The 119,323-nt window shown below is 34.3% G+C and overlaps 2 protein-coding genes across 10 annotated transcripts; one reads left to right on the forward strand and one right to left on the reverse strand.

Moving 5' to 3' along the window:
- Positions 1–14,341: 14,341 nt before the first annotated feature.
- LOC143234582 (protein tyrosine phosphatase domain-containing protein 1-like) lies at positions 14,342–67,799 on the reverse strand. 5 transcript variants are annotated; one of them, XM_076472040.1, is made up of 15 exons: positions 67,525–67,794; positions 54,228–54,494; positions 47,183–47,276; positions 45,455–45,601; positions 38,770–38,850; positions 38,089–38,204; positions 33,654–33,675; positions 30,477–30,555; positions 27,761–27,876; positions 26,653–26,742; positions 22,487–22,586; positions 21,440–22,180; positions 18,703–18,804; positions 16,600–16,683; positions 14,342–14,988 (listed from the first exon to the last, which is right to left on the reverse strand). In XM_076472040.1, the coding sequence occupies exons 3-15, from the start codon at positions 47,266–47,268 to the stop codon at positions 14,647–14,649; spliced, it is 2,106 nt and encodes a 701-aa protein (XP_076328155.1). In that variant the 5' UTR covers positions 47,269–47,276; positions 54,228–54,494; positions 67,525–67,794; the 3' UTR covers positions 14,342–14,646. The 5 variants fall into 5 exon arrangements, with proteins under 5 accessions (XP_076328155.1, XP_076328153.1, XP_076328154.1 ...); XM_076472038.1 differs by lacking the exon at positions 54,228–54,494 and having other exon boundaries at positions 67,525–67,799; XM_076472039.1 differs by lacking the exon at positions 54,228–54,494 and having other exon boundaries at positions 47,183–47,301.
- Positions 67,800–78,068: 10,269 nt separating this feature from the next.
- LOC143234587 (protein toll-like) lies at positions 78,069–115,737 on the forward strand. 5 transcript variants are annotated; one of them, XR_013018723.1, is made up of 7 exons: positions 78,069–78,901; positions 83,674–84,538; positions 84,860–85,428; positions 90,532–90,673; positions 93,031–93,361; positions 97,582–101,493; positions 102,317–105,121. XR_013018723.1 is itself a non-coding variant. In XM_076472045.1 (7 exons), exons 1-7 carry the CDS (start codon positions 78,203–78,205, stop codon positions 115,607–115,609), a joined length of 2,871 nt encoding a protein of 956 aa, XP_076328160.1. In that variant the 5' UTR covers positions 78,069–78,202; the 3' UTR covers positions 115,610–115,737. The 5 variants fall into 5 exon arrangements, 2 of the variants coding, with proteins under 2 accessions (XP_076328160.1, XP_076328159.1); XM_076472045.1 differs by lacking the exon at positions 102,317–105,121 and adding an exon at positions 115,605–115,737 and having other exon boundaries at positions 97,582–97,841; XR_013018724.1 differs by lacking the exon at positions 102,317–105,121 and having other exon boundaries at positions 93,031–93,419; positions 97,582–97,722.
- Positions 115,738–119,323: the final 3,586 nt, after the last annotated feature.

Raw genomic sequence — 119,323 nt, forward strand, 5'->3', positions numbered from 1 at the left:
CGTTTTATCAGGTAAGGAACGCTTACTTAATAAACGTTTGTTTGCTTGTTTGTTTGTTTGGGAATCTAACTAAGCCGTCCCTAATTTAGAGTGTAAGACTAGGCAGCTAGTCATCACCACCCACCGCCAACTCTTGGGCTACTCTTTTAGTGGGATTGACCGTCACATTATACACCCCCACGGCTGGGAGGGCGAGCATGTTCAGCGCGACGCGGACCCGCGACCCTCGGATTACGAGTCGCACGCCTTACGCGCTAGGCCATGCCGGGCCACTTAATAAACAGCTAATCAACAAGATCTAAGAGATTTTACAGAATCCAGTTTGTAAAACGATGAAGAGGTACCAATTGTATACGTTTACCTACATTTTTTAGTGGAACTATATTTAAAAAAACAAACGTGCCATCTATTGTCTAATTTTCTCCGACGTTTATTGCGTTTCTGTGAATTTTTTATTAATCGATAGTAAAAAAGGAATTTTCGAAAGCTACAAGTTTTAATTTCCTTTGCAAAATCATGTGGCATTTTATGTGCATAGTGGTTGTGGTTTACGATCATCAAGAGCAAAGCTTGTGCTTTATAAACTTTAAAATATATTAAAGAATTCAGGGCAGTCATGGTCGTGGATTGTATCTTAGAAAGTTCAAGTCCCCCAGTGGAGCAGCAATAAGTTAAAAACTTGTAACGGTATTGAAACTAACATCATAGTTTGTTTTAGAGCCATTGAAGGTCATTGTTTGTATGTTAAAAGTAATATCCTGGTTTATTCTAAAGTCACTGTAAGTCGTAGGTTGTGCGTCAAAACTAACATCGTGGTTTATTTTAGAGCCAATGAAAGTGATGAGTTGTATTTGCAAATTGTTTTGGTCATAGGTTGTGTGTTAATGCCTTCAAGGTCATAATCTTTGCTATATATATATAATTTTAGTTTAAAATAAAGTTATTTAAGAACTTAGCACCATCTCACGCGGATGTGCACCTTGAGCCGCATATGAAAGCAGACAGTCACAGTAAACTATCACTTTACTGATGTCGTGTTATCTGGCTTCATTTGGATGCAATTACTTAATTTCAATATATGTGCAATATTTTTCTCGCTCTCGTTCCTTTAGAGAAGTTTAAACTTGCAGGAGCTTCTTTTGTTTGATTTTAGGTTGTTGAAAATAATGAAAAATTCATCATTATTATTTTCAATACAGGTAAGATTTTTGACACTGCTGAAAATTCCACATATAAATTAAAAATTTTAAACTATAGGTAAATCTTCAGCAAGATAAAAAATACTTCCATTATTGCTAAAATTATGAAGAATTTGTTTCATGAAGTAAATCAGTAATTCTATGGTACAAATACTTCTGAAACGACTTGTCAACAATTGCACGAGAAAATTAATGTTCTTGCTCTTAAATTTCGGTCCCCTGGTGGCTCATCTCCAAGCCTGTGGGCTTAAATGACTAAAAATCAGGATTTCATACTCGCTGTGGGCAGAGCACGGATAAGCTATTTTGTAAGTTGCGCTTTATTTCAAACTTAGAATGCAACGATGTACCTTTCAATCAGGCAGGTGGCAGCATTGCCTATGAAGAAATAGTTCGGATTGTTCATTGAAATGGCATTTTAAATATCTCCTCGATAGCGCATCAGAACTTTACAATGCTATACAGTGTTTGTTTCCTTTTTATAACAATATCCATGTAATATGACTGAGTCACAATGTTTGTAAATATCGCAGCAAATGTTTGAATCCTTATTCTTCTGCTTAATTTTTATCACGTGATAACTCAAAAACCAAACCAATAGTGTCAACCAATTTCACTCAAGTGACATACACTGTAGTTTCAAACGGAGTATCAGCTTTTACACGAATTGTTATTAACTAGCAGTAAATTAAACAAAAAAGTAAATTATGTTATCATTATCCCTTGAAGTTAGCTTTTTTACTAACATTAGATGTTCCTTTAAAAACAATAGATAAACAATAAATACAACATTTGGAACAACATTGTATTTATAACTTGGTTACAAACACAGCTTTTATATGTCTATATAAAGACTGCATTGAAAGCAAGGAATGAAAAACTTTAAAAATTGAAAGTAAATGTAGGGATGGCATTTGTATCATCCATACACATTTTACCTCTTGCCTGTGCTATTGTGTATGGATGATACAAATCCCATCACTACTGTCTTGTTTCCATTGTTTCTAAAAGATTGATACCAGCCATCCCTACATTAAAGTTATCATTACAACCAGGAATATTAAACTCAAAAACAGACTTTCATTAGCTGGATGTTTTCAACCTAAATTACATTGTTCTTTAACGTCAGTTTTACATAGTGTGTAAACTAACGTTGAACACGTGTAAAACTATGGTCCAGTTTGTGCATGGTTTCACTGGACTCCCGTTGATAAAATATAGATATGTCTGATTCACTACTAAGTAAAATAGTTTGCTTACCAGAATATCAGTGAAAAAAACCACAAAAAAAAAACACGTTAAGGTCTGATCTGTTCTTTGATTAGTTTTTCTTGCTGTGACAGACTAGTTTCTACGAATTCACGGCTCGCCAGTGCTAGTTAGAGCGCTGAATAATAATAGATGATTAACTATGACGGTATCTCATGCGTTATTCAAAATTCATAAAGTATTTTAGGTTATTAGTGATAAGCAAAGGGCTTGACATTTGAACTTGTCAAACTTCAGTCAATATATGAACAAAGTACAACACCGAGAAAAAAATAAAGTCAAGCAAGAAACAAGAAAAATAAATTTTAAATATCTCACTGAATTGGATATACTAAACTGTACTAGTTCATACGTATAATGTCAAAACTTAAAACTAATTTCTCATTAGATAGTTTCACAATAAATAAGATTTATCAAAAACGGGACACAGACACAAAAGACATCCTAAGTCTCAAGAATAATAGTTTAAACACACTTACTCACTTATATAGCTACATCACCTCTTAATTAAACATAACTATAATCATCAGTTTTTTTTCCACCCAATCATATAGCCTCTCTTTCTCTCCCTCCGTCACATCAAACATGCTCGCCCTTTCCGCCGTGGGAGCATTATAAAGTGACGATCAATCCCACTATTCGTTGGTAAAAGAGTAGCCCAAGAGTCGGCGCTGGGTGGTGATGGTTAACTGCCTTCCATCTAGCTTTACACTACTAAATTAGGGACGACTAGCGCCCTCGTGTAGCTTTGCGCGAAATTCAAAAACAAACCTCTTTTTCTTTTTTTTTAAATGTTCTGCTCTGTTCTTAATAAATCTATTTTACTGTGCAACTATTAAACACTGTATTATTTTAAAATTTTATATACTTTTTCATGTCAAATATCCTATTAACTAAATACATTTATCACAAGTTAAACGTTTCTTACAATTTTCAAATATTATTTTGAGAATGTTCTATATCCAGTAATATTTCAGATATTTGTGTGGCTTCTGAACAAACATTTGATGTATTGCAGCAATGTCTGATATATTCATGAGACTCCTGACTCTGATTACACGATCTAAGCAATCCAATAATATTCAGTATATTCCTGAGACCTTCGAGTCTGGTTAAATGTTCGAAGTGACCTAGTAATATTTGGGATATTCGTGAGACATCCGAGTATGATTACATATTCCAAGTAATGCAGTAATACTTGGGGTATTCGTGAAACGTTTGAGTCCGATTCAGTATTCTAAATAATCTTGTAATATTTGTGGTATTTGTAAGACTTCTGTGTTCTAAATATTCCAGTAATACTTCGGGGTATTCGATTCGTCAGACTTCTGAGTCTGATTGCATATTCTAAGTAAACCAGTAAAATTTGTGGAATTCCTGAGACTTCTGAGTATGATTAAATAATTGGTAAAAAATGGTATACTTCCATGCTAGTTATTGTACTAAAGTTTGTGATCTCGTAAGATTGTTCTTCCTGTCTCTAACATTCAAACATCAGTCAAATGAATATCTTGCGTGAGACACTCGTGAATAAACAAAATATGTTTAACGTTGGCTGAAGACGCAAAGCTTCTCTAGCTTAAATGGTGCCTGCATTTATCTTTTGAAATTATAATGGAAACAGTTTCTGCACGAAGACTAGTATAACAAGCACGCATGTTTTTAATTACGTTATTTACATGTGCACAGCACACAATACCAGAAACATGCAGTGCGAACTCAGTCATTCACCTTTCTGACATGCGCCCTCCCATAGTAGGCCAGTGGTAGATCTGAAGTCTTAAAAAGCTGAAACTTCATTCCGATACCCGTAATAGGTACAGTATAGATAGTCCACCGTGTAGCTTAGGTCTTAATAACAAAGAGACAATTTTTTTCTAATCTGTGATAAGTTGAGTACGTCTCACAGATAGTCCTGGTGGCGGTGAATTTATATTTTGCTACCAGTTTCAGACTATGATATTTAAAGCTTGACGTCACAAGTACTTCTTACTAATAAATCTTGGTTCCTCAAATTAATTATTGTATATTTTTAGAAAAAAAATACTATAGCAGTACAGTATTACCACTTCATAACAGTCTTGTTCGTACGGTGTTACTCTCCACTTCAAAACAGTCTTGTTTGTACAATATTACTCACCACTTCATAAGTCTTGTTTGAACAGTATTACTTACCACTTCATAACAGTTTGTTTGCACGATATGACTCACCACCTCATAATAGTTTTGTTTGCACGATATGACTCACCACCTCATAATAGTTTTGTTTGCACGATATGACTCACCACCTCATAATAGTTTTGTTTGTACAGTATGACTTACCACCTCATAATAGTCCTGTTTGTACAGTATGACTTACCACCTAATAATAGTCTTGTTTGTACAATATGACTTACTACTTCACAATAATCTTTTTTTAAAAGTATGAATTATAGAGATCTTGTTTTTAGTAATTGTGATACAGTTGTGGTAATTGGACATAACTGTTGTCATAGTTAGTAGTCTATACAATCAACAACAAATTATATTGCAAAAACTCGTGTTGGTGCTGATTTCAAAAATGTAATCAAAAGTTTTACTTTAGATCTGGAGGATTTGTAATATTTCGATATTTTATTAGCACTATGTGAACTACCATTGAATCAACTCAGTACAATATATTTATGCTGTGAGATTAAGTTTCCTTGAACAATATACTGGGTAAAAGGCATACATTTTTGACATCTTCAAACACGGATTGTATTATAGTGATGTAAAGTTCCAAACGCATTATTCATATATTTTGTTTGTTCTTGATATAATTGTATGAAATTGCATCACTTTTTATTCATTTCCAAGCTAATCTGCTTCACCTGGAAATAACGTGTTCAAGTTTCTAAATTATTCGCTAAGTCCCTCTTACTAACTCAGTTGGTCACTTTGCTTTGCTCTGTACACAGTAAAAACAAAGTCCAGTCTTCTTTCTCCCATACTACTTGCGATGTAATCAAATTCTGAAAAGCTTTGTTTTTAAAATTTTTAAACTCTAGTTCTATAAACATAATTTTTAATATTTTTTTAGAAAATCGTTTTAAATGGTGGCTGCCTCTAATTCAAGTGAAGTCTGAAAATGCAAAAAAACAACAACATTCAAACAATTTCTGCTACATTTATAGAAAGTACATTTCGATTTCATGAAGGATAAATATCACACACAAGGTAAACGTAGCCTACTAGCATTATCTTTGGTCTATAATTGGTGACCAAGAAAAACATTGGGCCTGACACAATGGTTTAATAAGAAAATAGCATGTATGTCATTTACAGTTTCCATGATATGGCGTGAGCTCAAAGATTATTTAACTGACTGTTGTTTCTGCATGGCTAATGTTTCTGGACATTCAGACAAAATTAAATAATACATTAGATACCCAGATAGTGCATTTGCAATCAAACCGATACCTCATGAGAATAGTCTTCCAGCACACATCCACCAATAAATTGGTAAACAGAAGAGTTATCCCTCGAAGATAACAATGAATCATCATCTTCATCTAGTAATTCTATTACTGTGGTACCTCAACATAAACTACCTCATATGATCACACAAAAAGAACTAAATGAACTGATCAATGATTTGTCTCAATCAAAGTAGAATAGGGAACTTTTGGATATTGTTTATAGCAACGTAATTTATTAGCTCCATAAACAAAAAATTCAGCTTACAAATGTAGATGCACAAATGGAAACAATAGGTCCTCAACAATGGAGATTTTTTATTAACTTGTCTAAAGTCAATCTGAAAGCTGTCACTTTGTACAATGGGAACACTAAGACAGCGATTCCTGTTGTTTACGCTATAAACATGAAAAAACTTATCAAAACATGCAGATTATAATTATACTTGAGGCCATCATATATAACCACCATAGGTGGAACAAATGCGGTGATCTAAAAGTTACTGCTCTCCTGCTACGTTTGCATTGGATATATCAACAAATGTCGTTTTTTATGTCTCTGTGACAACCAAGACGATAAAGATAATTTTAAAAAGAATGAATGGTTAGTAAGAAAGTATTACGTACCAGGAAAACAGAATATCGAGCATCAACCTTTAGTGAATCTTCAAAATGTGTTTCTGTCACCACTTCCTATTAAACTGGGACTCACGAAGAATTTTGTAAAATAAATAAACAAATAACTATGAATAGTTGCATTACTTCTAGTAGCAGGGAAGCATCGTTTTGTTGCCCAGTGTTATTAATTGGTTACTAATGGTTTTTGTTTTCAATATTAAACATTAATTCCTACATTTGCTACTAAGGAAGTCTTATGTGGTGTTACTATTCTCATATATTCAAATGCTTGTTCGTTCAGTAATATATTTTGCATGTATCTAACATTAATACTTAATAATACATTGTGAATATACCACCCAAATGATATGGTCCTGTATGTCTAGCAGTAGGTGGCTGATAACTACACTTATAGTACATATTAATAGGAGAGAAGTACTTAGGTTCATTTACACCATAAATGATATAGCGATCTAGTGAACGTACCAGTTAATTTTTGTTTAAGCTTTCCTGGAAGTAGATGACCATTCTATTCAGAAGTCTGCAGTATAGTGGCTTTATGCTCACAAAACTGTATAGGTTTGGTTTGTTTGTTCTGAATTTCGTGCAAAGCTACACGAGGGCTAGCTGCTCTAGCCATCCCTAATTTTGCAGTGTAAGACTAGAGGGAAGGCAGCTAGTCATCACCACCCACCACCAATTCTTGGGCTACTCTTTTACTAACAAATAGTGGGATTGCGGCTGAAAGGGCGAGTATGTTTGGTGCGACAGGGATTCGAACCTTCGATCCTCAGATTACGAGTCGAACGTCTTAACCCACCTAGCCATGCCGAGCCTAAGCGGTAGTGAGTACTGGTTTGGTTTGTTTGGAATTTCGCGCAAAGCTACACGAGGACTCTCTGAGCTAGCCGTCCCTAATTTAGCAGTGTAAGACTAGAGGGAAGGCAGCTAGTCATGACCACCCACCGCCAACCGTTGGGCTACACTTTTACCAACGAATAGTGGGATTGACAGTAACATAATAACGCCCCCACTTTTATATAAGTGAATCATTTCCACTGAAATTGTCACATTTTGTTATGAGTAAAGTGTTGACAACCACTAACCACAGAATCTTTAGACCAATTGCGACGTGAGGGTCTTTTCGATCGTTCTAAAACCCAAACATAATAAGAAATGTTCTTTGTGATGAACAAAATAATAATTTTATCTAAGTAAGAGGTTTTCTTCCCAGTTTGTATATAAAAACAAAATTGCGTAATAGAAAAAAAAATATTTTCGAAATCTGTGTAGCTGAATCATGGAAAATCAGTTATTAAAACCAGACCAACTTTTGTGGACTTCTTAGGCCGATCTAATGTGTGGCGTACAATTAATTCAAGCTGGGCAAACATATTATATTACAGGTCATGTGTATTATGTGTAGATTTTCAATATGTTTCTTGATGACGTGACTGCTTTATTTCCAAATAGACTCCTGACGTAGTTCACTCACTCCCATATTTTGTTCTGCAGTCTCTTATGCCCCTGAGTTCCAGCTTTCTTTGATATTTTCTTTCGCCGTGTATTAAAGCTCACCCTCACGAGGAATGTCGTAAGCGGTGATTACATTATATCTTCATTGAGTCTCTCAGTACTTTGTTGTGTGCTAACTGTGATCGTATTGTACTGTGGCTTCTCGAAAATCCAATCTATAATAGTGAGTCGATATAATCTAAATATTACTAACTAGTTAATAATCAGACTTAGATCATTGTATAGGTTATTAATTATAGCAACGATCTTTGTTATTATTTAAAAGTATCAGCATTTCTTGTCTTTGCCATGTCCAGTTTCTTCACAACAAGGCAAAAATAATTCATTTTAAGACAATAGAACTGAAAGTTTTATAAAATGTGTAGCTTTAATCGAACACGGGAAGGTTCTTCATTTCTCACTTTAACTCCAGCAAGAGTCCTATTAATTCAAACCATTAAAGTTAGAAAACTTCTGTCAGCGGGAATCGTTCTCGGAGTAAAGGCAAACGTAAGGTTTATTTTACAAAACTTAAAAATACTGATATTGCACAAAATAGTTGTAATTTATAATAACGTGACTACAATAATGTAAAGCCAGTGTTCTATAACACTGTCATTCACCTCTCGAACCTATTATTATGTAAACCAGGCATCAGACAATCTAATCAGTCATGCAACATGGAATGCAAATAATTATTTCGTAAGTGAACACGTTCTAGAAATGATTTTGTTTTATTTTTTACAGTTTAGAAGATTTCACACCTGAAGAAATGTAATCAAAACAAACAGGAAGAGCAAATCGCCTTTTTTTACCTCTCTTCTGAAAAAATCTAACTTGAGGGAACCTTTAGTGTCTGGAGTCGTGTTCTGCTTTCAAAAGCAAAACATCTAATTTTGTTCCTGGATAGTATGTGTTACTTCTTAATTGCTTATGTTGTAAAGTTCAGGAACCTGGATAATGAAATTTAGAGTGTCTGAATAAAACAACATATGAATCAAGATTTCATGTATTTATACTAAAGTTAACAGACGTATCAGCCCCAAACAACTGCGTTTTTGAACTTTTGAAGAAATAACACTTTCTGCCCAGGAACAAGAAAAAGTAAATATTTTGTTACATAATATAATCAGTGAAATGAAATTCAAGTTAGAGTGCATTTTTTGTCCATACAATGACGCCATTACATCATGTTATCTGCGCGTGAATTCTAAGCAGCGAAAAAACTTGAAAATCCTTTACCACTCGTGCATTATCCGCTAACAGACAAGATTCATCCAAACTGACTCCAACAGAAAATAAACGTTCACAATCTTTGCACTAATTACGTTTCAGCAATGGAAATTTTGTGAGAGGTATCAGTATAAATAAAAGCAATATTTGTATAAGTTTAAAATTTGCCAATAAATATGTTTATAAGTATTATACTATTTATTAGTTCATGAAACTATTGAAATTTAATAAGGGACCCATACCTACTGACATTAATGAGTTAGGAGGGACCTAATTGAGGTGTTTAAGACTCTAAAGAGAGTTGTTAGTATTGGTGTATCACCTTTTTCCATTCTCACAAAGTGGTTAGTTTTTGAAATGAGTTGCCTTCGGATGTAGACAGAGTAAATTTAAACAAGTTTAAGAGAATACTTAATAAGTATATGAATGATGAGGCTGATTTTCAGTTTTTAATTAATTTATTATTTTAAATTTTTTTTTCTTTCTTTCTTTTGAAGTTCGCGCATAGCTACACGAGGGTTATCTGCGCTAGCTGTCCCTAATTTAGCAGTGAAATACTAAAGGGAAGGCAGCTAGTCAACAACAACCACCGTCAACTCTTTGGCTACCAACAATTAGTGGGATTGACCATTACTTTATAACGACTCACGACTAAAGTGCGAGCATGTTTGGTGGAACGGGAATTCGAACTCGCGACCTTCAGATTACAAGTCAAGCGCCCTAAACATCTGACCATGCCAAGTTAAATTTTGTTTAGAGGAAGGAACAGCCGAGATGGACTACTAGGTCCCAAGTTGCTCTCAAACCTTATAAGTACTGTCCCTGTAGTAACATTATACAATTATTTTTTGCCGATTATTCGATTAGGAATAGTCTCTACAACATCAGTTTTAAGATGGCCTGGAAGTCCGATTTTTTAGCGGAAGTTACAGGTTGTTCTGTTAGAGAAGGTAGTCAGTAAGCTTAGGTTTCTTTCCGTCTCCATTCTCCGCTATTTCTTTTTCTGTTTGGTGCAGGATGTTTTGCCTTGAAATGCGTTGCCACTGATCTAGGTCAAAGGCATCAGTCTCGCTCAGTCTTACAGGTATCGGTCAGTGGCCAGATCGTCCACCTCTTTATGTCGATATCTTTCTCTTTGCGATAGGTTACCTTGGAATCTCTGGCCATGGCTGAGTTTAGAAGTAGCAATTAGGTATCCCCACAAAATGTCCAAGCTAGTAGAGTTGGTATTTGATGCTCACTAACACCATGTCAGTAATATATATCTCATCGAGGACACTGGATGTAAAGGTTTCTATGTAGCCACTGCTGAAGGAACTTCTCAAAGAATTTAAAATGTCAGTGGTAGGTCATCCAAGTTTCATATCCATAAAGAAGTGTGTGGATGATGACTACATTGCAAACCTGAACCTTGGTATCTTTGCAGAGGTCCCAACCAGTGAAGACAAGCCGAAACAGTTTTCCAGAGAGGCACTTGCTGAATTTCCACGTTTATGTTCAAGGCTTTCAAGGTGATGAAAATATTCAATTACTGCCACAACATCTTCTTCGATGGTTATTTGTGACTTGATACAGGCGAATAGAATACTTTATTTTTGGATGTTGCTTAAGATAACCAAAAGTTTGGTAGGCTTTTTCTTAAGAGATTCAGAACATACAAGGATAGTACAGTCATCTGAGTACTGAAGGTCAAGAGTGAATGTCTTAGATACTTTGGTCTTTGAATGGATAGACTTGTGTTTGGAGAGCTATTCGTCCTTGGGATAATAAATATCAATTTCGTTAGAGTAGGCTATGGTCAGTCATCAGTTAACATCCCATTCAATAAATACTACCAACAACCGATATTGGCTAGCACAAGCTGTATGATCATATTAGTAACTAATGGAGATAAAAAAGTAGGAATTACAAAGAAATTCATCTTAGCAGTTACAGAAATACAATCCCTTTTTCTTTCATGTTTGACACCCATCTTGCTAAGAAGAAATTTTAACTATTCAAGTTTTATAGCATTTCGTATTTTGATGGATTAATCTACTGGTGGAAACAATAAGAAACTCATAAACATCACAACATTAACATTCTAAGAGCTCCTGAAGTTTAAACTTTCATCATCAGACAAGAACATCCACCTTTAAAAAATGTCAATAAGGAATAATATATGAATAAAAAAATAATACAATCACCTGTATAAGGTTCTCTAAGCTGACTTTCGTAGACAATTTTGATAGTTTTCAAGATAAAAAGTGTATTCACTCAACTTTATCGCTGCCATTGTCAAAAAACATTATATGGTTTGATGTCAAAAACTATGGATGCTAATGTTGCACTCTCCGGAAATCACGTGAACTGAAAATGTGCATTCCTTTCAAAGAATACATGTCAACCATTTTATCACATTAAGGTCAAAATCCATTATCCATTAAGCTAAAAGTACAGTCAGCTGCATTAGCATGTAGCAGACCAAAGTCATAGGATGTGGTCTCTATAATGTGTGTGATTAATGGTGTAATTTCATGGAATAGAAGTCAAAAAACCCATCACATATATATTAATGGTACCATTTCCTGGAGCGTAGAAGTCGGTAAGTCCACCACACTTTATGAGCCACTTCTCTATAAGAAAATTGAGTTGCACCTGATTCAATCTCCTGTTATCTAGAAGCAGGTTGAAACTCAAATCATCTGCAAAAATAAGGTTGTTCGGCAGGGCTTTGGTCCACCCACTAGAAGTGTTCTCTGCACCATTCCAGGTGATCTGTTTTTCGCCTTACTGTTGGAGATTACATTATTATTGAGCATCTGACACACAAGCTGACGTTGTAAGATATGATTTTAAGTCACTGATGTCCAGTTGTGGCTGCTAACATCTTATTCAGTCTCAATTACGTATCTGACGATACTGTCTCTACAAATAGTGATTAACTGCTTTAGTTATTACGAACTAGCTTTATCACTTGTTCATAAGCTTTTCTACATTCTTGTGGTATTGCTTTGCGAAACGTATACCAAATTTGAAACACACAGTTTTAATTGGCTGACTGCCATATGTATGATGGCTTTTCACGTGATGGAAACACCTAAATTACGTTTTTTAGATTACATCATGATTCAAGAAAAGTGTGTATAACTTTAAACTATAAGGTTCATCTCTAAGAGCGAAACTACAAGATAAAGCATAAGTTCAACGACCAATCATCTGCACATATCAGATCACAAGACTGATCGTCTGATGTTTGAATATCATAACAGAGAAATGAGTGGGAGGGAAGATTTACATTATTTTGAAACAATGTTGAATTTACTAATAGGTACAAGATACCTATTTTCGTTCAATTTTTTTATGCACTGTATAAAGCAATACCAACCACTTTAAGGTTTAATACCAGCTTTTCTATATATTTCCTATTTGAAGACAGAGTTAGCCGTAATGGTCAAAACAGGAAATATATGGAAAAGTTGGTATTAAACCTTAAAGTGGTTGGTATTGCTTCAACAAGTTCAACATGTGGTTAAGAGTGTGGTGCACACCATGTAAGCGATTTACTGTTATACATTTATTATTTATTTATCAGCTTACGCTAATTCTTAACTCTCTATGGAGGGAGGTGTAAAAGACTTACTGTTACACATTTATTTTAATATCTTCGTTTGTTTCAGTTTCATGCATGTGACATATATTGATGAACGTGTGTTGCGCAAATCCCGCCTGTTCTCTAAATTTGTAGAAGATTCTAGAGAATAAGAATCAACAACATGTCCTAAACAAACATTAGCCTATTTCCGAATATTGTTGAATTTTTGAGAATTTTGCCAAATGAAAGTCATAAAAAGAAAGTCATCGCAAGACGCCGAGAGACAGTAACAGAATATTGTTAGTTTGCTACAGTCAGTATAACACAGTCAGCTATAATTATGATAAACACTTATTAATCGGAAAACTATAGAAAATTTACCAGAAACGTTTTTATATTTCGAACATTACGAACCATTCAACTTAAGAGAATTAACTTCGGACTTCAGTATTTCTATCAAGTCATCACATAACTTCAGCAGAAAAACTTACGTATGTAGAATAGAGCTAACTAGCATTCACGTCAAGTGAAGTGTATCAACATAAAAGTAATTCGCTCATTTTATCACCGTTGATAAAATATCCAGTTCCAGACAATACAGAAGATTGAATATTGTTCGTGAGTTTGTAAAAATTTTTTACATAAATAATTGTTTGTAATAAACGTTATTACAAATTGTATGCTTTTTGTATATCAAAATATAATTGTGTTAAAATTAATTATAACGTGTAAAAATCAACATTAATACAAGACCTTAACGGTTCACAACCATCTAGACTTTAAAAATATGTTATTCTGTTAGATTAATAAAAGGAGTTTCCTATCAATACTAACTAGTAGCATAAGCTGACCTATATAATAAAGTGGTTTACCTAATCTATACCATGTAGAAAACTGATATTGTTTTACTTACACAATATAATAGTGTAACCCTGATCTAAACGATTCAGAGTTTAAACATGATAAACCCGAACTGCTCTATCTTGATACCTTTTCCATCTAACATTCACGACTTCTAGCAAGTATTGTTGTACATTCATAATCCGGATTTAGCTGTATAGGAAACACTGCAAATAGACTATACTGATAACAATGATGTATTGTACGAGTTTAGGCCAAGAGCAGGAAACTTGTAATGCCTATAGCTTATAAGTATATATTGAATATGTCTGCGTGTGCAAAACAGTTGACTGAAACAATTTTGTTTGACTTTCAAGTAAATTCATGGATCGAAACAATCTAATAGGTTTTACTTTTATAGGTCTTTAGGACTAGTTATTGGTTATCTAGTGAACACATAATATTTAAATAAATGACAGTAAGAGAATTATTTATGGATTGAAATAATCAAATGGGCTTAGCTTTTATAGAACTTTAGAACTAGTTACTGGTTAATCTAATGTACACACAACGTTTAAAGAGATAACAGTAAAATAATTATTTTACCTCTTTCTCCTGTCGTAACACTTACTTTTGCTTCAAAACATTCAACGTTATGCAGAAACATATCACTTTATTTATAGTTGGGATTTCCTTAATATACAGACCGTCCGCTTCATTAAAACGATAATGCTTTGGGAACTTAAAATTTTCATTAATATAACGTAGCGCCATCTGGTGTACTGTCTTACAAACTGCAAATTCGACGAACTCGTGTCTTAATTAACATTTATTAAAATCGCGGGAATTATAGGAATGTTCTCACTCACTGTGTCTTACTAATTAATGGAAGCTTTATGGTTCTCGCACCGCCAGATGTCCAAACATAGTTATACAATCTCATATTTCTATCCAACATAGACTACCTGAGCACAGACCCAGTTCGTCCAATAGCAGTCGCCATGATATTAATTCCCATATAGAGGGCGTTGTTTTCCTCTTCATTATTGTTACTGTCATCTGGTGGGAGAATACCAGATACAAGACAATACAATCTGGTTATGAACCTAAGCACTTTTTCTGTTGTTCCCTCTCCCATTTTGGGCCATTTTACTCCAGCCGGTCGTAAGACTCCTCCTATTCCTAGACATTGTTGACTTAGAGCTGCCACCAAGCGGCGAATGACCTCATCTCGTTCATCCTCTATTTGAAGTCCTAGTCTCGAGACAAAGTGAATAAGATATTCTACTGTGTAGCGTGTACCCTGGTGATAAAAGATAAAATTCGTATTATAATCGATACAACTCAACGAAGTGGTTGTACTTAAGAGATGCTAGTAAGAATTAGTTACCGATTTTTTAACATGAGAGCAATTTAAATAAATGAACATATTTAGAAAACTTCATTAATTTTCCCTTATCTAATATAGAATTGATCGAATGACGTTTAGTTTGTATTATTTTAAAACCTCCTAATAAAAAACCGTTTCAATGCAAAGTAACCTAAGAGGCAAAGAATCGAACAACAGATTGTAGTGTAATAAGTCTTTAAACGTACTGGTAGAAATGCTTTGGCGTTAAATGGAGTTTTTTCCACCCTCCAAATTACATATTTTTAAACACGAAAAAAATATTATATTTTGGACGCCAAGAAGACTGCTCGTAAAATTTTTAATATTGACAGATTAATATTTAACTATAAATTACGACAAGTCATGTTCAATAAATAGCTAAGAGAATGCTTAACATATCTTCTTTGCATCTTTAATCATATCGTGAAAACTTTGTGTTTTCGATGCGAGAATATTCAAAACACAAGATAAGTTTCTGTGATCGTTTTTATAACTATTCAGATCAAACCATTTATTAATCACTAGGCCTTAAATATCTAACACAAACGTATTCAGAGGTTCTTACAATATCGTTATCGCTCTCGAAAAAGCGTATTGAAGTTTCAAAATTAATTACCAAGTAAGCTAGTTCTGTCTTTCTTGTTTGTTTAAAGTTAAGCACATAGCTACACAATAAGCTATCTTTGCTCTGCCCACCACGAGTATCGAAATCAGATTTTTAGCATTGAAGGTGTCACTGGGGGATCGACCTTCTTCCTTTTGAAAAATACATAAAACAAACTGCACTTTACAGGACACAAAATTTCAAATTATGTTTTGTATAATTAGGGACTCGGTTCGACTTGGTAGTTAGCATGTTGTACCACGAATCTGAGGTTTCTTTGGTCCGTTTCTGCTCCCCAACAAACAAACGTGCTATGTATTTTGAGGTCGTGTGTGCGTTATAAGTGTGAAAGTTAAATCCTATTACACTGGTCTAACTAGAGTGGCTCAAGAGTTAAGGTAGGTGGTGTTGACTATTTGCCTTCCCTGTAGTCTATCACTTTACAATTAATAAGGCCTGCTGTGATCACCCTCGAGTAGTTTCGCGAGAAATTTAACAAAAATGTTTATTCCCACATTCATTTAACCGGTATGGCCAGGTGGATAAGGCACTCTACTCGTAATCTTAGGGTCACGGGTTCGAATCCCGTTCGCACCAAACATGCTCGCCCTTTCAGCCGTGGGTGCGTTATAATGTGACGGTCATTCCCACTATTCGTTGGTAAAAGAGTAGCGCAAGATTTGGCGGTGGGTGGTGATGACTAGCTGCCTTCCCTCTAGTCTTACACTGCTAAAATAGAGACGGCTAACGCAGTTCGCCTTCGTGTAGCTCTACGCGAAATTCAAAGCACACCGTTTTACACCAATTGATTAATACGCGTTTCAAAATTTCTCAAAATGTAAAAGTGTTGAAAATTCAATGTTTCTTAACTTGTATAAATTAATTGTTGTATGTGCAACTAATATTACTTTTTGACTTACCCTGTCAAGACTCGTAAGGACCTCTACCGGCTTTTCTCCTCCAATAACAATGAATGTCAGGTCTTGTTTACTCAGAACAGGAACCTGGATTTGAATAAAATGAGAACATTGAAGTGAATTTGAAATGAGATAACGTTGAATTTCTGTGAAAAGTTTGGAAAAGTAAAGCGGCAGTCAACAAAAATGTATAAACTGAGTTCAATTAAACGATACATTAAAGATGAAAAATATTTTGTTCAGAAATAATATTTGATAATACCTAAAAAAAATTCAAACATAGTACACTTACTTTCGTAATAACACTTACATTTATAGCAAAAAAGTGTAATATAATTGCTTAATATAATTAAATATAATTACACTTTTTCTGAAATATTTGGAACACAAATACATTCTAACGTAAACTTTCATTTCAGATTATAGCAACTATGTTAACAAAACAACTATTCTAAAAGAAGCCTAGATTTTAACTAGGGACGGCACTGTATGGCAAGAAAATAATGTTCTAAACATAACCTACACTTTCACTATGGATAATAGTGTTTGTGTTATATTAACGATTGTTCAAAAATATACAATTTATTTTTCAAACCATTTGAATCTCTGTACTATCAGTTACGGTTTGTGTTTTAGTGAAGGTTCACAAAGAAGGTGTAAAACGTAACGATGGGTGTCTAATTAACTAAAAACAAAATTTTGGTGTTGTAAGGTCGTTGATTTTTCTTGTATTAATAACTTCTATACACCAATACGCACTATAGAAGTTATATAATGAGTATCTGTATCAGCAAAATCACGTTATAACTCATACCTACTAAATTTGTTATCGACGGTGGTATCTGTATTAACGAAACCATGTTCTAAAATAAACCTTCACTTTAATTACGGACGATACGACCTGTGTCAACAAATTTACATTTTAACTCAGATGTACCGGTTTTGTTATAGCAGACAGTCTCCGGGTAAATGAAACTACGATATAGGTCGGGCGTAAAATTATATTAAGTACTGTATTTATAAACAAATACGGGTCCTACCTTAGGACTGATGGCTTTCATTACAGATTTAAGAATGTTTTGTCCAACTCGCTTGCAGTTTGAAATACAAAACAATAAATTCACTCTGCAAAACAACTTTGAAATCAAGTTTGGTGACTAAATATGCCCATTAACTAGTAATTGGTTTACTCAATACTTAGATGCAAATTCCAAGTGAATATTTTAGAACAAATTGGAGAATACAAATTTTACGCAAAGGATATCTTCTCTTCAACTTCAAAATTCTCGCTAGCAGCTGAAATGACAGAATACGTTAGGAATCCGATGCTCATTACAATACTAAAATTATTATTTATCCTCTGTTTATAACTTCTTTAAATACAACATAATTTCTTTTTCAAAGTGTCTCAAAAAAGCAAATTTCAAAGTAATCACATAGAATACATTAAAAACACTTACATTAAAGTTAAATATCTACATACAAATTAAAAATATAAATAATTAGTCTACTGTATTTTCTCGTTATTCTGATTATCATAAGTTTTTCACCTCATACCATTTCAAACTTAACTCTATATCAGACAGAACTTATAGCTCAGAATTACTGAATAATAGGGGAAAATGGTTTTGTTATATTTGTAGCATTACATTTTAACAACGCTCATTCATTTCCTAAGCGTATTTAGTTGGTGTTAGACTTTCATACTGTTAATGTTTTGTCGTTTAATTCAAAGCTACACAACAGGTTATCTGAGCTCCACCTTCAATGTGAAAAGTTAATCTGTGAATGTAGCAGATGCAGTGAAAGAAGTTAAAATAATAACAAATTCTTAAAAAACTCGACGATAAATGTTATATTCACCAGGGTAATAATTTAGAAGCATCTAAACTTAAGCAATGTAAAAAGGGCTTTTACGATTTTACATTTAACGTTAGTAATAAATTAAATTGATTCACCAATGAAAATTCCTAATCACAAGTAATCCATTACAGGGTTTTACAGCTTCTGAAGTTTAATAAAGAATGAATAAAAATAATGTTGATGAGGTAGAGAAATGTTTTTGTTTTTTGTTTAAACATAATAATAAACGAAAACTTTAATTACCTTAAGATGCTCCAACCAGCTCCAAAGTAGGCCCACCAATAACAACAAGTCTGTTTCTGTTTTCAGTCTTTCCCATGATGACCCTCTGCTGTTTAAATCTTTCTGCAGAAATTATAATATTTATGGCCTACTATTAACCTTAACAGAAACTGTCACATATAGACTACTGATTTTTTATTCGAATATTTTAAACATTATAGTACCAGTTTAATCGCAACAATTAAACTGAGTTTTTGTTTTTGCTATTAACATTTTAAAATATGTATACAAAAATCCAATGTAAAGTAGTTTTGTCTTTCTTAACACAGTATAAAATCAATAAAATGATATTTCAAAAAATAGCAACGATCTAACTGCATAGTTACTCTGGAAAAAAGCAAAGTAAAAACTTTTGAAATTATTTTCTCATCTACTCCCCATAATTAATCAGAGTTATTGAGTGAGATATAAAACGTATACGTTCATTGAAGGTCATCAAAACAATAAAGTTATACTTATAAAAGCAAAAAAGAAAAGAAAAAACTGTTTTGCAGCGAACTACTCCGTGGTTTTTGGACCAACCTCAACCAAACTTGGCAGGATGGTACATTTTATCAAGAGATATGTCATAGAATAGTTATTACTCGCCTCACTCATTAAGGATCACGAACACAACAAAAATACGTTGGTTTAGCTAATGACTCCATATTTTTGGGCCAATTTTTTTCTTAAGCATTTCTGTTTTGAGTTTTTGTGTTGTTTTGTTTCGGAATGTTTTGGGTTTCTTCATTAAAAATTTCAACCAAAGTACAAGGTCCGACTCGTAAAGTGTCAGGGTTACATCTGAAATCCATTGCTTTTCACATGGTAAATTCTGTGTTGGGTGTTCGAGAATAGGGTCATTGACAACTTTATCTTGACTAAGTAGGTAGAATTTCTAATCAACAGACACTGAGGCTGTAAAGAGGAGTTAGTAAAAGTAATAAAGTAATTTCTGTAATGTGGAATAAATAGGTGTGAAATAAGGTAGATGTTAAAATTATGCCTGCAAATTCAAATTATTGATTTATTTTATTAGTTTAAGCCCTACATCTAATCCTTATGTCCCAGGATATAAGAGGGTGCCTCAGCTCATTTCTATTAACATCTCCTTCCCGTTTAAATTGCACATATGCTAATTTATGTCTGAAACCTCTTAAAAACATGCCATATTGTGGCGAACGTTATGTTTATTGTTTAGTTATGTAGTTTTTAGGCCTAATACAAATTATATGACATTCTTGCTCTGCAAAACAGGGCAACCAACTCCTGCTGCTTTTAGTATTAGTGAAAAGAATTGTACACAATCCTGTTCCTAATAACGTAACAGCTCCAAAGTAAATAGAATAAATAAAGTTAAATATTTAGAAACCATTTCATGCAGTTGCTTAAATTGGAGACCCCATTATTAGATTAAATTTTTAAAAATGTAGAAGTTAGTATACTTATCTCTAACAGTTTGAAGATTTTGTCGTCAGATAAATTAAATATATGATACTATAAATTAGTTGACTCTATTGTGCAATATGGAATCATAGTATGGCCGTTGACTCAATAAAAATGCAGTTAGTCATATTGCAGAAGAATATAATAAGGATAGTGCTTCAAAAGAAATAACTGAAACCGCCTAGGCCTCTGTTTAAGAAACTGTCTGTATAAAATATTAAGGAGATGCTTTTAAAAGTGCATTGATTAGACTGAATAGTGAAAGACACCTGGTAAAGTAGCTAGATTATTCTGATTAAGGGTCTGTGTGACTTACCTGAGAGAAGAAAAACAGTAGGACTTAAAAATTGGCATTTTTTGTGTGTGAAACTTTTTAGTACACTTCAGGAACAAATACGTACAATGAATAAACCAAAAGAAATAAAAAAGAGTTTAAAAGTATTTTATTGATCTGAATTAAAATAAAAGGTGGATAAATAATTGGAGATAATTGCATAAATTATAATGTTAAATAATAATCAATAGAAGAACCTTTACTTTTATAAATAATTAGGTAATTACCAATCCACTTTAAACAGTATCTGTTGGTAAGTATTTATTTAAGAGGCAAGCCTAACTATATTAAAGTTTATTTTTTTATTTGTTGTTGTTTTTTATTCAGAAAATACATACGTTTGTATGTAGTTATACTGAGACATTCCGCAGCACAGGGAGCTAAGCTCTAAAGTGGGAAGTAATTTCCAAATAATTTTATTTCCACGTTAATAATGTAAAATAACCCAACATACGACTATGTAAAAAATGAATAAAACTGTTAAACAAGATTCCCAGAGCCAATGTCACGATAAAGTGACTTAAAACAATATGTCCTGTAAAAGTACGTTCAAAACTTTCTATTAAAATGAAGGTAAATAACCTGTAGGTTAAATGGTTTATTACAAATGGTTAGTTAAATTAAACACGACTGAAAAATTTATCACAAAAGATTAGCTAACTTACATTTGGACTGAAGAATCTGTAACAAATGGTTGAGATTCATATCAGAATGTTTCTCATTAACGATACTGTCGATAAAAACCGAGAGCTCACATAAACTGAAAATTTCTTTAAACTAATAAAATAAAATACTTTCATTATTTTAAATTTCAACAGTAATTATTTGCTCTCCATTACAGAAAGTATAACATAAAGCGCTACAGTACAGCATGAAACTCCTGTTTAAAAGATAGACTCAAAAAGTTTATAGAAAGAGAAAAACAAAACTACATTTTACCTGAAAACGTTTTAATGCAACTGTATGCTCTTTTCCAAGCATACTCTGTTCTTCCATGAGCGCCCTGACGATGTCTTTGGTAGTTACACGAGTGCAGAGGTTTGATGTTTTTTGAAGTGATTTGAATTCCGACGTAGACGACAGCTCCTGGTAACAACTGTTGGCTGACAAGTTTGCTTTACTATGGTATTCCACAGATTCGATACTTTCATCACTACTTTCTGGTTCGAAATCAGGGGTATACTCTCTGCCCCCAACAGTTCCCACTGTTGCACCTGAATTCTGACTAGAATTGAGAGAACGGTCGGAAGAAGTCACATTCACGGCAGTGTCTGCGGTACCTGGAGGTGTTGTGTCTGAGTGTTGATAGGAGGGTTCCTTTCTTATAAGTGGTGACTGAGTTTGAGGTTTTGTATATCTAGACTTTGTACACGATGGCCGAGGGTTATGTTTTCTGGTTGTAATCCCAGAACCCTCACTACTGAAAACATGGTTGGGTGGATCTTCTACCCACTCTTGCTGCTGCTCAGATGATACCGAGCTAGTAGCAGTAGTAATCTGAGAAAACGGGCGCCAATAATACTCATCCGGGACTGAGGCTGCCAGAAAACTTGTCCAAAAACCGTTCCGTTCACTAAGTTGATACCGAATCAGGTTGACTAAAGTAGGGACCGTTCTCTTCTCATTTCTGTTATTGCAACCACTCAATTCGAGAAGACGTTCGCAAACCATGTACACTATCTTAAAGAAAATTACGTTTTGTATTTTGTGACTTAATAGCTAGGTTTTTATATAGATTACAGAAATAAGTAAACACGCGAAACTCACATTTTAGACATTCAATGAGTGATGAATCTTTTTACTTGTTTATTTTTAAACATTTTAACTTTCAGTGAAATTACTAGCAGTTGAAGCACCAAAGAATTACTGAATCGCCGAAGAAAAACAGATTTCTCACATTTTAACAACTCAAAAACACCTTTCTCACATCTTAGCAACGTGAAACGTAATTTCAGCTAAATATTAGATGTAAAATGAATATCTTACTTTGGGAATATACTTGAGATGTCTAGCCTCGTAACCATGAAGCACTTTTCTTTGTTGGTTTAGATACTGGTTCAGAGAGAAGGGATGAGCATTAGGTATCCTGAGATGGAACAAAAATGGTGCCGTTGAAATCTTTTTTTCAGTATATATAAACGATAAATTCCAATCGCCTAGAAAGTTCTAAGATTATAAATACGACGTTCCATGAACCATTGTTAGGTTAGTTAAACAGTGAGTTGTTTTCAGACAGTGGCGGCGCCAGGATATTTTCATTGGGGTGCAGGCTGAGGTAAACTGTGGAGGGGCTTCCCAAAATGCCATCAATATGAAGTATAGATGGTAGATTATAATAATGTAATTACCAAGGTACATTTCAGAAAAGTGTACTATTTTGAACTGCATTTTCAATGCAGTTTTCATTGGAAACTCATACTCTGATTAATAATTCATTATTACAAATTAGAAATAATCTGTTTATGAAAATATACATATATGTAAAAGAGGAAGCTCACCTAAATTCCACCCAAGGTAATACATAATAATAAAGAAAATCAAGATTAGCTTAGATTGAACATTTAATATACCATTAAGAGTAAAGCTACAAATCAAAAGAAATATAACATAAAGACATAGTTTACATAGCAGAAACGAATTATCCCATGTGAAGTTAATACACTCTGAGGAAAAGTAAGGTCACTATCAGGCTAACTATCTTTCATCATGTTCTGTTTATAGTCAATATTACTTCAAAAGAATGCGCCTGTTCTGTTGTTACTTGAAATCAACGTGGTTGTTTAATCTTCGTCAAAGCTCAAGATAGAATGGCATTAGACAGGGAGCAGCAATACAGTGCATGAGTTTCAGTACATTCAGTACGTTGTTATGGGATGCATGACACATACTTCTGTCTTAATGAAGACGTCGAGTTCTACAGATCTATGTCTCTTTGATGTTAATTGTTAAGCAACAACGACGATTGTGTTTTCCATATTTTATGAATATATGTAGGTAACAATATTGGGGGCTGAGGGGTTTCCACTGGACAGTTGTATGTTTCCAAGGTACAGGCCTTATTCAGCTAGCATGTTAGCTGTTAGTCACTTGTTTGTACAAGTAAGTTGATTTTTGTGCGAGTAAAAGTTATTTGTATACGGAACACAAGCCCACAGCAAATTTACAGCAGTGTACAAGTATTCAAGTTTCTAAATATGTTAAAGGAAGACAAATTAATTTATTATCGTTAAGTAAGCTCAAAGTTGAGCTTGTTTGTTTGTTTTGAATTAAGTACAAAGCTATACAATGGGCTATCTGTGCTCTGCTCACCACGGGTATCGAAACCCGGTTTTTAGTGTGAAAGTCCGCAGACATACCACTGTGCCACTGGGGGGCGAAAGTTGAGCTACTTACATCAAAGTCCATCAGCCAAAGATCTCCGAATTCTAGACTTTAACATTCGTTTAATCCTTTAAAATGATAATGTTATTATAAAATGAAATTTACAATGACTCTTCAACCCAAATTCAAATTTCATAATGACTAGCACAAATTTTACAAAACTCTAAATTTAACTTTTAACTATTTTTATCATGTTGGGTATTGAAGTAACAAATTAAAACGTTTGAAACTATGTTTTTGGCTCAATAAAAATTGTCTCTCTAACACAATGAACAAAAAACAAATCAAAGGATTTATGTAAACTTCATATGCGACAGTGGCGGCGCCAAGGGGGGCTTGAGCCCACCTCAGCCCCCAATAGTGTTACCTACATATATTCATAAAATATGGAAAACACAATCGTCGTTGTTGCTTAACAATTAACATCAGAGAGACATAAATCTGTAGAACTCAACGTCTTCATTAAGACGGAAGTGTGTATCATGCATCCCACAGCAACGTACTGAATGCACTGAAATTCATGCGCTGTATTGCCGCTCCTTCTGTAATGCCATTCTATCTTGAGCTTTAACGAAAATTAGACAACCACGTTGATTTCAAGTTACAACAGAACAGGCGCATTGTTTTGAAGTAATATTGACCATAAACACAACATGATGAAAGATAGTTAGCCTGACAGTGACCTTACTTTTCCTCAGAGTGTATTAACTACACATGGGACAATTTGTTTCTGCTATGTAAACTGTCTTTATGTTATACTTCTTTTGATTTGTAGCTTTACTCTTAATGGTATATTAAATGTTCAATCTAAGCTAATCTTGATTTTCTTTATTATTATGTATTACCTTGGTAAGCTTCCTCTTTTACATATACGCATATTTTCATAAACAGATTATTTCTAATTTGTAATAATGAATTATTAATCAGAGTATAAGTTCTCAATGAAAACTGCATTGAAAACGCAGTTCAAAATAGCACACCTTTCTGAAATGTACCTTGGTATTTATATTATTATAATTTACCATCTGTACTTCATATTGATGACATTTTGGGAAGCCCCTCCACAGTTTACCTCAGCCTCCCTCCCCAACGAAAATATCCTGGCGCCGCCACTGATATGCGACTAAAATGACAAAATACTATGTTGTATTATCATTTTGTAAAAATGTTATTTTGCAGTTTATGTTTAACTTAAAAAACAACAACTTATGTTTGAAACATTGTTTCTTTAGAAAAAGTTAAAAGAAACAACGATATTTTAAATTATTTATTTAAATCTTTGAAGAATAAATCAACGAAGAAAGAGGTCGCTAAACATTAAAATATCGCACTACTACCTACACTATATGGCCAAAAGTATTTGAACACCCCTTCTAAGTAGTAGGTTCGGCTACTTCAGCCACACCCATTGCTAACAGGTGCATTAAATCAAGCATACAGCCATGCAATCTCCATAGGCAAACATTGGCAGTAGAATTGGTCGTACTGAAGAGTTCAGTGACTTTCAACTCGTCAAATTTCTGTCCCGGTGAACTGTAAGTGCTGTTATTGTGAGGTGGAAACGTCTAGCAGCAACAACACTTCAGCTATGAAGCGATAAGCCACACAAGTTCACAGAATGGGACCGCTAAATGCTGAAGCGCGTACTGCGAAAAAATCGTCTGTCCACAGTTGCAACACTCACTACTGAGTTTTGAACTGCCTCTGGAATCAACGGAAGATTCATGAAATGGGTTTCCATGGCCGAGCAGCCGCACATAAGCCTAAGATCACCATGCGCAATGCCAGCTGTCTGCTGGAGTGGTGTAAAGCGCATTGCCCTTGGACTCTGGAACAGTGGAAATGCAATATCTGGAGTGATGAAACACGCTTCAGTATCTGGCAGTCTGACTGACAAATCTGGGTTTGGCGGACGCCAGGAGAACGTTACCTGCCTGAATGCATAGTGCCGAATGTAACGTTTTGTGGAGGAGGAATAATGGTATGTTTTTCATTTCATGGCTTAGGCTCTTTAGTCCCAGTGAAGGGAAATCTTAATGCTACAGCATACAATGACAGTCTAGAGAATTGGGTACTTCCAACTTTGTGGTAACAATTTGGAGAAGGCCCTTTTTCATTTCAGCATAATAATGCCACTGTGCACAAAGCGAGATCCATAAAGACATGGTTTGCCGAGGTGGGTGTGAAAGAACTTGACTGGCCTGCATGGAGCCCTAACCTCAACCCCATCGAATACCTTTGGGATGAATTGGAACGCCGACTGCGAGCCAGGCTTTCTCGCCCGACATCAGTGCTCGAGCTAACTAATGCTCTTGTGGCTGAATAAGAGCGAATCCCAACAGCCATGTTCCAAATTCTAGTGAAAAGCCTTCCCAGAAGAGTGGAGGCTATTATAGCAGCAAATGGGGAACTAACTCCATATTAATGCCCATGGTTTTGAAATGAGATGTTCAACAAGCATATATGGGTGTGATGGTCGGGTGTCCACATACTTCTGTCGGGTGTTCAAATATACTACAAATGCCATGTAGTATATTTCAGAAATAATTTACACAATAGAACTACTTTTGTTCTTGTTTTTACATTAAGTACAAAGCTACACAATGTGTTCTACCCACCACGGGTATCGAAACCAGGATTTTAGCGTTGTAAGTTTGCAGACATGCCACTGTGCCACTAGGGGACTAGGACTACTGAACCTTATATTCTATTTCCATATAAAAAGAAATCGTTCCCATGGTTTTAGTGTAACATACAAAGCTAATACTTACACGTGTGGATACACAGTCAGAAGTGGTATGACAAACTGCGCAAATTGCTGAACACAAATAATTTGTCGTCTTGTCTGTATAGCATTAGGCCTAATATAAAAAAAATAATTTATTAATCATATAATATGTAGAGAATTGCTTGTTAATAGCTTAAATAACATATGAAACATAATTATATATTTTCAATTCGCACTTAAAGCATTTTCATTTTCTTCTGGTGTTTTCTCCTAATCAAAAAATTCTAAATAAGATTAGTTTAACAGATGCGTATTATGCTTCAAGTTCACATATGAAAACATTAACAACATGTTAGACGAAATGCGTAATTTGTGAAAAGATGATTAAACAAGTATTTAATGTTATTAAAAACAGATTAAGCAAGAAATGGAACACATTAGGTATATAACCATGTATCGATACATAATTTACACTTTAGCTTTGTAAGTTTGCCATTATTATATCTGATATGTTGGACTTTCATGATCGAGCGAGAAATTTTTCATAAACCAAAAAAGATAACAAAAGTTGGATTTTAAGTGTTTAGCTTCCATTTTTTGTAGTGTGTTTCTTGAATAGTTTAAGCATAATGTTTTCTTCTCATTCTAAATTATTAACCAATAGATGACGCCACACGATCGTACTTTTACCACTAGAAAATTAGAAGACAAAAATGTTAGGCATATATTTATATAAATATGCGCTATTACTAAGAGCATCCGAGTTATACGAATAGAACTCATTATACAATAACTGCCTATTAGTATGTTAACTTTGTTGTTAAGTGTAAAAGTTCTCGAGCACATCGCTATTAATTGTCCTTTGTACGCCCGTAAAATTAAGCTTCAGTTCACAAAACAAATTTTATTATTTTTGTATTTTAAAATGGGATCAATATATTATTTTGATGAAGGTATCTGTATATAATGCCTTTATTAAGTAATAGTTACTGACCATTGAATGCAGACACTTAGAATAATGTAGACGTGTTTAGAATAAGATAATGTTTGCCTTATAATGTGTTGCTAAAAGTTAAACAAAAACAAACTTAAGAATAGGGTATTTTAACGGAAATGTAAGACATAAATTTCTATTAGATCTAACATCTCACCTTTTGATCCGAAGATATCGAATGGCGTCGTTAGACTTACATCGCAGGACAAAAACGAGATAACTCGCTATTAGAACACCTGTACGACCAAGACCAGCGTGGCAATGGATGGCTACCTATACAAAAAGAATTATAAAACCAGTTAAGAACGGTTATAACATACGAGAAAATAACAGTAGCTCTTGTCAGTAATGTCTTTATTGATTTTGTCTTTCTTTACACTACAAGAAGAGAAAATACATTAATAATTTATTGAGTAACAAACTACAAAATATAATAAAACATATATACTTGAAGGTTTTTCATACAATATTTTACTGTTCAAAAGTGACAGGTTAAGTTTTTGTTAGCAGCCTTCTTTGCCACATTCTTTCGTACAGCTGTTTCTTATATTACTTATAAATTATATCGGACGAGTCTCCCATTTATTAGGTTATGTACAAGGTTTCAAATATCATAAATTTGATACATATTAACATTTAATTAACTTCTACATTCAAATTCAAATATACGGCTATTAATACACACAATTTTCTTTTTTAACACAAATATATTTTAATATACAAACAAAAAACAATACAATTTGTGATAACGGTTATTACAAATGATGGTCTATATACGAGAGTTTTACAAACTTACAACAAATACTGAGTCTTATACCTGGTCTGGAACTGAATATTTTATAGACGTTCACGGTGAGCAAATTAATTCTTTGGTGGTAAACTTGTACACTTCTTTTGAATTCAACACTATTCTTGTTTGGTCTCACACCTTAACAAGCTGACTTTTTTGGCGAAGATATTTAATGTTCTCGTAGAAATAATAAAGTCCGAAGTAATTCACTGTAGTTCAACGGTTTGTAATGTTCGAAATTTGTAAATGTTTGTGGTCAAATTCTGTAGTTTACCGATTAAGAGGCGTCAAGACAGTTATAGTTCCCGAGGCCTATAGCACACCGTCTGTAGCTAATCAGTAATATTATTACTGTCTCTTGGCACGTTGATTTATATAGTTTAAGGCGAATTTCTAGAATGTTCAACGATTTTCGAACACGCTAGCATTTTCGTAAAATAAATATTGTTGATTCTTACGTTCAAGAGTTTTCTACAAATATAGAGAACAGGCGGGACTTGCGCAATACACATCCAACAATATATGTCATATGCATCAAACTGAAACAAATAGGTACGAAAATAAACATACAACAGTATAGTATTGAATATATTAAGTAAACGATATAAAAATTGTAAATTCTAACTGTAGATCAAATCAGATGTTAACTTGGCAAACATGGGTTTTCTTTTCGAAATAATCTCACATTATCCATAAAGGATATCATCATCAGACTGTACACTATACTCATAATGGATATCTGCTCAGCTCGACTCGTAATCCGAGGGTCACGAATTCGAATCCCAGTCACACCAAATATTCTCGCCCTTTCAGCCGTGGGGGCATTATAAAGTTGCAGTCAATCCCACTATTTGTTGCTACAGAAGTGGTCCAAGAGTTGGCGGTGGGTGGTGATGACTAGCTGCCTCTCCTCTAGTCTTACACTGCTAAATTAGGAGCTTACGCAGATAACCCTCGTGTAGCTTTGCGCGAAATTCAAAAATAAACAAAGAAACATGATGGGTATCAACAGATTCCACGCTATACTCATGAGGGGTATCACCACATTGTACACTATATCTATAATGGGTACAATTACTGGTAGGAGCTGTAGTACGCATGTCGTGTGTTTGTTCAATGAGGCTTCTCACTGTTTGTGTGCTGACCACTAGGGGAAGTAAACGGTTTTAATGATAACATGTAATAAGTTGTTTGCATTGTTCCGAAGACGGCCTGTTACCAATTACGCTACTCCACTAAGTATGAATATACGTAAATATCAATACGAGGGCAACACATACTACATTTTGTACAACTTAGTTTTAAAACCAAAACAATTATATACCACTAGCCGTTCTCATTATACAGTAAAAATATCTTATTTCAATATTTCAAAAAATACACGCCAAAGTTCAGTGTCTTACACACTGTCAATAGCCAACTTTAGAAATAGAAAATAAATATTATAATTTATTCACAAAAAAAGCTCAGAAAGGAAAACAACAAATGTACATCTGGTAATTATGTCTACGGTTCATTCAGTAAATAAACTCACTTTGTTACATCCTAACTTGAGTGCCTATTAACATACTGTTTACATATATATACATACGACTTTTTAGCAACTGTGTCACTTGAGAAGTGATGCCTGAATACAGTATTAGTTGGTAAGTGTTAACCAGTCTGTATTTAATCGGTTGGTGAACGGATGTAGCCGAATGTTAGTTACGTTTAGTTTTCATCTGATTCGTACTTTGTTTATTCGTTGGTGTTACATTTACACGCTACTGAGTGAGCTCAAAATATAATGTAATTTAAAGGTATTACTCTCGGAAGTGAGGAAGAAATAGAAACGTTGGCGTATCTTAGTCTTCAGCCATTAGAATGCATGAAATATTTGGCTACGTACCTTTACTTACGTGAAACGAAAGTCAACAGGTGAAACAAGTAATCTACGTGCTTGAGATGAGATAGTATGTTCTCAAACGTTTATTAACTTTAGTCTGAAATAATACAATATTTACGTTACACTCGCTCATATGATAACTGTGTAATACAAAGTTTCGTGTTCCATTAAAAAATAAAATATTATACATAAACTTACCTTTCCTTCTGTCAACGCAAAGGCCATCACCTTCACAACGTCAAGCAGAGAAGCCAGTGTCACGACACCATAATCCCTCCTGTCACGCGAAACAACCAATCATAAATCAAAGGAATAATTATTTTAAAAGCGTTTATACTGAGTCTTACGCTAACGAAGTTTAACTCAGGCCAAAAATGGAAAGCTTCCCCATCTCACTTGGTACTTTTTATTTTTTGTACAGGGGTGAGGAAAAAGTGGACTGCAACTGAAGTAATAGGACCAGGCCAAAGTCTACCGTTTCTATCCCTCTTCGTTTCGGTATCTAAGTAGTTTGGAGTTGCAATTGAGTGTACAGAAGATTACCCTAGTTACTTCTTTCTGTTAAATCGTTCGCTACAGAATTTTAATCATCAAATTTATTTTACTGCTGGAGTAAACCATTACCATTAGTTAATTTCTTACACTTACTAGAATTGCCCTGTCACAAATTTTATTCCTGGATAGTAAGTGTTATTTCTAAATTGTTTATGCTGTAAAAGCACAGAAAATGGTCATTATTCCTTTCAAACTTTGATTTTGTGGCCTGGATAATGAAATTTAGAAATTGACCTATTTTCTATGTAAAAATGGGCAAATTTGCACATTTTCATTTACATAAGGTCTGAATAAAACAACATATAAATCAAGATTTACGTGTATTTATACTAAAGTTATACAAAAATGTTTAGAAGTGAATAGTTTTTCGAGATTTGCGACTGTAATGTAAATCTGTTTCATGTATCAGCCTCCAAATATAGTCTCCCATCATGTTTTCGTTATACGCTCCTTGGTGGTGGCGTTCAAAGTCCTGTATATCTTGGCGGAAGCGCTCGCTTTCCCCTCTGAGTATACTCCCATGTTCACCTTGAATTTACCAAGATGAGCGTCAAGGATATGGACTTTCAGCGACATCCTGCAGCCCATTTTGCCATAGTTCTTCAGAGCCTCAACCAGTTTCACATAATTTTCGGCCTTGTGATTGCCCAAGAAGCCCAAAACCATTGCGACAAAGCTGTCCTAAGCTTTTGCTTTCTACTGAGCTTCTTGGGAATTCTGTGCACTCCAGGATCCTCTTTATTTGTGGTCCAACGAAAACACCAGCTTTGACCTTTGCCTCAGACAGCTTAGGGAAGCAGTCTCGAAGGTCTGCAGACTCCTTATCAAGAGTTGTGACAAATTGTTTCATAAGACCCAATTTTATGTGCAATGGTGGGAACAACATCTTCTAGAAGTCCACTAGTGGCTCACACTTGACATTGTGCCTCCCCACAGAGATCTCGGATCGTTGTGGCCATTGCTTCCTGTTGTAGTGCGCTGTGGTTTCCTACTGTCCCAAAGTAAAGATAGCAAGAAAACTTGGTAAAGCCTCTTTGGATATATCTATGTGTTCTCTCAGGCGGCTAGAACTAAACTGAAGTGGTGAGTATATATATTACTATGGAAAGTTCTAAAAAATTCTAAAAAGGTTCTTGAAAATTCTCATAAGTTCTGCAACATTCTAGAGAATTCTTGTAAGTCCTACGACATTTTAGAAAGTTCTTGTAAGTTCGAAAAATTATCTCTCAGCTACTGAGCATTGAATCTAACTGGAATGTTCTGGAAAATAAATAAATTTGAAAATTTCATTACCCAAGTCACAGAAGCAAAGTTTGAAGACAAAAAAAAGGCCTTTCCATTTACTTTAGGCATAAGCAATTGGGAAATAACACTTTCTGCCCAGAAACAAGAAAAAGTAAAATTTTGTTACATATTGTAATGTTTCAGCTACATACACACACACACGTACAACTTAACACAAGGCAAATGAACTTAAAAGGAATTTATGTTCACGACATTATATTAATATCTACTTATCTAAGAGATTCATCAATGTAACGCATCCGAACTATCTAACATTTTCTGATAAGATTTGTGAGCAATACACCAGGATTATTGATATAGATATGACATATTTCCGGTCTCTTGACTTTTCTATATAGATATGATACACTCCTGGTCCTCGATTCGTCCAAACAGAAGTGATGCACTTCCTAAAACATGTACAGTCAATATACATATTATATGCTTACGTTTACTTGAATTGTCAATACAAATGTAATACATTTTCAGTCACATGACCATTTTAGTAGCCACTTATGTTGCATATATAGGCCTTATCCACTTTCATTCAAGTAACCACTTATGTTGTATATATAGATCTTATTCTTATCAACTTTCTTTTTAGTAGCCACTTATGTTGTATATACAGGCCGTATCTTATCCACTTCTCTTTCTTTTAGTAGCCACTGATGTTGTATATACAGGCCCTATCTTACACACTTTCCTTTTAGTAACCACTTATGTTGTATATAGAGACCTTATCCTTAACCACTGCTCTTTTAGTAGCCACTTATGTTGTGTGTGTATATATATAGGCCTTATCTTTAGCAACTACTATTTAACAATCATTTGTGTCTATCATTACGAGCCTTTGTTTCATAGACATTAACTTTAATAAGTCTTCACCTCTCTGAGTAACCGTTTTTGTTGCAAATACCTTATCTGTATAACCTTTCTCTCATTACAATCATTTATACTACATTGTTACAAGCTCCCCCTCTTACAAACGAATTTTGTTGCATACTACTTTTAAAAATTATTTAAACACCGTCTGAAATAAAAAATTTACTACAACGTTCAGCACAGTACGAAACCTGACGAATAAAGTAATTTATTAGAACGTTTCGCTCAGTGCGACGATACCTGATAAATAATTTTAATTTATTACGTTTATCATTGTAGAAAACTTGAGGAAGAGAGTTGTAACGAACGGTGTAATTAACTGTTATTTTATTGTACATTTTTCATCCTTATTTTGTGTTTTAATCAAAGTCTGTTTTTTTAATATTCTTCACATTGTTATATATAAACGAAAAAATTATAATGTATTAATGAGGTAACTCGCTATACATATCCACAACCAATAATTAAGTTATTTATTTAGGAAATAAAACATTGAAAAGAAAACCTTAACTGTTAATATATTTTGGATACCAGTTACACGTTTTCATAATACTGAAAACCAGCTTTTCAAGAATTAAATTTCAATTTGTGATTTTTTTTTTCTATGACGAAATAAAATAGAAGTGATGGTTGTGTTAGAGCTGCGAAACTTACCAAGGAAAGTTGTAGTAGAACACTGCGAAGAAAAAAAATACCACTATTAACTTTTATTCAATAAAAACAAACCAAAACAATGAAAAAGAAACTTTAGCTGAGGAAAAGTAGAATAATAATAATAATATGCAAATGATACAAAAACAAAAAATAGAAAATACACCCATTCAATCAACGAAAATTGCAGTCTACATGTATTATGTTCACATTATTACACTTTAAAAATCCAACGAAAAATAAGGTACTACCATCTGGGAGTAAATTAAAAACTTACCTCTTGGAGTTAGCATTCCAGCCCGATATATTTTACTTATATATTTCATATAAGGAATATATATAGTGAAAGTAAATAATTTATATCTAAATGAAGTTCAATAAACAAAATCATGAGGATGGACTGCGTTGAAAACAGCAAATCCCAACCTCTGATTAATTATATTATAACCATAAATTATTCAAGCCATAAACCAAAATACATTAACACGAAATTAAAAAAAAAATACGCTGCACAATAAAAAAGGAATCCTAGAGTACAAGCTACAAAGTGGGATTATAAAATGTATCCTAGGTTTAGGAGGTAACTGAGGAAGAAGGACCCACATTGTAGTGGAGATACACCGTCTATCTAGACTGGTGGATCCCACTCTGCAGTATCCAAAACCTAGGATACATTTTGTAATCCCACGTTGAGCTTGTACCCTAAAATCCCTTTTTCTTTTTAGATGTGCAGCGTATTTAATTATTTTTTAAATTTCATGTTAATGTGTTTGGTTTTATGGTATGAATATTTTATTGTTATAAAGGAATATATATATATAAATATATATTTATATATTCCCAATATATTCCATCCAATTATATCCCAGTAAACTAGTATAGCTTCCAGCCACCACCTATTTATTAAATTTACTGTGACCATCATGCTCTAAACAAGCTTGTAAATACAGCAAGGTATACATCCGCATAAAGTAGTGCCAAGTTGTTAAATGGCCTTATTCATAACTAAAAATAGTTATTAAACATTTTAGTGAAATTTCTCTAAATGTTATTTCTTTATATTTATTTAATACATTCTTATATTTGTTACAGAATAGTTTAATAATTTTATTTAAAGTATTGCATAATTTTTCGAAAATCAATTTTTTTATTACATTAATTCTTTTATTTTCGGAAGATTAAGTTGATAAATCTTTTTCAAAAATAATTTATGTACACTAATACTATTATAAAAACTGTTATCCAAATAACTACAAAATTCTGAAAAATAAACCCATTTTAATTTATTATTTTCTTTACCTCTAGTCTTCCTATAAAGAAAAAAATGATCACCACAGTAATTCTCAAATTACTCAAATTCAAAGCAGAAGAATTATTAAAAATCTTGGTTTAACCCTTAACTAAGAACACTATATCCTTATGAACATAAGTTATATATTTAAGTTTCTCTATTTACAATAATTATATATTTTTCAATAACCGGGTTTTGAAACAAGTAACAGGAGTTCAATGTGAGCTAATTATTCTACTTGTATAGCAAATTCATATCTTTACTATTATGATAATATATTCATTGAAAACTACACAAATCCAGGTATTTTTACCTTAGCTTACAGATATATAGATGTTTTAATTAGTATAAATAATCCTGAAATAAATAATGTTATTAATACAATTATCCAGCATAATTATAAATTCAAAATACTTAAATCTCTAATACAGAAGTACACGATTTAGATTTAGAAATTAGAATAATTGATAAGGATATCAATATAAATACTGATACAGAAATTAATAGTTAATGGATTTAATAAAGAACCTTTAAATAAAATTATTAAACCATTCTGTAACAAATATAAGAATGTATTAAATAAATATAAAGAAATAAATATTAGAGGATAAATAAATATTAAAAGTTCTAATAACTATTTTTAGTTATGAATAAGGTCATTTATCAACTTGGCACTACTTTATGCGGATGTACACCTTACCGCATATAAAGGCTTGTTCAGAGCATGATAGTCGCAGTAAACCTAATAAATGGTGGTGGTTTAGAGCTATACTAGTTTATTTAGATAACTGGATGGGATTATTCATACCAGTATAATTCGTTTACTGAATTACTAACTATTGCATTTGTACCATAATGGGGACTGGAATGCTTACTTCAAGAGATACGTTTATTTAACTTGCCACCAAATAGTAGTACCTTATTTTTGTTATTCTTATTTTTCATTCAAGTTTTCTTCTTTACTTTGGAGAGCAGTCACTTCCACACAACTATCTGCAGGCAGTGAAGGTTAATATAGATGTAGGGCGTTGTGGGCTTGAGCACCCCCATCTTGTTCTCCTAATTTATGTTTCTATATCTATTGCTACTCTTTTATTTTATTTTTTATGTGAGACTAACGAATGGAAATTCAGAGTGATAGACGATGTATCCCCATCGCAATGTGAGTCCTGCTTCATCAGTCAACTCCAAAACTAAGGGTACATTTTATATCCCACACTATAGCTTGTACCCTGGGGAATTTTCAGTTAGTGCAGCGTTTATTGTTTATTATTTTAGGTGACTTTGTTTTGGCTTGTTTTTAGATTACAACAAACTAATATATATAATTTTGTATGTATTTTGTTGCACCATTTCTTATGTAAAACCATGTGAAGAAAACTTAATACCTTCCTACAAACAAAGAAGCTAGTTTTACACCTACGTATCTTGATTTATTTAAATATTTCTTTGGTTTTCTTGTCTCTCTTAAATCCATAAGATTTAGTTTCATTTATATCTCTAAGGCCTAGTGGATTGAGTACAGCACTCGCAACCTTCAGATGGTGAGAAACCCATTAACACCGTTGGAGCGTTATAATGTTACAAATAATCCCACTGTTCGACTATAACAGATAATCCCAAGACTTGACTGTTTGAACTAACTGCCGTTCTTATAATCTTTCATTTTTATTAAGGACGACCAGTGTTGATAACCCATGTGTAGCTTTGGCCAAATATGTATAAAGACAAAACAGACTTTTCTACTTTGTTTTTTCATAATGTTTTGTTTTACCTAAAAATAACTTCATGTCAGTGTCGATTGACTGACTAATAGACAATACACTGCAGTATAGTTGTGCGAGTGCGTAAACCAGGTAACACTTCCAGGTGGTCTTCGGCCCCTTTCTAAAATATAACTTATCTAAGACCTTAATCTAACCTGTTAATCACTCGAAATAATAAAAAGACAACAATAGCGACTACCTTTAAAATTGCCAAGTTAAGACAGAAAAGAAAAATGTTTATTCATCATATATTGAGACGATAAAATGCACAAGATAAGCGTACCTACTACCGTAGCCTTAGTGATTAGGTTTATATATGAAAATCGTAGGAGCCCTTACGGCGCGTTGTACAATTAAAATTAATAACCTACATTTTATTTTCTTGAAGATAACATAGCATGGGACTCGAGCCATTTATCGACATCATAACATGTCCATAATATAAACGAGTCTGTCACGTCTTTACCAAACTAAAAATATAAGTAAACATTGTGATTAAAACAACGGAACCATTAGACCTAACCTTTATACACTCGGATACTGTTTTCTTTTTCATTACAAATTGAAAATTGACAGCTATTTTGAAATATGTTGCGAAACGGTGGACTAAAAGTTTGATTTTTTTCCGTGGGACAAGAAATGCAGTGTAAAACCACTTTCACCGAAAATTTCGAACTAGAGCTACTTGTTTGTCATTATGGTCTTTCTCATCTGTAGCACGTGTAGTTGTTAGGAACTACATGGTTTAACACTAAAATTATACACGATCCCCATTTAAACAATTTTTATCTGTATTTATGTGTTCACAAATTTGTTAGTTACAGAATAAAGTATGAGATATACACGTCTGTGGAAACTCGCGCAGAAATCCTCGAGGGCCATTTGCACTGTTCGTCCTTAATTTTGAAGTTTTAGACTAAAAGGAAGACATGTAATTAACATCATCCAATGCCAAATCTAGGGTCACTCTTTTATTAACTAATAGTGGGTTTGACCATACATTATTACGGCCTCACGGCTGAAAGGATAAACATGTTGGTGACTGGATTCGAACCCACAATCTATAGATTGTGAGGCAAATGCTCTAAAAACCACAAAACTGTAACCAGGAATGCAATGATTACTGTAATTAAACCAACTATTGATTGTTTTCGAATAGTTTGGTAACTACGAACAACCTGTGCTCGATTATTACTTGACCTCAGTTAGTGCTCTCCAGAAAAGCGATTAATGTCATTATTATTAATTATCTAAAAAGCAAGTTACAACACCGTATTTCTTCAGAATTTGCGTACTCTGTAACGCGGTAACATATTATAATTGTCAGCTGTCTTCATAGTCTTCAAACATTGTATTAACAATTTAAATGATACACTTTTACCATTGTTATCCATGAATACTTGAGGGTCGTAGGAAAAGCCACAATCTTCAAGAGGATTTCCGCAGTGGGCGTGTTCTCCTTGTTGTTGAAGGTTGATGATTGACTTGATGTTGTGCCTGCAATAAACCAAGATATGCTTTAACTGCATTTCCTAATAAAAATGCAATTTTGTGTCTGTTCTATAGCTTGATATTACAATTAATTAACCTAGATTTTACTCGTCAGCACAAAATAACATCAACACAACATTTTCATATTTCTTGCAGTATGGTCGTGTAACATAACATTTAGTGCTGTAATATGTAAATAAGTATTACTCTTTGCTTTTTCCCTAGAAAGAAAACATTACCAATATTCAACTGTTCATTACATCAATAACCACTCTCTCCGGCAATGGCTGTGTATAGATATTTTATAGTTTTTAGCAATAATTGCTGATGAAATCTTTTAACCAAATAAAATCTTACTTATACAGGAACGAAACAGCTAAATGTTTTATTGTTCTAAAAACGATACTTACAAAATTGTTATATCCAGTGGTGGCCTGTCACTGTAAGACCAGCATATAGATATCTTATTGTTGAAAAATGAAACTTATTTATGAAATTGTTGTATCTAGTAATAACCTGTCGCTATAAGAACAGGACATATACATGTTATTGTTGCAAAAATGATACTTACTCACGAAATTGTTGTATCAAGTGATATTTCTCTATCTTCTCAGTACATGGTCTCGCCATTGCTAAAATGTCTTCTGTAATCCTGTATGGATAAAGGTTTAAATAAGCTTACCCGACTTCTCAATAAAATGAGTATATTTTAAAGCTAGGTTAATTAAACCTCAACATTTTTATATAGGCATATAGGAAAGTGACATCAATGCATTTCTTTTGTAAGAGAGAAAGTTCACTTTACTAACTCCAAATTAACGGCGTGTGTGTGTGTGTGTGTTCCCGTATAGCAAAGCTACATTGGACTATTTGCTGTGTTCACCGAAGGAAATCGAACCCCTGATTTTAGCATTATAAATCTGTATAAATCTACAGATTTATATTGTACCAGCAGGGGGCCAAACTAACGGCAATATGCTGAACAAATTTCAGTATCGCGTTAGTTACTGCACTGTATTGGAAAGGTCCACCTTTCGAAAACATTTGAGTCGTAGGGTTTTTATTCATTTCCATCAAGACTTCTTGAACCTTCGTATTTTCCTAACATAATGTATGATAAATGTACGTCATAGATTAATTTCTTTTTGCATTCTATACTTTAAATTGAAACACTCTAGTCACGAAATTTTACCCACATATTTTAACACGTTTGATAAATATACTTCATTAATTCGTTATTTTTTAAATATTATAATTTAAACTGTACAACCTAGGAAGGTCGAAATTGTTCTCTGCTTATCAATAAAACTGTTAGTACCCATACCAGCCATTCTGAGGTACAAACTATACAACAGTTTAATCAAGAACTCTTACGAAAAGACTCGCTAAATTCGTCTCTTTTTACATTTTAAAATTTCATTTTACATTTCAATAACAAAAAAGTGTCTTAACATATATGATAAACCTACGCCATAAATTCGTTTTTTTATATTATACTTTAAACTATACAATAATGTTCAGCTATGAAATCGTATCTAAAAGTCTTTGATAAATCTAAGCGTAAATCCGTTTTTATATTATATTTTAAACTATACAACAGTGTTTAGCATAAGGTCGTACCTAAAAGTATTTGATAAATTTAAGCCTAAATTTGTTTGCTTTTGTTTTATAATTCAACCTATTCAAAAGTCCCGTCGTGGTTACATCACAAACTGCACTACCTGTTTATAACCTGGTTTTAACAGTTCTTAATCCTGGTGTTTATAAGATTCCATAGTAACGCTAAATGTGTAAAATATATTTGAGCCTCAGACGTGAAACCTTTATTATAGAAAGGCTGACTAAACTCAGCAGATAAATACATTATTAACCAGGTACCAGCTACAGTGACGCATATATATTGATCTATAGAACATTTTCTGAGAGGTTGAATCTATTAGTGAATAAATATTTCTTCCATGGAAGAATAAACACGATCGTTTGATCCAATTTTCAGAATGTTTACATACCAAAGCGGGAATATAGATATTTCTAAATTATTTTAATGATTACGTGGTTAAATAGAGGCTTGTGTTTTACAGTTCGATAGAATACATATCCATACTTTTCTTCTCTAATAACTGAAATGTATGTTAGTATAAACAGCATATAGACTGTATTAAACAGTTCACTTAATGTATCTGCTATTTCTCGCTAATGATCTACGTTACTACAGAATACAGACTATGTTAGACAAATTAACATATACCAGAACTAGTTTTAAAAAAAAACAGAATATGTTAATGTGTAAACAAAGTTTACAACCATTTTTTCATAATATCATACAACAATAGCATGGTTTTTCATTACACCATCTGTGGCGTAATCAAAATTGTACATTGTACAGTAATAAAAACTCAGTCTTTCATATCCACTTATTCTTTTAAATACACGTACTAGCTTGTATTGTCGTAAATAATAATGGCTTAATGTTTAGTATCTCATATGTTTCAATTACTCTAATATTCAGATTAGATATTCAATACACTGCATTGTTATAATGCAATATATACCCTTATAAGTATCGTTTAACCTTTGGTATAGATACAGATTAATGGACAAATCATGCCTTGTTGTTTTTCATCTGTAATAGAACTGACAGAAGGATAGAACAAAATACTTTAGACATTACACACGAACGTTGCACCATTTTACAATCTGAAAGGCAATAACATTGTATCTAATTTCCTCACATGTAATGTATTTATATTATTCACGGCTAAAATGCGTTAATCTGTGACGTCAAAAGTGTCTGCTGTCTAGATTATCAATCAAGTGAGATAAACACTAAACCAACCGCTTATGGATACAGCACTTAATGGTTCAGTGACAGTGTAGAAATGGCACACTCGTTTTCGTGTTTAATCTATAGAAATGCATGCATATTCTTTAAATAATAAAAAATAATTCACTTGGAAAGGATTTAGACAATGTGACTCATGCTAAATCGGAATAGAGCGTATCCTTTTGAACAGTAGTATACAGGTATCACACGAACTATTGTGCTTGCAGTATGTTAGCATTGCTCTGCTTTTTACAGTGTTAAATAAGCAATACAGCTCATGCTTCCAGTAGTTATAGAACTGAATAAATAAACCACGGACAGAACCTCTTGTTGTTTTACTATCTCTACTCGTTGGCCCGGCATGGCCAAGCGCGTAAGGCGTGCGACTCGTAATCCGAGGGTCGCGGGTTCGCGCCTGCGTCGCGCTAAACATGCTCGCCCTCCCAGCCGTGGGGGCGTATAATGTGACGGTCAATCCCACTATTCGTTGGTAAAAGAGTAGCCCAAGAGTTGGCGGTGGGTGGTGATGACTAGCTGCCTTCCCTCTAGTCTTACACTGCTAAATTAGGGACGGCTAGCACAGATAGCCCTCGAGTAGCTTTGTGCGAAATTCCAAAACAAACAATCTCTACTCGTACGTTACGAAGTAATCTGACAAAGACCCAGTTACTTGTTACTTAGCAACAAAAGTTTATCATAAATGTGAATCATAATTCTAGAAAACACCAACTAGCTCTAGTTGTTTGTTAGTTAGAGAAATAGCCCAAAATCAGAATAGTACATTTTTCAGTGTATACTTAATTCCATGTATAAAATATAAATAAAAAATATAGCGAAGCCTACACAGCACTTTAAATCAGTACGTTTCTGTCATTATGTAACTATTCGCCAGCCTCTTGTTCGAGGTACTCTGTTTGTTCACCAGTCTCTTCTTGTCTGAAGTAAACTGTTTGTCCATCAGTTTCCTCTCGTTTGAGGTGCACTGTTTGTTCACCAGTTTCTTCATAAGCACACTGTTCAGCAGTTTTATTTTATCCGAGGCACCGTCTTCACTAGGTTTATTCTACCTAAGATACAGTGTAAACAGGTTTCTCCTGTCTAAGTGACTCTGTTCACATAATTTATCTAATCCAAGGTACGCTGTTCACCAGGTTTATCCTATCTAAGATGCACTGATAACCAGGTTTATCCTATCCAGGGTATCTCTTAATCACCTTTATCATATCTAAGGTACAATGTTCATCACTTTTATTCTAGGAAAGATACACTAGTCATCAGGTTTACCCTATTTAAGATTAAAGCTGATATAGACAAAGGCAGTACAGTGGAGTGCCATTAAGCCGCGGACCAGTAAACCACGAAATCGCTTAAGCCGCTGTAGCAAGTCTCGTGAGCGAGGATTATCGCGGCTCACAGCTAATTTAAGAACGTGTAAAAACGCGGCTTACGAATTTAATCCTGGCTTTATAACTTCAAGGAGATATTTAAAAATTGTTTGCTTTAATTTGGGAAATAAATAAAATATATTACAATAGAAATCGACCGTTAATCTACCTTATCCACTCTCTATGTCAGCTTTATGGAGGCTGCCATTGTTACCGAATCACACCTCTCCATACATTAAAGTTAATCCGCGGTAAATCCGTGAAAAAAGTGATCAATAATTAAAGTATTATTTTTAATTCTAATCCGATATAATGATCAAGCAATGGTCCGGATGAGGCTCCTCGGCGGAGCTGTTGGCGACTTCGGCTTTTCAGTTACAAAGGTTTAAGCCGCGGTTAAGCAGGTTGACCCCCTAAATACCGCGGTTTATCGGCGCTCCACTGTATTATGTTATCTAATAAGAAAAATCAAGTCGACTGAGTAATTTTCAGAATCATAGCGTTATATCCCTGAAGCTGAGATTAATATATAACCTTCTTTGGTGGCAACAGTTCTGGGTCATTTCCAGAAAACAAAAGAAAAGATTCTACGGTTTTGGGATATGTATATGTCTATCTCTATTAACCATATCCAAACAGGAAGTTGGTGACCATGGTCTTCTACAGATCTCTTTTCTTGGAGTCACAAAGAATTTCCATTGTGGATACATTTAGATAAACATGACTCTTAACATGTTTATCACGGTTTAGATAGACTCTTAACATGTTTATCACGGTTTAGATAGACTCTTAACATGTTTATCACGGTTTAGATAGACTCTTAACATGTTTATCACGGTTTAGATAGATTTTTAACATGTTTATCACGGTTTAGATCGACTCTTAACATGTTTATCACGGTTTAGATAGACTCTTAACATGTTTATCACGGTTTAGATCGACTCTTAACATGTTTATCACGGTTTAGATCGACTCTTAACATGTTTATCACGGTTTAGATCGACTGTTTATCACGGTTTAGATAGACTCTTAACATGTTTATCACGGTTTAGATCGACTGTTTATCACGGTTTAAATAGACTCTTAACATGTTTATCACGGTTTAGATAGACTCTTAACACGGTCTCCTCTTTCTTCTACTTATTCAGTTTGACCAGACTTCTAATTTCTTCTTTTCTTACAACGTGTTTTAAAAACTTCCACTGCCTCTTTCTGATGTCAATCAGCAACTTCCTCCTACAATCTGCTCTTAACAAAATATCTTCATTTAAGTTGTGACGTCTCCAACATACCTACTAGATACACCTTAAAAACTACAACTCAATTTCTTCAATTGTCTTTTCCATACTGAGTAATATTATTCAACATTTTGATACACACGTTATAACTAATGTGACAGATCAATCTTAAACTCCTAACTTCGTCCCTATATAAACTGTTCTAGTTGTCAGTATCTTTTTCATTTTTAGAAATACGTTTCTTCCAATCCCCTTTCTCCGTTTCCTTTCATGATCAAATTTACAATCAGAGATTATCCAGCTTTCGAGGTGCTTGAGTTTATTGAACTGCCTTATCTGTTCCTTATCTAGTTTAACACTGTATACAGGAATGATTTTCTATGCAAGTACGATAAGTTATTTCTTCTACAGTTAATACTTAAACCATTCTTCTCTCTTCCACTGAAGACGTAACGTTTGCAGCTTCTCTTTTGAATCTGCTATTAAAACTAGGAAGTGTACAAAATGTAAGTAAATCATATGATAATTGTTTTCACCGCCAATAAGAGCAGAATATCTTTAAAATGCATACAACAAAGAAAATTCGTGATGTATAGTTACATTTCTTCAAGAACGCTTGGGTGAAAGAAAACATTCAACTATAAGACATCAACTAGAAGACAGACAAATAAGAGGAAGACATCAACTACATGCCAGTCAATTAGGGGAAAGACATCATTTAGAAAAAAGCCAACCAGAAAAAGAACTTCAACTAGAAAACAGTCAAGTTGGAGAAGAAGATCAACTACAAAGTAGTAAATTAGGAGAAGATCAACCAGAAGACAACCAACTATGAGACACGAAATAGAATACAGCCAAATAAAAGAAGATCAGCTAGAAGATGGTAAAACGGGAAATAACCTCAAGAAGAAGACAGTCAAATAGGAGAACTTCAACTAGAAGATAGTTAAATAAGAGAAGATCAAATAAAATATGGTCAACTAGTAGAGCATCAAATAAAGTACATTCAGTTACAAAAAAGACATCATTTAGAAGACGACAAGTAGGTAAAGAACATCAGCTAGATGTATATCAACTAAGATAGATATGAAACATATTTATGGACAATATTCGTTAAAGCAGTTCGATATTAATCTGTATGTTCACTTAGGGGTTTCTTGTTACCTCATTATTCGTTAGATCCTTTATTTTATTCAATCATCCTAGTGTCTTGAAGAGATTCACGAAAACATGAGAAAGCAATTATAAAAGTGTCTTTCTGGCGGTGATGAAAACGAAGAGAAGTAAGTGACTGAAAACATGTATTGAAGGAGACAATGAAGGCGAGCGGGAGCAATGAAAAACTTGTATCCTGTACTTAAAACTATCTTTCACGAAAATCATAAAAGTAAAATAATTTTTCTTATGCCTAATGCATTTGAACATACATCGGAAGGTATAAGTCAAAAGAAAGAAACAACTAAATTAAAACAAGATGTTTCGTCCTGTTTGTCAGGCGTAAAAAAATCTTTCTTTTATCACCAACTTCAGTGATTTCCACGTACACTGTTCTTCTGATTCAATTTGTTTTTACTTAACACAGTGTTTCGTGTGAGTTTGTAAATAATAATAATAATATAAACAGATTTAAAATAGATTTTGCTTCTTAATTTCAACTCCCCCCCAAGAAACATAACTCGCATAAGTATGGGTGTTATATCTATTTTTAAGAAAGGTCATTATTTTAAAACACAAAGATTTAAAAAGCACATACCTTTAAATACAAACTTATTGACTGGTAAAAATGCAAAAAGACATATATTTATATACCAATGAGAAAATATTCCATTAAGGGCCATATCTTCTGTCTTCCAGTAGGTAGCGCTGTCATACTTGCACTTTTGGCCACCACAGAACATCGAACACTGCACATCTAGCGGCGTAGTCTGGCGGAGTTTCTCCGAAATTTTATTGTACCTGTAATTATAATAGTTTTTCTCTTTTTCCTTTTCACTGATGTAGATATGCCATTATTTGTAATGTACATTTCTTTTCAACTTTCCAATTTTCTCTATAACATTTTGCGGCACGAGCCTTGAAAAATCACGTCACTTCTTGCTAAATTCAAGTTATCATTAATCACTTTTATAGGATAATTAATTTTGATAAAGAACGTGAATTTATTTGTAATACACTAGGCTTCAGAGTAACTTAATTTTCTTTTAGATAGTACCTTCACGATAATTGAGTTATTGTTTTAAAACAGGTATTTTCCCTTGTCAACCAAAATAAATAAATAACTTTAATATTTTATAAATCAGTCAACCAAACAAGACAGGGGGTACCTTTCAAGTAACTGTAAACACTACTGTCGATCAAAGTACTAACTATAAAAGGTTTATTCCCTTGTCCCTCTGTCGACAACGCTTTTACGCTCCTTTATTTCCCCCTTTTGTAATTTTCAACAATATACATCGTCGCTTGGCAACAAAACAATTATCTGATTGTTTTTAAGCCAGTTATGATGTTTATGTTGAATGCTCAGTATTCATGTTCATTTGTTAGAAAGGTTTGTTTTCATTTTTTATAACTTCAGTGATATAACAGCAAAATAGTTTAATTCAAAAGTTTTATGACACTAACTTGTAGCCAAAAAGAAAAGAAAATTTACAAACTAGTGTTTCAGATAAGTAATTAGGCCTAATGATTAAGTTATATATCAAGTAGGCCCATTATTAACGTTACAGAATCAGTGTTTATAATGTTTCCAGTGGTGAACAAATGTTAATTAGTAAATATTATTTTGGTATTTAAACACATATATTATCTACTTGGCCCTAAAACATAAAGAAAAAATTAATGTTTATTTTTATCAAATATCTTTTACTCCTTGTACAGTGGAAATAATTGAAAAGTGGTGTCAGAATGTCCGCACTATGTTTTCTGCTGCCTGACCTAGGACACGGTGAAAAAAACCCTAAAAAGTGCTATCTAAGTCTCTTGCAGAGTGCTCATATTGTTTTTTTAATGATAAAATTTCATTTTTCTTAACGTGATCAAAGAATAACTTTGAGAATGATGAAATAAGCGAATATTAGGTACATTTTGGAGGTACAGATAAATTCAGTTTAGTTAAATTCTTTAATTTTCGTCAAACACTTAACAGTGGTTTCGTAATTTTTATCGGGCTTTTATACTAGTTGATCTATAGTCCACTCTGTTAAATGAAATAATGTTGTTCAGCTAAAGCACGGAACCACAGCTACCTTACTGGGTAACCCGAACCTTTAAGTCTAAGGTCTGTTCTATTAAATTAAACAAAATAAACTTGTTCGACTGAAATTGCAGTTCCATTATTAAACGGATTAAGTTGTTTCTGTCAAAGCAAGATTCACATACTTTTAATAAATTCCGATACTGATAATAAAAATAAAAAAAACCTTGTATTTCGACATATAATAATCACTACATGAACTATTAAGTAGATTGGCCGGCCAGGTTCCTGGAAAGTTGAGTCATCGTTCAGGTAACAAGATAGAAACACAAAAAGTAACTTACCGCGCAGATGGCGGCTGACCGCACGTGATGGAATGGCGTCCAACAGCTGTGACAGGTGGTAATACACTCTCCAAGTCGTCGTACATAGTTCATTCTGTGATGGAAATTCAGAACGTTATCTGAAAACGTAATTTCATTACGTGTGTGTTTATGGAAAGCATTTATCGTTTTAACAATATTATGGAACTAACATCTAAACACACGTGACATATCATCAAACGAAAGTTTTTTCATTGTTAAATTAGCACGTGCAGTACTGCAATCCCGTACAGCATTAATCGAAGTGTCACAATTCTACAGCTAAAGAGCTTGTACGAGTGAGGGATTGTAGTTTCGTCGTCGTACACGTACTGTACGAACCGGATATGAATGTTAACTAAGTACGCACTACCCTATTGTTATCCAAATAGTAAAACTCTGAAACATTTTATAAATATGCTGTTTTAAGTTGGAAAGGTTTGTTGCAACGTAAAAAAATCAACGAGGTTTCCTATTCCACGCCTTGTTTATCAATGAATTCTGTAAACAGTTGCTAGTTTAACGCGTTAGACGTATTAGTGTAATATTAGTATACACACAACTTTAAACATATTTAGGTTAACTACGTGAAACGTATAACATCTGTCTCAGGTGATGCCTTGAAGTGGTAGCTGCCTTTATGTTTGTTTTGTCTGTTTGTTTTTGAATTTCGCGCAAAGCTACTCGAGGGCTATTTGCGCTAGCCGTCCTTAATTTTGCATAAGACAAGAGGGAAGGCAGCTAGTCATCACCACCCACCGCCAACTCTTGGGCTATTCTTTTACCAACAAATAGTGGGATTGACCGCACATAATAACGCCCCCACGGCTGAAAGGGCGAGCATGTTTAGTGCGACAGGGATTCGAACCCGCGACCTTCAGATTACGAGTCGAATGCCTTAACCCACCTGGCCATGCCATGCGATAGAAGTATCATCTATCGTGTGGCAATTACAGCGACTTTAGGGTTACTATCTGGAATCAGGGGCTAGATCCTGGGGGGGGGGGTATACATCCCCCCTTCATTTTAGGTGGGGGGTATGGTGCATACAATAATCCCCTACAGTTTGGTCTGTTGAACTGTTTTATTGCATCACAGGCCTACAAATTGTGTGTTTGTTCTTGTGATTCTCGTGTTCTTGCTAATCGAATTACATAATTAGGCCTAGATGTAGGCTTTTTCAGTAGCCGAAATGTACATCTTTAATATGAGCGTGCTTTTAAGCTTTTCGATCTAAGCGATAGTTCGTAAATATCAGTCAGTAGGCCTAAGTACGCATGAAAGTATCGTGGCAACAAGGTTACTCTGTGACTGCATGTTTACAGCTTTCAGGTTCACTTAATCAGAGATTACCAATTTGCAAATTGAACAGTCCACATAAGTGGTTGCAAAAATCACCGCCCCCATCGTGTGTAAAAAATCTACGCCCCTGTCTGGAATTATTACCTGCCTCAAGATAATTACAACTACCTTGAAGTTCCTGTTAGGAAGAACTGGCTACCTTTAGGAGGTATTACCTATGTATCTCAGGGTAATTAAAAATATCTTAGGATATCTTTGTTCCATTTGCAATTTAACGTAATTTTAAATCACTTAACGCCTTCAACGTTTGTACAAAACGTTTTAAAGGCTTTGTATATTTTTGGTTTGTATAATGATACTAAACTTTTAAAACAATTATTTTAAGTCTTGTTAGGGACCTTTAGATTTTAAACAATACTTTAAAACCTCCAAAACGGCATTGAGATTTTAAACAATATTTCAAAAACCTTGAAAATAACATATAGGTTTTAAACAATACATTAAATCGTCCATAAAGATATTTTTGCTTTCAAACAACACTTACAAATCTGCATAAGGACATTTAGATTTTGAACAATATTTTAAAACCGTCGTAACGACATTGAACTTTTAAACAACATATGAGTTTTAAATAATACATTAAATAGTGCATGAAGATATTTTTGCTTTCAAACAACACTTACAAACGTTCATTTGGGCATTTAGATTTTGAAAAATATTTTAAAGCCTTCGTAACGACATTTAGATTTTAAACATTTTAAAACCTTCACAGCGATATTTAGATTTTAAACATTACTTTAAAAACTTCATAGCGACATTTAGTTTTTAAACACTAATTTAAAACCTTCGTAACGACATTTAGATCTTAAACACTACTTTAAAATCTTCAATGCGATATTTAGATCTTAAACACTACTTTAAATCCTTCAGAGCGACATATAGATCTTAAACACTATAAAACCTTCGTAACGACATTTAGATCTTAAACACTACTTTAAATTTTTCAAAACGACATTTCAAACAATATTTCAAAACCTTCAAAACAACATACGAGTTTTAAACAATACATTAAATCGTCCATAAAGATATTTTTGCTTTTAAACAACATTTTAAAACCTTCATAGCGACATTTAGATTTTAAACAATAATTTAAAACCTTCGTTACGACATATAGATTTTAAACGTTGCTTTAAAACCTTCAGAGCGACATTTAAATTTTAAACATTACTTTAAAACCTTCGTAACGACATGTAGATCTTAAACACTACTTTAAAACCTTCGTAACGACATTTAGAACTTAAACTCTGCTTTAAAACCTTCGTAACGACATTTAGATTTTAAACACTACTTTAAAACCTTTAATGCGATATTTAGATTTTAAACATTACTTTAAAACCTTCTTAACGACATTTAGATTTTAAACATTACATTAAAACCTTCAATGCGACATTTAGATTTTAAACGCTACTTTAGAACAGAGCGACATTTAGATTTTAAACACTACTTTAAAATCTTCGTAACGACATGTAGATCTGAAACACCACTTTACAACCTTCGTAAAGACATCTAGATTTTAAACACTACTTTAAATCCTTCGTAACGACATTTAAATTTTATATACAACTTTAAAACCTTCGTAACGAATTTAGATTTTAAACATTACTTTGAAACCTTCAATGCGATATTTAGATTTTGAACAATATTTTAAAACCGTCGTTACGACATTTAGATCTTAAACACAACTTTAAAACCTTTAACGACCTTTAGATTTCAAACACTACTTTAAACCCTTCAGAACGACATTTAGATCTTAAACACTACTTTAAAACCTTCGTAACGACATTTAGATTTTAACACTACTTTAAAACCTTCGTAACGACATTTAGATCTTAAACACTACTTTAAAACCTTCGTTACGACATTTAGATCTTAAACACAACTTTAAAACCTTTAACGACCTTTAGATTTCAAACACTACTTTAAACCCTTCAGAACGACATTTAGATCTTAAACACTACTTTAAAACCTTCGTAACGACATTTAGATTTTAAACACTACTTTAAAACCTTCGTAACGACATTTAGATTTTAACACTACTTTAAAACCTTCGTAACGACATTTAGATCTTAAACACTACTTTAAAACCTTCGTAACGACATTTAGATCTTAAACACTACTTTAAAACCTCCAAAACGACATTGAAATTTTAAACAACATATGGGTTTTAAACAATACATTAAATCGTCCATGAAAATATTTTTACTTTTAAACAACACTTACAAACCAACATAAGGACGTTTAGATTTTAAACATTTTAAAACCTTCAGAGCGACATTTAGATTTTTATACACTACTTTAAAACTTTCATAACGACATTTAGATTTTAAACAATATTTCAAAACCTAAATAATGACATACGGGTTTTGAATAACATTTGAAACCTTTTAACGACATTTAGATTGTAAGTAATATTTCAAAACCTAAGTAACGTCATACGGGTTGTGAAACGACTGTTTAAATAAATTCTTTACAATTAAATTATGTTTATATTAAAAGTTTTATAGTATAGAGACTTTTGTATGTTAGGACGACACTTAAAGACATTTACGTTTTAAAACAGTCGTTTATGTCGTTTTCATGGAATTAACAAAGATTTAGTTTCTAGGTTCCGTTTTCAAAGACGCTTTTACCTTTACATCTATTCTTCATCAACTAAATCATAAAACCTTAATGGTCAGTTTTGATGTAATCTCCATCTTCACCGAAGTCCCAACCACTAAAGCCTGTGAAATAGCTTTAGAACTTTTTATCCAAGACTCTAACCCATTAATACACACACCCAGCAAACAGTTAGTAACCCTTATAGGATTCACTTCAGTGACCAAAACTACCCATAAATAAATGGCCTAAGTATGGGCAATTCTGTGTTACCAGTTCTAGCCAACATTTTTATTCCACAGATTGAATCTCGAACGATCAATTCAGCCTTATACCTGTAGTTTCACCGTAGTTCTGAATGGAACAACATAATTTCTTTCCTTAAGATGCATTGCCGTTTATCAACTCCTTTAAATCTAATATTTCTTACTTAATGTGAAACACTGTATTTATCCATGTTGACTATCGTTATCCACGTGTTGGGACTTTTCACTCAACATAAGGGAGGCCACAGCCTCGAGATAACATCTGTTAAAACAGTTAAAGAACACTGCTGTTGTCTACATTCTTGCACAACGTGCAGCATTGCAGCAATTCTCCTGCACGGACAGGACAAGTATAATCTACACATAATTAATATTATATTCAAATGAATGGGTACCCCTACTGTTAACGATAAAGGAACAAAAGCTAAAATGAAATGAACTTAATGATGGTTTTCTAGACAGCGTGTTATTTAAAAATTTCGTAGTTTTAGATAAAACAATTTTCTTCAAGCTTCTGATTTATAATATGAATATATAAAACGCTTGACTTACCTGCACTCGTTAGTTTGCTCCAATTCATGAGAAAATAAGTAATTCAGTTTACTAGGTAACTAGGGTGAAAGGAACCTAATGTTTTTCCTTGACCAACGTTTTGCGTTAAAATGACAAACACATGAATCACAAAGATTTTAAAGCCTATATATTAAGTAAGGATGTACAAAACACATGATCTGGCTGCATATTACATATAAAATAAGTTTCCCTATATTACCTATATTTAAAATGAATAATCTCCTGAAGTTCTGCTCATTACTTTCTTGTTGCACAAACATGTAAGTGTGTTTAAGTTATTTCATGAAATTCGTACAAAAATAGCCATCTGTCATATTAGACTGACAGACTAAAGAAAAGGATGTCTTAAACCAATTATTGGGCTATTCTTATAACTGTTCCAACTCTCTATGTGCGGAGAGTATTCTTAGGGCAACAGAATGCGAACCCTGGACCTTCAGATTCACAGTAATCACTAACCCAAGTGCGCCCCTATGTAATTAATCTAATATTTAAGTACTATTGTACAGTGTGATTAAGACTGTTTACGATTTATAGTTAATGAACATCTACGTCGTATTTGCAGGACAAACTGCGAGTATTACAGGTAATTGAAAATAGTTACTGTCGTTATGAAGCATTTATGTGTTTTTTACAGCAAACGTCAAAAATGAGAACAATATTCCCCTCATAAAGGCTGCACCTTTGTATAAAATGATCTATTATATTTAAGTAACAATACTTTATGATGACTAGTCATAATAGTAGCGCTAGAGAAAACACGACGTGACATTAATAGATCACGAAGTACATGCAAGGATACACAACAGAACTGACACTTAGCTAGACAATTTAATGCCTGTATACACAGACAAAGCACTGAACGAAACGTTGTGTACACTGTAGACGAAATTAAATGTTCTCAGTTAATATCCTCAAGCCATTTAAAAGTACAGAATATAATTAAAAAACGTTTCTAGTGTAATGTGAAGGATAAACTATACTTTGTTTTTGTTCTCTGTCTTCACTGTTAAACTCTTACCATATATTTTATAACTTTAAATCCTACTTTTATTAATTGTAGACAATTAACTATCGCTTGTGACGATAATGAAAGCATACATCAAATCAACGTGTCTAAATAATTTACATGAAAATATTATTAAATTGTTATACACAATTCTAATTTTCTTCCTGCAAAGTCTGAAAACAGGTAACTTACAAACAACGTTTATGAAATGATGTTACAGAATTTTAAACCCCAACTCTTTTCTACCTTTTACTTCAAATAAAATTGTTTGTTTTGAATTTCGCGCAAAGTTACACAAGGTCTTTTTACACAGGCCGTTGCTAATTTAGCAGGGTAAGACGATAGGGAATGCAGTTAGTCATTCTTAACCATTCACGACCAACACTTGGACTACTCTTTTATCAATGAATAATGACACTGGCCGTCACATAAAACACCCCCACGGCTGGAAGGGCGAGCATGTTTGGTTGGACGATAATTCGAACCCACAATTCTCAAATTGCGAGTCAAGCGCCCTAACCACGTGGCCATGTTGGGTTGGACGGAATTAACATTACGGGTCCATTGAAGAAGTGTTATTACTATATTGTTACAGAAAATAACATTATACGACCACTCAAGAAAAGTTAGGACTAGATTGTTATAAAGATAACATGACACGTCAATTCAAGCAATGTTTAGACTACGTGAAGGAAAACTAATCCATGATTTTGTAAAGGTAAAACTATCCAAGAATGTTAATCAACGTACAAACATCATTCATAATTTACAGAAAAAACTGCTAAAATCTAAAGTTTTAACACCCATACCAGCTGTCTTGACAATACATTTTTATTTCAAGTGTTTCTCATCATCAGGAATGTTAGGATTAGATTATTAGAGACAATAATATTACACGTTCATTGAAGTGTTAGGACAAGATTGTTATACAAAAGAAAGTTTTGATTCAGCTGGAGGGGTGTTCGCATTAAACGATTAAACAAAAAAATACAGAAATGAGGAAGACAATACATAATTTATTCACGATCATGGTTTCGCCAGTAAAGGCATCATTATGGCGAAACCACAGTCATTAATAAATAATGTATTTTTGAAACGTATAATTGTCTTCTTTTTTACTCATTTACGTAATTATCTAGTTTCATCAAGTACTGACGGTTTCAAGTACCAGTTATACAAAACAAACACTTTTTAAAAATAGATTTAATAAATTAGTTACATGCTTGGGTGTATTTCTTTTCTTTTTGTATTTATTTCCATTTCTGGTAGCAGAATAGTAGACAGTTTGCTCTTGAAATCTGTTTTTATTTATGGCAGCTGAATAGCGGATAGCTTGTTTCTTAATATTTGTTTCCGTTTCCGGTTGCAGAATAGCAGATAGTTTGTTGCTTGATCTTTGTTTCCGTTTCCGATTGCAGAATGGCAGATAGCTTGTTCCTTGATCTTTGTTTCCGTTTCCGTTTCCGGTTGCAGAATAGCAGATAAACTATAATTAGAGTTTTTACAGTCATGACTGATATCTGTCGAGACAGTACCAACCTTTTATTAGTTTTCTGTATTTTAGTCATATCCAAATATACTCTTCAAAAAAAGAAACGCAAAAGGCAAAATTTGAGACACATTGTTAACAAGTGTATTCCGGGTAGTTCTGTATGACATGTGTGAAACTTTGCACATTCACTGCTGAACATCCAAATTCCGCAAAGGCGAAGTCCACGCTCACTAGTTGAAGTTTAACGTCACTCAACTTCAATAACGAGTATGCCCCCTGTGAGCATCAATAACTGCTTGGCATCTCCTGCCCATGGAAGCGATGAGTTGACGAATCACATCCTGTGGAATGGCTGTCCACTCAGCCTGCAAAGCTGCTGCAAGCTGAGGTAGAGTCTGCGGTTGAGGTTGTCGCCGTTGCAGACGTCGGTCCAACTCGTCCCAAAGATGTTCGATGGCGTTTGAATCTGGTGACTTGGAGGGCCAGGGAAGAACGTTGATGTTGTGGTGTCTTAAGAAGACAGTGGTGAGTCGAGCTGTGTGAGGACGGGCGTTGTCATGTTGAAAAACGTCGTTGACGTTCACCATGATGGGTTGCACATGGGGCCTAAGAATCTCATCGACGGTTGCGTACAGTCTGATCGGAAATCCTACGCAGTCCTGGTATGGTTGAGGCAGTGGTGGTCCTATCCCGAAGGTGACGTAACCGGATGTAGCGATCTTGTGTGGGCGTGGTCACACGAGGTCTGCCAGATCGTGGACGGTCACGAGGTGATCCATGTTGTTGGTAACGATTCCATAGCCTTGTGATGGTGCTTGGGTGGACATTCACAGCTCTGGCAACATCTGATCGAGATTCGCCTGCTTCCAAGCGACCAATGGCGTTGTTGCGTTGTGCTTCAGTCAGTCTTGGCGTAACTGTATTGCGTGTCGGTGGCTTAACACTGAGCTATGGAAACCGAGAACCCGTCACTTTTATAGGGATTTTGCACATGTTGCACTTGCAGAACATGCAGATCTCTCAAACAGATTTATTGGACACGAATGAGTTTTGGCGAAAAATCCGATGTTTTCCTCCGTTTTCAAAGTGCACAACTTTTATTGTAATTTTGGTCTGACAATCAGTGCCTTAACACGTGTAACATCACTTACTCTAAGCTTGTAACATTATTACATATATTTCTCTTTAAAATAACAAAAATATCCCTTTTGCGTTTCTTTTTTGAAGAGTATATATGGAGTGCGAAAAACTTGTATAAAAGTTTTGTTATTTCAACATATTTAATTTAGTTCCTTAACTTTATTACTGTCAGTTTTTGTGGGCTAGAGTTCTTTACATTAGATGTTTGTGACTTATTAGCGATAAATTCGAAGAATAAATGGACAGCACACAATCCACTTGTTTTAGAATAATTATTTAAAACAAGTCAAACGTATTTACAAAAAAAATTATGCTATAGGATATCACAATTGTATCTAAATCTTTAAATGATTATATGTTCTTGTCAAAATTCCTCATAGGCTGATTAAATTACTTCAGAACACAATTGATAAGACGAACTTTTTTCCTTTTCTCAGTATCTTATTAAACAATCTACGATAGGTTCATCAACGTTACCCTGTGTATCCAGAACGTTAAATAATTGTCTTCTTTTGTTGTCGTCCATACAGGCAGATTCAGTTACCTCATGTTACGTATTATAATTTCAAATAGTCTCAAACGATGTTAAAAGTAATTTATATTTAGAAGTTATATGTCGATATGTATTAAATTTTTGACACTTGCCAACAAGGTTGATACACTGTTTCTTTTGTAATACAAATGCATTTTAACATAAAAATGATAATACAATTTGCAATAACGGTTATTACAAATAACGATCTGTGTACAAAAACAAACTTACAAATGATATGGGGTTTTCTTTCTAATCTGGAACTTCCTTGATGTCTTATCTAGGGTTCACGATGTGCAAGTTAATTTCGAATTAGGCCGGGCATGGCCAAGCGTGTTAAGGCGTGCGACTCGTAATCTGAGGGTCGCGGGTTCGCATCCCCGTCGCACTAAACATGCTCGCCCTTTCAGTCGTAGGGGCGTTATAATGTGACGGTCAATCCACTATTCGTTGGTAAAAGAGTAGCTCAAGAGTTGGCGGTGGGTGGTGATGACTAGCTGCCTTCCCTCTAGTCTTACACTACTAAATTAGGGACGGCTAGCGCAGATAGCCCTGGAGTAGCTTTGTGCGAAATTCAAAAACAAACAAACAATAATTTCGAATTGATGTAGGTACAATTCATTTAACAGGGAGCTAGCTAATTCTGCGTTTTTTCCTGATTGCACCACTGTAGCTATATAATGTCTTCGTGAAAATACTAATGTTCGATGTGAATCCGCTGAAGTTAAACGGTTTGTAATGTTGGAAATTTGTAAACGTTCCTAGTCAAATATCTTTAGTTTCTCGATTAATAAGCGTTAATCACAGTTATAGTTTCCGGGGTTTATAGTATACCAACTGTAGCAAACCAATAATATATACGTTTCTTGGCGCATCACGGCTGCATTTATAGGGGTTAGAAGAGTTTCTAGAAATTTCAGGCTACAAAACAATAGTTATAATACACTAGAAATAACCTTGACAAGGTCATGAAAGAAAAGGATCTTCGTGTAATGGTTGATCAGTCTCTGAAGCCATCTAAGAAGTGTGCTTTTGCTATTGGTACGACGAATAGGATTTTATGTTATACCTACAGAAATATTGAATACAAATCTAAAAAAGGTTCATTGTATAGGCTACTGATTAGACCGTGATTAGAATGCCATCTTTACTCTTGGGTTCTTTACCTCAGGTAAAACATTAAATTGTTGGAAAGGGTTCACAGGAGGATTACTAGAATGGAAGGAAAGGGTATCGAGTCAGGAGAGATTAAGATCCTTAAAATTATTTTCTCTTGAAAAAAAAAAAAAGAGTTAGAGAGGATCTAAGTGTTTAAGATTTTAAAAGAAATTGATAAAGTTGATGCATCAACATTTTTCATACTTAATAACAAGAATTATAGAACTAAGGAACATAAGTATAGATTTAGGCAAGATAGAAACCGTCTTTAGTTAAGAAAATTTTATTTATCGAGCAGGGTAGTTGGCCTATGGGATGAATTGCCTTCAGATGTTTTGGAGGTCGTAAATTTGAGTGAGTTTAAAATAAAGCTTGATAGATACATGAATGGTAAGGAATGGCTTTAATTGTTTTTAATAGTTTTAGTTTGTCCTAGAAGATGAGACAACCGAACTGGAAAAAAGGTCGCCTGTTGTCCTTGAACATTGTTATATATGGTTGTTTTTCACTTTCTAGAATCTTCTGTAACTCCAGTGAAAAGGCGTGAATTTCGCAATGCAGATTTATCAGTATAAGTTACGTACATTTCTAAATATAAATTTAACTTAAACAAATATCTATATTAAAATAGATATATAATAGTAAATCCGTTACACTTAGAAAACCCTCTGACAAGACGGATTATTTCCCTTTATCTCTATTATTACAATACCACTGTGAAACTCACTTTAAATACTGCCCGTTATGGTTAAACTAACAATTACACAGTTTAACTTCACTTTCACTAACTTAATGTTTTCCGACTTAACTCGCGATCGCTAGGTCGCCTATATATATATATATATATATATAAGCCGAAACAAAAATAAATTAAACAAAAAATGCTGCACTAATTGAAAAGATCCTAGGGTACAAATTATATTGTACCCTACGTTTTGGAGGTGGCTGAGGATTTAGGACCCACATTGCGGTGGGAATGCACCGTCTATCATTCTTAACCTTCATTCACCAGTTCTCACATAAAGAACAAAATAAAGGAGTAGCAATAGATATAGAACTAGAAATTAGGAGAGGAGATGTGGCTGCTCCCCACAATGTCCCACATTTTATAATCCCACATTACAGTTTGTACCCTGGGATTTTTTTTAATTAGTGCAGCATTTTTTGTTTAATTTATTTCTATTTTGGCTTGTTTTTATAAGTTATAACAAACTTATATACTTAGTCAGAGGTTTGGACTTGTTGCTTTTAACACAGTCCTTCCTTGTTATTTTGTTTATTTAACTTTATCAAAATATGTTAATTTTCGCTAACATATATATATGTGTGTAAGATTAATATTCACGAGTCAATTAACATAAAACAAAATCAAAAGGAAGGACTATTTTGAAAACAGCAAATAAAAACCTCTAATTAATGATGTTTTCTAATAAACGAAAATCCAAAATGCTGCGTAAACCAAAAGGATCCCAATGCGAGATATAAAATTTACCCTGGGTTTTGGAAGTGACTGGGAAGTAGAAACCTCACTGCGGTGGGGATACACCGTCTGTCTATCTTAATCTTCGTTTGCAAGTCTTACATGAAGAAATTTATAAGTACTAATAAATCAAATAACAGTAAAAAGGAATTGAAATTAGAAGAGCGAGATATGGGTGCTGAAGCCCACAACGTGCCACATCTATATCAACCTTCACTGCCTTTAAACAGTTGTGGGAAGGTGGCTGTTCTCCAAAGTAAAGAAGAAGAGGTTTGGATTTGCTGCTTAATGTACTTAAAAAATAAAATATAAATTATCCCATATAAAATTAAAGAATGCTTGAGATGTATCGTTTCATCAGTTACAAAATATCATTCAAGTATTGCAAGAAAAAATTGTCATAGTTCCAATTTATAAAGCTAACTGTAACATTGGTATCATTTGTAAAACGTTTTATGCATTAATTGTGATAAAAAATCAATAGTACACAAACGTTTAAACTTATGTGACCAATATAAAGATCCAGTAACTAATAATTTCATGGAATCATACAAAAACTTTATCCTGAACCAAATTGTTTTTTAGATTTATCTTTTCTATACACTTTTTCTTAACTACAGAAAATCCCAATTAAAATTAGTTTTATTTCTACTTCAATAAGAACAATTATTAAACAAATGGCCATTTTATTATATTAATTACTTAATAATTTAGTTAATAACACAAAAATACAAGTGTTTATGATAAAAAACACACGTTTTGCATAATAAAGGGTAACCAACCCATTTTAAAATATCTGTTTGTGTTTTCTTACCGCAAAGTCAAATTAGGCTATCTACTGTGTCTACCGATGGGAATCGAACCCGTGATTTTAACATCGTAAATCCGAAGACTTATCACTGTCACAAAGGGGGACGTTTAGAATATTTAAGAAACTGTGAGTAAGTAAAAAAAAAATTTAAACATTTGAGTTCATCACACTGTACACCACAATTTGTAAAAGATTTAATTTTATTATGAATTTATTAGTAGGACAGTTCTGTTATCTTTAACAACACTGGAAGAAAGAAAATTTAGCTCCAAAATCATAAAACATGTATCACATTTCTGTAGTTATAATAATTATATTTTTTTCAATAACCAGTTATTTGAAGAAGTACTAGGACTTCCAATGGGAGCTGACTATTCTTCTCAAATTGCAAATTTATATCTTTACTATTATGAAAATAGGTTTATTGAGAATTAGATAAACCCGGACGTTTTTACATTTTTGCCTCAACGTACAGATATATAAATGATTTAGATAGTATAATAACAATATTTATCTCAAGATTACTTAAAACTATTTATCCAGTAGGATTAGAAATAGAAAATATTTTAGTTTCTAATGTAGAAGCAAATTACTTTGATCTAGAAATTAAAATAATTAGCAATGATATCAATCTAAATATTTTTGATAACAGAAGATTTTTTTCTAAAGTATGGTTTACCCTCTTTTAATATTAATGTACCGTACTCTGTTGTTATAAGCATTACAACTTCACCATTATTCAGATTTTGAAAGATTTGTAATAAATATAATGTTTTATTATTATTCTTGAGATACTGATGCAAAAATTAATATTTAATGGTTTAGTAACTAAACTCTAATTACAATTATTAAATTATTCTGTGATAAATATAAGAATATATTAAATAAGTATAAGGAAGTAAAAACTAAGGAAATTTTACTGAACGTTTCTGATAAGTATTTTTAGTTGTTAATAAGGTAATTTAAATAACTTGGCACTACTTTTATGCGGATGAACGCCTTATGGCATATACAGGTGGTTATGGGGAGTTATACAAGTTAGTTTATATAATTGGTTGGGATCTTCTAAACTAGTTTAATTTGTCTACTGGGTTACTATTTAGTGCCTTACTACCATAAATGAAGCTGGAATGCAAACTTCAGGAAAAGCTTTATATTAACTTCCTTTTCTTTGCTTTTCCTTCAACTGCAGGCAGTAACAGGAGCTATAGCACCTACATTTCGCTCTCCTAATTTTTGTCTCTTTAGATTATTTTATTATTTTATTTTAATTACTATTATTATTTATGCTGACTGACGGTGTATTCCCACTGCAATGTGAGTCCTACTTCTTCACTCACCTCCAAAACTATGGGTACATTTTATATTCCACATTCTAGCCTGTACCCTGGGAATCTTTTGATTTGTATAGCGTTTTTTTATTTTTGTTTATAAGATATATGTATATATTGCCTAAGTGAGACCATGAACTAAGAGACGTTATGATGCAACAATACCCACTTAAAGCAACGATAAAAAACAGAAGATTCTAGTAACGTGACGTCAATTCACAACAACTGAACAACACATACAACGTACGACTCTTATCGAGTTATGTAACGAAATTTGTCATATGGGATCTGCAGTTTTACAAAAATACAAAGTTCGTCCTTCATCTCTGACTGAATACTTTCTCGTGAGAGAATGAAGAGCTTGTTGTACGTGGATCACATTTCTCTAAGAAAATGGAGAACAGTCTGCTGTTTAAAGCTCTTCAAATATTGTAATTGGCTTCAGCTGCAATATGCTTAAATGCAATGTGCAAATGTTACACCTGGAGAAAGAGTACTTTATCATTGAATCCTTTCCTGTTTTTCGCAGATGCAGCTGCCCCTTCATTGATTATCCAAACACAATTAACCAAAGAAAGATTGTTTGTGGAGAAAACCTCATCAACATGTGAGAAGGTGTATTCTGTTGTAGCTTTCCTTTCTAGTGTTTGGCAAAACAGGAACTCTTCATAATATTTGTAGTAGTATGGCACAAATATCAGAAGCTGAACTATATGATACAAATATCAGAAGCTGAACTATATGATACAAATATCAGAAGCTGAGCTGCATGGTACAAATATCAGAAGCTGAACTATATGATACAAATATCAGAAGCTGAGCTGCATGGTACAAATATCAGCCGAACTATATGATACAAATACAGAAGCTGAACTGTATGATACAAATATCAGAAACTGAGCTACATTTTATAAATATCAGAAGCTGAACTATATGGTAAAAATACCAGAAGCTGAACTATATGGTAAAAATACCAGAAGCTGATCTGTATGTGACAAATATCAGTTGAGCTTTATGGTAAAAATACCAGACACTGAGCTGTATATTACAAATATCAGCTGAACTATACGGTACAAATATCAAAGGCTGAACTATATGGTAGAAATGTCAGAATATGAGCTAAATTAGGAACATCAGTGTCTCGATCAAGTTTCATGATGAATGTCTGACAATTTTGAATGTGTAGTATCAACTGCATTTCCACATAAGTTTTAAGTGTGGAATTAACCCCACTTCTTCCTTTTGCAGCCTCCACACTAACACGATTCTCCACTGTAACCTATTTGTGTATGCGCTGTATACGTCACTTTTGAATATTAATTGTCATTACTATACTATATTACTCCCCCTTCCTAGTTGCTCAGCGTTATGTCTACAGGCTTCCAACACTAAAAGTCCAGATTCAATAATCTTGGTGGATAGTAGTTTTGCGCTTAACAACAACCAAACCAACCAGCCTTGTAAGCATACTAGTTAGTAGTAGTAATATTGGAGCTTTTAAATATTCTTTTCTTATTTTCAAATTTGTACTTTCAGGTATAATTTACACTCACAGTTGCGCCTCCTCCTCCTCCTTACTGACTGTCCATAGTCTACAATTTGTGGCAACGCGTTTCGACGAACGGCTTCATGTTGTTATAAACATAATTTTCTGACCTACAAACAGTCAATATCATAAAGCGACCTAATTAGTTCTTAGTGAACAAATTGCTGGTTGTGGGTTCTGGCAGAAAAACTTTACAACCAGGTTATAAGTACCTGAGCGTGTTTTTAAATAACTCGCTCTTCGTGAGAAGTGGAAAATTTTCGATCCAACAGCAGATGTATCGATTCTGCCTTTCACGTGAGTTTAGTGCAACACTTCACGAGCTGTTATTAAACTCAAAAGCCACCAAATGTTTGTTGAATGTTTTCATTAATAACGAGAAGGTAAGGCCGAATTTTATTACATTTACAGTTAAAAGAATTAAATGAAACTGTTACAGTAACAAATTAAAAACTGTTTTTATTATAATTCGGGCTACCACTTTTGTTTTAGGCCTATCATCACGTTGTTGAAAGTTTGTATAAGAGTAAGCAATTACAACTTGTAAATCACATAGAGTATTAATATGTTTTAAACAATGATACATACAAGTCGATGAATTCAGTACAATAGCAGTAAGCATAGATACGACCGATCTATTCACATGAGTTAAGCTTTTAATACAGTCTTGTCATAGGAATTATTACTTGTGATATAGCAATAATTATAAACGTATAATTATTAATGTAACATACAAATGTGTTTGATTTAGCTGTACCAGGACTATCCTTCTCTCCTAGTCATCACTTACTTAGAAGTGATAGACTATAGCTTCATTTTAGGGATGGCAACTAGTCAATACCACCCACCTCAAAGTCTTGGCTAAACGCAGTTATCCTTCGTGTAGCTTTATGCGAAATTTAAAACAAACCAACGCTTTTTTAGCTGCTGAAGTAGCGTCCAGTGGTTGTGTTTGTTTTCTTAAGTAACTTATACATACACATTTAAAAATAGATTAATACAAAATCTTTCCACCAGGGTTGAAATCGGATATACTGACATTTTAGCCTTCAAAACAACCTTTTATCACATTATAATACTTTCAAAAACCAAGTTTTTTAACTTAACTATTATATAAGAGTATTTAAAACAACAAACAACCACTGTTAGCCTCTTAACAGCTAATTATCTTTTCTACCTTTTGGTTAATTTGGCCATGACACTGAACGAATGTTTCTTGTCCAATAGCTTTAATAAAGGTCTAAAGGTCATATTACTGCAGTTTTTATTTGTTTTCATTGGGCAGATTTTATTCGAAATTACTTATAGTAAACTACACCCAAGAAAACAAATTATAATATATACGAATTTAAAATGTATGCGAGGACAGTTGGAATAAGGCAACATATGTAATATTTAAAAAAAATCATTTTCGCAACTTTATAAGACTTGATTCGCTAATCTTAAAACAACCATCACTTCTGGAACTGAGACAACCAACGTCTCTAGATTTATCCCCCAGTGGAACAACGGCAGGCTGACGTACTTCCAACGCTAAATTTTGAGTTTGATTACTGGTGGTGGGCACAGCGGATAACTCAATGTGGGTTTGTTCTAAAACAAACAAATAAACCTAAGTTTCTAGGTTTAGGACAACCAACTGGAATTTACTGTTATGTAAGAGTTCGGAAAACTTATATAAACTAATTCAACAGACAAATTTAAACCCTGTGTCTGATGAATTAAAAGTGTTTTTCTTTTTTTTACTGTTATGTTTAAAATATGTTAATGTAGTTAATAGTTTATAAACGACCAGATTCAGTTTGGGTGGAAAAATCAATACGAGTTTTAATTTTATGTTTAATAGAATCTACAAATTTACAAAACTAGATTCTACAAAAGTCCTTCACACCATTGCAGTTAAAAGTGTAAGACAAACAGTCGAATTCTTCTAAATCTAAACTTTACGAAACATAAAAACAAGGTAGGCCTGATAAAGTAAAACGTTTTGCAGAAACTGTGATATTGTTTTAGTTAATATTATGTTCTTAAGTCATAATTCTTAAACCCGGTCCTGGGTTTACCATTTGGTGAAACTGTAACTAAGACGAATCGGGTAAATACATATATACTCTAGTAAATATTAGTTTTGGATTGAATTTTGTGCAAAGCTACACGAGGGGTATCTGCGCTAGCAGTGTAAGACTAGAGGGAAGGTAGCTAGTCATCACCACCCGCCGCCAACTCTTCGGATACTCTTTTATTAACGAATAGTGGGATTGACCGTAACATTATAACGCTCCCATGGCTGAAAGGGCGAACATGTTTGGTAAGACGGGGATTCGTACCCGCGATCCTCAGATTACGAGTCGAGCGCCTTAACCACCTGACCATGCCAGGCCTGGTAGTAAATAATAGTGATTTTTAGATCTGTCACCTTTGTAAACATGAAATAGTTGGAATGTCTCGATTTAATGATCTGAGAACCTAGTTTTGGTACTTTTCAAGATTCACATGCTTTGTATTTTCCCTAGTGGCCAACTAACAGAAGACAAAATTTCACTGAGGTAAAATACAATACTGTTTTCCACAATCTACGTAACCAAATGGCAAGTAATGTGGTGTAGCTTTGAAACCATCTGATAAACTTTTCTATAAGCAATCAAGCAGTTTCATCATATTAAAAAAAAATCAAATTCAAGGGGAAAAATTAGTCAAATTCTTTTTCAAATTGAATGCACAAAACCTGCTAATCTGTGTTATTTGCATTCATTTACGAAACACTGAAGTGAAACTGAAGTTTTATCAGCATTACCTCCACGTTTAAAATACCGCGTGTAATGTGAGTCGAGTCGAATTTTTGATATAGATCACGCTGTTCATATACGTGGTCGTTAACATACAATAACTTGATTTGAAACCAAGGGGAACAACCTAGGAGGACCAAGTGAGTGCAATACGTTTTACTTCCATACATATGATATGCGTGCCTGTGCTGATATATCACTAAACACAGTAGTGTTTTGTGCGGCTAAAACAACCTAGAGGACACACTTACGTTATTAACATGAGTGACAGTTTAGCGATATTACATTCTGTATCTCGAGATACAGAATGTAATATCGCTAAACTATCACTATTTCACATACCAAATTTCAAGACAATCGACTGAGTACCTGAGATATAACATACTGAGTGCCTGAGATATAACATACTGAGTGCCTGAGATATAACATACTGAGTACCTGAGATATAACATACTGAGTACCTGAGATATAACATACTGAGTGCCTGAGATATAACATACTGAGTGCCTGAGATATAACATACTGAGTGCCTGAGATATAACATACTGAGTGCCTGAGATATAACATACTGAGTACCTGAGATACCACATCTATAATTTTGATTGAATTTCTTTCCTTTTTTTTCTTCCTCTTCTCACCAAAAGCACGGATAATTTATGTGATAAACAATCCATAAAAGTTAAGTATGTTATTCTTCAAATTTTATACACTAATAGATATTTACAACGTACAATAAGTAGTCTCATTAGGTGCAAATATGAGTCACCTGTGCAAAATTATTCAACAGAAGCCCCTCAGTTGTGACTAAGATTTTGAGCACGACTATGCTGAAAGTACCGTGAGCTATTGGGCTAACATTTTCACTACAACTTTACCTAAGAGTGAAAGCGTACTGCTGATTTAAAGTAGCAAAATAATATGATTAAAGATGTGCAGATATCTAAGCATTGGTTAGGACAAGCAAACTAGATTAGCAGTTTTAAGCTCAAATTTTCAAGTGATTTATACGGATGGATGGTTACTATTCATTGCCAACTTTTCAGCATAACTTGCGAAATTTTATGAAATTTTACTAATTTAAATTTAAAGAGCATTTAGCTTCACATGATATGAGCTTAAGTAATTAGCGTAGATAATGATGCTCGAAAACACTGTATCGAGTTCATGGGGGTGATGACAACAAACAGTTAATCAAAATTCCATGGCGTTACCACGAAAGAGAGGATAAGTGCCGCTATATATTTTAAAGAATCTGGTTGGTTCTTGAAAGTATAGGTATGTACCAAATAATAGTGTTGAGATTCTAAATTGGTGGTGAAACTGGTAGCTATACTTACAGCATTAATAATAATTTTACAGCAGATATTCATTCATTAGTTAGCTAGACCTCATATTTTGTTTTACCACCAACTTAATAGAAACTGTAGAGACTAACCAATGGACAGATAGTTACCATAAATAACCTATGAAATGCTAGTCAGACAATTCAATTAGCGGATAGTTACCCGAATAGAATATACTAACGGTCAATATTTCTATACTAGTCAATAATTTAATATTGGTATACTATTCAATATCTCAGATTATATCCGTACTATAATAGGATATCTAACGTAACTTATCCCTCTTTGGCGATCAGCCTGTGCAACGCTAGAAACACATTTTCATGGTATGTTATTAAAACCTTACGTAGACAACAACAAAAGCAACTATTTGATACTGTGATGAACCACTATTCTGATCTTTAATTAGTACTATAACAGTATAAGTTCTTCTATCTACCCTTGACTACTAGGCATGTGAAGAATAACATTTTAATTAAAGTGATAATTCTGAACACGATTCTCCGATATTCAAGACCCTGTTCGAATTTACTAACCGGTGACGCGCGATCTATGTAAAACTTTATAAAGGTCTCTGAGTTACTTACGCTAATCAAATTCTAAAGGTCAGAACGTGATAAGAGAGTAATGAAAACTGTAATGTCCGACTTAGTTAGTAGTAAGTGAAATACAAAAAAGAATCGAAACACGACCTAACAGTACATAAAGTAAGGTTTAAAATAACCTTTTACAGTCGCATGTTTCCAGTACTTTAAAACCAACTTATAATTTACACTTCTATCTTGGTTAGAATAACACATTAACGATGTTTGCAACGCGGTTTGAAAAAACCTACCAATCTAAGAAACTGATGTTACAACATGAAAAAATCACTTTTTGTATTGAATAACTTCTTACCTTAGTTATAAGCTGTCATACAGTGGAACTTATATAGGCGAAGAGTGGTGTCACTGGTGCGTTTCACATAATAAAAAGGTAAATATTTGTTTTGGACTCCCAAAGTGTTATGTTTCTCACCTGATCAACTGTACGTATTTATTGGAAAACAAACAGTCCGTATCGTATCTTTGGATTTTCATAAAAATACGTCGTATATGAATTAACTTTTACAGTTTGTTAACTCGCAGCGCGAAAGGAGAGGGCGTTAAGTGATTACGTTGGATAACACTTCAGTGTTGACGGTTGTCCTGTAGGGGGCGTCACCAACAAAGATAACGTGCACAGATCGGTGTTTCTGTGCGTGTGTGTGTTTATGGTAGATTCACGCAAACACAAATTAAGCAAGCACGCTGGTTGCTACGACAACAATATATGTATATCAAGAAGACAGACCTAATATACACGAATTTATATGACTTGAAATTCCCCTTAACAGAAAAACTCAGGCGTGTGTATTATAATAGCACGTAAGAACGAAAACCGTTTTGAGTTTCAGCTTCATAAACAGAAATAGTTCTGAGCTTCTGAAAAACATTTTTATAAAAATAACAACGTAGAGCTTTGTTTAAGATGGCGTAACACTGAAAATTCCGTGAGAAAACAACATATGTGAAAACGTGTCGCTATAAGCAAAAATATTATTCATTAAAGATGATGACAAACCAAACAAATAAAATTCATAATGACTGAATTATTAGTGAAGAAAAACTAGGTGTAAAAACAGACAAACGATCGAACAAATTATTACTTCTGAATATGCATGTATACAGACTGTCAAACAACCTCATGGACGAATAATTACTTAATAAAAACTGTATAGACTAACCAATGGATAGACGGTTACCATATAACCTATCAAAACTAGTCAAAGAATTCAGTTAGTTACCCTAATAGAATATACTAACAGTCAATATTTCTACAGTAATCAATAATTTAATATTGGTATACTATTCAATATCTCAGATTTTCTGTACTTGTCAATAGGTCAAAATGTTTGTAGTAATCCCAAATGTCAAACTTCTACACTGACCAATAACTCTAAACTTCTATAACAGTCAATAACTAACAATTTCCGTACTAATCAATAAATAAAAGTTTGTGCTAGGAAACTAGTCAAAAGTCAAAATTTATATTTTATTTAGTACGCCAGAACTTCTATACTCTTACACAAGGCAATTTCTCTCTACTACTACTCAAAGACGAAATGTCAATATCAGTAAGTCAACATTTCTATTCTATACAAAAATTAATATTTCTATATTAGTGACAAATTCAAAATTTTGGTAATAGTCAATAGGTCAAATTACTTATGCTAGTCGATAAATCAATTTATGTGTATTAGTTATTAAGTCATATTCTTTATACTAGTCACAAACTCAAATTATATATACTAGTCTAAATTTTCTAATTTACCTTTAAGGCTGTAGATTTTGTATCAACGGAGAAGTTTGTTAGAATTATATCCCTTTATGATATTTGTATTGATAGCAATGCTACGAAGCTGTCTTTCATTCGGACTATACCGTACGTATTAAAGGCAAAACAACGACTGATATTTCCTATTAAGACGGTAACGTGTTTTAAAGGCAGAGCAACTAGTGATGTCTGCTATTAAGTCTTTAAAAGTACAATTACTAAAATTCTCTCCCCCTACGGCAACGTTATCTGCACTAAAAGCAAAGTTACGAAAGATATGCAGTTATGGAAGTTTTATTTAGTTAAAAATGATCAGAAAATTTCTAAAACGAGGAAATAAAAAGAAATGGATTGACGATGAAAATATCTGCCCAGCAAACTCAGTCAGTTATTGGCCAATCATTTTTATACATCTGTGAGAAAATGGTACACTTTTATAAACGATTTAGGGTCAATAAACATGACGAACAAACAAACACTGTTTTGTTTGTTTTTGAATTTCGCACAAAGCTACTCGAGGGCTATCTGTGCTAGCCGTCCCTAATTTAGCAGTGTAAGACTGGAGGGAAGGCAGCTAGTCATCACCACCCACCGCCAACTCTTGGGATACTCTTTTACCAACGAATAGTGGGATTGACCGTCACATTATAAAGCCCCCACGGCTGAAAGGGCGAGCATGTTTGGCGCGACGGGGATGCGAACCCGCGACCCTCAGATTACGAGTCGCACGCTTTAACGCGCTTGGCCATGTCGGGCCCCGAACAAACAAAGGTGAATTCATCAGTAACTACCCATTTCACTTTTGTTTGTTCATCATTAATTTCACAGCCTGCTAATTAGACTCAACGTTTGCAATTACAGTAATGTCATAAGGAGTCCCCTACTTCCAGTGAAGATAAAGTCGAGTTGCTTTACAATGACGAACGTGCTGGGACGAAACTCCATAACTTTTGGAAGTGGATCTTGTGCTTCGGCCGTTATTAAAGCCTTCTAGGGCATAAATTAAATGAAATCACAGGTTTTTGGTAAATGACAGAGATATTTATGATAACATAAATAATAAGCTTACAAATCACTCGCACTGTAGAGGTGACTTACACCTGACACTCAGGGCAAAGATACACTAGTAAAACTATCTTAACTGACAGGTAGGTGATAGTTGACAGTGAGGCACGAAGCAAGCCAGTGATACAAGATGAAGCCAGATTGGACAGTACACTCTCTGCATTTAACATACGAATTTTCTGGTGGTCATGACCGTGTATTAATTCAGAAATCCACCAGACTAGTTAAATTAGCAGTTAGAAGTTCAAGTCAGAATCTATCCTGCGATGGAAAATGTTTGCTTCAAGGGTTATTTTGTAACGGATGAATTAAACAAGTACTTCCAAGTGTAATATTTACAACTGAATATTGGAGAGGAAAACTAACTGTATGTAATACGTGAGTTGATTCAGAGAGTGTGCAGTTAATGCAGAAAATTCTTCGAGGGAACAGTGCTTAGCAGTAACTACTAAAATAATTAGATAAGACACAAGCGAAACTACAAAAAATACATCCAGTTCTTGTAGGTTTTCTTCTCAATTGAAATCCAATGATTTTTGCAAAGATGTTCAACTTGCACCGTTAAGTTAAACGATTATGAAAGCTTGTTTAGTCAAACGTTATTTTGTTGATTGTTTGTTCAAAATCCATTAATTTAACCACTCGTGAGACATTGTATACCCTTAAAGTCTAAATAAATATTCTTTTAAATATCAACGCTATGTCTCGAAATGAAAAATAATATTTTAAATTGTATTCCTACGTAATTAAACAAGAAAACAGAATTTAAATTTTCTTAAATACATGCATACATACCCACAACATATATAATGTATACATACACACAGCACATACATATAGCATGTATTGTAACGGAATTACTATTGTACAGTTATTTTAGTGCCTTCGCTTGTTTGTGTATAGTTATTTTTGCATGTGATGTATATTCTAGACTGTGTATTGCGCAAGTCCTGCCTGTTGTCGAAATTTGTAAAGAATACTTCAAAGTTAGAATCAATAATATTTGTTTACGAAAACGCCCTATATCATTGTTGAAAATTTTAGAAACTCGCGTGATTACTATATGAAAATCGACGTGGCGTGAGACAATTAGTATTATTATTGGACAGCTACAGTCAATGTGCTATAAGCCTTGGAAGCTATAATTGTGATTAACGTCTATTAATCGGAAAACTACAGAATTGGACCAGGGACGTTTATAAATTTCGAACATTAAAAAATGGTCAACTTCATGAATTACTTCGGATGTTATTATTTCTATGAGGACATTAAATATCACCCTCGGTAAGAAGTGAACTTGTAACCGGTGTGAAACATACATACAACAAAAAACACCAGAAGTTTTTGTATATAATTTAAATTTGATTTAAAAAAATCATTTCAAAACATGTCACCAGGGTCATTAGTGACCTCGCAACAGCTTCTAATTTGGCCATAACTGAAAATTATTACCAAATTAATCGATGAATGTTAAGAAACAAAAGTAACAGTATCTTGCTTAATATTTCCGTCAATAGAACGTTACTTATGAGCCAAAAAAAAAATTAAAATTAGCATTTCAAATGCGCTGTACTTTTCTCCAGAGAATGGGCCCCCCACTCCCAGTGGCTCAGCGGTATGTCAGCGGACTTACAACTCTAAAAACTGGGTTTCGATACCCGTGTTGGGCAGAGCACAGATAGCCCATTTGGTATCTTTGTGCTTAATGCAAAACAACAACAATTCAGAGAATAGCTTTACTTTACTTTTGTTTTCTTGGAATTTCGCACCAAACTACGCGAGGGCTATCTGCGCTAGCCATCCATACTTTTGAAGAGAAAGACTACAGAGGGAAGGTGGTTATTAATACTATCCACCTCCAACTCTTTAGATACTCTGGTTATATAGTGAGATTTGATTGTCACTGTTATAATGCACTCTCGGTTCCAATGTTCAACACTCGACTTGTTTTGGTGCAGGAACAGAACAGGGAAAGTGAGGACTTCGTCTTTCCAACACTTTTCTAAAATCTTCATAATCTCGTATTTATAGTTTATTGTTTTTGAATGTAAGACGCTGTTTCTGATTCCAGATCTCGTGTAAGGAGATACGCACAAGATGAGGACAATGCTTTCTAACAAGAAGTATGACCATTCTTACACGAGTGACATTTCTCCTGCCAAAACTTGAGTCTTCTTAGTTCATGAGGCATAATAAATAAATAAATAAGTATATATACAAAACCATAAGGTTAATTATCGGTTCAAACGTTACGATAAGGCCCTATTTTAAAAATATTTAGTATTTTCGTTAATATTATCACAACTACTCGAGCACAAAAGTGGCTTAAGTTAAACTATTAAATAATCGGTGAATAATTATACTGAATAAAAATGTTTTTAGTAAATCAAACGCAAAATTAATACTGGAAAAGTGAAACGTAATCATTTTAGGAGCATGTATTTTAGTGTTAAGTATTGTGAAGTTCTTATCTCTCGCTAGATGGCACTAGTATACATAAGAGGAAGTTTAACAGTGTTTAATGTTTGGTGAACTTTTTTTCTCTCTCTCTCTCTCTGCCGCACACATATCAATTTAAAGAAAAACAACACCTAAATTCATAAAACCAAATAACTCTAACCTCCACAACAATCATATGTTTAAACTCACGAGCGGAGCGAAAGAGGATGGAAACATTCTCGAATGCTTCAGTTTTGATAGGACATCTGTGGCGTTATCGCCTTTAAATTCAATATTTGCCGCGGTTTTCTTGTGTCTTGTGGCCGTGGATAATCGTAATGATAGCTCAGAACCGTGATGACGAGAAAACCCACTTGTAGAGAAAATTATATATTTAAAAACGGTTGGTATGGATAGAGAAAGCACTAATAGAGAAGCGAACAACGTTTCGACCTTCTTCGTTCATCGTCTACCCACACCAGCCATTTTTAAACATATGATAGCTCAGAACGTTCTGTTACAAGCTGTGAAAGCTACCTGTACAGAAGAGTGGGTGCAACACTATAGATTAGGAGCTCGATTCTCAACACGTGGTTAAAGCACAGTAGATCACAATTAAAGCTTAATTGTATTATTTGTTCTGAATGTGCCTTAATATTTCGATACATTTTATCACAACTTAATAGAAACACCAAAGTATGAAAGTGTGTCTTGAATATCTGTGAAAAGTTTATTTTCAAAATATATCTTTCGTTCTTGGGTTTGTCTTTTGGTTTAAAATAATTAAAACTAAATTGGCAAAGATTATACTTCGAAGAGTATATTTCATTCAAAATTTATTTTTTACATGGTGATATCTGTTGAAATATAATATTAGTGGAACGTCCAGGTCTTCGAGTAATAAAAAACACAACAACAAAATATTTACTATAGTCACAAAGCTATTACTTTGACTTTTCCACGTTTCTAGTCCTGATTTCTCCAAGCCGGTTCCCTTGGCTGTGGTTTTGCTAGATAGTAGATAGGGACAGTGGGAATCTCGTTAATCCATTCATGCGCGTCACTAATTAGATGACGAGGCATTTGGCTACCTTAAGAGAGTTATAGTGCTTGACAAATGCAGAGTGATTGCGTTTCTAATGTGTGGCCCTAATTTATCAATTAATTTTACCATTTTGTGAATCACCACAAAAAAAAAGGCGTAATTGTTTGTTTGTTTTTGAATTTCGCGCAAAGCTACTCGAGGGCTATCTGCGCTAGCCTTCCCTAATTTAGTAGTGTAAGACAAGAGGGAAGACAGCTAGTCATCACCACCCACCGCCAACTCTTGGGCTATTTTTTTTACAAACGAATAGAGGGATTGACCATCACTTTATAACGCCTCCACGGCTGAAAAGGCGAGCATGTTTGATGCGACGGGGATGCGAAAAAAGACGTAATAAACACAACTATTAACTATCACCGTAAACAATGTAAACTATAAAATATCCTTAAATGAATTCGTGGTTTCCAAATCTTTTAACCATTTGAGACCTTATGAATTTCGTCACGATACCAACACTATATTAGGATATATAAGTACAGCATAGCCTGTTTCTTCGGGCCCGGCATAGCCATGTGGTTAAGACACTGGATTCCACAACCCACCAAACATGTTCGCCCCTTCAGCTGTTGGGGCGTTATAACATAATGGTCAATTCCATTATTCGTTGGAAAAAGAGTAGCTCAAGAGTTGGTGGTGGGTGGTGATAACTAGCTGCCTTACCAAACACTGCTAAATTAGGGACGACTCATGTAGTCTTGCGCGAAACTTAAGCCAAACTTTTTTTTCGTAACTGTAATTCTTAGAAAAGAGAGCGGAAATTTACGACATAATACAACAATAACACGTTGAACTCTTTATACCTAAAATAATGGAAATTATTAGCTTCTAAATTCTTTATATGTGATTACATTATAACTTAAATGCGTTTTACGAAGTGTGTTTAAAAGCGTTTATCCATAAAACCTACACTAAAAGTGATGTCACAGAGAGAGAAAAAGAGAACAAATACTAAGTTAATACTTGTTCTATGGGCTACTTTAAAACAACTTTTATCTCATAATGGTTTGTTTGTTTTGAAGTTGAAGGCAGCTAGTCATTGCTACCTACCACCAATTCTTGGACTACTGTTTTACGAACGAATAGTGTGAGAGATTGTAATATTATAATTTTCCTACGACTGAGAGGGCGAACATGTTTGATGTGACTGTAAATCGAACGCGCGATCTTCAGATTGTTAGTCGAGTGTCCTAACCACCTGGCCATGCTGAGACCCCTTATAATAGGATGAAGCATCTATTAGCAGAATAATAGCACGAATTCTGGTTGGCATTAACACTACTAGAGTCCAGAAGGTGTCTTGTTTTATTGTAATCCATTTGTGAAGGACCGTGATCTGTATTGAATTCACAGATGTCATCGTGATCTGTATTTAATCCACAGATGTCAGCTGAGGATTACATTAATGAATGATATTATCTACTTCATCCGAAAGATTTTCTGTCAGTTTATAATTCAGTGACTTTGCTGACCAGAACTAATGATCAAAAACACTTCTATGTTCTTCAAATGAATTTCGGGTGATATAAGTAATATAGATTATTGGGCTATCATCTTCGAAGAGTTTTAATTCATCGCTGATGGAAACCTCATTTTAAGCTGGACAGTAAACATTCATTGCATCTTATTTATCTTCCTACAGTTTTTAACTGTCCAACACTTTGTCTACGATGAGTTTTTGGTTTCTTTTCTTGCCTCAAGGAATGAAATCCCGGAGTTCAACATTATAATTTCGTATACTGTAGACCCACTGAAGGGCACTTGAGACAGTCAGATCCTAGTTAGATAATTAAGAAGTCAGTCATATAAACTATACTGTTATGTCTCGTTTTCTCCAAGTGTTTCCATAATCTTGTTATTCACTAATGGCTGGAGGCCACAGTTTTTTCTTAACAAAGATATATTATATTTTAATTGCCACTGGAGACAGGCTTTAATGCCAGACATTTTTCTTTTTATGGCTGTAAGACAAATAATCCTTTATAAAATGGTCCTGACACTTTTAAAATAATCCTTTATAAAATGGTCCTGACACTTTTAAAGTCACAGATATTCTTTTCGTTACCCGTCATCTAACGGATTCACCATTATATTATTATTTAGGTCTTTAGCACCCACATAACTCAGCACGTGATCATTTTATATGACCTATTGTATGGTCAGTATATATGGAACATCATATGATCAGTCTATTTTGTAGGGGGAATGTATTACAATTACATGCGTGTAGGAAAGGGTTTACTGTGTTGTAAACTAAACACTAAGTCAATAAAGAGCTTTTCTTCTTCAGTAATACAAATAACACATAAATAATGTACAATATATCTTTCTGACAAAATACAACTATATACCGCAGTCTTTTTGTTTTAGTTGGTTTGATCCCATAACATTCATATCACTTAATTTATCTTGATCACCTCCTCATTTCTCCTCTAAAAAAATCAGAGAAAGAAAGAAAATTACAAACAAAATTAAACTTTAATAGAAATCTTTTAAAAAGCCATTGTTATGAAGATGAAGAGAAATGCACTATTCGGATCACATGGTATCACATCTTTGTGTTAAATTCGTACTTTTCTAATGTCATGGACCGATTTAAGTGAAATAAAAGAAGTTTCAAACCAGAACCATTAAGTAACTTAAGAAATGTATTAATACAATTAACTAAAACTGCGCCAACAAGTGAAAAACAAACACAACTCAACTATCTTGGAATAAATGAGTGTCAAAAACTTACACTGTGGACATTTATCGTTTTAATTCCATTCTGATCTTATAACAATAAGAGTAACAGTACAATAACCAGTTTTTCTGTGAAATCAATGTACAGAATGTTTACTGACTTTAGTAACGCTGTCTTACGTTTTAACTTTGCAATGAAATGGAGAGTTGGTATCTTCATAATAGAAAGAGATTTTTGGTCTAACAAAGATTTAGGAGCTAGTTCTAAGTCATATCCAGGTGTAGATTAAAGTAAAGAACCAGTTTTGTACCAATAAAGTTTATACAGATTATATTTTCCAGTAAAAATACGTAAAGAGTCGTTTGTCTAACTGTAACGGCGAAACAATAATATACTAAAGTATGAAAGACCCGGATCTCTGAACGGTGGTGATGGTCATACTCAGCTGTCTAATATAAGTATTAATCACTCATAACATGTGTTGCTTTCTGGAAAGGTCTTAGTGGTTTATAGTTGTAATTTGGAGTACATTAAATTCGTTTGGATTAAAAGATGTAATTTTTAGTAGCTTAACAAGTGCAGGAATTATAACTGATGTATCAGAGGTTATTTGCCATCTGTGACATTTGTTACTGTCATGTGGTAAAAAGTAAATTCTTGTTGCAATTTCCTGCATGTTAATCTCTAGAGATAATATGTTTTGCGTCCTTAAATTTTGGTGCGGCTTACAATAGCTTAAATATAGGTTTGGTTTGGTTTTGGAATTTCGCACAAAACTACTCGAGGGCTATCTGTGCTAGCCGTCCCTAATTTAGCAGTGTAAGACTAGAGGGAAGGCAGCTAGTCATCACCACCCACCGCCAACTCTTGGGCTACTCTTTTACCAACGAATAGTGGGATTGACCGTACATTATAACGCCCCCACGGCTGGGAGGGCGAGCATGTTTGACGTGACTCGGGCGCGAACCCGCGACCCTCAGATTACGAAGCGCACGCCTTAACGCGCTAGGCCATGCCAGGCCCACTTAAATATAACCTTTGAGAAAAGTCAAAATTAAATAAATAATATATATCGTCATAGTTGGACAAAAATTAAATATAACATGTTAAATTTTATGCACTACCGTAAGAATGTATCTGTGGACGGCTAGTACTATATCCAAGTAACGAACTGACCTATAAGTCTTTGTAGTATAACTCCGTTAACATGATTCATAATTTGTTACAAACGATGGGTTGGGTCGTCTTGTCTTACCGATTATTTATATCATCACGAAGAAAAATCGTTTTTATCAAACCCACAGTAAATCCTTCATCTTGTATCTTTTTAATCAGACTACAGATCAAACTACCTCATTTCAAAGACAAGTAGCCCGGCATGGCCAGGTGGGTTAAGGCGTTCGACTCGTAATCTGAGGGTCACGGATTCGAATCCCGGTCGCATCAAACATGCTCGCCCTTCCAGCCGTGGGAGCGTTATAATGTGACGGTCAATCCCCACCATTCGTTGGTAAAAGAGTAGCTCAAGAGTTGGCGGTCAGTGGTGATGACTAGTTGCCTTTTCTCTAGTCTTACACTGCTAAATTAGGGACGGCTAGCGCAGATAGCCATCGAGTAGCTTTGCGCGAAATTCAAAAAGAAACAATCAAAAACAAATTAACTACATGTACTTTTTCAACATCGTATGTGTAGTAGTAACATTAATAACAGGATGTGTAAGACTATGACAAACTGATTTTTATCTTTCTGTTTTTACTTTTTTCTTCCTCGTTTGTTAAGCACGTGCATCATAAAAGAGGAAGTTTTGTAATATCAACAACGTGGCCCTGACAAACGTTACCTTATTTTATACAACGTTTGTTACATTTATTGACAAAAAGTTTTAAAGAAACAGTAGTCTGTTCCTCAGAAGATCACATTATTGTCTGACTATGTTTCTTGCCTGGTTTGTAGTTGTTCCGTTTGTTTGTTTTGCAAGTGTCAAGGTGAAAGTTTCTGAAAATCAGTGTCCTCAACTAAAGAACTGTACTTGTCAGTACCAAGGTCAGCTTTTAAATGTTAACTGTATTAACATAACTGACACGTCACAGTTGACAACTATACTGCACGAGGGTTTGAAGAACCAAACCTTTAACCATGTTTATATCAGTAAGTCTAATATTTCACATATTCCATCATCTCTTTTTGCCAACTTGACAATCCAGAAGATTATCTTGCGACATGTAGACGTGGAGACCGTTGATCCAGATGCTTTTGAAACTATTCAAGGACTTTATGAACTTAAGTTAAACTATGGTAAAATCAAATCTATACCGATAGCTATTTCTAACGTAGGAATGAGACTTCGGAGTCTGTGGATGGAACACGGAAAAATCAAGGAGATCAGATTTGAGTTTCAAAACTTCACGATCTTGGAGCTTTTAGATTTAAAAGCAAACAAAATCGTATCTATTCACAAAGATGCGTTTATTTCCTTTAAGAATCTCCGTAAACTCGATCTTTCCCAAAATGCGATCAAAGTTCTAGAACCAGGAACTTTTCGTGAAATGCATCAACTACAACAGTTGTTTCTTGGAAACAGTTCTTTGGTGTGTGGTGACGGACTGTTGGATAACATGGTGGACATTGAAGTAAGATGACGGTAATTATTATTTAGAATAATTGTATATGAATTCAGAAACTTGCAGTATATCTTCAAACCTGTGTTTGAGAATTAAGTATTTAGTAATATTTAAATCGGGGGACTTAATGCTTTATGGAGTTCTTATTAGTGTTAAACCTTTTAATCTAACACTAGCATATATAATTTATTTTCAGAGCCACACACAAATATTTAACGTAACGTTTAACACTAATACCTATCTTTAACAGATAGGAACACAGTTTGAATTTAATGGTTCAAGCTAATATACTCGCATTACTGTTACCTATACTGACCAGAATTTAACCCAAAATCTCGTACTAGTACAAACATTTTACTGTTACGTATATACAACAACGTTTGACCTAAAGTTTCGCACTAGTACACAATATTTTTTTTAGATATATACATCAACGTTTAGCCTAAAGTCTGAAACTATTACACAACCTTCACTGTTTGGTATAAAAAGAAGTTTAGCCTAAAACATCACATTAATACACAATTTTCACCGTTTAGTATAAACAACAAAGTTTAAAGTAAGTCTCTCACTGATACACGATCTTTAATGTTTGATATATAGACCCTAGTTAAACCTAAAGTCTCAAATTATTTACTGTTTGGTATACACAACCCTGTTTAACCTAAAGTTTCACACTAATGCACAATCCATACATAGACCAAAGTTAAACCTAAAGTCTCACAATAGTATACTTTATCTACTCTTTCGTATACACAACAAAGTTTAAAGTTTCACACTAGTACATAATCTTTACTGATTGATATATAGACTAAAGCTTATTCTAAAGATTTACACTATTACTTCCAAGTTATCTTCACTTTCTAACATACCGTCTTTCATTTTGCTAATAACCTTTTTTTTTACATATTTCTGCCCTTTCAACTTCAATTCTACTCAAGGCATCGATATTAGAATGCTTTCTGCCTTGTCTGTGTGTTAATTTAAAATCCTTATCCTATAACAATAATGACTGTCATGCTAATTTACATGATGGATCTTTTAATGTCATTAACCATCGTAATGTTGGAAATTTCCCACCACACAGATAACATCAGAAAGGTTTAGTTCCATATATTACTGCTAAGCATTCTTGCTCTGTAACTGTATAATCAATTTCAGCTGTTTCTAACTGACAACTGTGACAAGCTTGAGGATCTTCTAACTGTCTTAAGACTACATCTGTAGTTAAACCTGTAGCATCTGCGTTGTAAGTACACTCCTCACTGAAATCTGTGTAGTTTAAAACTGGTGCTTTTGATAATGTGTCTCTTAGGTTCTATAATGCCTTTTGTCTTTCACCTGTCTACTGAAAAGTTATTAACTCAGTTACTGTCCTAGCTACTAATAATAAATGTGGAATATATCTTATGTAAAATCTTATGAATCCCAGAAATACACGAATTTCTTTCACTGTTTCTGCTACCAGATAATGTTTTACAAACTTCTAGTTTATTTGGAGGAGATTATTTTACATCATTTCAAGTTACCATGTGATCTAAGTATTTTATTTGTGGTTTTAAGAATTAACATTGGCTTCACTTAAGATTTAGTTTTGTTCTCTGCAGATTATCAAGTACATGGTTCAACCTTTCTTAGTGTCCTTCAAAACTTCTCGTAAACACTATGACATCTTCTAAATAACAGAAGCATTTAAAATCTGGTAAATCTGATAGTACGACATAAAAAAACCAACTCAAATGTCGAAGAAGCATTGCATATCCCAAACGACATTTTGTTAAACTGGTACTTGTTTGAAGGTAACACAAAGACAGTTTTAGCTACATCTTCTATTTCTATCTGTCAATTTTATAAATCCAAAGACGAAAAATATATACTTTTACCTAAACTATCTGGGTTCCCTAGATATTCTTCAACTTTCCGAAATTCACAAAGAACCTTAAAAGAACGTCCTTTTTAGTAACTAAAACAGTTGGAGATGAATACGGACTACTGTTGTCATTTATTACTCCTTCAAATATCTGTGTTACACATTCTGTTTATTCAAACTGAGCATCCTTGGCTGTCTTAAACGGTTTTTATGATAGATGTCTGTGTGTTGTTGATGGTAAATATCAACAACAAACGTACAGACACAAGCCACTTGTTTTAAAATAATATATTCAAAACAAGTCAATTTTACGTATAAAAATTCGTTACGCTATCAATTATCACAGTTATATCTTATCTATTTCTGCCAAGTTCCAAAAAGGAGGATTCAAAGTCTTTAGAACACCGTTTGACAAGAAAAATTATTCTTTCCTATTCCGTGATTAATTTCATTCTAGAAATTGCCAGTAAACTCTCAATTACTCAGTCTGTATCTGCCTAACCACCTCTCTCATTAACTTGCTTGCGTGCACTAACTTAGTTTACTATATCCTGACTGAGGCCTGTAACTTTCTACGAACTAAAAGATATTATAAAGTTACAACAGTCATTGAAACAACATACAGAGTTTTTGTAATATGATACCACAATTTAACAATCATTGACTAGTGAACTACACAATATAGGATTTATATACAATTATTTAAAGAAACCTACGATAATTTATCACTTCTAAAAATATAAAATTTAACACTTGCACCTTATAACCACCTAACTGATAACTTGTATTAAATTTAAATGAAACAGTCGTGTGTATTTCACAGAATCCCAAAAATATCTTGCTTTCTGATGCCTGTTTTATTAATTTACACATTATGCTGTTCCACTACAACTAATTTCACTCTACTGCTTGCCTTATTGTCTAAGCATATAGTAGTGGACATCACTTTTCCTCATTTGATACTCGTACAGAATTTTCACCAGTAACATGTTAGAGTGTTAGAAAAATTGTGGCAAGTGGTTCAGATATCCAATCTTTGACTTCCCTTAAAATTATCAGAGCAATGTTATCATTTTTTACACTTCCAATTTTATTTTATGTAGTTGTCTTGTTCAACTTTGTTTTCATCTATCAATTGTTCAAGATGTAGAATACTGCTTAAGCCTTCATTATTAAAAACTGAAGAAAGAGCAGAATTTAATAACCCAGACATTTCATAATCATCAGATACAAATCTTACTTCGTCATTTCTCAAGTGTCCTATCCCCATCCAATATCTTGTTTACCCCTAATGTACTTTAAGAAATCGTTTCTGTTAATTTTTAGGTTTTCAGACAAACGTTTCTCGTACATCCTTTTGGATGTCCTAATTAACTGTTTGACCATATTTCCTGATCTTCTATAATCTCAAGTCTTTTATATTCAATTAAAATTTTTAAATTTAAGATGCTTCTATTCACTTTTATCTCTTGCACCCTTTGTGAACCAACTTGATTTTTACTTGCAGCTTTCCTTTCTTTCTGTAAGGATTGTTTTTGTCTTGAATATTGAATTTTTTTTAACTTTTTCTACATTTGCTCATCATCTCCAAGTAACTCCTCTATTCATTTCACAACAGATAATTCTTGTTGCATCCCTTCAACATTTGTATTTTTGAAATTTGGAATAATTTTTCCTGGTTCTCATGCGCAGCAGAACACCAAATATAATACAGTAATAATCATTTGTACCGAGGTGTTACTTAATTTTCATTATCTCAACCATTTATATTTTGCAAGTTAACAATAAATTTAAAATAGCATTATTTCTAGTAGGTCCCTTAACTACTTAGTGAAGAAAACTATCATGAGAAGTTTTCAAAAACGTTTCTCCCTCACGGTTTGACTTCCCAATCTGTATGTCTGAAATTGAAATCATCCATAATTATAACTTAATTAACAGTTGACATCCACTGTAAAGTTTCTCACTAATTTCATCAGTTTCATGTGGTGGTTTATAACAAATTTCTACTTAGAACTTTTAACCTTGATACCCACTAATCAAAACCCAAATGGATTGCCTTCTTGCTGTTATCTTTGATATCCTCAACTCTGTCCCAATTAAATAACACCTAACCATGTATCTCAAAGATGTTTATATCATCAAAATAATCTACATTTAACCATATTTCAGTTATCCCATTACGTCAAAATATTTTATTCCTACCAGTGCCTTAAAGTCAACTATTTTGTTATATATACTTCTAACATCACAATAGTAACAATTAAGCCTATCCTTATAACTACTTTTATAACCTATACTAAACTTTTCTCTACATTTCAGTTTTGTTTTATTTAGATAATATTTACTGTGATCAGTTTGGATGACTGATTGCAATTCTCGAAACTATAACCAAAAGCAGATATCAATCCCTTATAATTGAAGACAGTAAATCAGTAGCTTGTTTGCACGTATATATACCTATATTCTTTCCAATTGAAGTTCCACCAGTACGTTTTATAGAATTAACTTCCTGTACGATCGACAATGTAAAATTTCTATAGCTTTCTCCACGCGATAATCAAAACGGTGGTTTATATACAGCTACGAATGTGTTACAGTATTCATCTAACATTTCTTTCTTTGATCAATCATTTCAGTATGGTTTTCATTAGACATATATACAGATGTGAACATTTTCTCTTCACTTGTGTTTCATACGTGGATATTCAGAAAAATTATATATTATTTCATTGAATCATTTGTAATTATCTCGAGAATGTCACAAATACCATATTATATACATCTTTCACAAAAACTTAAATATGTTATTCCTATATCTTACAGAACATGATCCTAATGATTCTGTATTCTAATAACAGGTCTTATACGTTTTTTGACAGAATAATAAACATGTTATCTATCTGTTTTACAGAAGGTAATCCTGGTGAACAACAACCTTACTAATATCGACAAATTAACTTCGACGAAGTTATTTCATGTGAAAGAACTTTTTCTATCAAATAACCCTTTACAGTCGTTAAGAAAAGATACATTTGAGGATAAATATGTGTCCTTGACGTGGTTGCGACTAGATCACACGGAATTAAGATCAGTTCATAAAAACACATTTCAGAAAATGCTCTTTCTCCACAATTTAGATATAAGTCACAATCATATTGAAGAATTTGATAAAACAACGTTTGACAATTTACCTCTGGTTAATATTAACCTCTACAGAAATCAGCTAACGACCATCAACGGGCTCTCTAACATGCCACTGGAAACTCTGAACGCGGGCGACAACAAAATAAGAAATATAAGAGGAGCATTTGATAAACTACCCAAATTACAATATGTGTTACTCACTCATAATTTCATACCTTGTATTGAAGGACAAACGTTTCGAAACAACGAAATGCTACAGCATCTAATAATTTCAAGGAATAAGATTACATGGTTGGCATCAAACGCATTTGAAGGTCTCAAAAAGTTGAAAATCCTGATTCTGAACCACAACTTTATCCAAAGTTTGAATGGGTCTTTACAGTATCTTCCTTGGCTTCAAGTTCTAGACTTGTTCAACAACAGTCTTACACATCTGAATGCTTTCGACTTTAATGTAACTCAGGGGTTGTATAAATTAAAAATTTCATCAAACAAACTTGTCTCAGTCGAAGGAGCATTTGTAAACATGAAACTTCTGGGTGCTCTGTTTATAGGAGCAAATTATTTGGAGACGTTGTCAAGAGAAAGTTTTCCAGAACATCTGAAAAACCTGTGGTATATCAAACTATGGGGTGAGTACCCATACAAATCTGTTGTATACTTGATTGGAACAAGCAAGTCGATTAGGTTATATTGTATTTAAAAAAAATTGTGAGAAACATGTTAAATTATTGATATGTACAAATAATACGTCATAGTTGGATACTATTCTGAATATAGTGTCATTTTCTCTAGATTCCAACAAGTACCCTCTGAATTCTAATTTAGAAAATGAAAACTAATCTAATATAACTGCACATCTTCCCTTTCAGATAATTCAGTAATGGCCAGAACAAAAATGTTATTAGTAAATATTTTCTGACATGTTTTATTCCTTCTTTCTAACTTTAAAGGTAACCCACTGGCTTGTGACTGTCGTCTCACGTGGCTTCTACGTTGGATTAGAGATACAAAGAAAGTGATGGATCGACCTAGATGTTTTCAACCTCAGTGGTTAAAAAATCGTCACTTCAGACACTTGAAGGAAAGTGATCTTCTTAACTGGCCAGACCATTGTCCTGAACCGTGTAATTGTTTTTGTGTCAGTAATAATTCGGATTACTTCATTAACGTTGACTGTTCTGGCCGCCAGATGTCAGCCATTCCGACAATCCTTCCAGGAAAAGTTGGTTATCTGAATGTGAATAATAACTCAGTCCAAAACCTTGAAGATTTAGACTTCTGTGGAAGACCACAGCTTCAAACACTGTTACTTGAAAATAATAGAATCACCGTTGTGAATAACGTGAGTTTTCCCAAAAACTTAAAAAGGCTTAGTCTGGCTAGAAACGACATTGAGAGTTTCCCGTTGTCCACCATAGAAGATCTCGTCCTGGACAATATCACGTTATCTGACAATCCTTGGCTTTGTTTGTGCAAAACTCTTCCTTTCAGAAACTGGCTCTTCAGTCACAGAGATGTGGTAAGTTAATCAATTTATTTACAGTTATAAGTAAGATCAAATGGTTAAGTTAAAAACTACAATTATATTATAATCTAATAAAAACAACTTAGATCTAAAAAAAGATGGTCAAAAAAGAATTGAGTCTGCTACAGAAAGGAACAAATTCAAAACACGTGGTCAAGCTGACAGCTACACTTATAACATTGATAATAAGTTTACAGCAAATAATCATTCATTAGTCATTCATTAGTTAGCTAAGACAGCGTATTTGGTTTATACACCGTCTCGCTCGAAGCTGAACAAAAACTCCTCCTGGTTGACTAATAAATGAATACTTGCTGTAAAGTTCCTATCAATGCTATAAGTATAGCTACCAGTTTGACCACCACTTTTTAATTCACTATTTTAAGTAAAATACAATCATTTTTGCCACACTTTTTTCACACCTAAGGTGCTTTTGATTCGATATAATGACTTTTTGTCAACACACATCAAAATTTAAAACAAGTAAGAAGGTGATACTCGATAGTAACCAACATTAACTTTTGAATTGCAGCCCTATTATTCGGAACAGACCTTTACTTTACAGAACCAACCAGATTCATTAAAATATATGGTGCTAGTTTTTCCTCTCTAAAACATAATTAATAACTACTTTTATAGTAACGCCATGGAGTCTAGATTATCGGTTACTTGTCATCACTTGAATGCAATCGGTACAACTGTATGAAGCTCGATTATTTACGCTAACTGCTAAAGCTAATATCACATGGCGCTAAACGCTCTTTAATTAAGATACTTTCATGAAATTTATTGTTAAATATATGTTAAAAAGTTTGCAATGAATAATAACCGTCCACCTGTATGATTATTTTGAAAACTTGAAATTTAAACTGCTAATTTGGTTTGCTTGGCCTAACTAATTCTTATGTACGCTGCTGGTCAAAATCTTAAGGCCAATGAACATGAAGAAAAATATTCTTTTTGCGTTGTTAGACTCAATCACTTATTTGAGTAGAGCTTCGAAAGATAAAAATAAGAAAAATAAAAATAAAAAAAAACCTTTTTATATTTAACAGGGAAAATGCAAACACTATGAAATTAGCTTAAATACTAGCTGGTCAAAAGTTTAAGACCATACCAAAAAGAAGTTCTAAACAGGGTAGGAAATGCCCAACAAGAGGTCTCAGTAGTGAGTTGCACGGCCGTCATGCGAATAACTTCAATCATTCGCTTTGGCATGGTCGATATAAGCGTTTGCAGAAGGCTGGCTGGAATGTTATTCCAAGTGGCGAAGATGGCTTCACGAAGATCATGCACTATTTGGAATTGACGTCCATTTCTATAGACTTCCCTTGCCATCCACCCGCAAACATTTTCAATGGGGTTAAGTTTGGGCAAACACACTGGATGGTCCAAAAAAATCATGTTATTCACCATGAAAAAGTCCTTTGTCCTGCGGGCATTGTGGATTGCAGCATTGTCCTTCTGAAAGATCCAGTCATTACCACATACGCGTGGGTCTTCAGTCAGTAAGGATATTCTCTCTAACATGCCAATGCAGCCAGCTGCTGTTTTATGCCCCTGTATAACCTGAAGCTTCATTGTTCCATGGAAGAAGAAAGCACCCCAGATCATGATGGAACCTCCTCTACTGTGTCGTATAGAAAATGTCTTCGGTTGGATATCCTTATCGTGCCAGTAACGTTGGAAGCGATCTGGACCATCCAGGTTAAATTTTTTTCTCATCAGAGAAAATAATCTTTTTCCACTTTTCTACGTCCTATGTTTTGTGCTTCTCAGCAAAGTTTAACCGAGCTATTTCGTGGTGTGGAAGGAGGCGTGGTCTTTGAAAACGTTTACTGTTTTTAGTCTTTCTCTCGTCGACGCCGTCTTATTGTTCTTGAGCTGTATTCTGTGTTCATATTTTCCCTATTAAATGCTAAAAAAGTTTTTTTTTTTATTTTCCCTTTTCTTATTTTCATCTTTCGAAACTACTCAAATGAGTGGTTAAGTCTAATAACGCAAAATGCATATTTTTTCTTTATGTTCATTGGCCTTAAGATTTTGGCCAGCAGTGTATCTGCATATCCTTTCGCCTTATAATTTTGCTGCTTCAAATCAACTGTCTATAATCTGTATGACAAAAACTAAAAACAGTCCACTTTTGCTCTCAGGTGAAGCTGTAGTAAAAATGTCAGGCCAATAGCTTCGGGGACTTTTAACGTAGGCATGAGCAAACGTTTAGGCCACAACTAACCAGTTTCTTTTCAATAACTTTGCACATTCGATCATATTTACACCTAATGAGACTCCTTATTTTAGATTGTAAAGATATATCAGTGTACAAAATTTGAAAACAATCCATAAATATTAAGTATGTCTTTTTACCACATAAAGTGTTTGTTTTTTCACGTTTGCTGAAAAGACGAATAAAATGAGAAAGAAATTAAATGAAAATTGGAGACGTGTGCAAGGTGTTTCTAACGGTATTGCTTTGAAATTTGTACGTGAAGTAAGAATATAGTGGAGCACATTCACTGGAGATAGTACGAGTTGCAGAAGGTGGAAAATCGCTCAGCTGTCACAGTGTGTCCTCCATGCTGTTTTAGTTGCACGAAACACTACTGTGTTTATTGATAACACTAACTTGTACTTTGTATACAGATTTTAAGTCAGAACAAAGAACACAATTGAATGTAATTTCACTTCGAAAGGAACGTTAGAATTATAAGGATCCATTATAAAAGGGTAATATTTAACTGACATACAGTTACTGAATATAAATAACAAAACACCTTCATAAATATGACACCTTTTAGACATGGAATAAAACTAAGGATTTGTATCTTGAGGAAATAATGTTGACACTGTCTCAAACCGTACGTTTGTTTTACTTTTTTATAATAACATGTTCATCTTAAGCCTTTCTTGTTTCTGTAATTTTTGAAAATTCTATTCCTTCTTTTAAAATTAACAACTTTTAATATTCTTATTTCTCTAGTTCTACTATCCATAAATCTATATAATAGCACTACTTTCCTACTTGAAACAGTTTAATGAAATACGTAGCTGGTGTATGACGCTCTTCTGGGAAGATCTGTGTTTTTGTTTCTAATTGAACACAAAGCGATTCGTGTTTTGCCCACTTCGGATATCGAAACGGGGCTTCCAGCATTGTAAGTCTGTGACCGTACAACTGTTTCATGTGAGTGAGAAAGTGCTGTCCGGGAAACAATGGCAACCTCTTGATTGGTTTCATATTGAATGGTATTGAATGATGCATGGCGATCAACATACCCATATGTTGTGTATACGCTGGTAAATGTATCTAAAGCGACTATATTTATACCCTTTAGATATAAGGGGAGTCTCTAAACACTGGTTTGAAGGAATTATTGAACCACCGACTGGATTTGATAACAGCGTGAGTTTTATACATGCGTTCACGTGGAATGGATGTTGGCTAGTTTGTTTGTTTTGAATTTCGCGCAAAGCTACTCTAGGGCTATCTGCGCTAGCCGTCCCTAATTTAGCAGTGTAAGACTAGAGGGAAGGCAGCTAGTCATCACCGCCAACTCTTGAGCTACTTTTTTACCAACGAATAGTGGAATTAATCGTCACATTATAACGCCCCCATGGCTGAAAGGGCGAGCATGTTTGGTGCGGCTGAGATTCGAACTCGCGATTTTCGGATTACGAGTCGAACGCCTTAACCCAACCGGCCATGCCAAGCCCTGTTGGCTAGTATTTATGTCCTTAAATATAAATGTAGGCTATATAGTTTGTTCTTTTTCATTTGTAAGGCCGCATACATAGAGAGACATATGAAATGTTTGTGTAGATGTGTATATATATATTCAATACAAATATGTGTGTATGTGTGTTGTGATAATAAAATATCTATATAAATAAACATTTATTATAATTGTTATATTTCCCGTTCCACCCTTCTGCTGGGTAGATTTCCTGTTAGAGTAAGATTCTGCAAACCCTACAAGGTGTAAAACTTCTTTACAAACGATCATGAATTGAGTATATACCTCCTTCTCTTCCATTTCTGATTGAGTTTGAGTTGTGACATTTCTATAACCATCTTTATCTGTAACGACCCTAAACTCAGGTTAGCCGTCACTGATGCATGCCTTATCTAAAACTGATTATTTTCTAAATAAAATATGTAGCTACATTTACCTCAATCTCGCCTGAAATCGCTGTCATTCTTATCTCCTGCTTGCACGATTCTTTCCACTTCTTATAGTCAGCTATAAGGATAGTTACTCTAGCTGCAGTATCTATAAAATTATCAGTCACGCAGTGTTGGCTATAACCATACGGTTATCGTCGGCTATCGCTGTGATTCTCGATTCGATGTTCTAAACTGAGCTTGGTGCTATCTTTTAAAATATGGCTTAAAGATTTCTTTTGTGGAGACAGCCCAGGTGTCTGTGTTACATTTTAGACGTTTGTGTAACATGGTCAAACTCGATCATGCAGTGCTGTAAAACCAGTCATTCTGCCAGCAGAATCGTGTCCAAAACTCCATATAAACCACAGACTACATTAAAATTATTGGGTTTCTATAGTTATACAATTCATATTATTTGTTAGGTAGACAAATAAACTTAAAATCTAACCTAAACAAGCTAAGCTGCAATGATGTGTTTAGTACTATTGCCTAGAATTTATTACAATAGTCACAACCACTTTTGCTTAAGGCTGGCGGAATAATATTAAATAATAATAAGGAAGAACAAATAGGCGATCTTATTATGAATCACTAGCGTTGATTTTGATACATCCAGTATTTCACTTTCGGTTCAAATGTAAAATCGTGATACTTCCCATCACTGTAGTTGCAACTTTGATATGGCATGAAATCAATAATTTGTTTTTCTATGTAAAATGTCGAAACTTAGATCTTCACACATTTTAATTTAGAATTCAACATCATTACACATTGCTTATTTCAATAATTTTCTTTTAAAATGTCATGCTTCAATTACAATTATCAAATTGGATCTTATTTTTGAATTACATTACTCAAGGCAAAAAAATGAACGAATTTTGCACTGTAAAAATGCTTTTAATAAACAGTATTAAGTCATTCTTTCCAACTAGGTTTCAGATATAAACGAAACATACTGCTCTTCATCATTAGAGAATGGTCCCTTGAGGGGAAATGTTTTGGTTTCCTTGACTGAGCGTGATCTGTGTCCACAAAAGGTGGCAATGTACATCGTTATTACCATCGGAATTTTAGGTGAGTCATTCGTGAAGATATTAATTAAAATAAATTTATAAAACCACAACAAAGGTTTATGGTTAATATTCAAATTTATCTTATTGAATTTTTGCAGTATTTGACCCAATTGATTTCAAATTACTGTTAATATAAACATAATGATTTGTCGGTTGTTTACACTTATAATTGTATAGATTGATCTGCGATATTGGTAGGAAATACATACTATGATGACAGACGTAGGACTTTAGATATAACACTTATGGAATACAGTATTATACTACTGAACAAAAATATTCAGATTCAAACACGTAAATGTGTTGCCAATTATATATATTTTCAAAATAAATAAATACTTTCTGTCTGAACTTCAAAAGATCTAAAGATGGGTTTGTTACTTACTGCCCGAGCTCGAAAATTTCCAAAGGCACGTTTGTTTCTTACTCTCTGTACTTCAAGTTCTAATGGTTGGTTTGTTTCTTACTCTCTGTACTTCAAAAGATCTAAAGATGCGTTTGTTTCTTACTCTCTGAGCGTCAAAAGTTCTAGAGATGAGTTTGTTATTGTCTCCCACTGGGACAGCGGTAAGTCTACGGCAGTGGTTCCCAACCTTTTTTATGCCCCTAAAAAATTTAATATGTTTTCGCACCCTTCACAGTAATTATTTATTTAAGAATAAGGTGAAGGTGACCAAAACAAATTTCTTTAATGTTATCTCGCACCCTCAAGGAGTGCGAGCACCCCTGGTTGGGAACCACTGGTCTACGGAGTTACAACGCTAAAATCAGGGATTCAATTACTCACGGGGGACACAGCAGATAGTTCGATGTGGCTTTGTTATAAGAAAATACACACACGTACAGGTTCGTATGAACACGTACTTACTGTATGAACTTCAAACAATCTATAGATAGGTTTCTTACTAACTGAACTTCAAAAGCTCTAAAGATAAGTTTCTTACTAACTGAACTTCAAAAGATCTAAAGACAGGTTTCTTATTTACTATCTAAACTTCAAAAGACCCAACGAAAGGTTTGTTTTTTATAGTGAGCAACAAATTAATAGGAGCATACAAACTAATAACTAGGTCATTATAATAAAGATCAGAAGCAACTAGTCAGTTAACTTGTGGTACAAAGTCAGGAATGGAGTCAACAATTAAATAGGCTAAAGACTTTCTTTATATATAAAAAATATACACTGTTATAACGCTGTTCTGTCATTGATAGATTATTTTACTTTATCTGGTAAAAACTATTTAAGGTACAGACCAGATAACAGTAATAATTTAGTTTATTGCCTCTTTAACGGTACTGGAACTTTTTCCATTTGTAACTGTAAGTTGTAATTTTAAAAATGGTTCTCTAACTCTCCAGCTGATCGGTCAGGTTTGTGACAAGAACACTTTCAGACTGAATCACTGAACAATCCAACTTAGCTAACTGACTGCCTTACCCGTATTTATAATCTGCACATTTTCATATATTTTTCGCAAAGTTTGTTTATCATTTAAAATTCCCTCGTACAAGGAATAAATTCGTGCACCCTCTAGCTAACATCTAAATTACAAATATATCTTATAGCAGTATATTTAACGTTTTGTTTGGTATATTAAAGGGGTAATTGTTAAAAATAATTTTGTAAATATAATATGTGCGTCTGCAAGTTTGTAGTTTTCCTACTTGTCTTATTTTAATTTATTTCTTCCTTAATTAATTAATCCATGTCTTATCTCTTTTATTACTAAACAGTCTCTCGGCTAACAACGTTCTTTTTATCATATCTACCCTCGCCCTGGAAGACTGTTACAATCGGGCCCGTGTCAGTGTTTCCATATCTCAAAAATTAACACACTTATATACATAAGTTTTACAGAGGATGGGAAATAAGTATGAAACAACCGTCCGGATACAAATCCGAATCCGGTTTTTAGGCCACTATGAATCATCTTTTATAATAAGAAGATTGGGCATTTTCGCGGTTTTCGGTTAACAACTCTTTAAAATGTGATTTGGATTTGTACTCAAATTCATGTACAAATCAAGGTTCAGACTCCTCATCGCAGTACAAAAACTAATCCGAATCATTGGTCATTCTCAACCTGAGAAGGATTTTGTAAGTTTTCGAAGGTGAAATATTACGTCATCCAAAATAATAGAAGTATTTATTAAACATAACTTTGTAGAACAACTCTCTTAACGTGGTGCGCACTGTAGCTAATATTTAAATTACAAACATAACAATTTATTTAATATTTTGTCTGGTATATTAGGGAAGTGGGTATTTAATGTATTTTCTTTAATACAACTCTCTTCGTTAGTCTGGAAAATATAAAAACTTTTCTCAGAAGATTTATTATTTATCCTTTAATTTAGCACTCTTACTTGGTGTGTCTGGTGTGAAGATCATTTACAGCCGCTACAACATGAACATCAAAATCTGGATGTATACACATCACATCTGTACTTTTTTATCGTGTGTGAAGGAAGATGAAATTGACGAAGACAAGGTGTTCGACGCCTTCATCTGTTACAACACCTTAGATGAAAGTCTTGTTTTAAATAACATTTTACCAGGATTGGAAGAACAAGAACCATTCTACAATCTCTGTATTCATGAACGTAACTTCTTGGCAGGATCCTATATTGCAGACAATATTGTCCAAGCTGTCAAAGCTAGTCGACGAATCATTGTGGTTTTGTCTGAGTAAGAAATATGGTTCATTTTCAGAATTACCTTACAACACTTAACCATGTGCCCATAAGTGAGTACTTACATATTTAACCATGTATCCAGAATTGGTAAGTTATTTAACTATGTGACCATAACTTGTTATGTATTTATTTAACCATGTGCCCAGGATTGGTTAGGTATTAAACCAAGCATCCAGAATTAGTTAGATTAATTGGTAAACATTTGTCACAGTTGGATAAGAAAATAAAATTGTTTGTTCAGAATGAAGTTAAATGTTTATTACCATTTTTCGGCAACAAGGTTACATATTAAACTATGTTCCCAGCGGCTCGACATGGCCAGGTGGATTAAGGCGTTCGGCCCGTAATCTGAGGGTCGCGGGTTCGAATTCCCGTCGCACCAAACATGCTCGCCCTTTCAGCCGTGGGGGCGTTATAATGTTACGGCCAATCCCACTATTCGGTGGTAAAAGAGTAGCCTAAGAGTTGGCGGTGATGATTAGCTGTCTTCCCCCTAGTCTTACACTGCTAATTAGGGACGGCTAGCGCAGATAGCCCTCGTGTAGCTTTGTACAAAATTCAAAAACAAACAAACAAATGTTCCCAGAATTAAATCAGAATTTTAAATATTCTTCCAGATTTTGTATACACATTTAACTACTTGTCAGGAAGCAGCATATGAACTGCTTATAAATTTTAAACGTAATACAAGATAAAATGACTAGTGCAACGAAATCCATTTATTTACTAAACGTTTTTAAATTTTATTTAAATATTTAATCTACCATCAGCACGTTTTACAAAATACGCATTTTTGGCCTGGTGTCTCGGGCGCTGGACCCGAAACAGGTCATTATTATGTTCGATCAATCTTGTATTCGTTGGTAAAAACAGTGACTCAAGAGTTGGCGATGTTTTGTTTTTGGCTAACTCCCTTCTCTTTAGTCTATCTCTACTAAGTTAGGGACGATTAGGGCAGATAGCCCTCGAGTATCTCTGCTCTAAATTCAAAAGAAACCAAAACAAATTTACAAATAAAGATGAGTATAATATAAAGTCACAACCAGTAAGGAAGACGTTACAATAAGTTTAGGAAATTGAGATCAGACTTATCATTGGCTACGCTTTTAAAATGGTTTAAAATTTTTTCATTATCATCTGGAGTGTAAAGGATTTCTATAAACTTTTTTAATAAAAATGTATAAATCCCTTCAGTGTGCAATATAAAGTTTGAAAAACAACATAAAATGCGACAGCTTTTTAGAATTATGAGTCACAAGGATGTCAAGAATTGTTTGTTTGTTTTTTTAATTTTGCGCAAAGCTACACGAGGGCTATCTGCGCTATCCGTCCCTAATTTTGCAGTGTAAGACTAGAGAGAAGGTAGCTAATCATCACCGCCAACTCTTGGGCTACTCTTTTACCAACAAATAATGGGATTGATCGTCACATTATAACGCCCCCGCGGCTGAAAGGGTGAGCATGTTTGGTGCGAAGGAGATTCGAACCCGCGACCATCGGATTATGAGTCGAGAATGTCAAGGAATGGTAAGTAATTGATAAGTTCTCTTTCCCTGTATATTAGGGTGTGTGACATTTAAAAAATAGTTCACCAGTTTGTTCTTTGGAATGGAAAATTATAAAAGTATTTTTAACATAACTGTTGTAGGCTACTATGAGTATTATTATACTTTATTTTGAAAAATATTCCTTTATTGTTAAAAGTCAGTTGAAGATTGTCATCCACAGGGTGGACCCGAAGAAGCCTTGATACTTAGTCGGTATTTAGGTTAAATTACTCTTTCGTTCCCACGAAGGGTGTAGAAAAAAAAAAAAAAAGGTGCGGCCAGAAACTATTTCTCTTCACTCCACTCGCGGCTAGAGTTAGTTAAGCACGTAATTTACGTGTGATTGAATAGACTGTTCAGTGATGGTATTATGATCGTTTTATGATCTGTACAAGACAAATCGGTCGAAGCTGTGAAGAGGTCTGCGCGAGCTGGAAAGACTGGGGAAGTTGGAGTCGTGCTGAGATCTGTATACAGTTGAGGAATATTTTAAATGTTCACTCCTTAGCTAAAGATACAAAATATACAGTATAATTTAGTTGGCTGCCACGACTCCTACATTGGAGAAACAAACAGAAAAATGGAAACTAGATTCAAAGAACAAAAAATAAAAGACTCCTTCACACGTTTTTTAACACTGCAAATATTATAATAAACAACAACAACAACATAACTATAGAAAACACCCAAATACTAAGTAGGGAAACAAACATAAATAAACGCAAAATCAAAGAAGCCCTACTTATACAACAACTAAAATCTAAATTAAACCAAGACACGTGCAAACTCTCTCTTTGTTAACCTGAAGATGACCTGGGAAGGTTGAAGCGTTATCTCCTTATATAGTAACAACGTCGAAGTACAGTGCTGGTTGTATTTTACGTGACGGCTGTTATTATCACATATTCCACTTCAGAGCCGTACGCCCACATCGACGACCTTTCAACACTTGGTCAAACAAAGCATCCAGACATCAGAAACAACCAACGGACGACTACCAACAAGAAACTCCAAAAATACCGCCGAGTCCAGAACTAACCAGAAGAAACACGAAAACAGATACAGATAACTCGACCCAAAAGACGTCAATTCCCTCTGCCACCAACACGCCAAGTGTCAGCAACCTAAAAAAGAAAGAGAACAGATCATGACAGACTTCAATCCAAGTTCCACAGAAGTTAACAACCAGCCAGACTCAAACTACTACAAAGATATCCATCGACGCGACAGTTCAAACTGAAAAACAAACTACCTCCACGCAGAAAACTCAAACTAAAATCACTAGAAGAAACAAAGCATCACAGACCAGCGAAGAACAGCCCACCGAAGAACAGCCGAGACCACGTTTTTCACTTGCACCAATGGGCTTCAAGTGTGAAAACAAGTTCATGACGAAGATACTACCCGATCTATATGACCGCAGCTAACAGTTTCCAAGTATACCACCGTCACAGTTCATCAGTTCTTGTTGTTTTTTTTTGTTGTTTTTTTTTCTTCCCAGCTACTTCCGGGCACGGTCTGGGTAGATTTTTTGTGCCGAAGCCGTGAAAGTGGGTTTTCTCGGGGTACTCCCGTTTCCGCCCACAGCAAAATCTCTGGCATCGGATCTGTAGGTCCCAGCCACTTTCTGAAAAGGGCCGTTAATCCAGCCACAGTTAACAGTAAACAGTAAATTTTAAAAGAATTCGCCAGCCGACAGTGTACTCCATTCTCGGGCCAAGGCCTGGCTCACTTCACTTATACTGCTCTCGTCCAGTTCTCCCGTCTTTCCTCTCACTCATAAATACCCCACTCCACCTTAAAAAACATTAAAAAGAATTAAAAGAAAAAAACCCACGGACATTTTAACAATTTCTCACGTAAGGGGACGAAGAGGAACCACAACGTTCCTAAACACCCCAGTTGGAGAGAGAACTCTTCTGATTTCTCTCTCTCTAAACTAAACCCCTGCCACGTTAGTTTGAGTTTGAGTTATCTCCTTATCAATAAAAGTGTTAATACCCATACCAGCCGTTCTGAGATGCATTTTTATTTCAAGTAGGTTTCTCGTCATCAAGAGACAATATAGTATAGTTGACGTGGAAAAAAACAAAGTGAGACCCTTAAAGCTAACTTACAAAATAACCGGTACAGTTTAGTTGACGTCGAAGAAAACAAGGCGAGAGCCTTAACTGACGGTAACTTACTAAATAACCAGTATGTAGTTTAGTTGACGTCGAAGAAGACAAAGTGAGGCCCTTAACTAAAGATAACTTACAAAATAACTAGTGTAGTTTAGTTGAGATCCTTCACTAAAGCTGTCTTACAATGGTTGTATAGTGAGATTCAGCTAGGGATGAAACTTCACTTATCTGGGTTTCAGTGTTTTTGGTTTATATTACTGATAATTGTTTACTGTTAATTCTTGTGAACAGTAACATGTGGCGTATGAGGTAAATACAAGAAACATTAGTCTAATGATAAAATATTTTCCACAAAACTTTAACAACATTGTATTTTGAAGATACGTTTTATCAGTTGTGATATGTTTTAATGTATTGTTTTTACCAGCTTATTTTATTACATGTGGTAAATATAAGAACTGAGTTGAACTTTCAAATTATTTTCTCCAAAATATCGAATTCGTGGGGGATAAAATTATATCTCCCGTTATATTTTATCCTAGAAACTTCGTGAAGAGTGAGTGGTGTCGGATGGAATTTAAAACAGCTCACCTTCAAGTATTGGAAGATCGCATACACCGTCTTCTAGTGATTCTTCTTGGAGACTTACCAGATGAAGAAGATATGGATCCAGAAATGAACATGTACTTAAAGACTGTGGTTTACCTTAAATGGGGAGACAAAAACTTTTGGAACAAACTTAGATATTTCATGCCCAAAAAAGTAAATGTTGTTCCAGCAGAAAGGCAACCGTTACTAAAAGGTACTAACGTGGCGTAAGAACTTACAATGATATGATTTATATGAACAAACACGCCACCTGCAAAAGCTGAGTGAAATGAGTAACACGAATAATTAATTTTTATTTTAATGTAGCATTTTGTGTCCAGTGAAAAACTTAGACAGTAATTCGAAAAGCTGAAGAGCTATCAATACGAAGATACGTTAACATTTATTGTGAAATACGACATTTTAGGTGATATTAGGCTTAGGGAAAGATGTATCGAAAATCCAAGCAATTAACATTGTTAGCAAATTTATTCATAGGACTTTATTAGAAGATGGTCTATGATTAAAAACTAGATAAAGAATAATTTTTTTCGCTCTGAAAAAGTATAATAAATCATCAAAGAGCGTTTTTAATAGACAAATATTTAGATATTTGTTTCGAAGATGTACTATATATCACTATAATAACATTTTAATAGAATGAAATTACTAATTATATTTCTTAATTTACAAAAATACACTACATAAGTTCTTATTTCAATAATTACAACTTTAGAAACTTTAATACTGAATCGTCATCAGTGATGATTAGATATTTCTACAACTATCTATTCATCTATCTCTCTGGTGTTTGGGTATATATATTTTGTATACCCAGGAGGATCAGGTACACCAGACCTCTTCCTCCTTCCATTACATTGTTGGAATGGACTGATTAGTATGTAATAATATCAACTTTAAACTGGTCCTTTTCAGGGCAATGTCCATTTATATTTTCTTTCATTTTTTAAAGTCTAGTATGTAGGTAGCTGTTTTATTTTAGCACTGTTTTATTAATTATTATCTTAAAGATCAGATGTACAAATGTACCGGGAGAGGTGTTGGAAGCAATAGCACCCTGGATATTGATATGTAATACTATGAATATATTCATGTTTAACAGAGTTCATGATGTATGTTAACATTTGTGGTAGGTATTTTTCGATGTTTTTCATAATTATTTTAATGATTATGTCTGTTCGACTGTTTTCATTATTTGGATTTGTGTATTCTGTTAATATTTCCGAGAAGGTAGAAGTAATGGCATTGGTTAGTGTGTTATCAATATTCATAGTGTGGTTTTTCGTGTGTCTTCAGTTGTTTTAGGTAAATCTTCATTACTTGTTGATGGTTTTTCCAACATGAATAATGTTTTCTTGAAAACTGCAGCATATGAGTTTGTTTGTGTTTTCTGGTGTTTGAGTCGTAGTTGATTTTGATTGTTCTTGGATTTTGTTTGTTAGTGGCTTGTTGATGTTTGGATTTTTGAGTTCGTATAAGTGTGCCTTAATAGATTTGTATTTTTGGCATCCTTCATAGTTTGCTGTGTGTTATTCCCTACAATTACGGCATTTAGGTTTGGGGTTTTGTTTGGTACATTGTGATATGTGGTGATTTTCTCCACAGCCTACACAGCGCGCAGTTGCTTGGCATGCTGCTGCTACATGTCCAAACCTTTGGCATTGGTAACACTGTGTTACAACCACTGATGGTGTTTTGGTTTGTTCTACCGTGTATTTGTGGTACCACATTGTGATACCATTATTTATTAGCTGGGTTATGTCTTGGGTATTTTCTGTAACGGCCCGGCATGGCCAAGCGTGTTAAGGCGTGCGACTCGTAATCTGAGGGTCGCGGGTTCGCATCCCCATCGCGCCAAACATGCTCGCCCTTTCAGCCGTGGGGGCGTTATAATGTGACGGTCAATCCCACTATTCGTTGGTAAAAGAGTAGCCCAAGAGTTGGCGGTGGGTGGTGATGACTAGCTATCTTCCCTCTAGTCTTACACTGCTAAATTAGGGACGGCTAGCACAGATAGCTCTCGAGTAGCTTTGTGCGAAATTCAAAAAACAAAAAAACAAAATTTTCTGTAACTACTTTAATTAGGTTAGTTGGGTTTTTTTAGCTATATTAGAAATTATTCGTTCCACTGATACGTGTTTTTATGTTTAGTTCACTTAATGCATTCTTAATATCGTCTATGTTGATAGAGTGGTGCAACCCCCTGATTACGAAAGATTTTGGAGTTCGCCTAGCTCCAGGTAAGTGTATAGTTGTTATGTTTCCTGTTTTAAAAGCCTCTGAAGGCCATTCTTTCAGTAATCTATTTAAGTCATCGGGTTCCTGTCTTTGAACGAGGACCCCGCCGGGAAACAGACGCTTTATGTTAGTAATGTTAATTTTGGGTTTACACCTGAATATTTCCCTTGCAAGTTGTGGTTGGTTGTAATTTGCTGGTATACCTTGTATGGTAATGACGTTTTTTGGTAATTTAGACACATTTTTGTGTGTGTTTCTATGTTTGTTAGTGTTTGTTTTTCTTGTTTTTTCTGACTTCTAGTCTTCACTAGTGTGAAGCCTTCGTCGTCAGAATTTGTTTCGTCTGGTTCTGAATTTGTGTTTGTTTCAATATCCAGAGTGGGGTTTTTAACATTTATGCTACTAGTTGTTAGTTCTTCATTGTCTAACAATGTAGCCTCAGCTTCATTGTCAACAGCAGTTGAGTTTATATTTTCTTCAGTTATTTTATATATTTTGTTCTTTTTTTTTTTCCTATCTTTAATTTGAGTAACATTCACGGGGAGGCAATAGTTTTTATTTCTTTTTTTGCAAGTTCTATTAATGTTTTTAATTTTATATTTTCATTTTCAATTTGGCCACCTACATTAGACTTTTTGTTGAACACTGACCTGGGCCTTCCATTTTTGACGCTATTGCATCGTTCGACTTGCCAGTCTTCTTCGGCATTTCGGTCGGTATGGCTCTTAGTTTCAGATGGTGAGTAGCCCAGATAGAATTATATTAAATGAGAGATTCTCGAAAAACTTACTGTTCACTCAATTTTCCGTTATAAATTTGCAAAGATACAAACTACGTCTGTCTTTGATCGCTCTCGCTGACAAACTCCCCCATCCTTTCTACAACTCTGTTCCAAGTTTGATTTGTTTTGAATTTCGCACAAAGCTACATGAGGACTATCCGCGCTAGCCGTCCTTAATATTTAGCAGTGTAAGACTAGAGAGAAGGCAGCTAGTCATCACCACCCACCGCCAACTCTTTGGCTACTCTTTTGCCAACGAATAGTGGGATTGACCGTAATATTATGACGTCTCCACGGCTGAAAGGGCGAGCATGTTTAGTGTGATGGGGATTCGAACCCGCGAACTTCAGATTACAACTCGAGTGCCTTAACCACCTGGGCATAACGGGCCTAGATCGATACTGGAATAACGTAAATGTCTTCCCTTATGCAGAAAGATTGATGCTGAATTCACGTAACTGTCTTGTTTTATACAAAAGATCGACACAGTATTAACGTAACTTCCTTGTTTTATAGACAGGGATCGATACTGAATTCACCTAACTGTCTTTTTGTATAGAAAAAGACTGAAACCAAATACATGTAACTGTGTTGTTTTGTGCAAAAGGATTGATAGTAAATTTAAGTAACTGTCTTGTTCTGTAGAGAAAGATTGATACTAAACACACATAACTTTATTCTTTTATCTGAATAATATGATGCTGAATTCACGTAACAGTCTCCTTTATAGAGAATGATTGGTACTGAATTCACTTTTATACAAAAGATCGCTACACTGTCAACGTAACTTGATCACTACTGAAGTCATCTGCCTACATTTATAGAGGTTTGTTTGGAAATTTCGCACAAAGCTACTCGAGGGCTATCTGTGCTAGCCGTCCCTAATTTAGCAGTGTAAGACTAGAGGGAAGGCAGCTAGTCATCACCACCCACCGCCAACTCTTGGGCTACTCTTTACCAACGAATAGTGGGATTGACCGTCACATTATACACCCCCACGGCTGGGAGGGCGAGCATGTTTAGCGCGACGCGGGCGCGAACCCGCGACCCTCGGCATTACGAGTCGCACGTCTTACGCGCTAGGCCATGCCGGGCCTATTTATAGAGGAAGATTGATAGTAAGTCTGTGTAACTGTGTTGTTTTTCAGAGAAGAATTGATATTAAATTCGAGTAACTGTCTCGTTCTATAGAGAAAAATCAATATTGAATTCACGTAACCGTATTCTTTTAATGACAAAAATCAATTTATTCATGTAACTGTCTTGTTTCATAGAAAAGGCCGAAACTGAACTCGCGTAATTGTCTTGTTTTATAGGAAAACATGGACACCTAATTCACGCAACTGTCTTTTTTTACATAGAAACTTTGATATTGAATTCACATTACTGTATTCTTTTATCGAGCCTGGCATGGCCAAGCGTGTTAAGGCGTGCGACTCGTAATCTGAGGGTCGCGAGTTCGCATCCCCGTCGCGTCAAACATGCTCGCCCTTTCAGCCGTAGGGGCTTTATAATGTGACGGTCAATCCCATTATTCGTTGGTAAAAGAGTAGCCCAAGAGTTGGCGGCGGGTGGTGATGACTAGCTGCCTTCCCTCTAGTCTTACACTGCTAAATTAGGGACGGCTAGCACAGATAGCCCTCGAGTAGCTTTGTGCGAAATTCAAAAACAAACAAATCTTTTCTAGAGTAGAATCATTGTTCAATTCAGGCAAATGTTTTGCATTATATAGAAATATCGGTAATGAATTCTCCAAACTCTGTTGTTTCATAGAGAAAGATGAATTTTGAATTCATGCAACTGTATTGTTTTATAGAGAAGGTCGGTACTGAACTCAAGTATTTGTATTATTGTATAGAAAAAGATTGATACTAAATTCACGTAGCTGTCTTGTTTGATATAGAAACATTGTGAATTCACGCAACTGCCTTGTTTTATACGGATTTTTTTATTCTAAATTCACGTCGGTTTGTTGTTTGGTAGAAAAGATCGATACAGTTTTCCCGTGCCTCTGTTGTTTTATAGAGCAACATCGATAATGAATTCTCGTATCTGTCTTGTTTTATAGAGAATGTTGAATACTGAATTTTCGCAACTGTGTTGTCTTATAGAAAAGGTTGAAACTGAACTAATCTAAATGTCTTGTTTTATATAGAAACATAGATCCTGACTTCACGTGACTGTCTCTTTCTACAGACAAAGATTGGTGCTAAATTAACATAACTATATTTTTTTATATAGAGAAGGATTGATACTGCACTGTCGTAACATTCCCGATTTCCTAAAAATGATTAATACTGAATTCATATAACTATTTTGTTTTATAAGGAAAGATGGCTACTGAATTCGCGAAACTCTTTTGTTTTAGAGAGAAAAATCGATACTGGATGCGCGTAACTTTCTCTCTTTATAGATAAGGATTGATGATGAATTAACATAACTGTGATTTATATAGAAAGACCGATAGCTCTTTTTCGTAATATTCTTATTTTCTTGAAAAACACTGTCACTGAATTTATGAAACTGTGTTATTTTCTATAAAAGATCCATACTGAATTAACGTAAATTTATTATTTTATAGCGAAAGATTAATAAAGAATTGGAATAAATGTCTTGTTTTATAGAGAAAACTCTATACTGAATTCATATACGTGTCCTGTTCTATAGAAAAAATTAATACTGATTTCGCATGGCTGTTTTATTTTGTATAGTGGATTGATACTGAATTCACGTAACTCTTTGATTATAGAATAAAATCGATACTGAAAAGCGAAACTTGTTTTATAGAGAAAGATTAATACTGATTTCATTTAACTGTCTTGTTCTACAGAAAAAATTAAAACTGATGTCACGTGGCTGTTTTGTTTTGTATAGATGGCTCGATATTTAATTCACGTAACTGTGTTGTCTTATACAAAATGTTGATGCAGTATTGTCGCAACTGTCTTCTTGTATACAAAAAGACCAATACTAAATTCACCTAACTGTCTCTTTCTGCAGATAATTATTGATGCTGAATCAACGTAACTGTTTTGTTGTATATAAAAGGATCCATACTGCATTGTGGTAACATTTATTGTTTCTTGAAAATCATTGATACTGAGTTAACATAATTGTCTTGTTTTACAAGGAAGGATGGATACTGATTTTACCTAATATTTTTTTCTTTTACAGAGAAAAATCGGTACTGAATACGCGTAACTGTCTTGTTTTATAAAGATTGATACTGATTTAATTTAACTGTCTTGTTTCATAGAAAAATAATAATACTGATTTCGCAAAGCTGTTTCATTTTGTATAGATAGATCGACACTGAATTCGCCTAACTGTATTGCTTTATAGAGAAAGCTGTACACTGAACTGACCAAACTTTTTTGTTTTATAGAGAATGATTGATTCTAAACTCACGTTTGATAGAACAGATCGATACAGTATTCACGTAACTGTCTTCTTTTATAGAGAAACATCGATAATGAATTCGCGTATTTGTCTTGTTCTATAAAAAAGGATTTATACTGAATTCAAATAACAGTTTTGCTTTATAGAGAATGTTTAATACTGAATTTACGTAACTTTGTATCCGTATAGAAAAGGTTCATACAGTATTCACGTAACCATCTTGTTTTATATAGAAACAGATACTGAATTCACCTGTCTCTTTTTATAGATTACGTTTGCTCTATTAACGTAATTGTCTTGTTTTATAAAGAAGGATCGATATTGCATCGTCGTAACATTCTTGTTTTCTTGAAAAGGTTGTTACTGAATTAACGTATCTGTGTTATATTATAAGCCTGGTACCGAATTAACGTAACTGTGTTATATTATAAGACTAGTACCGAATTAACGTAACTGTGTTATATTGTAAAAAGATTGGTACCGAATTAACGTAACTGTGTTATATTGTAAAAAGATTGGTACCGAATTAACGTAACTGTGTTATATTATAAAGAGATTGGTACTGAATTAAGGTAACTGTGTTATATTATAAAAATATTGGTACTGAATTAAGGTAACTGTGTTATATTATAAAAATATTGGTACTGAATTAAGGTAACTGTGTTATATTATAAAAAGATTGGTACTGAATTAAGGTAACTGTGTTATATTATAAAAAGATTGGTACTGAATTAACGTAACTGTGTTATATTATAAAAAGATTGGTACTGAATTAACGTAACTGTGTTATATTATAAAAAGATTGGTACCGAATTAACGTAATTGTCTTGATTTATAGGGAAGGATCGATTCTGAACTCACTTTTTTATTTTCGAGAGAACTAAGATCTCTGCAGGGTGAAATGTATTTCAGTTTACTACTTGTTCATATTCAGATATTTAGTATTATCATACGTTAATCTCAACGTGGGACGATGTTATTTGTTTTCATTACTAAGTTTAAACCAAATGTGGTTGTAAATTTAAAAGAAATAAATAATGACATTTAGGGCAAAATTATGTTTTGTATTTTTTCCCAAAGAAATGCTTCATAATTTTTGAACATGTTTCTGTAATTATGACTACAAAGTAAATTTTAAAATGGAGCTTAAGTTAGCCAGTTATAGAATAATGAAAGGGATATCGTAGTCAGAAAATTAAAAGAAACAGATTGTTTGGTTGTTTTGAATTTCGCGCAAAGCTACTCGAGGGCTATCTGCGCTAGCCGTCTTAAATTTAGCAGTGTAAGACTAGAGGGAAGGCAGCTAGTCATCACTACCCACCGCTAACTCGTGGGCTACTCTTTTACCAACAAATAGTGGGATTGACCGTCACATTATAATGCTCCCACGGCTGAAAGGGCGAGCATGTTTGGTGCAACCGGGATTCGAACCCGTGAACCTCAGATTACGAGTCGAACGCCTTAACACGCTTGACTATGTCGGGCCAATGAAACAGAGTAAACAGGAAGCCTCAAATTCACAAAAACTAGGCCCGACATGGCCAGGTGGTTAAGGCACTTGACTCGTAATCTGAGGGTTGCGGGTTCGAATCTTCGTTACACTAAACATATTCGCCCTTTCAGCCGTGCGGGTGATACAATGTGACGGTCAATCCAACAATTCGTTGGTAAAAGAGTAGCTCAAGAATTGGAGGTGGGTGGTGATGACTAGCTGCCTTCCTTCTTGTACACTGCTAAATTAGGGACGACTAGCGCATATAGCCCTTATGTAGCTTTGCGCGAAATTCAAACCAAACAAACCAAACCACATTAACTACAGATTTTTAATATGTATAAACCAAAAAAAGCAATATTCCTCAAATAACTGTGGTTTTGTTAACCTTTACCGCGAATGAGCTTTTTTAATTGAACTTGAGTACACTTTTGCATTACAGAGATAAAGTAAATATCTGTTTACGTTAATCTTCTGTAAAATGATATACTTGAAAGTTCGATTGTAAAACTGTTAGAAAAGGAAATAAAGAAAGAATACAAAAAATCAATAAAATCACTGTAACTAAATATAAGAATTAATATCTCATATTTGAGTCAACTGTAAATTATTAATGAGTTATTTAAAAATATTTAAACTGGGAAGATCCTTCATCTTAAAGCATCTTTGTGGGATAAGGAAACAATAAATACTTAAAATAATATTACTGAAATGATTTAGAGTTTACAAACCACCACAATATTATGTGTGTGTGTTGCTACGAATTGTCTTTTACTATCCCCTAATCATAAGTTTATATGATAATTAAAATAATATCCGTTACTTAGTCCACTAATTTCCGACTGAGTGATATTTATTCTCTTCAGTTGCCTTAAGTACTACAGAGTAAATATTAAATCCTTTGCTTTAGAATCTAATACCAAAATATATATGTCTCGGGAAACTCTTAACAGTCTTCAGTAACTCCAAGTTTGTAAATACTTAGAATGTAAGTGATACTTCCTTCTAGTCAAAAACTGGCGAGGTGCATGTTACGTCCTCTCTACACCTAAAGACGTCACTAGAGAAGCAGAGAAAACAAAAGATAGATGAATAAGAGGATATAAAATGTCATACGTCGAAGGGTAAGAACAGATCGGACATTATGTAAGTGAATGAGGTCAGAAAACAAGCGAGCGGGGCGAGTCACTAGATCTTCGCTGGAAGTGGTGTCCATGAAACGTGAAGTAGCAGAGTAAATATAATCTGGGAGGACCATCGGCGGATGAGCAAAATGTTCGTGGTCATCAATATGAAGAGACAAATTCAGCAGATGTTCAGCAGGAAGAATAAATTGGAGAATCTAGTGGTTTCAAGAGCAGAGGAACAATCCATCATAACGAACGTAAAGATCACGGAGATGAACCAGAGCCTGCAAAAAAGTAATGCGATCATAAAGGCCATTATTTGGACTTGGCAGCCAGATGTGAATGGCCATATGGAGAGTACTACGTTCCAGAACCTGCAAACAAAGGTAAACGGAAGATGGAGCAGATATCCACATTGGAAAACTTAATAGAGATTCGAATACATTTCAGTTTCGTCTGCTCTTACCACGTCATCGTTATAATTCGGTGTTATTCCATTCCAATTCGAAAAGAGAACTGGTGGACAGTTAGTGAGTACGACCTGTCGTCGATCAAGCGAAGAAAATGAGATAAAAAGAAAATAACAAAAGATGCAAGTGATGGATACAAGTTTGAGTGACAGTAAAGGGAGCACGAGTGAGAGAGAATGGAAAGAAGCGAAGGACGAAATGGGATGTGCAATGAAAATGAGATAAATGAAATGGAATGTTAGAAAGACAGTGAAGACAATCGTAAATGGTATGATAAGCACTAGAGGGTGAAAATATGGTGACGAGTCGCGCAGGAAATTTGAGACAGTGAATTCTATGGGCTTCAGAACACTGGATAGATAGAAAGCGGTAGATGAGACATAGGAACTGCAACATGGCCGGGACCATCTGATGAAAGTAACATAACATACAAGCTCAAAAAATGGTCACCAGGTGCTAGAAACACTCGTGTGATATTGACTTTGATGACAGTGATGTTAGAGAAGATAACACTTGGTAACTGAGCGAGTGCACAGCTGTAGCATGCAGAATGGTGTGTGCGGAAAGTTCAAACAGTTGTACAATTACTGAGTTGGGCCAACCAATTTAGCACAGAAAGCGAGTCAGAGAGCATGACGTTCCAAAACTTTGAGATGAAAACAGAAGTGTAAATCCAGGCGGCATGCCCGTATTTCATACATGACAACTGAATTTATTGTATGTCTACAGTAAAAATATCTAATGTAAGCCCCAGAAAGTTCCTGTAAGTGAGTGGAGCAGATTAAGATGGCGAGAGATCTTGTCAGAGAGATGCAGCTTTCACATGAGCTGTTTATTAAAAACGACACAGAGATACTTCCTCAAGGAAAAAGTTGGATAGGGACATTGGAGACATAGACATAAAATAAAGACGGAACACGGCAACGGTAGAATGTTTTGCATGTAGGACCAAAAATAATACCACGTTATTTTGATGAGAAACCAGCAATAAATCGAAACCAAAAATAAATTAGCTGGAGATTGGAGAATCTTACTATGAGTGTACATAGTTGTACAGTGGACCATATCAGCAACATAGAGAATGTGCAAAAGAGGGAAGAGTGCTGAATCTTGGAGACCTCTAGCAGAGAGAGTGAAGGGACGAAAGAAAATGCCATTAATAGAGACAATAGTTCTCCAGCCACTGGGGAAAGAGAAAATAATAGGAATATAAGGATACGGGAAGTGGAACAGATCAACTTATAGAGTGAACCATGATGCCACACTGAGTCAATCACACATTAGAAATCAAAAAGCAACATACATGATGGCTTATGAGAGTTACAAAAATTGGTAAAAGATTCATAACTTTAGAAGTTGAACCTTGGTGGACAAACGTGGGTAAAAACCAGCCTCAGAAGTGGAAAACAGGCTGGACAACCAGGATATGTTCAAAAGTCTTACTGAGAACACTAGTAAGTCTACTAGGATGATAGGAACTCGTATCAGATGCATGTCAGAAACTTTCTGAGCTAAGGAAGAAAAAATTAGGAGTAAGAGGTACCATCAAAATCAGGAGAGGAATTACGTTTGTTCTTGAGCATATAGTGGACATCAGCAACAGAGCCTACAAATAGTTGTTGACTAGAATATGTGTGTGGAATTAAGAATAAGAGTCGTGAGAGAGGCGATGGTAGTGTCCATAATGTCCAAAGTGTCACGATGATAACGTTCCAGTTTTCTGAAAGTATTTTTCATGGAAGAAGGCAAAAAGTAGCCTTGTATAAAAATAAAGGCGCAGCGCCATCTAGCAAATTTGGTTAAGAAGGAAAACACTTCCATCCGTTAAAATGATTTCAAAACAGGGAAAAAAGATGGTTTAATATTGAGATTGGAGCACTGTCCATAAGAGGAAACGTGAAGAGAATAAGACGGACAAGGTTAACTGAAGTAATAACGACATCGTGGGACGAATGAGAACCTGAACAGCTAGGAAACTGAAAGAGCAAATTCAGAGGAGGTTGTGCCATGTTAGTTAATATCTGCTACAGTAATATAGCTGGAATAGGTTCTGTCTAAATAGAAGAAAAATGTCCTGAGGAAAAAGCAACACTTTGGCGAATATTTATTGCTTCAAAAGTTGTGATAAGAGAAAGGAAATCAACAGTTCCGCTCAGGGGAGTGAATAACGAGGAAGAAAGTGAATCCTAGCTGGAAGACAAACACCAGTTCTAATAGACCCCTTCCAAAGACCATACCTAATGGGTTATCACAACAATTAAAAACCAAAGCCAAACAGTGAACATTGTGAGTGGGTTTGAGAAGAGTTTAATTGAAAAGAATGCAGCCATAGGATTTGACATCCAACAGAATTTCCAAGAGTAGGAGGCTGGTAAGAAGGGAACGAATGTTAACGAATAAAAACGTTAGCGTGTAGTCCATACAAGGTTCTCAGAGGCGACGAAGAAAAAAAAGAGTTAAGGCCAGAATACGTAGCCCACATATAAAAATAATATGAGCAGCAGTTGTGACACTATCCAGGAAAAATACACGTTGATACTGGAGGATATTTTGGAGAATAAGAGTTACAACGTCTTTAGTGGCAGGGACAGCAGAAACCGAATTCGTAGGAGATGTGATGACATCAGTTGTTTGAACTGGTGCAACGGAAACAAGATCATCAGATATAGGGAGAGGCTTACCAAGACATCTGTAGGAAGAAGCGAGATGACCGAGATGACAGGTGTTACAAATCAAAGGAGAATCTAACTTGTTGCATTGAAGAAGAAGATGAGGACCCCAGCAGTTGGAATAAATAGACAGATTGGAACTTTTGGCAGTAGGATGGGCATTATAACGCAAACAACTTTGACAATACAATGGGTTTTATTTGGTTTTTGAATTTCGCACAAGGCTACACGAGGGCTGTCTGCGCTAACCATCGTTAATTTAGCAGTGTAAGACTAGTTGGAAGGCATTACCACTCACTGCCAACTCTTGCACTACTATTTTGAACAATGAATAGTGGGATTGACCATCACATTATAATGTCCCTGCGGCTGAAATGGCGAGCTTGTTTGGTGTGACAGGAATTCGAACCCGCGATCCTCAGATTAAGAGTCTAGCGCCATAACCACCTGACCATGTCGGGTCTTAGTGGCTTAAAATATTGGAAACTTAGCATGAATATTTAATTAAATAGAAAAAAAATATATGGTGCTAAACTTCAAAACTGGACACAGTAAACTGGAAAGAACTTTACAGCACAAGAGTTTGAACTGGATATTTAGTGAGCTATGAGAAAAATACACTACTAGACTTGATAACAGGACACTTAGTAAACTGGAAGAAAAGTACAGAATTACACGTGAAAACAGAGCACTTAGTAAACTGGAAGAAAAGTACAAAATTACACGTGAAAACAGAGCACTTAGTAAACTGGGAGAAAAGTACAGCACTAGATTTATGAGCTAGTTTTGTCGTGAAAATTTTCAAATAAATGTTGAGGTGGGATGTGACTCAGTCATCATTAATGACGTATATTTATCTGTAAGTTAAATAACAAAGAGTATAAGAAACTTGGGTTGCTAACTTTTGCTCTTCTTCCGGTCCTTTACCTCCATTTGTCTTATTAAATGTATTTTGGATTAAATATTCCTGAAGCAAGTACATTTCAAATATTCATGATATTAACACAGTAGACGCCATCGGTCAATATTCGTTTCAGAATTTTTGTATTAATAATGTTGAGTGATCACTGAGTATCAATAAAAACACAAAGAAATAATAAAATAAATATAACACTAGAGTACTGTCATCTTACTGATAACATTGGACACTGTGATTTTAAGTTGCTTAGGTTCAGTAACAGGAAAATAAAGATAATCACATCCAATCCTTTAAAATATTTCAACATATTAGGTGTATACGACTTACTGGTAAAATTGCACATCTTAGTTTAACTTACTCGTACAATAGAGAAAGAAGCGTTACCTATATCACTTTACAATAAACAACTAATGTGTACATATCCGAGTGTAACAGACAACACCAGAAAACTAGTTTCGACACTTTTATGTGTTCTGTTTGCTTCTTTATATTCTTAATTCAGCTAATATAAACATATTATCTGTTGTATTTCACCCACTCAGTAAGACGATAATTAAAACTTTTTAGTTTGTTATGTGCATATGTATAAATATATACATTTATAAAATACAGGTTATATTTTAGTTTTCTATTTTAACACAAAAAAAGTATTTAATATCATTCCAAAAGAAAAACATTCATCACTAAGCTGTGCCCTAAATGATGACAGGTAAGCTAAAATAATAGAACTGTGGAATGTGTAGAAAAATTTAAGCAACATTTAAGATCTCTTTGTTTAGTGAATTTTCGCAAAGGTATTCGAAGGCTATCCACAAGAATCAATAACTTTAATTAGAGACAAATAGGAAGGCAACCAATTAAAGATACCAAGTGACATCTCTTTCACATCTCTGATTTAATTTTACTGTCACTTTTAAGATGTATCTCTTTCTCTCGGGATTTGGGTAACCGTATGTACCCTAGGTGGTCAGGTGCGCTTTGAACTATCTTCCTCTTTCCTTTACTTATATGATCATGCAGTGCTTGTTGGTATGGCTACCGCTTTAGGGTTAGAGTGGGTTGAATTTCTCCGACCCTTTTCAGGGCAATGTCCATCTACTGGTTTCATATATTTATAGATATTATTGCCCTATCAGTTGGAAGTCTAGTTTGATGGTGGCCTTTTTTTTTCCCCCCTTATATATATATATATATTTTCATTTATTTATTTTTGTGTTTAAAATATATGGTGACCGGGGAGAGGTGTTTAGGACTATCTTCATCACGTACGAGGTACCTGTCTAGTTCGCATAATAATCCATTTTTCATTCAATTCTAACCCGCGCCCCTCTGATTACGAGTCGAGTGCATTAACCACTTGGCCATGCCGGGCGCAATAAATGGGTTTGTGTGTTTTCTAATAGCAAAGCCACATGGATGTATCTGCTGAGCCCACAGAAGGGAATCGAACCCCTGATTTTAGCGTTGTAAGTTCCTAGACAGATCGCTGTACTAGCAGGGGACTAATGTGTGTGTGTGCTTTCTTATAGCAAAGCCACATTGGGTTATCTGCTGAGTCCATCGAGGGGAATCGAACCCCTGATTTTAGGGTTGTAAATTCGTAGACTTACCGCTGTACCAGTGCGGGACAGAATGTAAAGTTCAGAGATCCATTTTTTTTTTTCGCAATAATAAGGCACAATCGCGGATTCCCAGATCCATAATATGGTATCTTAGCCATAGGCCACGACCTGCTCGACATGTTAAAAAATTATGTTTTTCAGTATCTAATTTGTCCCCCACTAGGACAGCAGTAAGTCTCTGGATATACAACGCTAAAATCAGGAGTTCGATTCCTCTAGACGTCCGGTATGACATTGCTATAAGAAAAAATACACACACAGTATCTAATTTATTGCCAAATTTGAAAATATAAAGAATGTAACAATTAGAAAACCTAACTATATGCTATTGAATTCCACAAGTAAGGGGTACATACTAAAATAATGACGCCATGAGTGTCACGTTAGCCTTTGTATGTGTTTTTACCGCCAAAGAAAAAACAATGTCTCTTTGTTTTACTCAAATTGGGTTCTCAGCTTATTAATAAACTGCTTCTCTTAATGAGAGAAAGGTTTATGTGATGATGAAAGCATTTATATACATCTAACTGGTACTTGTCTGTTTCCTGTCTAGCAAGAGTACTGGATTTGAAAGTCAGTTTCTGTTTTTATCACTTGTTTTTTATGTTTACCTTACAAATTAACAAAAAGGTGTTTTGAAAAACAACAACAACAATTTTTCAGAATATTCCACAATATTATTGTCATACATGATACGTTACTGGTATTCTTTGTGAAAACGTGATGGAACACTGCACGAAATTAACAAACAATTTTTAATGTACCAATTAACTTTTCGTTATCTTAAGATTTCTAACGTTTAAATGTAGTTTCGGAAACTATAGTACGATTTCATCGTTTTCTTGAAAGCATTACGTTAGGTGATATTTTAGTTCTTATATTATCATTGAATCTTCACGACCAGTTATATAGTTTTGAGTTTCTTTAATGATATTAAATAACTATTTTTTATTTTTTCTTCTACCAATTCGTTTCACTAACATGTGAATTACTAGACTTACGCGTTCCTTTCTGATTACATTCAAGCTATCATGAATCATTAAAGTTCATTTAAAAACATTAAGTTGACTACAATGGCACAGGTTGTACTTTCATTCAACAATTAAGACATATACTAGTAACAAAAATACTATGAGTTGCCGATACTCGGTATTTATGCCAATTGTTTATATATTTTTGTTCCTTTAACATTCTTGTTAGATTTAGTCTTATAAGTCGCTAGGCAGGTACTTCCTTTCTTGAGTTGCAAAGGTAACTAATACACCAAATAAATTTATACCCACACTATGAAAATTCATAGTGATTTTACTGTTTCATAATTAAATTGTAGAAAAACATACACACAAAACAACTTATAAAAATCCGATAACTGTTAAAGAATTGTATTTAATTATTTCATCATTTGGGCTGAGACTCATAAAAAGTTTCCTTTGTTAGGCCTCAAATTCAAGGTATCTCATTAACTGAGAATATATTTACCCGAGACATTTAATTAACTAACCACAAAGCCACATTTCTATAATGGAACAAATCAGTCATAGGAAATTTAATTATAAAAAATATGTCTTCAAAATAATTTACTTCTCGCTAATTTTTATTTGTAAATAATCTTTTTATTACAAACAAGTAACATGTAATGTTTCCAAATACTATGTACGAAAGTAATAACTGTGAATATGTAAGAAAATTTACACAAGAGAGTCACCACCCACCGCCAGTTTTTGGGCTACTCTTTTTACCAACGAATAGGGGAATTGACTGAAACGTTATTACACCTACACAGCTGAAAAAGCGAGCATGTTTAATGAGATAGGGATTCCAGTAATTATGGGTAAAATAAAGTTAAAAGTAGACAAAACAAATATGAAGTACATTACATTTCAGGCCCGGCATGGCCAAACGTGTTAAGGCGTTCGACTCGTAATCCGAGGGTCGCGGGTTCGAATTTTGCTCGCACCAAACATGCTCGCACTTTTAGCCGTGGGGGCGTTATAATATGACGGTCAATCCCACTATTCGTTGGCAAAAGAGTAGCCCAAGAGTTAGCGGTGGGTGGTGATGACTAGCTGCTTTCCCTCTTGTCTTACACTGCTAAATTAGGGACGGCTAGCGCAGATAGCCCTCGAGTAGCTTTGCGAGAAATTCAAAACAAATTCAAAACATCACATTCTCTACATAACTCCTAACAACTGCGTACAGAGTTCCAAGAACTATATCATCCCAGTTTATTCACAAATACTCAAACATACCAACCATACCAGATAGATGTACTTTAATAAGAATTGGATGAAAAACGAATTACTATGCGAACTAGACAGGTACCTTATATATGATGAAGCTAGTCCTAAATATCTCTCCCCAGTTAACTTATATTTTAAATATAAAAATAAATAAAAAAGAAAAAAATATATATATATAAATTTTAAATAATAATAAAAAAATAAAAAATATAATAATAATAAAAAAATATCTTTCTACTATATATATGTACTAAACAATTAAAAAAACAAATAAATGCCACCAACAAACTTAACATTTCTGCTAATAGAATAAAATAATCACAGTAAATGAGCCACAATACATGGACATTGCCCTGAAAAGGATCTAAATAATATTCAGTTCCACAGTTATAAAATTCGTCAAAAACATAAGTACTGGGAGGAGGAAGAGGTCATAGAGAACCTGACCCTCCGGGGTATGAACTTTTATTACCCAAATACCGACGACATTCTTCTTCTCTAAATAAAATTGGTATCATATTGATATTTCTGTTAAATTAATAAGAAATAAAACAATGGATTTAGAGAAAAAACAACACTTATAATTGAAGTACGAAAGTTACTAATTTTTAGCTGTTATAAACTTGTCCCTCTTTTCATTGATAGATGGAAGTTTCTTTTTAGTTGTATTTAACAAAACTTGATTTAAGTTCAGTCAGTGACCAAAGTGACACATTGATGTCACATTAGTTTAGACTGAAAATTCACAGATATTTTATATGATATTTGTATCATATGTTATCAGTGTAGAAAAGAAATGCTCATAATAATAATGGTTCTGGAAAAAATAAACCGAAGCAATATACTTTAATAATAATAGATTTTTATGAATAAAATAAAAGTTGCGTCATCTATATACAGATAAAGAAATTCCTATACTACAAGTTTTAACCAATCTTATCTTCATGTTTTTAAATGTGCAATAAATACTCATAACGAAAATTCTAATTCTATCTTTAGATTAAGTGGGTGGCCAGGGAAGATAAAATGGTTCCTCCTGGACGCTGTAAGTATACCGAAGCGATGGACCAACGTTAAGGGAACACTTTGAGTACCCACACTTTGCAACTTCTACCTGGGTTACTATATATGCATACAATTGTTGACCACATACCAACTTCAGAGTAGTTAATAGGGAGGACACCATACGGATCCCAGTTTTAAAATATGATACCACACATGTTTATACAACTCCAAGCTCAGCTGCAGTGAATATTTAAAGGAAAGAAGACCGCTATATAACGTATTGAAGACCACTATGTAACGTATTGTTTTGATAATTAAGAAATTGATGCTATTAAACTTAAACATCAATAACACTTCAATTGCATAAGAAGTTCAACTGCTCGATATCTTTATTATTAATATGCATTTATTTATTTCAAACGATATTGTTTGACAGTTATCATGTTTGTGCAATTAAATGTTCTTAAGTATCGTTATATACGAGTTTTTTTGTACTTCCCTGTAGCAACCAAAAAATGAAACTGGTAAGAAATATTGAAATAATATAGCACCGAACTCCAGGGGCGTAGCCAGGGGGGGGGTGTTAAAAACACCCCCATGGACCCAAACTTTTTAGACAAGTTCAGTTACCACCTGTGAAGTTTCATAAAGATCCGTGATTGCATGACAGATAATTTCACACACAACAAATGGTCACATGCAAATTTCTAATTGAACACTTTTAATACAGCAAGTTTTGTCAGAACTAGAGAAATACAATCGAATATCTATGAAAGGCTCAAACGCCTGTTCGTTCTTGCCAGGACATCTATAACACAGTTTGGTTCAACTTTAATATCACGGTGAATGTATAATAAGGCCAGGCCATTCAATCGATCTTCAATGGTGGTATTTCTCAAATACGTTTTGAGTCTTCTGAGAGTTGAAAACGAACGCTCCACTGAGCTCGTTGACACAGGCAGCGTGGCAAATACTTTCAACAGTCTATAAATGACTGGGAACATTTCTGCATTGCACATTGCATATGCATCTATGACATTTTTTGGTCTGTTGTTCGCAAGTGATTTCTACTAAACCCTAAGTTCACCTACTGCAGCTAGTGAAGTGCTGTCAATTTCAGCCTTGTATATATTGACCAACTCTTTAATTTGGTCACATTGTTGTGCTGTAGGTTCTGACCATTCTGTGGTAGATCCTGATGGTAGCAGACACATGAAGTTTGTAAGGAGAGTTTTGTGACTGGACAGACAGTTACATATTTGTGAAAGAAAGTGATCAACAAATAGTACAAATACAACAATACGAAAGTACTCCTCAGGGCTAGTGGTTTGTGAGTTAGCACGGTACATCTGTCTTTTTGCCTGCCTTGGCATTATGATGTCAATTTGAAACTCACTACACAGAGTTTGAGCCTTACAGAAAATGTTTTTAAATTCATTCACAGTATTATTCCTGAGTGAACGGATTAAATCTTCCACTATTCCTGCGTGATGCATCGCAGCACCTAAATCAATGTTCTGTTGCTGCAGTAAGTTGCACAAAGGTAAACTAAAGGAAAACAATTTAGCAATGGTAAGTAGAGTGATGATGAATCCTGGCTGTGTTATAGAACACAACAATTGATTGGCTTGCGGGGAGAATCTCTGTCTTGCCAATCTGTTATGGTCTCAAGGGCATCTGCAACTGCATGGATTAATTCTAGAAAGACAATGACTGAGTCACAAGTCTCACCCATCGGGTGGGGAAGAGACCTTTCAAACTTTTTTTTCGATTCAGGTGCTCCACCGAAAGAGTCAAAACGTGCTTTCGTTTGGATGTACTGAGAAAGTTTTTAATGCTAGAAACTACTCCCATGCAATTTCGCACAGGAACTTCTTTACAAGCATCAGAAATTGCCAAGTTTAGAGAATGGGCACTGCAGTGTACATAGGGTGCAAGTGGGAATTTATCAGTTATGTGTCTCTGGACACCAACCAGTGAATTTCCCACTCATAGAGGCAGCACCGTCGTACTATTGTCCTCGCAGGTAAGCCATGTCAATACCATATTTTGTCAGATTGGTTATGATAACATGAGCCAAGTTTCTGCCTGTCACATCATAAACAGGTATAAATTGCAAAAAATCTTCTCTCATTGCAACAGAGTTGTCATTGGCTTGCAAATATCTAACACACAGCGAAAAAATGTCTGAAATATCTGTTGTTTCATCAGCATTAACCCCGTTGGCCAAAGCATCAAGAACATGAGTATTACAGGCATTGATGATTTCATTTTGAATTTGAGGACTTAGATACATAGTATTCCTCTTTGTATTCTTAAGGCTTGCTGAACGTTTGACATCACCCTTTGCTCTGTAGCGCAAAATTGCCCGAAAATTCCCATCATTATTGATGGGCTCCTCATCAGTTTTACCGACAAACATTGGACCAGAATCATATTTTCCCCTCAAAGCTAAACCCTGTCTCCCACACAGCAATACAGTATCAATAATAGGCATTAAATAATTTCGGTTCTGTTCAATTTCTTGCTTGTAAGTTACATCAAGCTGCAAGTGCACAGATGAACTTGTGTTTACAACCTGTAGAAAATTGTTAGCTTTTTCTTTGCTGTCTTTGTGGTACCGTTTCAATTCATGTGCCTTGAAGTCTTCAACAGCCTTCTTCCAGTTTGTATATGGAAATTTCACTAGTTGTCCCAGTTTCTGGCTTCCAACACCAGCACCATCAGGAGCAAAGAGACAGAAGTATTTGCAGAAAGCACCCTTTGCATGTTGACTTTAGAGTAGCCATCTCCAAAGTGAAAGCCAACGATGCTGAAAACGCAGCTTTCTTGGACAACACTGGGGGAAAACATAATCACTCTCTGGCTTCCAGGCATTCTCAAGGAGGCATTTCTTGGTTTCAGCGTTTATCTAAAAGAGACAGAAAGTCATAGTTCTAATTAAGTTATTTTGCAAATAGGAAAGTTTGTTATGAGAGTACAATAACCTCGAAGAGAAAGGCTTAGAGTTGTACTTCACAGAGCAGGCCTAACATCCTGTGGCTGTAGGCCTACAATCACTAGCAGCAATGAATATTCAGTCTAAAACTCATCAGAGAGTTTGCATGATTTTTAATACAAAATTAATATAATGAGGAGTCGACTTACCTATTTACCAATCCTGACATCATCAGAAATCTAACTTCCAATGTCCCAGACTGGACCTGAGGTGGTAGTGGCAGCACTGGTAGAAGGCCACGGTAATGACTCTGACAATTCAGTTGACAATTCTGATTCAACCTGATTGGCTGCAGCAGATTGATCAGGTTCAGCCTCATGAATGGGTTTAAAGAACCCATGCAGTGTCTTTTGCTTTTTCAGGCTTGACATAGTGAATGACTGTTTATCGCAACTTCTGTTTGTCAACGTCACATTCACAGTACCATTGGTGACATCTATAGTGAATGATTGCGCCAATGGTACTTGGTTAGTGCCATGGTCCTGCCAGCCTGCCACGGTGCCACCCACTGTTTATTTGTGAAGTTAATTCTTGAAATCCAGGGAATCTGAACATATTATAGTCCACAACTATAATATTAATGTTTTGTTCAGTGAAGTGAGAGTAAACCTTGTGCATCAACTGTGCTTTAGTATATCAAGTTTAGTGGTTACACTCACAAGTTTGATGTTTAGAGGTTTTTATAATCTAAATTATTCAAAAGAGTAAAATGTTT

Source organism: Tachypleus tridentatus, chromosome 12 (assembly GCF_004210375.1).
Source record: "Tachypleus tridentatus isolate NWPU-2018 chromosome 12, ASM421037v1, whole genome shotgun sequence".
Taxonomy (NCBI): Eukaryota; Metazoa; Arthropoda; class Merostomata; order Xiphosura; family Limulidae; genus Tachypleus; species Tachypleus tridentatus.

What these genes read in the sequence shown, in the direction of transcription:
- LOC143234582 (XM_076472038.1), bottom strand. Translation starts at nt 47,268, where the DNA reads ATGTACGACGACTTGGAGAGTGTATTACCACCTGTCACAGCTGTTGGA. An exon ending in TTCTACTACAACTTTCCTTG is followed by an intron (nt 30,556 to 33,653) that starts GTAAGTTTCGCA and finishes TTCGCGTGACAG; the next exon opens with GAGGGATTATGGTGTCGTGA. An exon ending in GCTGGTTGGAGCATCTTAAG is followed by an intron (nt 16,684 to 18,702) that starts GTAATTAAAGTT and finishes ATTCAAATCCAG; the next exon opens with GTTCCTGTTCTGAGTAAACA.
- LOC143234587 (XM_076472044.1), top strand. Translation starts at nt 78,203, where the DNA reads ATGTTTCTTGCCTGGTTTGTAGTTGTTCCGTTTGTTTGTTTTGCAAGT. An exon ending in TATTACCATCGGAATTTTAG is followed by an intron (nt 90,674 to 93,030) that starts GTGAGTCATTCG and finishes CCTTTAATTTAG; the next exon opens with CACTCTTACTTGGTGTGTCT. An exon ending in ATCATTGTGGTTTTGTCTGA is followed by an intron (nt 93,362 to 97,581) that starts GTAAGAAATATG and finishes ATTTTATCCTAG; the next exon opens with AAACTTCGTGAAGAGTGAGT.